Genomic DNA, 144,179 nt, shown 5'->3' on the forward strand with positions numbered 1-144,179 from the left:
CCGGCTAACAGACTGCAGCAGGGTAGGGATATCACTTCGCATACAGTTACTTGGTTCCCGGCGCACATGGGGACAGTGGAGAGAGCCCCGCGTAACCTCAACGAGGTGGCGCACAGGGAGGCATGAGGATTAGTGTGCCGTGTACTCGCTGAAGGGGCTGGATCACCCGCTCCTGAGTACAGGGACCAGCTGTTAACCTGCAACGAAATCACCAAGCACTATTACCTAGGGCGCAGGGCATTCCCCCTGCCACATTCTAAATTAAATAGGCCACAGGCGGTTACATTAAGGCTTCTGCAGACACGTACGTACCCTAACCCGGTCATCATGAATAAAATTAATCCGGACTGCGGGGTTTCACTCTATTGTAGTAAGTGTGGGGGTTTGCTCGATTTAGAACACATGCTTTGGCGCTGCTTGGCGTTGGCCGGTGATGGTTCACGAGGTGAACAGTGGTGGCAGCGGATGCTGCGCAGTGAAGTGCTGGCGGACCAACTCAGGGCTGTCCAGAGGGCTCGTGTGACGGGAGAGGGGCTCGGCCTCTCTGTACCGACGTGGGAGCGGCGCGCATCAGTCCCAGACTGATACCTCAGTACCTAAATAATGTTATTCATACCATACCATACAGAATGTCTTGCCATTTAGTCTACCACGAAACTCCGTCCTTCCCTATACGACTGGTCCTTAAAACTCGTAAGCGACCATCATAACTTGTGCTGACTGGCAAACTTATAGAATCCTTCAGTCAGCCTCGCATGATGGAATCTCAGGCTCCAGGAGTGTCACACCACCGTCGTCTACGAGTGAGGGCGGAAATGTTCTCATGCCGATTGCCTACCACCCGCGCTCATCAGCACGCCTGTGCAAGATGACTGGGAGTGAACAAGAAGCGTGGAAGACTTCGCTGAACAGCAACGAGCGGACCCGGAAGCAAAAAACTTCGTCTAATACTTGGAAGGTAAAACCGAAGATGTGCCTAGGGCATTTAGGCGAGGATTGTCCCCGTTTTCCTTGCAAAACAACGTCCTCGTAAAGAAAATAAACAAGAAAAAGAACAGTTCTCACCAGTCCGCGTTCTTGTCCTACCGTCAGCAGTGCGTCCAGATGTCCTGCAATCGCTTTCATCGCGATCCGACCGCTGGGCACCTCGGCGTATCCCATGCGCTATCGAGGATACAAGTATTACTGGCCACGCCTGACCGCCGAAGTCGCCCAATAATTCAAGAGATGTCGAGACTGCTAGCGACGTAATACACTAGAAACAAGGACGATAGGATTGCTGCCCGCCACCTTACTGCACTTCCGTCTTCCACAATAAGCGGATCCTCGTGGCTACCGACTACATCAGTCACTACGCCGACAAGAAATGTGCCTAATAAACGTGAACGCCTAAGGCTGGTGGCAATTAAGTGGCAAAATTCTTCGTCGAGAATGTCCTGTAACGGCATGGTGCCCCGAAGTGCTCATCACTGACCGAAGAACAGGTTTTATAGCGGAACTTACCCAAGTCATATTTCAATACAGCCGAACAAGCCACAGAACGAATACTCCCTAACTCGCGCACCTGAATGGTCCTACAGAGAGGCGGAACCAGACCCTAGCCAACACGTTGGCAATGTACATCAACGTCGAAAGGAAGACTTGGATGTAGCTTTTCCATATGTAACCTTTGCTTACAACACAGCCACGCAAGTAACAACGCCTTTGGCTAGTTTACGGAAGGAACCCATGCTGCCGCACGTCAACGACGACGAAAAGCTCTACGTCGCCGCCTGTCTGCGGTACACCGAAGAAGCCTGACAGCTCGCACAGCTGAGTATCAAGAGCCAGCCAACGCTATATCATCAACAACGATACGCAGCGTTCCAGCCCTGCGACAGTGGCTCGGTTTGGACCCCAGTACGCCGGCGAGATCTCATGGACAAACTTTTGCGACGAAACTTCGGACCTTACCATATAAACCGAGGTATTAGGACAATGGAATATGTGGTCATGCCAGACAGCATTTTGTAATCACAGCGGCGTCGCGCACGACCCGAAGTTGTTCGCGTGGTTTGTCTTAAGCTTCTCTGCTCCCGCTGACAAACTTCGGGACTATTTTTTTGTGACTTTGTTGTTTTTTTCTTTACTACTGGTACTTTTTTTCGCCTTTGTGTTGGCAGCATCAGGACAATGTTTTTTTATGAGGGGTGCACTCACACGTGTGCTTCTTTATCTTTCCCCGCTGACCTCTTTTTACGGGCTAACAATGTTAAAAGTTATTGCTAGGCGCACACGACGCCTGCATATATCGGAAGCTTCTACAATGTTATCGTTGGTTCCATCCGCTATCTGTTGTCGCCGAACCTTCTTCAATCTGATTGCATGTGCGAGGCGACCTGTACGCTACTTTCTGGAACGCACACGGCACCACCGATTACGCTGGAAGCTTTGACGAGTCATATAAGAAAGCCGGAGCGCTTGACCCGCTCACCAGATTTCGACAATCGTGGGGTGTGCTTGCGGCTATAGCTTGGCTTATCTGTTGCTCGCTTTTTCTTAGCATAGGTTTGCCCGATAAAGAGTTACTTTGTTGATTTACAGTTCTTGCTACAGTCCTCTTTACCGTCACTAGAACGTGACAGAACTAAGTCTTGGCGAAAGATTCTATACACTAGTCTCAAAACTTTCCACATAAAATATCCACGCACCCATCAAAAGGGTCTTCGACGCTGAAGCATATCATCAGTCATGCTGGTATATAAAAAAACATTTGAGTGACCCATGAAAATTATAATATAACTTGTGAAATGCGAAAGCTATCTATATGCTTACTTGGTGATCGTATCGGTTTGTTTCTGCATGATTTATGTTCCATTGCGAACATATTGTCAAGTAGTGATGACGGCAGTCGCAGGAGCGATGAAGACGGACAAAAGTTCGTCAACAGAAAACTGTTTATTGGGCTGACTTGCGCCCACAATGGCCTGAATTACCCGGCGGTGGCGAGGCGACCAGTGTGCTCGGCGGTCGTCGAACAGAATGCCCGCCGCTGTCGTCTGGGCTCAATTTGAAGCTGATAGCGACCTTTCTAGATAAAGCCTGCAAAGTACGAGAGCATTCTGGAAAAATCTAGAATCAGCTCTGTCTCGATGCCATCAATCGGGATAAATCTGGACGCGTCTTGCGTCGCAAACAAAGCAATTAAGCGGTGTGGCTGCAGACTTGAAGAATGAGCAAGCACTGCAAAGATTCGCGGCATTACTCCCCTCTGAAAGAGGCATTGACACGATGCAAAAAAAGAAATAATGCGACTAGCAACAAATAAAACGAATCGTGGGGAAATTACCAGAGTGTGAAAATGCAGCGTCCTTTAGCGCGCATAATAGGGCTTCAGGCGTACGACATAAACAACTTCTGGTCGTACGCGGCGTCGCTGGGATGCAGTCATGGCGTCAGGGATGACTTCATAATCCAGTTCACCTAGCCGACGAAGAACCTTGTATGGGCCGAAATAGCAGTGCAAAAACTTTTCACTCAATGCACGGCGGCGAACGGGCGTCCAAACCGAGACTTGGTCTCCTGGCTTGTATTCCGCGTTGCGTCTTCGTAGGTTGTGGCGCCTGGTGTCGGTTCGCTGATGGTCTTTCATTCGTAATCGGGCAAGCCTTCGAGCTTCTGCGCGTTGAAGGTAGGCGGCGACATCGACGTTCTCTTCTTCTGTAACATTGGGCAGCATGGCGTCTAGCGTGGTCATGGCCTCCCTTCCACGGGCCTAAAAGTTGTCATCTGGGTGGTCTCCTGCACAGCGGTGTTGTAGGCGAAGACGACGAATGGCCGGATGACGTCCCAGGTCTTGTGTTCGGCATCGACATATATGGCGAGCATATCGGCAATGGTTTCGTTCAGGCACTCGGTCAGTCCGTTGGTCTGCGGATGGTAGGCAGTTGTCCTCCTGTGGTTGGTTTGGCTGTAACGCAGGATTGCTTGCGTTAGTTCCGCCGTGAATGCTCTCCCTCTGTCCGTACATCGGGGGCGCAGTGTCGCAGAAGAATGCATTCCATGAAAAATTTGGCGACTTCTGCTACTGTTCCGTTTGGTAGGGCTTTTGCCTCGGCGTAGCGGGTCAGGTAGTCGGTTGCTAGGATGATCCACTTATTTCCAGACGTTGACTTTGGGAAAGGGCCATCCTGCTGGTCGTGTGGGAGGGGTTTTTCGTCGCTGACAATGTCGGCAGGTTTTTCACATAATGTGCGACATCGGCTGACAGGCGGGGCCAGTAATACTTTTCTTGAATGTGGCGGAGAGTGCGAGTAAACCCGAAATGTCCTGCTGTCGGCTCGTCGTGGCATGCCTGTAGAACGTCTTCGCGGAGACAAGCAGGTACAACACTGAGGTAGGCTGTTTTGTTCGTTGCGAAGTTCTTCGTCATAAGGACATCGTTCTGTACACAGAAGGAAGAAAGTCCTCGCTTGAATGAGGCTGGGGGTGAAGAAACGTTGCCTTCCAAGTACTCGACGAGGCGTTTTAGGTCAGGGTCCGAGCGTTACTGCTGGGCAAAAGAGCTGGAGCTGATGGGTCCCAGGAAGGCCTCCTCATCATCGTCCGGTGGCGGCGCATCTACAGGGGCTCGTGAGAGGCAATCGGCGTCAGAATGTTTGCGTCCGGACTTGTAAACGATGGTGACGTCAAACTCCTGGAGGCGAAGACTCCATCGAGCGAGGCGGCCAGATGGGTCTTTCAAATTCGCAAGCAGCGTGGTGATCGCTGACCACCTTGAACGGTCGTCCGTACATCTAGGGGCGGAATTTCGACGTAGCCCAGATGATGGCAAGGCACTCCTTCACAGTCTTCGAATAGCTAGCCTCGGGCTTGGAAAAAGAACGGCTAGCGTATGCGATGACTTTCTGCAGCCCGTCGCTGCAGGCCCACACTGCTTGCGTCGGTATGCACCTCAGTATCAGCAATTTCATCAAAATGCGCGAGGATCGGTGAGGACTGTAAACGGCGCTGGAGTTCTTTGAAGGCTTCTGCTTGCGGCGCTTCCCATTTAAATGGCACGTTTGCCTTCGTTAGTTGGCTCAGGGGCTTGGCGATGCGCGAAAAGTTTTTCACAAATTGTCGGTAATATGCGCAAACTCCGAGGAATCTGCGCACAGCTTTCTTATCGGCCGGCGGTGGAAACTGTTCAATAGCGGCTGTTTTCTGCTGGTCTCGGCGTACTCCCTCCCTGCTAACGATGTGGCCTAGAAACAGCAGTTTTTCATAAGCAAAGTGGCACTTCTCGGCTTTCAAGGTTAGGCCAGACGACTTGATGGCATCTAGTACTGTCCGAAGTCTTTTGAGGTGTTCGTGAAAGTTCGAGGCGAAGACATCTCATCAACCTGACTGTGTCAGCTACGCTGAGTTAGCGCATTTACGCGATAAGGCAAAGGTGGCCTTCTTACCATATTCAATGCGAGCTGGTAAAATGGTCGCCGTGAACCTTGCTGGAAACGAGCTCGCGTTATAACTATTCTCAAGCGTGGGAAGACTGAATCGTGTAAAGTTTTGCACACACTGAACAAAGACAACAAAAACACAAAGATCAGCGCAGGTCTTTGTGTCCGTTTCTTGTTGTCTTGGTTCAGTGTGCACAAAAGTTTCCACAATGAACTCAAACCAAGTAACCCGCCTCAAAGTCTTATGGCAAGACTAACACGCACAATCTTATATCGTGCAATCGCTCCAGTTAGTTGTGTGGGAAAACTTTTAAAGAAAGTTATACTGATGTGCCCGTACTGGTTGCTGATAAGCATGAATGTACATACCCTCCGCCAATTTGCCACTTTAGGCCTGCCAGCACTGCATCCGTCACCCGCTGAAACGTCGCTGATGCGGAACAGAGACCAAATGGCATCACCTTGAACTCAAAGAGCCAATCCGCAGGGATGAATGCTGTCTTCTTGCGATCTCTTTCGTCGACCTCAATCTGCCAGTAGCCGTGCTTCAGGTCTATCGATGAGAAATGCTTGGCGTTGCAGAGCCGGTCCAGTGTGTCGTCGATGCGGGGAAGAGGGTGGACGTCCTTTTTTTGTTTTGTTCTTTAAGCGGCGGTAATCAACGCAGAATCGAAGTGCGCCGTCTTTCTTTCGCACTAGGACAACCGGTGCAGCCCATGGGCTGTTTGATGGCTGGATGACGTCGTCGCGAAACATTTCTTCCACTTGGTTCCGGATGGCTTGTCGTTCTCGCGGCGATGCACGGTAGAGGCTTTGACGGAGAGGTCGGGCGTGCTGGTCGGTTATGATGCGATGCTTAGCAATTGGCGCTTGTCGGACCTTCAGCGATGACGAAAAACACTCGCTGTAACTTCGAAGCAGATTGCGGATCTGGTCTTGTCTGTTGCGGGGCAGGGCTGGGTTGATGTCGAAAGTGGGCGAGTTATCATGGCCAGACGAATCTTCTGCGGATGGGTCGGAGAGGGCGAAGGAATCCCGTAAGTCGGATATTTCGTTCAAGAACGCAATCGCCGTTCCTTTGTTATAGTGCCGGTATTCTTCGCTGAAGTTTACTTCGGCCTGGTCGTTGGGCAAATGTGCGACGCCTCTTGCGATACCGATTCCTCGGTCTAGAAGCAACTGCGTGTTCCCCTCGATGATGCCTTCAGAGTTAATGGCTTTCATGGCACCTACGGTCACGATAACGCTTAAACGGGGTGGGACGCTCACTTCTTTAAGGATGCTCAGGGCAAAGTGATTTCCCAGAGTTCTCATCGAAGGGATGGCCTCGTCCGTGGAAAGCGTGATCAGCTCGGTTCCCGGGTCGATGATCGCCTGATGCTCACTAAGAAAATCCAAGCCCAAGATCACTTCGCGGGAGCATTGCGGTAGCACAACAAAGGTCGCACGATAGGTGCGTCCTTTGACAGTCACTCGCGCTGTGCATCGTCCTGATGGCGTAATGAGGTGGTCACCTGTGGTGCGAATTTGTGGGCCATCCCAAGCGCTCATGACTTTCCTCAGCTGCGCAGCGAATGTTCCATTCATCACTGAGTAATCGGTTCCTGTGTCAACTAGAGCAGTAACTTTCCGACCGTCGATAGCCACTTCTAAGTCGGATGTCTTGGCTCTTGCATTGCACGTCGCCCTCGGCGTCGGGTTACGGCTTCGTCGCGTATTCGAGTCGTGGGTAGGGCGTATTGTCGAAGCTTTTCTGGGTGGCGGCGTCGTTTCGAAGGCAGTTCGCGTCGTCGTCGGGGTTGTCGTTTTCTGCAGCGTCGGTGCAGCGAGTGGGGCTTCTCCATGCTGCGCAGCGGGTGCAGCGTCTTCATGAAGCGTTGTCGGTGGAGGATCTTCGGCGTTTCGTTCGTGAGCAACCTCACCTACACAGGCTGCCGTCTTTAGTTTCCCCTACGGGGACTCGGAGACCTTCCCCGTACCGCGGCTGCGTAGCTGCGGCGTGGCAACGCAAAGCGCGACGTTGACGGCGATGGTGAGCGCGAAAGACGGTTCGGCGTGTACTCCAAGGTAAATATACCTGGTAGCGAAGCTTCCATAGGAGCCCATACGTTCAAAACATGGCGGTCAATCGGCGGTTCATGGGGCTTAGCGCCATCTGTATGTGGTGGGAACACTTGCGGCGGAAGAAAAAATAATGTGACGCCATGTCCGTTAAAAGCAGAAGTGACGTCATTTTGTTTTCGAAGGCGCGAAATTTGTTTTGTTGTCCTTCCTTTGACTTCTATATCCAAATGCCCCGCCATTCGACTTGATGGGCGTTTCGAGCTTTCAGCGTGGAAACCGATGCAGGAAAAGCCCAGCCGTACGGTTATCGAAATCGCATCCCTGCACAGAACATACTTTCTTTGGAGGCCGACAAAAGCTTTAGGTGTCGAGTGCTGATCCTATCGTCGAATGCCAAGCCCGCCGGCCAGCGCAGTCGCACGAAAACAAATACACAATTTATCTGGCGGTCGTAACTCACTACTTTTGACTGAACAGATTCAGAAGCGATGAAGCTACCCGCGTCACCAAATTCAGACAAACTTCGACAAGCAAAAAAGCACGAACTGCGAAGGAGCGTATTTCAACAGGTGAACTTTACGAGTGCGCCTTTCTGCCCATTTCAATACGTGCATTGTATTGCGAGTGATAGTGACGTCAACGCCCCCTGTAGCGATGGGCGCTGAAAAGAAATGCATTTATTACTAGTAATAAAATTAAACTTGTATTTTCTTAATTCGTCACGAATATATAAAATTGACTAGGAATTTTATTTTCGTTGAATGAATCTAACTGTGTCCCGTTTGAATAAAAAAACGCTTTTTCTTTCCCAATGTTTGTTCCCTCCAAACACAGTCGCGCTTAAATCGCTGCTCCCATAACCCCCTATGCTGATGTCAGTGACTATCTGTACTTAATCGCTTTTCGCCCGAAGCTTCGCGACCTATTTGAAACGGCCTTGTGTACTCCTCTCGACGCAGGTACTCGTCGGTTGGCCGAAGCGTGGTCGTGGGACGTCAGCGGCAAATACTCGAAGATGGATACGTCGGTGCGGGCAGTGACAAAGACTATGGCCGGCATCAACGCAATGGAAGCAAAACGGCCGGTTGTAGGAAGTCCTGCAGGCGTCGCATTTCCTGGGGCTTGAGCGTTGTTCGTAGGCTGGGCGGGCGGGGGCAGGTAGGCGGTGTCAGGGAACAAGTTATTCATGTCGGACAGGACGTAGTAGTTGTCGCTGGGGCTGAGTGCGTACTACAGCGGCGTACGTCATGGCCTGTGGTTCTGTGGCCGTCGGGGTGCCAAGTGCCTATTGCACTTCTTCCCGTACCACATTCATGAGAGTTGCTGCTGGCGGCTGTGCGGAAGATGGCAGTAATCGGCGTAGCTCCTCGCGAACAATTTCGCGGATCACTTCCCGCAAGTTGTCGCTGGTGGTGGTCGTCGTGTCCGTACGGATTGCACAAAGGAAGGGCGGTTGTACGGCCGAGCCCGGACGTCGAGGGTCTTCTCAATCGTTCTGGCTTCTTGCTTGAATTCCTTGACTGTTTTTGGCGGCTGGTGGACGAGGCTGCCAAAGAGTTGTACTTTTACGCCGCGCGTTAAAAACTGAGGTTTATTTTCCACTGTCATCTCGGAGTCGGCACGGCGAAATAGGTGCTTCATCTCTTCGACGTAACCACGGACGGGCTCATTTGGCAGCTGGATCCTGGACTCGAGGAGTCGTTCGGCTCTTTCTTTCCTCACGACGCTGCTCAGTACCTTCAATAGTTCCCTCTTGAATAGCTCCCATGTCGTTAGGGACGACTCGTGGTTTTCGTACCATGTGCGTGCGGAGCCCAATGAGAAAAATACCTGTTCAATTTTTGCTGCGTCATCCCACTTGTTAAACGATGCCACGCGTTCAAATTGGTCCAACCATTCTTCGGGGTCCTCGCCTAGTCATCTATTGAAGGTTGCGGCCCCCGCGGCTGCTGCAGTATGATTGGTGTCGACATCTTCGGCGAGGTTGCGGTACTCGTAGCGGCGTCTTTTCGCTTTCTGGTGCGGTCCGGCAAGGTCCCGAACTCAGGATCCTCTCCCTGGAGACGTCGGCTGGCTCGCTGAGCTGCTGGCTCATCCTCGGGTGCGAAGCGCTGAGGGCTGGCTTCACGACTTGAAGGCCGCGTCCGGAACATGGAAGGCTACCCTACACCTCCACCAGATGTGACGTAGTGCTGACGGCAGTCGCAGAGGCGATGAAGACGGACAAAAGTTCGTCAACGGGAAACTGTTTATTGGGCTGACTTGCGCCCACAATGGCCTGAATTACCCGGCGGCGGCGAGGCGACCAGTGTGCTCGGCGGTCGTCGAACAGAATGTCCGCCGCTGTCGTCTGGGCTCAATTTGAAGCTGATAGCGAGCTTTCTAGATAAAGCCTGCAAAGTACGAGAACATTCTGGAACAATCTAGAATCACCTCTGTCTCGATGCTATCAATCGGGATAAATCTGCGCGCGTCTTGCGCCGCAAACAAAGCGATGAAGCGGCGTGGCGGCAGACTTGAAGAATGAGCAGGCACTGCAAAGATTCGCGGTAATATGATGCGGTCTTACTCCGCCGGGGTATCGTTAGTTCTTGTTTGTTTCAGCCTATATATTGCATAATATACTCGATATCCAGCAAGTTTAGGGTTTTCTAACAAATAGCCGTTGTTGGCTTAACTGCGAATCAAATTTTAATGACAGAACAAATAAGTAGAAGGTATCTATTTTGCTACTAAGAGGGACATGTGGGTGTAAGTGCGCCAGCAGAGCCAGTTTGATCTTTGCCTGGGACCGGCGAGTGCTAACACATGGTGCCCGCATCGAGGCAAGAGCGAACCGCATCAAATACCAACAAAAAGTCCGGCTTTACCCGTCGCGGTTGCTCAGTGGCTATGGTGTCGGGCTATTGAGCACGAGGTCGCGGAATTGGATCCCGGCAACGGCGGCCGCATTTCGATATAGGATAAATGCGAAAACACCCGTGTACTTAGATTTAGGTGCACGTTAAAGAACTCCAGGTGGTCAAAATTTCCGGAGTCCTCCACTACGGCGCGCCTCATAATCAGAAAGTCATTTTTGGCAGGTCAAACCCCATAATTTAGTTTTTTAAAAGTCCCGATTTCAAGTTTTCGTTAATGTATTGTTTCTACTTCAAACTGAAGCAATTTATAACTTTCCGGTTTAAGGCTACTCTAATAGTATGCCGTATTATACAGAGTGTCCCAACTATCGTGCACCAATATTTAAATATATGCAAATGCTGCGTAGCTTGACAGAACCAAAGTTACATTGTTTTCCGTCGCTTGGACATACTCGGATTATGTTTGGCAATCAGCCTAATTGAATAACCAGCCTTAATTTATCGATATCTTAAATATAACTACATGAAAAGTGTCAATGAGGAAATTGCAGAGCAACATGAAAAACTCACGATAGGGCTTTCTGTTGCTCAATAATGGGATTTCAAAGTGTTTCTTCGAGCGTGAAAGACACCCATGGACACCAGTTGAATACTAGTGCAGAATCACAATGAGCCGTGCTTTCGTTGTCGTACTAGTACTCCGCTGTCCCGGGGAGTCTCTAATCGTGTACTAAATTTACATCAATTTATTTACATCATTTTCATCAGCTCCGTTCACAATAATATTCAGGTCTTATTAAAGGCTAAGCTACATGTATGCGTGCCGCCGTGCGAAACCTAACACCCACGCGCCTTGCGTTTGGTGCGTCTCGCAAGTAATGCAGGTTTGAACGTGCTAGACGTGAGCCCACTTGGCCCACTATTTTTGCCTTTGTAGACATCGTTTCCTATTTTGTGAGGTTGCCAGAGAACCCATATTTTGTCTGGAGATAATATTTCGGCTCGCACCGCACTTCGAAGCGTGCAATCTGTTCTGCGCCATCTGCGCATGCGTGAAGCGCGTGAGCGCAAGCTCCTACGGCGCCGGTAAGCGTACGGATAGTTTGGCCTTTGGGCGTTCTGGAGCACTATTATGAAACTTTATCATGACTTAATATTTTACTTTCGTGTCTGAAATAATAGTCATTTCGCTCGCTTTCGTGGCGTCATGACAGAAGGTCATCACTATTAGATAAGGAATTACTTGAAGAAAGCACGTAGAATAATTTGAATAAAATTAATAATACATTCCCAATACCATAGGTGATGTTTACTAATTTATTTTCCCGATTTGTCTTTTTTCCTGGTTGTCTGGGTCTGAACAACGCCACTGGTCGCCAATCCGGCCTTGTGGGCAATACGTTTCGAGACCAGTGCTCTAAAGGTGGAGTGATACTTCCATAAATAGCCGATATATTCGGCGGGTCAATTAGGTTGAAGGGTCCAACCACTCTGCTCGATGATACTGTGCTTTAAGTGTTTCTTTTCCTGGCCATCACAAGTTCGCCCAATAAAGAGTTACATACCTAACTCAGTATTCGGGAAATATGTGATTATTCCCCAAGTTCACTGCCTCAGAGCACCGATTGCATATGTTCGCACCTATCACTGTGTGATTACTTATTGTAAAACAGCGTGGCACCCACTTTGCACTCACCTAATATTTTGGGGCTGACGATTGAGAGTGGTACCATGGCAACGCCAGACATTCCGAAGGAAGCCGCCGTCCTTTCCACACCAAGGAAGTCGGCGACAAGTATGTACTTGATACACAAGCCGTACCCCTGCGCGATACCTTGGGCCACACACAGCGAGACAACGCCTGGAAAATTTGACACATGAGGTAGTGCGCTCATGCAGGTGAACATGCACAAGAAACTGAGAGCATAAAGTGGACGGCGGCTGAATGGGAAGACATCTGTCAAAAGTGACATCCCGAGACGTCCCGCAAGCTCTCCGGAGAATAAAAAAGTCGTCAGCTGGTTGGCCTTATCAGGCGTGATGGCCTTGTCGAGGCCGTAGTCAACTATGGTCGTGCCGAACTCCACAGCAACATAGTCTCCTGCCATAGTTGTAACCACAAAGACGTAGAACCCGGGCATCCTGAATAAATGAAATGCGTGACGGAGTGAATCACTCAGTTGGCTGCTCGGCGCTTGTACTTCTTTGACTCCCTCGCTTTGCGGTTGCCTGTAAAATATGGCGAAGTAGAAAGCGCAGGTTGACCACGTGGACCGGCACAATACCAAAAATGAAAGCTTCCCACAAGAAAAATCTATATCACGAGACTCCTACTTCAGTGAGGAATATAAAGATCTATTTGCATTCATCTGTGTTTTGTCACCGAAGCCCGCGCTGTGCCTTTAGCCGTTACAATTTATGAACATTGCAAGGACTCAAAGTTTGTAGTTTCTATTGTTGTTTCTACGCCGGCTGAGGCTGCTTTAATTCATCACATCAAACTTGCTTAGACGAGTGGAAGGGAAACAAATGTACTGGATTATGCCACTAGTACAACCTTGTAAAGTAATGACGCAACCCTATTAAAATATGCAGGTTTGGTGACTTTCTCGCATAGAATAAAACCATACGATCTATTTCAGCACTGCCGCATGACCTTCTGAGTGGTTAGAGCTTACCTCGTTTTCCCCATGTTTCTGAACAGTAAACAATTCTTCTTTATCAGCTGTAATATCATCGGTAACATTGAGATTAAACATGCGCATCACGAGGATGCAAAAGGGATTGAGCGATTAAGCATGTCATTGCCTATACAATGTTCAGCGAAAGACGGTATCACGACATGAATGAACAGAGGCAATGCCCCTGTTTTTGCTCATTGGAACATCGTAGCAATGTCCTCATCGTCATAAGTACGCGGACCAATGTGGTGACCCAGAACACGAAACTTCGAGGCTCCGACAGTTGCCTCCGTCTCAAGTAGAAACGCAGGAAGCGAAGCTTTCTTCGCCACTTCCCCCCACCTTCCGGATGAAGGCCGCTGGTATCCTGCCAATCGTTAAGCTTGGTCAACAGGTTTTGTGCTTGCATAGGCAACTTGGGCCACTTGATATGCTGAGCTGCGCATGGGCGACTGGGCATATGCCCATAGTGGGAAATTGGGTCGCTGTATATGTGGAAGTGAGCACACAGCACTCGACATGTGCTTGAAGAAATAACGTAAGTCAATGGATATGTGAAAGTGGCCATGCCTGACTATGTATATGTCCGAATGGAAATTAGGCTACTGGATATCTGCAACTGGCCATGCGCCACTATGTACATAAATGCCCGAATAGGTAACCTAGGCTACTGGATATGCGCAACTGGGCATTCACCACTGCGTATATGCCTGAATACACAACGTGCATCAATGGGTATGTTGAAGTGGCCCTGCGCCACTATGTATATACCCGAATAGATAAATTAGGCTATTCAGGCTTGGGTGACATATCCAACGTCACGTTGACAAGCCACACAAAGGGCAATGGTGGGCCTCCTACTCCAAACTTGACCCCAGAAAACCGCTGACCAGAATGTGAAGCATTGCGGGCCACCTCAAGATTGCGCCAACTCAACTGCATGCTTTTAAATCTGCTGCACCATCTCGTAACAGCAGCGAGTTGGACATGGCGGAGATTTTCTGCTTTAAGATCCGTGCTGCAGCAGCACTGACAATCTTCACTCGAGCAGCACAGGAGGCTTCAGCGAGCGGGAGCACTACTGAACCAGACGAGCCTTTTTCGATCATGGATCTACTTGGCACGTTGGGGCTGGTGAACAAGGCGTCATCTCATGGACCAGACTGTGTCAGCTACGCAGAGTTAGCGCATTTACGCGATAAGGCAAAGGTGGCCTTCTTACCATATTCAATGCGAGCTGGTAAAATGGCCGCCGTGAACCTTGCTGGAAACGAGCTCGCGTTATCCCTATCCTCAAGCCTGGGAAGACTGCATCGTGTAAAGTTTCGCGCACACTGAATGAAGACAACAAGAACACAAAGATCAGCGCAGGTCTTTGTGTCCGTTTCTTGTTGTCTTGGTTCAGTGTGCACAAAAGTTTCCACAATGAACTCAAACCAAGTAGCCCGCCTTAAAGTCTTATGGCAAGACTCTAACATACACAATCTCATATTGTGCAATCGGTCCAGTTAGTTGCGTGGGCAAGCTTTTACAGAAAGTTATATTGATGCGCCCGTACTGGTTGCTGATGAGCATGAATGTACATACCCTCCGCCAATTTCAGGGCTCAGAAAGCTTCGCAGCACCATAGACAACGTGATTAGCCTTGTGAACTGCGTAAAACTCAACAAAGCTGCACGTAGCATCGCTATCTGCGTATTCCTCTACAGCAAGGGAAAGTTCGATCCCGTGACTCACGAGGCTATCTTCTACGGCCTGAAATTCGTTAGAGTTGGCGGTAGTATGTAATGCGGGGCATCAGACTACCTGATTGATCGTCAGTATACATTTCCGCAAAAGAAAGGGTGCCAGTTCCGCACACGTTGCATCGAGGAGTTGTATATTACACCCAGCGTGGTGTTTTAAGTCCGACCTTATTTACCGTCTCTCTGATCGGACTGGCTAAATGCATTCCCACATCGATTTAAATCTCTTTATATGCAGTTGAAACAGTAAGACAGCCAACTGTGTTAGAACCACAGTTGCTGTGGTTCTAACAGACGCACCCTATGAATAAGAGTGCAGTCAGCTATCAAATCTATTGAAGAAAAAAAAAACTACTCGCATGAGGTCTAAAGACGTCACCAGAAAAGTGTGCTGCATTGCTTTCATAGGCGTGATATTTGGCACTGCACGTTAAAGGTCGCACACTTTCCCTTTCAGCACGTTGTCAAGTCACAGGTTTTTGGGCGTGACGATCGACAGATTATTGATGTGGACACCCCCCGTTCGAACATTAACGGAAAAAATTTGGTCAGGTGTGAGCATCCTCCGTATGCTATAAATCAACATTGGGGGTTACTCCGTAAATGCTCTGCTACACAGGTATTGTTCTCTATGAGAAGATCTTCTATGATACAGCGTTCCTGTGCTACAGAGCATTGGCGAAACTGACAAAAGAACAGTCACTGGTGAGCATACAGAAGCCGTGACGGTGTGCCTCGGCCTGCCAAGAAAGACATCAAGTGCAGGAACTCTTCTAGAAAGCCGGCGCATGTCAGCTCCAATGCTTCTGTATCACGAGTTTCTGCCCGCCCACATGCGCTTCGCTACCAGAGTGCTTGGTCGTCCGCTTCCTGCAGAAAGTGGTCCTGTAGTTTGGGGCTTGATCCCGCTGCATTATAAAAGCGCATCTATGCCGATGGAGCCAAAGAGGAAATTCGTTGTCATTTATCACTTTCGTGCCTGCATTCCAGAGGAAAAGAAAGACACCAAGTCCAGCGCTGACATATTTTGCTTTAGAGCATGTCAGCACCAGCTAGAAGATTTACCGTATTAGTACCGTATTTACCGTATCTTTTAATTACATCATAGGCCAGACAACTGAGTCATCAGGGATCTTCAACGACTGAAGAGCGGCCATGAAGTCGCCACGCACGCCGGAACAACGTTTAATAGAAATCAGACACCTGTGGAGCAAAGCTTCCGCACTGTATCACGGTGTTGGGCTGCAAGGGTTACCAGCCCATCGCGCAGTACAAGGTAACGTCGAGGCTGACCGTGCTGCCAAATCTGGGTGCGACACTTCGAGAGAAATGGGCCAGATACCTTTCTAAAGAAAGGTCGCGACGACACTGGTCTTAGCACAAGCTTGGCGTCTCCAGCGATCCCTATCGACAGATGGAAGCCATCAATGTGGACTCCTATACAAAATAGATCCAGCGTGTGACTTACATTCCGCGAGGCCTCAATACACGATACCCATCAGGACTACACCGCATCAGACTCTACGTCGCTTTCAAAAACTCCTTCAAGACGCAACTGACACACTCGCCAATGTGCTTTGAATGCAACGCCCTTGATAACCTGCACCACGTTATGAGCGACTGCAGCCGCTATGCCTCACAGAAATAGCCAATGAAGGGGGCACTACGCCTTCAACGTAACATTAGCGTGGAACTGCAGCATGTTGTCGGCCCGTGGCAAAGCACCACCTGCGCGTTACGCACGCGTAAAGTACTGCTAGCGTCCTTGCGGGCCACGAGTCTCACTGAAACTCCTTAAATATATCTACAGTGTATATATATGTGCCCATATGATGATGTATGCTGTTCAGTTTTATGATTGTATATATGATAATCATACCCCAGGAACTGGATAAGCATGTCAGGCAAAACGCCAGGCTAACATCTGCAGCATCTCATTAACGCTAGTTAATCTGTTAGGGTACCGAAAATGGGCATGCGCCACTGGTGACATGCCTCAGTACACCACATGGGTCAATGGGTATGGGAAAATGAACATCTACAACTAAGTACGTGCCCGAGTAGACAACTTGGGGCACTAGATGCATGTGACTAGGCCTGCACCATGTCGTGTGGGCCTGAATGCAGGACGCAGGTCAATCGTTACGTGAAACTGGTCATGCGCCACTGAGTACATGCCCCAATAGATAACTTAGGCTACTAGATATGTACAACTGGGAAAGCGCCCCAGGGTATATGCCTGAATACACAACATGAGTTAATGGGTGTGTGAAAATGCTCATGCCCCACAAACTACATGCCCGAGTAGACAACTTCGGTCACTCAATATGTGAAACTGGGCATGCGCAACTTCTTATATGCCTGAATACACAAGAGTGGTCACCGGCTGTGTGGACCTGGCCATGCGCCACTAAGTATATGGCTGTATGGATAACTTAGGCTACTGGATATGAGTAACTGGGCATGCACCACTGGTTATATGCCTTAATATAAAACATGGGTCAAGGCGTATGTGGAAATGGCATGCGCTACTATGAATACGCTAGAATAGGTAGCTTAGGCTACTGGATATGTGAAACTCGGCATGCGCGCCACTGGATATGCGCAGAATACGCAATATGGGTCAATAGGTATGTGGAGCTGGCCATGCGCCACCAAGTACATGCACGAGTAGACAACTTGGGCCGCTGAATATGTGCAACTGGTCATACGCCCCCGCATATATGATTGAATACACAACGTTGTTCAATGGCTTTGTGAAACTGTTCATGCACCACTCAGAATACGCCCGTATAGACAACTTAGGTCCCGCGATATGCAGAAGTAGACATGCGACACTGGTAATGTGCTCGAATACACAACTTCGTCCGATGCGTAAGTTGCATTGCGTATGCGAATATTCTTAGTCAATCCTCCAGAATGGGTATGTTCCATAAGCTGTGGGAACCGATAGATAACCAGAACAAGAGGCAAGTTATGAAGTTGGCCTGAATATCAGCCACATGTTGATACGTGAATGAACCGAATGGCAGTACTGTCAATTTAGCTAAAGGCTTTCAGCTACGTAGATGTCAAGAAGGTGAAGTAAAAAAATTTTCCAAGCAGCAAAAAAATGTTGCTATATAACCAATTCTGATGCATGCGTGCCTTCAGCTGAGGCTTTCTCGAATGCTTGAAAACGCACAGAAATGCAATGAAAGACAGGCATTTGAGAGACGTGGAATTCTTGACAACCTCGTTAAACTCGTCTAAAGCCATGTTTGTTTCTTTTAAAGTGAAACTTCCTACTAAAATAATCTGCAGGCTGTGGTCGCCGTTAACTGGTATTTTAGGAGTTTTATCGCTGCATTTGCTCTTATCAGAAGAGATTTCGTTCATCACATTTTCTAGCTTTTTAGTTCTTTAGGATGCGTAGAACGTGTGTTTATGAAGGCAGTATTCAGGTTAGTATCGTTTAGCATCCTATTATATGTAGAACCACAGAGCTTAGATGACTTAACTCACATGAAAACAGAGTTATCTGCTAAATTTTTCATCAAACACTTTCTGAAGCGAAATGCGTTGCTAAACTCTGTCCACGCCACCTTCTGCCTTCTTTGGTTGATACAGAAATGTACTTTACGTCCTTTTCAAATTTCGAGCCCACTCTTTGAATGTTCGTTGTATATGCAAATGAAAACTACCGGAGAGCACCAAAGTAGATTCCCTAGAAGGTTGTAACAAAATGACAAGGCGGAAGTGACGTAAACTGAATCTGCACTTGAACAATGCTTGTATCTGAATGCGGTTCTAATAAAGACACTTAAAGATAAAAGGAGACGTTTCAATAGTGCTTAGAGAAATATCCGTCGTCATCTCCTACAAAACTGAGCATAGTTAGAAAAAATCCGAAGACACCTCAGAACTAATTATGAACAGTGAATGTGAAAGCATGAATGTCCACTTTCACGCCCATAAGCGGGTCCTTCGAGTTATGAACTCCTCGCGGTCAAGCGAGTGCGTTGAGACGCTCGGCTGGTTTAGCCCAATAGGTAAGAAATTCGGCTTTTCAGCGTGGGGTCTAGGTTCGAAACTCACTAGCGCCAACGTTTTTCCTTTCGGATCTCTGTCTTTTTATACCATAATTACTTTACAGCGAATAGCGATGCGAAGTTAGAAAGCTGGCGAGAGCTTGCGCGCTCAAGGTTCGCACAAATAACCATGGTTGCCAAGAGCGAGCGTGACGTGACATAGCGCGATGCCCTCTCCCCTCACGCAACAGCTGGCGCGCTATCCCTGCAGCAGGTGTTTCATTTCGCCTGCGCTGCCTCGGCGAGGAGCACTCGGGACGTGGCGTCGCAGCCGATAGGAATTGAAGTGCAGTTTTTTGTTGGTGCAGACCGCAGGCTCTGGCTTTTTCGCTCAATGGTACCATTTGATGCTTTCGTATCAATAAAAAAATCGAGCTTTACAAAAAAATTGGTGCGGGCTATGTTTAGTGTAGTTCCTACGTTCACATGTTGGCTATGTATAGACCGATATTATTTGGACGATATTGCTCAGAAATCAACTAGGCCGCATGCCACCGCGTACTGCACGTCGAGAGAGAGAGATTGCGAGGAGGAAGAGGCGCTATATTCTCTGCAGCTCTTCAGGGAGCCCGATTCAACGCAACGAAGAGAGACAGAGAAAGCAGCAGCGGACACCAAGGCTGGTAGGCACGCGAAGCAGCTAATCCTAGTGGGGGTGGAAGAGAGAAATGCGGACCGCGCGGCAACTTCCGAGAGTGACACGGCGGCACCCTCACGCGCGCGTCACGCAACTGCTTCGTCGACGATCGCCCCGCTGCGTCGGTCGCATCACTGTATCGGCTCCGTCATGGCGCACTGGTGAAATGGCCCGCAGGCAATGCGAATTTAGGTGCCGTTTGGCTCCAACTAACGCAGCTTTTTCGTTAAATGGGTCATTTGTCTCTTTCGTTTCAAAAAATATTTGTGCGTATGAAGCCGTGAAACGTTCTCGTGTGCTCAGCCAACGCCTTCTATATTTTTTTTCAATGCTAGTGCAATCGCTCGCTCCTGAATGGGAGCCGTAGGCGCGCCTTACTCAGTAAGTTGCCGCGATGCGAAGCTACCCAGATGGCATGACATTTAGGTTCATTAGGCACGACTAATTTAGCTAGGCCTGCTTGCGTAACGTGGAAGTCTGAGTGCGTGCCGCTGCCGTTCCCAATAAGGAGCGGTCGACGCTTCATCTCTGCGTCTGTCAGTCTTCCTCACACTTCCGCTTTGAGATGCCACCATGATAGTACTTTCCCCCACGACCGTAAAGCAGGCGCGAACGCTAGCCGACGCGTTACACTACGAAAGAGCGATAAGAGAGGGTGGTGAACGGTCGGATCGGCCGCATGTGGCTGGCTTTGCAAAAAATAGAGGCGGCACTGGCTCAGTATGTACTGGGAATGTTTGACACTGCTAATACAAGCCATTCCAGCCATGAGGTTATTACTAGAGCGCGTGTTTTTTAATTGCACAAGCATTTGTATGGTTACCCAACGAGAAAACCGTTCGTCCTTCCTTCCATCGCGCAAGACGATCGCTTTCAAGACAGCCAGCGGTGGAAGAAAGCGATGAGCAGTGGCAAGAAAATTTAGAGGTGGGCCAACAGGAAATGTGTTGGTAGGCGAAGTTACGCTTGGGGGCAGGCCCACTTGAAATTGGGGTGCGGGCCAACCAATACTTGGGGCTGGGCCAACTTGAAATTTCGTAACGGGTCATTCTAAATTTGGGGTTTCCCCCACTTAGTTTGGGGTGGACCAACTTGAAATTTTGGGATGAGGCTACAGATGCTTTGGGATGGAGGCTACGGAAAACTTTCTTTCAAACACGGGCCAGGAACTCTCCCCCGCTAAATTAGAGCTACTGTTATACCACCAGCCCAGACAAGGGGTCAGAAACCTTGCGCCTCTGGAAACTCTGCTACTAGGAATTCGACCTAAGAATAGACATCCCGTACAGAGGATGGACTCGGTCAAGATTCTAGGTCTCCTCATTGATGCCAAGGGCTGTAACTCGACGGCCCCCAACAGGCTCACTGGACAGGCTAGTATTGTGCTAAGACTTGTAGCCCGAGTCTCAAATCGAAGAGGCAATCTCAACGAGGACAATTTGCTGACAGCTTATCAGGCATTCTTCCTGAGTCATGTTATCTACATCGCGCAGTATGTTAATTGGGGTAAACGGGAGAAGGACAAACTCGACATCCTAACCAGAACCGGCCTCAAGCGCGTGCTCGGCCTTCCGAAGTCCGCAAGCATTGAGAACATGCTGGAGCTAGGACTTCACAACACCATCGATGAGCTAATAGAAGCACACACAGCGGCTCAAATAATGAGAGTTGCATTCACTAAGCCAGGGATCAAGAGTTTAGAAGCAGCGGGTATCCAACCCAGACATGAACCGGCAACCAAAGTTAGCTTGACCAGGGAAACCAGAACACGCATCGTGGTTGAGCCCATCCCGCAAAGCATCCACCCAGTGCATAACGAGGGTAAAAGATTAGCAAGAGCCGAGTCAATCCTTAAAAAGATCAATCAACAGACACTAGATGCCCTCTTTGTCGATGCTGCCAGATATGACAGTGGGGATAAGTTCGCTGTCTCGGTGGTAGACGGGGGGGGGGGGGCAACCTGATCAATGCAGCCTCTGTATACGAAGTCTGCCCATGTGGTGGAAGAAGCGGCGATCGCTCGGGCTTTTCACAGCTCAAAAGTTCCCCCTATCGTTTTCTCGCACTCGCACATCGCGGTTAGATCCTTCTCGTCCACCCTCGTGTCTGAGCAGGCGAACAGTATTGTGAACAAAGCACTTCAAAGAGCTAGGGAGAGCAGCGAAGGAGGATAACACGCGTTGTGATTCCCAGCCCATCTAGATGGCTCAATTAACCCGCTTGGACTTAATCCGAACAAGCTTGCCCACAGGAGAGCGTGCGATTTCACACACCCTGTTGTGGCGGGTAGCCAGGCTTGGAACGAGGTCAACATCCACAAAGATTCATTATGTATTTTCCACGAAATTGTTTGCCATTATAGACTGGGCAGGAGGACATTTCCACCCCTTACCCGAAATCGAACAAACCTGAGGCTAGCACACTCAGACTTTTTCAAGCCCATTCATATCCCGCTCCTCAATCCCTTAATAGGGTAGACGCTGACCACTCCCAGTCGTGCCCCAAATATGATCATGCCTCATGCTCATTGGAACACATGCTCTGGCTGTGCCCAGTGCTTAACGCCTCCCCACCCATCACCAAATAGCAGTGGCTGGTATCCCTCACGAGCAGCAATCACCACATTAAACTCCAGGCTGTGCACATGGCCAACAACATTGCGGCGGGACTTCATCTCCCGGTCCCATCGTGGGCGGAGCCACCGACTTGATCTTCGGGAGCCTTCGACTGTGGCTCCCCAAGATTCATTCCCGCGGGACTCAAATGAAGTTCTTGTCATGTCGTGTCATGGTGCAAGTTGAAATTTGAGGCTAGGCCATCTTAAATTTAGTGTTGAGACAACTTAAATTGGGGGTAGCACAACTTGGGCCCTACTTGAAATCGTTGGGTGGCCCAATGTTCAGTCGAACGCTGCTGAGCGTCCGACGAACATGCAATAGGAAACACTGACACTCCTCGAGGGCCGGTCATATCCCCGCCCTTTTTAAGCCTCATGATGCTGGGTCTCCCGGCCTATCTCGACGAGATTGACGGCCTCGATCACACCTTGTGTGCAACGATGTCAGCCTGTGGGCCAACAAGGGCAGTGACGGTTGGATAGAATGCAGCTTACAAGCAGTGGTCTCTGCACTCGAAACGTACCTTCAAGACTCAAGTCTCCGACTATCTCTACTGAAATCGGAGCTGCTCCTCTACAACCCGTGCTACCGGCCCAAGCGAACAGGAGAATCGTTCTAATGAAATAATCCTTTATACGCAAGACGGCTCCAGTATTTCCCTTGTCCCAAAGATACGCATCCTCGGCATGCATATAGCTGCCAACGGGTCAAACGTAGAAGCTATCCGCAAGATCGAAGGCAAGGTTACAGCGGCTACCCGCCTGATCAAACGCATTACAAACAAGCACACGGATATGAAGGAGGACAGCGTCATGCGCTTCATACACTCCTTCGCAATCAGCCACATTACTTATGTGGCTGCCTTCCACAATAGTAATGTCATGGAAAGGGAGAAAATGTACACCCTTATACGCAAGATTTACAAGATTACCCTTGGCCTGCCGTAGTCCACAAGCACTGATCGTCTCCTACTGCTGAGGGTATACAACAGACTTGAGGAAATTGTGGATGCGGAACGAGCCTCGCAACTCGAACGCGTGGCCCTGACAGCCACGGGGCTGTACATCCTGCAGAAACTCGGCTTCAATTACCGTGTCCGGCACCGTCAGACACATGTCATTCAACCCGACCTTAGCGACACGCTGATTGTCCCCCTATCCGACGAAACATTAACCCCGAATATAATGGGGGGTCATTCTTATCGGGATGTCAGCAAAGGCTGTAAGTTTTGCAAGTTTGTAATGTTGCATCTTATCACGAACCACGAACAGCTGGTCGCCGGTTGTCGTATTGCTAGCACTATAGAGGGGTGCAACGATATCCCTTAGTTAATCCGGTACAAGGAAATGTCAAACAGCTCTTACTGGTGTTTCAGGTTTATCTCTGAGAATAACGTGGTATCTTGAGAAGTATTTTTATGTTGAACTAAAAGTTGCTGGAGACTTCGGTGCGTACGTGCTCTGCTGTGGTACGATCAGGTAACAAAGAGAAAGCTGTCCGCACGTTAGGTGTTACTTCGGAAGTAATGGCAGCCACTCACTACGGAGCCGAACAAGCGGAAGCTACAAGTTTGACAGAGAAATGACTGGCACATGCCAATCGTGCATCGCTGTACATCATGAAATGCGCCATATTCAAGGTTGGATATACCACACCAGGTTAGCCCAAGCCGCCTGGGAGAGAGAGAATTCTGAAGAAAGGAAATGCCAGAACAGAAAAGGTAAGTCGATAGGAAAGTAGAGGGACAGGAATTGCCCCTGGGAGGGTCGCCCACGTGAAGCCGAGGCCCAACGGGTGCGTTGCCTCCGCGAGGAGCCTTAAATGTTCAGACGCCAGGCATTGACCCAACCACCAGGATCCCCTTCTCCCCGGATACAGCTGAGCCATGCATGGCTAGACGCTGGAGTGGTCAATGCCCATGTGCTCTGGTCCGTGGCGTCATCACACACTAAACATCATCATCAGCCTGGTTACGCCCACTGCAGGGCAAAGGCCTCACCCATACTTCTCCGACTAGCCCTTTCATGTACTAATTGTGGTCATGTTGTCCCTGCAAACTTCCTAATCTCATCCGCCCACCTGACTTTCTGCCGCCCTCTGCTACGCTTCCCTTCCCTCGGAATCCATTCCGTAACTCTTAATGACCATCGTTTATCGTCCCTCCTCATTACGTGTTCTGCCCATGCCCCCCATTTCTTCTTGATCTCAACTAAGACATTAACTCGCGTTTCTTTCCTCCCCCAATCTGCCCTTTTCTTATCCCTTAACGTTACACCTACCACTCTTCATTCCATAGCTCGTTGCGTCGTCCTCAATTTAATAGAACCCTTTTCGTAAGCCTCCTAGTTTCTGCCCCGCACGTGAGTACTGGTAAGACACAGCTGTTATAGACTTTTCTCTTGAGGGATAATGACAATCTGCTGCTCATGATCTGAGAATGCCTGCCAAACGCACCCCAGCCCATTCTTATTCTTCTGATTATTTCAGTCTCATGATCCAGATCAGCAGTCACTACCTGTCCTAAATAGCTGTATTCCCTTACCACTTCCAGTGCCTCACTACCTATCGTAAACTGCTGTTCTCTTCCGAGACCGTTAAACATTACTTTAGTTTTCTACAGATTAATTTTTAGACCCACCTTTTGGCTTTGCCTCTCCAGGTCAGTGAGCATGCATTGCAGTTGGTCGCCTGAGTTACTAAGCAAGGCAATATCATCAGCGAATCGCAAGTTACCAAGGAATTCTCCATTAACTCTAATCCCCAATTCTTCCCAATCCAGGTCTCTGAATACCTCCTGTAAACACGCTGTGAATAGCATTGGAGAGATCGTATCTCCCTGCCTTACGCCTTTCTTTATTCGGATTTTGTTGCTTTCTTTATGGAGAACTACGGTGGCTGTGGAGCCACTATCGATATCTTTCAGTATTTTTACATACGGCTCGTCTACAACCTGATTCAGCAATGCCTCCATGACTGCTGAGGTTTCGACTGAATCAAACGCTTTCTCGTAATCAATGAAAGCTATATATAAAGGTTGGTTATATTCCGCACATTTTTCTATCACCTGAATGATAGTATGAATATGGTATATTGTTGAGTAGCCTTTACGGAATCCTGCCTGGTTCTGAACACCTGAGACGGAAGTCTCAGGTGTTCCTGCTTCTATTTGCAATTAGCTTAGTAAATACTTTGTAGGTAACGGAAAGTCAGCTGATCAGTCCATAATTTTTCAAGTCTTTGGCGTCTCCTTTCTTATGGATTAGTAATATGTTAGCGTTTTCCCAAGATTCTAGTACGCTCGAAGTCATGAGGCATTGCGTATACAGGGTGGCCAGTTTCTCTAGAACAATCTGCCCACCATTCTTCAACAAATCTGCTGTTACCTGATCCTCCCCAGCTGCCTTCCCCCTTTGCATAGCCTCGAAGGCTTTCTGTACTTCTTCCGGCGTTACCTGTGGGATTTCGAATTCCTCTAGACTATACTCTCTTCCATTATCGTCATGGGTGCCACTGGTACTGCATAAATCTCTGTAGAACTCCTCAGCCACTTGAACTATCTCATCCATATTAGTAATAATACTGCCAGCTTTGTCTCTTAACGCATACGTCTGATTCTTGCCAATTCATACCTTCACACCAAACGCTTATTCACACCAAACGCCTCCTTACAGATGCCCCTGCGGGATGCAAATACCAGTAGAAAGCCACTCTGTTATAATTCACATGTTTTAGGGCATGATGGTATTTACTGCAACAGGGAGAATAGAGGCATCGCTGTCTTAATGCCGTGGCTTTCCGTTTGTGATAGCATCACCAACAGCGGCTGCAGCGCTTGTGCGTCTAGTACAGGATGAAGACATCTCACAGCAATCATACATTAGCCGTATTTTGTGCTGGCCAAACTTAAATTTGCGTGAAAACTTCCTAATTTCATCACACGACATAGTTCTCTTCTATCCTGTACGGCGCTTCCCCTCTTTTCTCACACTTTCTGTAACTCGAATAGACCACCGGTTATGACCCCTACGCATTACATCGCCTGCCAAACTCCATTTCGTTCTGTTCATGTCAACCAGTATATGTGCTACCCGAGTGCGCTCTATTCCACATCATTGTTCTATTTCTTCATAACGCTGCGCCTAGCATTTAGCAATATTTCGCTCTTTGCGATGTCCTTAACTGTTTGTCTAGCTTCGTTGTTAGTACCGGTAGAGTGCAACGAATTTTTCTCTTATATCCTACCATAAAAATGTACCTTAGTTACGCGATGCACATTTAAACCTTAAAAGTGAGTACAAAATAACATACAGTTGTCCAGTTTTCGCTGTCGTTCCTGTTGTGTTTCTTTCTGAAGTCACAATATGACTCGTCTACTAAACTGCATTAGAAAACGGCACAATTTGTGGCACCATCGTCGTCTGTTGTCCTGTAGACAATGGTAGCTGGTATTCAAACAGACTTTGCACAGGCAGAGCATTAACTGTCGCAAGTGAGGGGAGAGAGAGGGGTAAGGGATTTCAAAGGTGGTAACCATGTCGACTTCGCAGACGCTTCTATAATTAAAAATTTGAAGTGATGAGAAGGTCATTTCTTTTATACGTCACTTCATCTCCCTGCATATTCTTGATTTCTGTCAACCGAGTGAGCGAAACATGGTTGCTGATAACGATAGAAATCAGGTGCTCGCGGATTGTTGATAATCTTATTACTCTTATGCCGCAAAATAGATGGGCAAGCGCTTCCAACAGCGTTATTTCGTTCGTTAGAAGAAAAAACAGAGAGGTGTGGAAAGAAGTTTTCCTAATGAGCCTAACAGTCGTGGACCTCTTTAATGCTAATTTCAAATACGGCTAAGTGTAATGAGCACGCACGTAGCAAACACCGATATCATATGTGAAAACGGCAATAATTTGTCGATCACCACTTCGCGATAACACTTCATGTTCGAAAATCAGGAGATTTGTATAACATTTATTTCATCCTTCTTTATTTAAATTTCTTTTAAATACCTCTACGAAAGTAAACAGTTAAGGGTGACAGCAGTGCACAGTAACCATTCTGATAGTGTATTGCCTATAGGACTACATAAATCTCTTGCGCGTTTGCATAGGTTACCAAGATGTCTTGTTGCAGGGACTATAGTACAATCCATGTGCAGGGGCTCACGCCCACACTTGACTCGACAGACTAATAAATGCGATGAAACTTAGTGTCAGTCATACTCAATTCATAACTATACAATCAAGTTACAAATGCCGATAGAACTCGTTTCTTGCAAAACACCGCGCTAATAGCTGTTCTTACATTTCAAGCGAAATCCGGGAGCCACTGGCTGTGACAGGTTCCTGTGATTGAGTGTCGCGTCGTACGCCATCGGTGTGGGATTGGAGCCTCTGGAACGTGACCGGTGATGGGTTCCTGGCGAACATGATGATTGGTATTGTTTGTAAATTGAATGCTCCAAACATCAGCAGCATTCCATTCAGACCGTACGTGCCTACGAGTCCAGACACAATGAAGGGACCGATGACGCCTGCCAGTGCCCAGGCTCCAAATTTCATTGAATTTGCGAAGGCCTGGTACTCGTCGAAGTACGGAAGGGTGTACACCGTAGAAGCAAGAAGGTAGAGCCCGTATCCAAAACCTAAAGCAAAAAACTGATTGCATTTTGTACTGTATTACCGAATCAAAGGATCACTTTAGCTCGTTTCAATAGTGTAAGCAATAAGAAATGATACTTTGAGAGAACAATGATTCTAGAAATACCCTGGTGTCATAGGCGAAAATCAGAACAAAACTTATGCGTGGCTCAGCTATCGCAAGCACCAGAGACCAGTGGAGCTCGGGGAAGGCCAGTAATGTAGTGCCAAACCGCACGTAAGATACCCTAGTGCTGGCAACGTGTGCCTACGGCGTCCGCCATTTCTTTGGCCAACGCAAATCCCCTAAAATCTTCAAAAGTAGCGCCAACCGCTTCCCTCCTCCGCCGCTGCACTGCCGCGCTCGGCGCGGCCTCGACAGTTGCACTGCCTGTGCAGCCCCTGCCTTAGCAGACGATGGCTCAAGCGCTACCTGAGGAAATCTGCCAAAGAGTTCGTTCGAGCCCTGCGGAGCAGTTTTTGAGGCGAGGTTTCGCTTCGTCAGTCAGTAACGGGCCATATAATGTCGTGTTACAATTGCGCAAGAAAATTGAGAAAATAATCATTATTAGGGGCGTAGAGGGCCCACGCGTTGAGAGTTCGATTTCCTGAAACACAACGCATCCAAACGGTGCGCTCATACGCACGCGTAATTACCTGAGTTCCAGGTTTTCACTGCGTGAAAGTATGTGTACGTGGTTTCGTAGGTTAATTTACGTACCTGCAGGGTACTTTTGTTTGGCCGGCGTTTGAGAGATTACAACTGTTGTCTGCGTCAGGAATGGAGTCAGCAATGTCTAGCAACAGGGCCACTTCTGCTCCGCGCCTTTTGCAGATGTATGTAGCTCATGCACGGGTTGCGGCGGCCGTGATCAACCTTTTGACACGTAGACAGTATTGATAATTTTAACAATGTACCAGGACATAGAATCGTTATTTATTTATTTATTTATTTATTTATTTATTATAGTACAAGTGGTTGAAATATGATAGCAAGAACGAACTTGATTGGGCAACTGAACAGAGGTGCCGAAAATAATTATCCCCCCAACCTCATTAGCACCTGTAACTCTTTTATTGAAGTGTTCATTTTATATCTTTTTCGTTGTAAATTTTCGCAGAGAAGCAGTGTTGCTTTAACTAGAAGACTCAAGGCACAAGACAGAGAAAAAAATTCATTCTTGGGTCTTATGCGCCCGAACCACGATATGGTTATAGGCACGCCGTAATGGAGCACGTCATAATTTTGACTAGCTGGGGTTCTTTAACGGCCCGCCAATGGACGGGACATGAGTGTCTTTCTCTTTATCGCCCCGACCAAAATGCGGCCGCTGCGACTGCGATTTGATCTCGCGACCTCCCGCCATCAATCCGTCTGCGCGTACTTTCGGCGCGCTGGGCCAGCAATGGCGGTCGAAGCGCGCTGGAAAGAAATAAAGTACGCAGAAGCGCGACGCCTGCTTTCACGTGACACAGATTGGCCAATGGAGGAGCGGAGGAGGCTGGGACGACAGGAGGCCTGGAGGAGGAAGCGCTGGGTAGAGCGGGGTGGCGGAAAGATCTAATAATGGCGCTACCTATGGACAATTGAGGTGCTTTAGGCCAACACCATAGTTGACGCCGCGGTTGTCTCCACTCTGTATGGGGCGGTGAGCGAAGGGACATCGAGGCACCCTAGTAGCCGCCGGAGAAGAACACCCCTCCTCCGTCGCCTGATCCCCCTGCCCCTTGCCCCAAAAGAGAGGGCACGCGTCCCAGCCACGTTCCTCGCTGGCGTGCGCGCCGCTGCTTCTTTCCTCCACTAGGCTCCACCCACTCTCGCCATGTCACTGGGCTCCACGATGATATTTTGATGCTCTTAATCACTCTCTCTCAGCTCTCCCTCCCTCAGCACCGTGAAGCTGGGTACGTGAAGGGAAACCCAGCCAGGTTCTAACAGCTCCACTCTAAAGATAGACGCACAAGCATAATCGCTTGGCGCTCGGACATCACAATAAACCTGCTCCAATGAGCCGAAACTTTGGTATTTTTTGGTTGGAACCCCGAAATATGTTGGTAGTTGCCAGATCCTGAGAGTAATACTCAGAGGTTTCACACCCGCATACATGTTACAGTGCACTTTTCCTTCATTTTCTTTCAACTGCAGCTACACACGCACAAGGGCTCATGAAATACAAATATTGAGTACAGTTTACTATGACACATTGCATGTTTTCAAACCAATTTGCAGAATTTCATGCCATGGCGAAGCAAAAAGCCAATAGTTGGAAATAACGCCATGAAGACCAGCATGAGATTGCCGTAGCCGTTCTGGTAAAGTAGCATTGCTGCCTCTACGTATCTGAGGTGGCTTTCTATACCTGAGCATGCAAAGGGCGAATCCGTCCAAATTTATTCGCAATGGTGCACGGTGCATCGTGCATGACTTCCATTGCGAATAATGAACTTATGTAGCATACAACTTTGTTTAGGGTTATCTTTCCAGGTGGAAGGTTAATTTCTGACAAGCAAGTGCAGCTTGCTCTTAAAACCTAATAAAAAATACGTTCTACATTGATTCATTGCTCGATTATATCGCCGGTAGAGCTCTTGGACGCCGTAAGGCTGTCATACGGTGGACTTTCATCAACTGCGCTCTATAAATAACTTCTCAGTAAAAATTAGATACATAATGTCTAAAGCTACGTCGGACGTACGCGCGAACATTCCAGTTTGTCACCCTAAAGCATGCCGGAATGGCCGATTCATAATGAGAATGCTCATCTCTAAGCGCATTTAGCGATACTTGGCCCTACTTCGCCCTACTTCGCAGTAAAGTGGTTAATATACGTGCAAAGCTGGTTATCATACTCGCGTACCTTGGCATCATCACATGTGCGCGCTAGAAAACTCTCCAGAGAACCGGGAGAACATTTCATAGCGCATTTCGATGTAAATCAGTGCTAGAGTGACGGAGGGCCCGTAGTCTAACGCTTAGTGTTAAATGCCTTATGGAACAAGAGATTTGAGTAGACTCTACGTAAAGCTGCTAAAGAATCGGCCTTCGAAGTGCCGAAATCGAGAAAGAATAACGCAGCAAATGACTTTTAGTTTCCAGGCAATGGTTAATAGAAAAAACTGGAAAACAACATCAGTAAGTGTCAGTGGTGCCCTTGACGTGACATCTTTGCTGACCACAATGCGATGCACGATTCGGAGGAGGCGGAACAAACGTTTATTGATGAGGGGAAGAAATGGGGAAAGGGAGTGGTGAAGGGTGGGTCCCTATTCCAAGACTCTAGCGGTCACCGCGGCCCGCCTAGCTTGATCCAGGAGGCCCTTCTTGACCTCGAGATCAGCAAGAGCGAGGATGGCCTCCCAGGGCTACCTTAGTAAGGTGAGTGCCAAAGGTGAATTAATAGTATGACCTCTTTTGGCGCACTCCCATGTTGCGTTAGGCAATAAAGGCCAGGGCCAGCACCACTGGCAAGTGTTATTGTACAAAGTTTAGTTTGATTTATGGCATCGACCGAAATGTGGATAGGTATGCGTCAGTATTCTTCTATATTTCTGCGCCTCCTCCACATTGAGTAGTTTGTGTGGTGAGGCGTATTGTTGGCGGATACTTCGCTGGTGCTTCAGTATTAGCGGCGAGAATTAGGAGTGGCGCCCTCTCGCGAGTGACGTCACGGCCAGGACGCCGCTCGCTCCGGCTTGCTCGGCTGCCGCGTGCGCTCGTTCCCTTCGTGTATGCTTGGGGTTTGGATGGTTCGAGCCGTACGTATTGAAGGATACGTCGGCTTCTTTCAGCTGCCATGCTTTAACCACAGTTTCTTCTTCAAAAGCGCATGAGTCGAGAAACTTTGCGGCTTGTATATTGCAAGCTATGTAGCGTTAAAGGGGTGTACTGGTTTAGAAATGCACATATGCGCCGTGTCTATCCGTAAATTTTCCGTAAAAAGAATGCCTGCAAATTCAACACGCGAAGTTGTGTATGATGCCGCGCTAAACGCTTAACATTCCCTTAGTATTTACCTGTGAGAGACATTGCATTTTACATGGAAGAAAAATCTTGGTAATTGGCGTCAGCATGTTATCCGATGTTAGAAAGACACTGCCCAGCGAAGCTGTCATCATGATTCTTATTACTCTGGTGGGTTGTTCTATTCAAATATGGCCATTCATTAATGCATAAAAGATAGGCGCGCATTTCTTATGAAAAAGTTTGTTGCTACTTTCATCCCCCTCTGAAACAGGCCTCCAAAAAACGAATTGCTCATGGCTGCTAACACGACGGCGCGTCATGTAGAGTATTTACATAGTTAATTCACAAACACCATAGTAGCAATCAGCTGAGAGAAAAGTTTCGTTGTTAAGATCGAGAGCCAATCAATTGAAAGTGATAAACGTTTCATAGTGGCCCTCAGTAGCCTTTATCGACAATATGGCACACCCCTGATCACGTAACGGTAGCAATCGACTGTCGGTATGGCGAGGCACGCTGTGTTCACGAAACCCATAAGTTCACCAAAACTTGGAATTGAAATCATGAAGAATTTTTTTACAGTGCCAACTGGAATGGCTTAAGTATTCTCGAGCTACTACAGCGCAGCTTAGATTGCCTATAGAAAAGGAAAATTCAAGCACCTTCTGTCCCCATGTCTCGATTCAGCGTTCTTTAAATATGCAAACGGATAACTATTCGCTTCGTCGGTACATAAAATAGAACCTTGCCCAACTGCAGGCTAAATAAAGCTTGCTGCAATCCAATCGCAAACATTCATAAAGAAAGCACCACAAGCCATGCATATACTTTCACTTGATTTCTGACCCTCCACCGGGGAATTTCGATATTTTCAATATGTCCCATACTAATAATGATTGACGCTTCGACTTCTTTCTGGCTGCAGCCATGCGGTCCAACAGGCACACTTCACTAAAAAAATTGGGCCGAGCAGCCTGTGTCATTTCGCCAAACAGATTCGTCATGTATATTCTTCAAGCAACAAGCACCAGCAAATTTCTCAAGTGAGTTGAACGTGTATCACGGAAAAGGAAATATATATTGGTACATTCCTATTTGTATTCTGTAAATAGCTGTAAGCCTTCATTAACTTTACTTCAAATTTCCGCAGCTTAATATAAACACGGGAAAAACCGCCTAATGTTGACAAGAAGTTAAAGAAGCAAGTGGTGCTTGTAGAATCTAAACTCCAGTATTAATTAAGTCCCCGTGTTACTGCCGAGAGTTTCCGTGAAGAAATTCAAAAATTCGATATTATACCATGAACTACTCGTCCTGAGGAAACCTGTTTTAGCGGATTAAAATCAACATAACTGTTGTAGAAGTCATATATAGCCAGCGCTTGTGACATACTTGTTGCACCGCCGCAGGTATGGTATTATAACTGGATTCCTGTATGCTATGTTTTTGCGATTGTGCATCCGCGCATGAAAGACCCGAAATGGGCTGGTTCGCGCTCCTTCGGCTGGCGCTGTAGCGCTGCCTTTGAGAGCTGCATTGTTGTCTGAGAAATTAGCTCTTTGAATAAATGTTCGCAAAGGAAGACGTCGTAAAAATGTATTTGAGTACACAAGTATACAAGCAGAGAGAACGAGGGCAAACAAACGAAAACACCGCAGAAAGCGCCCGGACAACGCCCGAATTGTAGCAGACGACAGGCGCGAGTCCTTGCCCTGACGTCACGCGAGCGGTGCTCGCAGCGCCCCTGTAGTTCGTTCTCGGGGGTAATACCGCGGACCAGTAGGAGGTCGTTTTTTCATCGTTGTGCGTATCTCCAGCTCGGTTAGTAAAGGATTGAGCTAGATTGTGTGCCCGTTCGTTTGCCGAGATACCCTCGTGGCCAGGACACCATAAGATTGCAAGATCTTTCAATGTGTCGCCTATGATTTTAAGGGCGACTTGTGGTATGTTGCCTTGTAGATACATTCTGCACACCACTTGTGAGTCACACGTTATTAAAACTGAGTCGTTTTGCTTTTCCTTCTATGTGAAAGCGAGGGCGATCGCCGCTGCTTCCACTGTAGCAGTGCACCTAGTACGTATCGAGGCTGATGTGTGAAGAGTTCCGTGGCGTGTAGCTTTGAACTGCCAGTATTACCTGTCCTGCTAAATCTAGCTGCATCTGCATACATTATGTCTTGACTACTGCCGAAGGTTTTCTGAAACTGTTTAGCTGGCGCTTGTCTTCTCGCTGTGTGATAATTTTTGTTCATGTTGCTTGGGATTGGGGAGACAATTATGCGCTCGCGTATTGGATAAGACATCGTGGTCGTTAGTGCCTGGGAATATTTCGATCGCAATTGGTAGCCTAAACATGACAGAATGTTTCTACCTGTGCTTGTGAGGCATAGTCATTCTCTTTGTGTCATAAGAACGGCTGCTTTTACCTATTCAAGTGTTGTATATGCCTAGAGCTTGCACCCTCCTGTTTGCCGCATTCGTAGGAAGCCTAAGTGCTGCCTTATAGGCACCATGTATTAGCTGGTCAATTTCTTTAGTTTCCAACGGGGTTAGCTCTTGATATGGTAGCGCCGATGTTATTTTACTACAAATAAAAGCCTAGACTAGAGTTATGGTTTCGTTTTCTTGGAGCCCTTTGCCTTTTTTTTGTAATTGTGCTTATAAGTCTTGCGATGCTGCTCGTCCTTGACTGGAGAGTCGCAATGGTGTGAGTGGCTCTTTTGCTGCATTTAACCATAGACCTAGTATTCTGCTTATTCCAGTAACGCCTGGTCCCCCATTGCTAGGTGGATGGCTTGTTTGTTTCTGTAGTTACCCCCATGGATCCGGATAAACTCAGACTTTTCCAGGATGCATTGCATACCGCTTTGTTCTGCGAAGTCTCAACCGAGTTAATAGCCTCTTAGCTAGTTTGTTGTTTTTTGCACTAACGAGCCTTTGCAAGCCTATAAGGTTATGTCGTCGGCATAAAATGCGAAGTTGAGGCTGTTAATTTTCTCTAGTTGTCGTGCGAAGCGGTTCACTGAGGGCATTGAATAGAAGTGGCGAGAAGATGGCACCCTGTGGTGTGCCTCTGTTAGGCACTAGGAGTTCCGAAGATCGAATGTTTCAGTTACCTATTGTGCCTTTACGTTCAGCAAGGAAAGAGCGCATGTAATTGTGGATCTTAATTCCACCAGCCTATTCTTTCGAGCTCTTCAATTATCAAGGCATGAAAAATTGTGTCAAGAGGGCTTTTTAAGTCAAGCGCTGCTATGATGCTCTCTCCTCCTGTAGGGATATTTTGCAGCACCTCATCTCGCAGTCTTACGAATATGTCTTGTGTAGAGAGATGTTTTCTGAAACCGCAAATGTTGTGCAAGAGAAGTTCGTGCCCTTCGATAATTAGTAAGCCTTATTGAATGACCTTTTCGAAAAGTTTGCCTAAGCAGGAGGTTTGAGATAATGGCCTGAGATTCTGCTACGTTCTCGTTTGCGCCGGTTTAGGTGTTAAGATCATGGTCGCATCTTTCCATTGATTAGGAAGTTTTCCCATTTCCCAGATTTTCTAATTGAAATATCGGGTTAGTCGGTGTAGTTGCTGATCACTCATATTTCTTAACATAGCATTCGTGATGCCGTCCTCCCCTGGGGCTGAGCTACGTTTTAATTGCAGAGCACCAACATATATTTGTCTCGTTATGGGTACATTAGGCTTTGAATTGTCCATGCCTTCGTACTCTCTGTAATCGATGCTATCTCCTCCTGTTATAATGTATCTGCCTGTCACGGTTTGGATCAATGATGAGTCACCCCCTTAAATTCTCCTACCACTGTTATGTAATGCTCTAGTTGTGACTGTTTCTGCATTGCACGGGTCAAGTATGCTCCGCAAAATAGCCGTTGTCTTGGCTGTTGAGAGCGTTCTTCGTAAAGAGTCACAAAATTGTATGCAGTTCACTTGTTGTTCCCTAGCGTACTCCTTTGCTTGTTTTGTCAGTAGTTCTATTCTAGCTCTGGGCTTTCCGTTTAGGCGCCGTCTTTTCCATCCTTTAGTAATAATACTTCGCCTGCCTTCCCACAGATGGACGAGTTTGGGATCCACTTCCGGTGTTTTTTCGCTTTGCGTGACGTGCTTTGTGTTAGTTTGGTATGCATGCATCAGTTCGTCTATCCATTCTTCTATTGCATCTATCGGATGCTGAGTGGTCGAGTAATGTCTATAAGCACTGCAGTCTGCAAATTTCTGAAACGCCTTCTTTTATTTGGGAATCGTAGTGGCGTAACTAATAATATTTTACGTGAAGCTCAAGCCGAATACTATTTACAATTTATTTACAGGGAAGCTCACGGAGGCCAAATAGCGACGCTATATCACAGCGGGCACACACGCAGTCTTCGTCCTCCTCAGTGTAGCCACACTGTGGCGGCTGTTCCCTAGCATCACCCCCGGCTGTAGAAGCACCATCCCGTTGCTTAATCTACACATCAGCGGTGAAAGGTCTGTGGTATGGTTTTAGTCTTTCCACGAGAACGATGTCACTTGCAGCTGATGATGACGTTGAGAGATCGATGGGGATGATTTCATACGTGACATCGGTCACTTGTCGTACCACACGGCAAGGGCCAGTGTAGCACGACAGCAGCTTTTCGCAAAGGCCCACACGTCGAACGGGTGACCAGAGAAGCACCAGAGAACCCGGAGAAAACTGCACGTCACGATGGTGGCAATCATAGAGGCATCTCTGATGCTCCTGTGAGGCCTCGAGACGGGTGCGGGCGAGCTGGTGCGCATGGTCGGCATGTGCGATCGCGTCGCGGACGTATTCAGTGGCGGAACGTGTGGCCGAGGGCACCAAAGTGTCCAAGGGCAACACGGGTTCTCGGCCATACAGGAGATAGAATGGTGAATAGCCGGTGTCCTGACGCGATGAATTCTACGCGAACGTCACATATGGTAAGTCAAGATCCCAGTCGCGGTGTTCGGTCAGAACGTACTTCGAAAGCATGTCGGTGATGGTCCGGTTGAGGCGCTCCGTGAGGCCGTTGGTCTGCGGGTGGTAGGGCGTGCTGAACTTGTGCTCTGTCGAGCAGGAGCGGAGGATGTCCTCGACGACTGCCGACAGAAAGCTGCGGCCACAGTCAGTGAGTAATTGGCGCGGAGCACCGTGCACTAAAATGATGTCATAGAGCAGAAAGTCAGCAACGTCAGTAGCGCAACTTGTCGGCAGGGCTCTGGTGATTGCGTACCGCGTAGCCTAATCGGTAGCGACGGCGACCCATTTATTTCCGGAGCCCGAGAGAAGAAATGGTCTAAGAAGGTCTAGACCAACACGGAAAAAGGGTTCGGGTGCGATGGCGATCGGCTGGAGACATCCACCTGGAGGTGTGGAGAGCTTCTTCCGGTGCTGACAGGGCTCACAAGCGGCAACGTAGCGTCGCACGGAGCGGGCGAGATCCGACCCGGTCGTATGTGCGCGAGACGCCCAAGTGTCTAGCCAAGGGAGCGTCGTGAAGTTGTTGGAGGACAGTCGAACGCAGGTGCGATGGAATGACGAGCAGAAGGTCAAGGCCATGTGGATGAAAATTGCAGTGGTAGAATGCCCCACCTTAAGGAGAAACATCCGGAGAGAGGCGTCGCCAGGAGTTGACTCCAGACGATCGATGACGGCTCGTAATGAAGGATCGCGCCGTTGCTCGTTGGCGATTTGAAGCAACTGGGACACAGAGAAAACGCAAGCGATGGCGTGCGCATCAGCCGGTTCGTCGACGGGGTAGCGGGACAAACAATCGGCATCCTGGCGTAAGCGTCCCGTCTTATATACCATGGAGAAGGTATATTCTTGCAGGCGTAACGCCCATCGATCGAGCCGTCGCGTGGGGTCCTTGAGCGAGGACAGCCAGCAATGAGCGTGGTGATCAGTGATGACACAGAAGGGACGTCCGTACAAGTTTGGACGAAACTTCGCAACAGCCCACACAAGAGCGAGGCACTCGCGCTCTGCGATTGAATAATTGCGCTCAGCGGGTGATAGAAGTCGGCTAGCATAGGCTATAACGCGATCATGTCCACGCTGGCGTTGTGCTAACACTGCTCCTGTGCCGTGACCACTGGCATCAGTTCAAACTTCCGTTGAGGCAGACGGGTCAAAGTGGGCCAGAATTGGAGGCGTAGTAAGGAGAGTAGTGAGCTGCGAAAAAGATGCGGCATGGTCAGGTCCCCAAGAAAATGGGGCGCCTTTCTTCAAGGGGTCGGTAAGAGGACGTGCGATTGTCGCAAAATCCTTCACAAAGCGGCTGAAATAAGAGCACAGCCCTACAAAACTACGAACGTCCTTGGTAGACTTCGGAACAGGAAAGTTCGTAACGGCGCGAATTTTGTGCGGATCAGGTCGCACGCCTCTGGCGTCCACGAGGTGTCCAAGACGGTGATTTCGCGGCGAGCGAAGTGACATTTTGACGAATTCAACTAGCCTACCGGCGCCGCGGAACACGTCAAGGAATCGCTGAAAGACGGTCTAGATGCGTGTCAAATGTGGGCGAATAAACGATGACGTCGTCCAGATAGCACAAACAGGCGGACCACTTGAACCCCTGAAGCAAAGAGTCCATCATTCGTTCGAAGGTGGCGGGCGCGTTACAGAGACGGAAAGGCATCACCTTGAACTGATAAAGGCCGTCAGGGGTAACAAATGCAGTCTTCTCTCGGTCCATGTCATCGACGGATATCTGCCAGTAGCCGGACCGTAAGTCGATGGAAGAAAAATAGGTGGCACCTTACAGGCAGTCTCGAGCGTCGTCAATACGTGGCAAAGGGTACACGTCCTTTTTTGTGATTTTGTTCAGGTGGCGATAATCTACACAAAAGCGCCACGTTTCATCCTTCTTTTTGACAAGTACGATGGGAGATGCCCAGGGACTGCAGGAATGCTCGATAATGTCCTTTGCAAGCATCTTTTTGACTTCCTGTTGGATAACAGCTCGTTCCGACTCAGAAACACGATATGGACGTCGGTGAATAGGGTTGGCATCGCCAATACTTATGCGATGGATCACGAGGGACGTTTGTCCTAAGGGTCTATTGTCAAAGTCAAAAATGTCGCGATAGCCTTCAAGAACGCGGCAAAGAGCTTTAGCTTGAGCAGGTGCAAGGTCACAGGAAACCACCTTCTTAATGTCGACGTCAGTACCGTGCGATGACGTCACGGTATGGGCTGAGCTGTAACGATCTTCCACTGTGAATGGCTCGAGCTCATCATCCTGCAAAGCGCTAATTATGGCCAATGAGATCCCTTGAGGCAGAACTTGCGCGGTTAGCGCGAAATTGACAAGTGGAAGGCAGGTGCGGTTGCCAGTAATTTTTAGCACAGTGTGCGACACGGTAACACCATGTGTAAGCATAAAGGCCGGAATTGGTGCGGCCACGTAATTGCCGTCAGGTACAGCTGTTGAGGACAAGTCGACGTGTGCCACAGAGTGACGTGGTAGGCGAATAAAATCCATGCAGCTCAGATGGCTTGGAGACGGGTCCACAGGGTCGTCAAGAAGAGGCAAGTCAAGGCGAAGTGAGCCGGCCGAAAAGTCCATTGGGGCAGAATGATTGGCAAGAAAATCCAGACCGAGAATGAGTTCGTGAGGGCAATGCTCGATGACGGTGAAGAGAACGACGGTGTGTCTCTCAGCAATGTTGAGTCGGGCAGAACACATGCCGACAATAGCGACAGACCCTCCGTCGGCGACTTGTACAATTCGGTTCCGGCCAGGCGTCAAAACTTTCTTGAGCCGACGGCGAAGAGCAGCACTCATAATGGACACATGCGCCCCGGTGTCAATCAACGCGCATACAGGAACATTGTCGACGAGAACGTCCAAAAGATTCTTGTTCGTGGGTAAGGTGAAGTGAGGATATCGTGCCAATGTCGTCAATGCAGCTTCACCTCTAGAAGCTGCACTGTCTATTTTTCCGGTAGGGGGTGCGGCGAGTAGGTTGGAGAAGGAGCACTGCGAGACGGGGCCGAGCGAGATTGGCGGAGGGAGGGAGAAGGCGAGCGAGAGTAGCGGGGTCGTGTCAATGGTGTCGCAGGGTCAGATGATGGAGCGGGCATAAAAATGGCGAAGGAAAAGCATGCGTTAGAGGGGCGAGGGGTAATCAGGATAATAGCGCGTCGGAGAAGTTCAGCGGCTGCGGCAGTGCCGAGCGACATGTCCAATGCGTCGGCAGTTCAAGCAGATCGGCTTGTCGTCCACGGTTCGCCATTCGGAGGGGTTGCGCTGTCCATAAGTGTAAGAGCGTGGTGGGGACGTGCGTGGAGACAAATGTTCCGAGCGTACGGAACGAATGAATTGCAGGCCGACGTTGGACAGCTCTTGACGGACGACGGCCTGTGTCAAGGAGATTGTCACCGGAGAATGATCAGGTAACGGGAACGAAGGGGCCGCCGGTTGTACCGCTTCGACCTCACCACGAATGATGCGGGTCAAGTTGTCACATCACGACGGCTGGTGGAAGAGGTCGTCACAGGATGACGTAGCAGCTGTGTTGGGAAGTCGCGTGAAGTGCTGGGATACCCGGTGGCTTTTAGCATGCTCGAGACGGCGGCACTCCTTGAGGATGGTATTGATGCTGGTGACGTTCGTAAACACCAGCAAATTGAAGGCGTCGTCAGTAATGCCTTTGAGGACGTGATTAACCTTATCGTCCTCAGTCATGTTTGGGTCAGCCTTGGCACAAAGGGCCAAGACGTCGAGAATGTAGGACACGTAGGACTCGGTCGACGTCTGTACACGTGTGGTAAGGGCTTTCTTGGCATTGACTTGTTGACCAAACGGATTGCCAAAAAGGACACGTAGCTTGTCTTTGAAGAGTTCCCAGCTCGAGATCTCCTCTTTGTGAGTCTGGGACCACGCCAATGGAGCTCCGTCGAGGCAGAAAAGTACGTTGGCAGGCATAATAGTCGGATCCCACCTGTGACTGGTGTTGACACGCTCGTATAAGCGGAGCCAGTCGTCAACATCAGGACTGCCTACTCCGTTGAAAACACCAGGATCCCGAGGTGAGGAAACGGCGACGTAGGTCGGGGCTGCAGGCGGAGACGCTTGCGTAGATGAAGTGCCGCCAGCAGGAGCCGAAGTTGCATTGTCGCCGTTGCGACCGCTGCGAAGCTCCAGGACGGGTACGGGGAACGTCCACCTCCACCAAATTAATGTTACGTGATGCCAAATATACCGCCCGAGTCCAAGGACTTCGAGCCGCCACCTGAGGCCACCACGTCGAAACTGCCGGCCACTCATTAATAAGGTTTCTTCTCTCTCTCTGAAGCTGAAGCCGAATACTATTTACAATTTATTTACAGGGCAGCTCACGGAGGCCAAAATGGCGACGCTATATCAAAACGGGCACACACGTCGTCTTCGTCCTCCTCAGTGCAGCCACACTGTGGCGGCTGTTCCGTAGCAATATAATGAACGAGAAGAAAGGGGGTTAACCGAGGGGCCCGATTTTTATTAGTCATATCATAAGAAGCCAACAAACACTGACACAGAGGACAACATAGGGGAAATTGTGCTTAGTAAATAAAATAAAGAAACGATAAATTAATGGAAAATAAAGCGGATGAAAAACAACTTGCCGCAGGTGGGAACCGAACCCACAACCTTTACATTTCGAGTGCGATGCTCTACCGATTGAGCTACGGAGGCCCTGTTTCCCCATCCACTTTCTTTGGGTATTTATGTGCCCTAGTAGAACCCTGGGAGGGTTAGCCAGCGCCACCACTCATAGACCTTAGCGGCGGATGTGGAACGTCCTTTTTGCCGCAGGCGTCACGAGAATGTGATCTTTTTGGGTGAAGGCACATGGTCCATAAATCCACATATGCTACCGGAAGGCATTATTGAAGGTTTTTTTCATCCACTTTAATTTGCAATAATTTATCGTTTTTTTTTCATTTCATTTACTAAGCACAATTTCCCCTATGTTGTCCTTGGTGTCAGTGTTTGTTGGCTTCTTATGATATGACTAACAACATAATGGTCACTTCCACGACTTCCATGCAGGTTCCACCGCTGTCCCTCTTTTACGTTAAATGTAAGTGTGAGGTCTTGGTACGTGTCTCCACAGTCGCTATTTTCGTCTCGTGGGGGCAAGAAATATGGTCTCTAGTTGCATGTTATATTTGTCTACTGTTTCTACTATGTTTCTTTCCTTTTTGTATTTGTCCTATAACCACAATTGGTGTCGGGAGCGTTAAAATGCCTGACTAAAATAAACTTATCTTTTCTTTCTTTCTTTTTTCAGATATCCAAGTGCCCATTAAAGCATCTCGGGAAACGCAGCCGGCCGTTCTTTCAGTGGGCTGTACACGTTGCCAATAAACGTTCTTGTTTTCCTTCACTTCGTAGTGCGTAGTTCGATCAACTGGTGCTCCACCGAGCATTGGCCATAGTATTGTTCACTGGCCGCGATATTCTTGTGCACCAGGGTCACCACTCTAGGATACAGGGGATTCTGAGGGGTATTAGCGGCGAGAATTTGGAGTGGCGCCCTCTCGCCAGTGACGTCACGGCCAGGACGCTGCTCGCTCCGTCTCGCTCGGCTGCTGCGCGCGCTCGTTTTCTTGGTGCGTGCTTGGGGGTATTGGCGGCTTGAGCCGTAGTTACACAAGGTTATTTCGGAATATTTTTGTTGCAATGCGTTGGCCGCAGTTTCTTCCTTGAAATCGCGTGAGTCATGAAAATTTGCGACTTGAATATCGCAAGCTATGTAGCGCTGAGAGGGTCTACTGGTCTTGCAGTGCATACAGGCACCCTGTCTGTTCATAAATTTTGCTTAAAGATAACGTCTGCAAGTTCAAAACGCGAAGTTATTTATGAAGCTCCTCTAAACATTTAACATTCCTGTATTACTTAAGTCTGAGAGACATAGCATTTTACATGGAAGAAATACCGTGATATGGGGTGTCAATATTATAAATCCGTGTTAGAAGGGCACTTCCCAGCGAGGCTTTCATCATAATTCTTATCACTGTGGTGAGTTGTTTAGTCTAATGTGGCAACTGTATTAAGGCCTAAATGGAAGAGATAGGCACATATTTTGTGTGAAAAGGTTTGGTACTACTTTCACCGTTCTGTGAAATTGGCACCCAGAGACGCAATGGCTGTTAACACGACGGCGCATCCTGTATAGTATATACATACTTCACGAGTACCATAACAGCAATACCATGAAAGAAAATTCCGTGTTTAAGATCGAGAATCAATCAAATGCAAGCGATGAAATGTGTCATAGTGACCCTCAGTAGCTTTTTCCGCTGATATGGCACACCCCTGCCTCAACGCAAGCAACCGACGGTCGTTACGGCGAGGCGTGCATTGTTCGCGAAACCCAGCAGTTCACTACAACATCGAATTGAAACCATGAAGTAGCTCCTCACAGCTCCAATTGCAATGCCTATAGCATACTCCAGGCACTACAGCGCAGCTTAGGCTGCTTTGAAATGGAAAATGCACGCACATTATGCCTCAACATGTCTCGATCCTGCGTTGTTTAATTACACAGACTGAAAATTACTTGCTTCGTCAGTGCATAAAAGAAAACATCGTGTACCCTCCTCTTAAAGAAGACACCACAAGTCTTACATGAACACCTGACCTCCACTGGAGAACAATGATATCTTTAATATGTGCAACACTACTAATATATGGGCCTTCGGCGTCTTGCTGGCTGCAGCGAACCCGCCCAAAAGGCATATTTCACTATAATATTTGACCGAAGCAGCCTGTGTCAGTTCTCGAAACGGATCCATCATGTCTGTTTCTCAACTAAGAAGCACTAGTAAATTGCTCAAGTGTAGCACGGAAATGGAATAAGCAATAGTGGAAAAACATAATGGAAGAACATAAGCATTAGAGCTGTAAACCTCAATCAGCTTTGCTTCAAGTTACCGCCACTTAAATTTAACCGGTGAAGAACGGCCTAATTTTGAGCACCAGTTGAAACGTAAGTGGTGCTGGCCGAATCTAAACTACAGTGGTAGTTAAGTTCTCCTGTTACTGCCGAGGTTTTCTGTGAAGAAATAGAAAAAATTCGATATTATACCGTGAACTATTCGTCGTGAGCAAACCTGTTTTAGCGGGTTAAAATCAAAATAAATGTTGAAGAAGTCACGCATAGTCAGAGTTTAATTGTGACACGCGTATTGCGCCATGGTGGGTATGGAATCTTGACTAGATTCTTAAGTGCTGTGTTTTTGCGTCTGCTTTTATTATTCACGTGAACTACCACTGGAAAGTGTAGATCTGCGCATGAAAAACCCGTAATTGGCTGGTTTGCGCTCCCTCGGGTGGCACTATAGTGTTGCCTTCGAGAAATGTATTGTCGTCTAGGAAATAGGCTCCTTGATAACATTTTCGCGAACGAAGGCAACGTAAAATATATATTTGAGACGCCCGTTATAAGTATACGAGCATTGGGAACGAGAGCGAACAAACGGAAACCCTGCAGAAGGCGTCTGGACACCGCCGGAACTGCAGCAGACGACAGGCGCGAGTCCGTGCCCTGAGGTGCCTACATCGTTCTCGGCGCTAAAAGTAGTCTCTAAGCTTAAGTACTCCTTTCACAACTTCCTGAAGACAAATGACATCCGGTTGAGTAATGGCGGTGTCGAAATATGCTTGTGGCGCTGCCGTTCTTTTCTGAAAAGAGCGGCAGTTTCATTGCCATATCTCAGCGGTGTCCGTGATTCGGGTTGTTTTACTGGCCATGGTTAGCTACGATTTCTATATCCCTTGAATCAGGAACGGCCCTTTTTTTACCTTTCTCGCTGTCGGTGTTCCGGGGTTACTGTTGGCTCTTTTACATGACGTTCGCTGCAGCTTAGACATTTGTTCGTTGTAAAAACTTTCTGGTTCTGCACCTCAGCAAATATTTGCTGTTGAAACGTTTACAAAGCCTGAATCGGTTCTACTACTTGAATCAATATTATTTCAATGTCGCTAATTGCTTGGTGGGCGGCAGGTGTATCCCCTTGTGCTGGTCTAGCTTTCCCAATTTTGGTATTCTGAAACTGTGCCTTCAGCGTTGCCATCTCAATTTTAACTGCTTCTACGATTCGCTTAAGGTGACAATTTTCAGAGAGGATTCCTTGGTTCTCAGGGTTGGCCATTATTGTAGCCCCTTTTCGTTCCATCCCCTCCCAGCTCACCTTGTGTTGGGTCGAGTCTCCTGCTATCACTGAAGTCCTGTATGGGGTGGTGTGTGGAGGCGAAGTGGTCAGATAGCCCTTGCTCTCGATTCGTCTTTATTTCTCCTCATCTTGATTTTCGAATATGGGGTTGCAACGCAGGGATGTCCTCTCGAGTCCGCAGTGGAGGCCAGTCGTCATCGTCCGTATCGTCTGTGTCAGACCACCTCGGTTTTGGTGACGATAAATTGACCATCTTACCTGGCGTTTTGCTTGCCATCGGTCTTGGTGATTTTCGCTGCTGTCGCTGTGGTGGCAGCTTGAAATGATGTTTAAATTTCTTGGATCCCATGAGATGCTTTTTTACGCAGGTGGCGCAGATTGGGTTGCAGTCGTGGTCTGGTTGGGGCTGCCTAGTACCGACGTACTGGCAGGTGAGGGTTCGGGCATACGTCCTTTCTGTGACCCGTTTGCTTGGAATTTTTCAAAATTGTATAGTATTCTTCTATGAGAAGCAGGGAAGCTCCCCTCCCATGTAATAGACCTATCGTGGTATGATGGGGCCAAATAAGGTTTTTACAGCTGTTTTCGTTTCACCCTACATCCTAGCTCTTAGTATATCGACGCCTAGCGTACGAATACGTATGTTGGCTAGGAGGGTTTCAGGGCTTGTGTAAGGAGCCATGCCATGTATCACTCCTTCCTTTGTGTCGTCGCCTATTGTTGCGTACGCATTCACGGTGTGCAGGCGACCGTTTAATGTGAGGCCTGTCGTTCTTCTTGCAATATGCGCCACCTCGTCGGTAGGGCTTGGGATAAGAAAAATATTTGATCCTGGTTCCAATCTCAGTAGGAACACGTTTCCATTCAATTTTTCTCGGGTGTTTATAACTGCTGCTGCGATCTGGGGCGCCGTGAGTTCCCTGATAGGAAGACCTTGGCGAGTACGCACGATCACTTTAATTTCCTCCTTAGGCAGGGTGGAAGCCGCCTTGTCTTGGATTTTTCTTCGCTGGTTGTACCGGGGGCTTGGATGGTGGTCCCGGTGATTCGTAGCCACTCTCATGGAAAATAGCCTTTTTGCCCACTCGTGCGAGCACCTGCTTTTGGTGCACGGTCAAAACCGTTTGCCAATCTCCGTCGTCGTCTTGGCGTCTATGGGGTCCACCAGTTTCTTCCGTACTATGGAGGACGATGCCATCGTCATTATCGGTTTCTTGGTATTTCATCTCATCTCGGTCCACGTCCCAAGAGGTGGGTTGCGCGTTGGGTGTTTTCTCGGGACCTGCTGCCTTGTTAAACGTCGTCGTCGGCGGCGCTTCCGTAGCTAGAGTCGGCGCAAGCGTCGCCATCTGTCGCGGCCGCGTCGCATACCAGCTACCAGCTGCAGCCGCCCCACCGCCGCCGTTATCGTTCCCATTTCAGACACGTTTCGGCCAGCGAGGAAGATTTGACGAGGCGCTCACCGGAAAATTTGCTATCCACAGTGTTCCCACAGGTTAGCGAGCCTCAAGAAGTACTCAAGATCCATCTTACAGCAAAAGATCGCTCTCAAAAGGCGAAAATAGATGGAAGCCTATCCTGAGCTGGATGGATTGATGGATGTTATGAGTGTCCCCTTTGGAATTGGGCGGTGGGTTGCACCACCAAGCTCTTGCCATTATAACGCCTAATGTTCTACCTAGGTTAAAGAATAAAAAAAGAAAAAAAACACTATGAACTACCACGTCCACATTTACTGATCCCCTATTGCGAACTGTGCTTTTGTGCGTCTCCGTCTTTATCGTTTCCCTACTTTTCTTCCGCCAATCCTCCAATCGCCTCTAACTAATGCCTATTGCGGACATGTTTGCTTTACCACTGCTCCCGCTAAACCTAAGGCTTCATGGAGGCCAGTGGTGCCTAAATCGACCGCTGGGTAGGCATCTTCACATTCTAATAAAACATGCTCCGTCGTTTTCCTAGTTTTACCGCAGCAAGCACATGCTTCTTCTCCCTTCTTATATCTCGCTTCATCGGTGCGTGTTCTAAGGCATCCCGATCTCGCTTCGAGAAGTAATGAGCTTCTCTTTGAGTTATCATAAATGGTTTCTTTCCTGATTTAGTTTTTTCCTCTTAAGTAGTTACTTATGGCAGGTTTATTTTCCATTGCCGCCACCAATGAGATTATTTCAGCCCCTCTGACTTTCCGCTAGACCTGTTTGTTGCTGTGTGCCCAGCCTACAGGCCACATACTTGCTGGTAAGCTTCCTAGTTCTTATCCTCCACTGTGAATCAATGTTTTTCCTGTACAGATACCTGAACATTCTCCCAGCCCATTTACTTTCTTCCATATTCCTCAGCCGTTCTTCATACTGAATTTTACTGCGAGCTTCCCTCACTTCAAAACTAGTCCAGCACATATCACCCTACACAGCTTCATTTGTAGTATTCCCGTGAGCGCTCAATGCGAGGCGACCTGCTGACCTTTGGTTCCCGTGGAGTCCTGATTGTACCTCTGATTTAAAGCAAACAGCGGCATTTCCAAAAGTAAGTCCTGGAACCATTACACCTTTCCACATACCTCGGAGGACCTCGTACCTATTGTATCGCCATAGCGCTCTGTGCTTGCTTATGGCTGTATTTCTCTTTCCCTTTAGTATTATGGTTTTTTCCTGTGTTTCCACATATCTATTGCCTTCGTTTATCCATATACCAACGTGCTTATATTCGTTTAGGCGAGTTATTTCTTAGTCCTGTATCTCCGCTGTCTGTTCACTGTTTTCACTGAATACCATAACACCTGATTTTATAACACTAAATTTCAAACCTAAATTGTTGCCTTCCTGTACACAGATATTAGCCAGACGTTGCAAATCACTCTCCTTGTTAGCTAGCAACACAATTTCGTGCGCATAAAATAAACCTTGGAGTTGCTGCTCTACTACTGTACCCGCCTGCCTGTATGAGAGATTAAACCCGATATTACTTCCTTCTAGCACCCTCACCATCCTCATCATGAACATCATAAACAGCAGCGGGGTAAAGGGCACCCCTGCATCAGTCCCTTGTTGATATGAACTTTCTCCTCGCTCCTCATCCCTTCCCATTCAACGCAAACGGTATTTTCTAAGTAAATCCCTCAAAAGCTGTAGACCATCGTGGCCCAAGCCTTCCCCTTCCAGAATATCCCACAGAATGTTGCGGTCTACGTTGTCGTAAGCTCCTGTAATGTCTAAAAAGACCACATACAACGGTCTGCTTTCTGATTTTGATATTTCAATAGACTGAGTAAGAACAAACAAGTTATCATCCAAACGCCTACCTATTCTGATGCCATTCTGAAGCTCTCCCAATATGTCATTATTCTATGCCCATGCTTGAAGCTTTAATTTGATTGCCTGCATTGCTAGCCTGTTTATTACCGATGTAATGGTCAACGGTCTATACGAGTGAATTCTGTCTTTCTCCCCCTTACCTTTATTAAACTAATTTTACTTTGTCTCCAACTGTCTGGTATTCGTCTATATTTTAACGTTTTTTCCGCTGCTTTCATCACAGCTTCCTTTTTGGTCCTAGTTCATTTATCAGCCTAACGGGAACCTCGTCTAGCCCTGTGGCTGTGCGCTTAGGAATTTTCTCTTCCGCTTTCTTCCAGTTTAAATTTGTCAGCACCAGCTCCTTTTCCCCTTGGGTCTCTTTCATGCTCCTTTTTTTCTTCAAATACAACCTCGTAATTGCCTTGAAAATATTCGGCTGTTACTTTTCAGGTGTAATTTATTGCCACTTCTCCTTCCAGTCTGTTTTCATCTTCCTCTAGGATATGTTGTATTGTTGTTGACTTCCCGCCTAATAATTTTATGTGGTTCCAATATATTCTAGGTGCAGCCTTCCTTTCTCACTTATTTCTGACAACCAACGTTCACTTTCACCTTTTAATTTTGCTTGCACCAGTATTTGAACCATTGACTTTTTCTCCCGGTATATTTCCCATTTACTGGTTACTTCATCCTGCCGCAACTGCGACTTCTTTGCCTGCCTGTGCTCTCGAGATGCTTTCTGTCGTTCGGCGATCGCTTCCCGTATCTCCTTGTTCCACCAGCTTTTCGGTTTCTTTTTCCTTTCCAACGAGCATGTTGTTCCTCTTTCCGTATTTCTGTCGATATTACACTTAGAAACGCACCATATTCCCACTCTTTACTTCGGCATTCGAAAAGTTCTTCCTCAACTCTATTGACTATGTTTACTATTTGTTCAGTGTTCAAATTTGGACTGGCCATTTTGCTCTACTTGCTCTCTTTCCCAACTACATAAACCATTTTCAAAATTCTGCGTTCATGGTCACTCCCTATGCTGCTAAACGCTTCCCCATCGATGACCATTTCTCTCAATTTATCATGAATTCCTTCTGTCATCAGACAGTGATCAATGGTCGATTGGCGGTTTCCTACATCCCACGTGATCTGTCCTTCACACTTAGGCTCTGTATTCACGATAACGAGGTTATGTTGCTCACAAAGGTCCAGCATTGACTTCCCATTATTGTCGGTATAGCCATCTAAATCCTGTATGTGGGCATTCATGTCAACTAATAGGACAATTTCAGCACCATTCCCGAAACCCTTAATATCAGCGCTTATGCATTCCACTAACTCTTTATTCTTCTCTGTGCAATTTTTCCGGCCCACAAATACGTAACGCCCAGCCAAGTTTCTTTCCCACTCATTGTACCTGATAACCAAAGATGCTCTTGACATTGTGAATTTACTCTTTTCCATTTGGCCCCCTGATGGATGAGCGTTCCGACTCCCCCTCCCTTTCTTTCCGACTTAGTTCTGTTGCACCTTTCCCAAACATAATTCTCAATAACTGGAGGCTCTTCTGAGTCTCTAAGGTGCGTTTTTGTAACTGCACACACCCTTATTTGTTCTCTTTGTAACTGCTCCTCAATCTCTTCCCACTTTTCCTTTATTCTGCAGCCCTGCATGTTTCTGCAGCCAATAGCATGGCGAGGTCTTTTTCTTGCTTTCCTCCTTTTTCTCTTATCGACGGCGATGCTCTTCTGATGTTGCCCTAGGGGACCTTCTTCATTACTATCTCCTGAGCGTCCTCGGGCCCCCTAAAACAACAGCGCGACCACGAAGTCGCTAGCCCCCTTCTCGTGCCAGCCTGTAATAGAAGTGGATCCCGTCTCGTTTAAAACCACTACAACTTCTCACTTCCCTGTTTACTTTGACAGCCTCGAAGCCTTTCTCTCAGCTCATTTTCCATATTGCCTCATTGGCAGCCACTACGGCTCTTTGTACGTGACTCTCACGTACAGGCACCTCCGGCAACGTGCACACGACGATCTGCACCTCAGGGGATACCTCGCGCAAGTCGTCCATCCGCCGCCAAGCGCTGGGCTAGTCCAGGCCCTTTCCTGTTTAGGACGTCATTTAGCCCACCTGCTGCTATGACAAGGTTGCGCAGGTGGGCATGTTCTGCGAGATTTTCTTTTGCTCGCTCCATGAGAGAACCCAGTGTCAACCCTGGAAATGTCCCTAGCGCCACTCTTTTGTCGCCTTTCACCCTCTCCGCAATTGCTTTGAGCACACACCCAGGTTTAAGTCACCAGCCATAATCACCCTTTCACGCTCTCCTACCTCGCCCTGCTTCCCTTTGTCCTTGTCCGCGTGATTCGGACTCGACAAGGGGCATTGTCCCCTAGGCTCCGGCTTTTTACGCGTGGCGGCCTCAAGGTAGGTGCGCCTTTGCAGCTAACCCTTCATCACCCTGCATGCATTCCACGTATTTCACTGACCCTCCCTTGCCTGTGGCGTCGGGCGCCTGCGTTCCATTTTCACGCACACTCTCGTTCACAATGGCGGCCCTGTTCAGCTTTTCCTCGGCTGCTTCATGTCTCTTTTCAACTGCCTCCCGTGCATCACGCTCCCTGTTTAGCTCATTTTTGAGCTCTTGCACCTGTTTCAGAAGCTCTTCCATGAAAGCCTCCATTTCCTGCAGCCTAGTATTGATATCACATTGTCTGCTGGTTGATTCGATGCCCTCTCCATTCTGATCCGTCTCCTCATCTGCCTTGAGGGACCCCCCGCGCACTGCTTGATTTCCCGTCTTTCTCGCCAAGTATTGCACAGCTTTTTGCAAATTCAATACTGTAATAATGCTACTACTGACACAAATACTATAATACTATATCAATGCAGAGCGCGTGCCTTTTAGCAAAGACCGATACGCACAGAATCCAAATCCTCAAAATCTCGCAAAACCAAAGTTTCAAAAACAATGTCGCGGAGAACGAAGGTATAACACGCTCTCGCACGCGCTCAACCACGCGGCCACGCTCTCACGTTCCTACCAAAACACGGACAGTAAAACCACTAATAGCTATTTGTCTTGCCACTTCCAAGCTACCATTTAAGGTCTACAAACACTCAACGTCCCACCCGGCTGCACATGTTGGAGCACGTGGCACGAAAGGACGCTCTAACCATCCTGCAAAACAAATGCACACGAAGCACATCCGCGCACACGAAATACGAGAGACAAAAAAGGAAAGAGAAAGAAAACCACCTAATTACTATTTAAAGCCAAAAAATCTGCAAATAAAAAACAGAAGCAAGCTCAAAGCATGCACAAAAACTTATAATTTCGTCGCCGTTCGACGCCACCTAGCGAATCGAATCCTCCTCCAGGATTCGATTCCTCATGGCAAGGTTTTTCTTTTTCACGGTTAAAGTTTTCTCCTTTCTACCTCTCTATATTTAACACATTTGGCTGTATCTCTGACGTGGCGAAAACATTTTAGCTACTTAGATTTCATAACGGCAAGTGAGAACAAGGAACGCGTCATAACGACCGTGGACAGCCATATGTAACACACCACCGGGTCATACGTTCACTGCGTTACTTCTACAGTAAGTTTATTTGGCTATTTTCACGTGTTGTCTACAGCGCATGTAAGAATGGCGAAATAAAGTCATTTATATACGTGGCCCGACCGCCGATGCATATGGCTGTCCTGCAGCAGTGGTGACGCATTGCTTCCTGTCTTTTTGCTTTGTGAGATGTAAAGGCCTAAATAAATTTCGTCTTTTAAAAAGAATTTGAATACTGGCGTCCATGAACTTGTATCGAAAAATATTTTTAAATATCGCCAACTGGTAGCAATCCAAGGTGCCCAGAGCAGCAATCAGAGATTTACCGCAACGCTAACAAAACGGCCAACCTGCAGTTGTTTCTGTAGTTGTAATGATAACCATCAACTCCAAACTGTACAGTCTGCCTTCGCGTGATTCTTGTTTATTTTATCGTGTCTAAAAACAATTTCTTGTGCGCTTTCCAAAGTTATAGTCTAGCGTCAATTATACAACATATCGAACACAATCTACTGCGTGTATTATTAGAAAAGCGAGCCCTCAGCCCCGTTGGCACTCATTACCATCGAAGTACGTGTAATCTCGCTCACATTCGCGGAGAATCATCTACACAGAATTTACTACTTAAGGTAGACGAAGCAGTTTCAAACTGGAAGTCTGGATATTGTTTTCATACAGCCAAAGATTATTTCAAAGATACATAGAATGGCGACCTCTAACACGACGCCATACGTCCCATGGCAATTTATAATTCTTTTTCGTAGTTTTCCTAGGTGTATGAATAAAGTAGTCTCCCGCAGAAGCGTAAAGAAAGAACTGCTTTGAGCAAAAAAGCAAACAGTGCGACAAGTACCACTCGTGCCTGTTCGCAAACAAGAGCAAGGCTACTTGAAGAGCGGCCACCGGAGCTTAGTTTACGGAAAAAAGTTGCACTTCTGTGCTTTCGTTAGTTAAAGATTCTGTCAATTTGTGGATTGCAGTTTTGACTTCGACATTTTTGTAGTTGAGAAATGCTGCAACACGAACGGGATTACACCAATCACCTACTAGATATGTAGCGAGGCGCAATTGCAGCATTTCTCTATTTGCGATAAGCCCACGCATAGAGTTTCTAAAAAAATACCTAGAGGGAAATGTGGCGCTAGTGTCTACGGGGGTTCTCATGAGCGTTGCCTCAACCTACATGGGAATGATGGGAAGTACAGGCTTCGGATTCACTTCGATCTTAAGACTATTGGCGTTTGCTTGCGGCGCAGTAAACAAAGCTATACTCAAATATTAACGCGTAAAATCTAATTTTATTTCTGCAGTATATTATATAATGTACAACACGCTTCATAAACTTTGTATGACTTTGAGATGGAAGTGTGGTTTACTGTAGTTTGACACCAGGACACACCAGGGTACGCATACTTGTGCGATTCTGTTCCCTATTTAACGCCAAAGAATAAGTATTTATTTATTTTTGCAACAGCAATAACAACCATGCGTGTACTTATATAAATATACTCATCAAGTATTTATGGAAATAAAAATGTTGTATTGTGAGAAAGTGTTGCGCCCTTGAGTGGAATGCTACAATTGTTGTCTGCTACGACGCCTGCTCGCTGCAAACGCGAGACTTTTTCGCAGACGACAGGCGTTTGCTAACTCTCTCTCGCTCTTTCGAAAGACTGCGTCGGCTGTCACGATTGCTGGACATCTTCGCATACTTTTAAGCACATCTGCTGCAGCGGCCTCCTACTAGGACGCTAGTGGCCTCCTACCAATATGCTTCATCATATCTATATATTGACGTACCGCTTCCGAAGCGTTATGGCGTGGCTTTGCAGTTACCCATTTTGCGACACTAGACTACAACCAGGAAGCAGCAACCTTTCCTACCACAAGTAAGTTTGTGTTCTCAAAGACTAAAACACGCATTTCAATGAGCACATAAACGAGCAATGCAGAATGAAGTCCTCAATAAAATTTGATTGTCAAGCCACTAGAAGTACAACTGTATATGTCTTGTATCAGTAGTGCCTTCTTTTTCCTATTCTGAAGCTTCATAAAGCACGTAACGGTACAGTGCCAATCTAACACACTTAACAAACAAAGGTCCAAACGATCTAAACATGTTCTTTCAACGTTTACGACTCCGTCGCTTTGTCGTCAGGGCTTCGACGCCACACCGCGACACAAACATCGTCTCAGTCGCTGGCCCAGCGCGCTATCGCCACTGCGAGCAACATAACAAAGGCAGAGAACTTTCCGTTGCACTGTCCCACTGCAGGTTATAGCAATTGCGCTTGGAGCGAAACCAAAACTGCCAAAAAATACTTGTAGACTATTTCGCTAGTCAATGGAATGCCAATCCGAAGCCTGTACTTCCCATCATTCGCATGATGGTTGAGCGATTGGAGCGCCAGATTTGCCTCTAGGTATACAAATATGAAACTCTGTGAGCCCACGTTACAGTATCGCGTTGACGGCACCACACGGAGGGTATGTTTAAAGTGAAAGCTTCACCAACGTCGTCGAGCCGAGTTTCGTCGTCGCCAGCAAATTGACCGCAGCTGCGCGGAGCCCTTGACAACGCATCACGTGACTCGCCGCGCGAAGCACCGCCGCAGCTACCGGCTTGGTGCATGCGCTCTCCGCAGCTGGGTCGCCGCCTGACCACGTGACTCGCAACCCGAGGACCGCCGGGCTCGCCTAGTCAGTGCGAGCTTGATCATGGACGAGCGCTAGGGTGGGCCGTCTTCTGTGAGCGTTTCTTGGGAGCGGAATGCTTTGAGCCCTCGTCGCCAAGCGGCGTCTTACCGCGCCGCGGGTATCGCCGGCTAACGATGCATGTATACCCAAGCCTAATCACAGTGACGTCTAACCACCGACCTAGGCACAGCCGTCATACATGGCTTATCGATAATTGTATACCTAAGTATAATAATTGCAGCTAAATCAAAGATTACCCAGCGAAACGAAGACTTAACCGCTAAACCAAGTTTTCGCTATGCATATCCAGGGTTAGCTGACTGAGCTAAGCCGCAATCAATGTTTTCATCGAGTATAAACTCAAGCGAGTATAAACTCTACTGAAGTACATGTAGGATTTGTCACAGCATTTATTAACACGCCGATCTGCACGTGCTTTGCCGAAACAGGCACCCTCCACCACGACACACCCAAGATAAAGCGCAACCATCATTGCTTAGTGGCTTAGGCGCTACTCTGCTAAGCACGAGGTCGTGAGATCAAATCCCGGCTCCACCGGCCGCATTTGAATGGCGCCAAATACAGAAAAGTTACAGCTACGTTTCACTTCGTGAGCACCAGCTAGGAACAAGTGTATAGACGCTGCGAACATGCGCAGCAAGCACCCCAGCGTCGAAGGACAAAAGGAAAGGGCGCGAACATGGTCGTTACATTGATCTGGACGGTGCTGTGCCAATGGGAACGCGCCATTGCTACACATGCAAAGAAGAGACGCCTTGACCGTGCATAGAGCGCACCGCGGCGTATTCGCAAAACGCTATGCACGAATGTGAGCATTCTGGTAGCAACGCGGCCTCCTGTGTGAGCCGATCTTTTGCTATTGCTTCGGACTTTTAATGTTTTAGTCTGAGAAGATTTACCTAAAAGGCATGCGCTGTTGGTGTTTTGTATCATGAAATTTGTATGTGGACTATCATTCTCCACATTCCCAGGATTAACTTCGTAAAGAATGCAAGACAAAGTACGAGCAACTTTAGTGATATAACAACAACCTTAGTGCCTAATAGAATGCTTCGTGGCCTCAGGCCATCGCCGAGTCGAAGAGGAGGCCAGTTACGCTTGCGGGTAAAACACCCGCGTACCGTGCATTTGGTGCACGTTAAAGAGCACCATGTGATTAAAATTATTCCGGAGTCCCATGCTACGGCGTACCTCATCATCAGGTGGTGGCTTCGGCACGCAAATCCTAGAAATAATAACTGTTACGCAAAATATTCACGTATGCGAGGGAAACATGTCTTCAGCTCTCCAGCTTGCTTGTATACAAGACGTATCCTAACGTGAAACGTGGCAAAACCAAGCAGAAAGGTTGGACGTACTTCCGTAAGGACACTGCCGAATGCGTCTAACGTGCAAGTAAATAAATTTTAAGTGAAACATCTGACGTTCCTTGAGCCACAACAAATAAAATATCACTCCCTGCACTTTTGTGACCTGTTTTGTGACTCTCCGAAAAGAAGACAACGATTGTGTTACGCGATACGCGCTTCTAGTGATTTACATAGGGTATTCGTGTTTATGATTTATGGAATTTTTAAAGATACCCTTTTGCAGAGAACATATTTCTAGCACTTGAGCTGGCTTATTCAGAGAGGCAGGTGTTGCTTGCTCGAGAAATCGCAACGCCTACTCGAATAATTAACAAAAATCCACTATTTATATTTTGAGTTAGTTACGGCACATATTGCAATTTACGAATTTTAGCCAGTGAGTTTGTCAGGCGTATCCACTTGAAAGGAACTTCCACAATGGCACCTCTTGGGAGATATGCGCCATCAAACTTGCAGTATAAATGCACTGGTCCGTTTCTTCGACATGATGCTCTCTTACGCGTTGACACACAAAAGTGACTGGGACGTCTAAGTATTTTGTTCCACACTTTGCGAAATTATATCTTGAAACTTTTGTCGTCCTGAAACTTCATATGATTTATACTAGATACGTCCGGCAAGCGCAGCGGCTATATTTATGCTATCTGCCACAGGTGAGCTTTAAAAAATTGCTGGCTCTCTCTTAATCGAGCGTAGATGTAAGCATGAAATGGCAACCGGCAAAGCATATTAGTTGCACGTGATACTAGCCACGGTCTCAAAATGGGCGTAGTGCATTTTCACAATGGCACCGCTCCATGCTGTGCACTTGTCCACATGGACGCCGCCCAGCTAGAAAAAGAAAACCGGTCGAAGGCGACTTGACGTATAGTGAAATACTCTAGGGAGACAGACGGCACTGTCCAGCGCCGGAAGGTGCCGCCACGCAGCGTGGAGCCATTCGTCGAGGTAAAACAGCACGAAGAGACGTTCAAAAAGGCCCAGCAAACCCTTTCTCAGCGCCAAATATTAACAATGAAGTATATGGTGCCCTGTATCTGCCTTTTGAACGTCCGGTAGGTGAAATGACAAATAAAACTTCAGCGTACTAGAAGTTGCAGCTTCAGTGATATCGTGGACAAACATTAGGAAGAACTCGGGAGGAATATTTTTGTAACTTTCCTTTACAGATGATTGGGACCAGAGAGCGCATTTTCTTAATTTTTGAATGGAGGCCCGGATGATGTCGTTTTGTTCTCTCAACTTGCCCGGATCTTCTCGTTTCAGCGCCCGGATACCGCCCCTGGCTATTGGCTCTAGATTACTAAGAGGTCGCTGACATCGGGGGCTAAAAGCATTTCGTGCTTAAATATATCTGCCAATCAACCCCTTGAAGGCGCTTGGTCAGCGTAGCTGTAGATATGTGGCGCCTAATGCAAGGCAACTTGTCTAACACTGATCCTATGATGTGTGCCCATTATGCACGTTGCTCTTTAAAGTGATATAGGACGCTAACAGACGTTTCCGTGCAGTTTGCGAAACCTTTATTTTATTTGTTACTTTAGAATTACTGCTATACCTGTTTTTGGTTGCCTTTATATACACCGGTGTTTTCCATTCTCACTTGAGAAATGCTTTTTGCCAAAGTTAAATAAATCTATACCCGTGTACGGTAGTTAGTTGAATCGAATCGTTGAAGTAACCGAGGCCACAGTCTTCCACGAAGTGGGTGAACCGCTGCTTTGCTTCCGGTTTTGAAATTTCTACGTTAAACTCTCTGCTAACGACCACCGACAAGGATGGGCGGCAACGTACATTGATCGATGCGGAAGCGTGCACGTCTCGTCATCAATGATGTGGTTTCATTGACAGCTGTCTTTATTTGTGTGTTTTGTATTGAAACCAAGGCTGTGCTGTATAGTCGCGTCACAGCTCTGCCTTAGTTTATGCGCCATTGCTCCTGGCCCAGTGCGCCGGTATCGGCGCACTGGGTTTTCTGTGAACGTGACGGACGCAAAAGGATCCCGGGATCTTAGTCATAGACAGCTTTGCTGTGGAATTCCTTAAACGTAATTATGATAACACTGTAGATGCTCGTTCGCGGTACTTATTTCATGTTTTCTGAGGACTTTCGGAAAGGCTTACGGTGGTCCGGTGGTAATAATAAAACCTCCCTGCCCCAGTCAGAAGTCTGCCATTTCTGACAGTGACAGCATCACTGTTGAAGAACGTGAAGTGCTTTTGTGCGCGAACAATTGTTGTGACGTTGACTGTGTGCTTCTGGTCATCCTGGAATTTGAAGAAGCAAAATAGTGGATTGTGCCTGTTCCAGCCGGATATATTTCAACTCACCCAACGACGACGTTTACAAGTGAGATCCCGTATCCAGACATTAAGAATGAACCCTGTGTGCCCATTCCACATATTGTGGGCCGCTTCCCATTCATAGAACATTGGTGGCTATGTTGCGGTTCTTTGCTACCGGCGGCACTGGCTGGAACCGTCATACGTATAACCAAAAAAAGAAAAAAAATCGAGAACAATGCGATTAACTCTTTATGCAACAAGAAGTATTTCGGGAGCCCTCGACGGTGTATAATATGTGGCGTCACCGTTTACTAAGCACTCTCCTTTCTGAGTTTCTGGATATAAAAATTAATGTATTCTTTTTTTTTTCATTTTTTGCAAAGCGGCGTCCTCGTGAGTGCCCGCCCTCTCGTCTGAACGTCCATGGCTAGTCTGCCTGGGTCATCTATTATGTGGTAATGTTGAATGCGTTGCAGGAGCCTTGAGGACCCCAACGTCGTATCACAGTTTATAGGCACAAGGTTGAGCTACTCCTTACGCGTGGCAGTTTCCGTAAAAAGCAAAAAATAATAAGCCTGTATAACAGTGAATGCAAATATTTACTCAGAACATGCTTACATTTTCGCCCTCCGCCAGGGAAAGTATCCAAGACATGTGACCATTACGGTGGTCATTGACACAATAAACCTGAAAGTAGCGCTTCACGCACTGAAAATAGATGCGGCAACGGCGACAGTTTTTATGTCAACCTTGTAAAAAGGTTTCTTCGCGAAGGGTACCTTCGTACAGCAGCTGGAACAAATTTTATCCGATGGAGATTTTATTCAAAGGGCTAAGGATTACGCTTTGGTTTCCCCTCCCAGTGTGTCGTTGGCCTTTACTTGTACAACTGTAACTGTAATTACTGTAACGGCTTCGTTGCCCTCGACGATGGGAACGCCCAGACACGCTGAGTCATATGATAGAATCACGGGCTTTCACTCACGGTGGCATTCTCTTGCTGATCACGAGGACAAGAGCTGAATTTTCAACGGTATTTCCAAAGCACCGCAAAATGCAATATTGCTCATCTGCTTACTTATATTTAGGTACGCGGTAAAGAAACCGCAGGCGATTAGAATTAATCCACTGCCCTTTCCCACAGCATCTCTGAAAACCAGTCGTGCATTTTATGGGACATCAATACCATAATCTTTGTCTCTGTTCTCGTAGGAGTGGTGAGGCTTGTGACGCAGTCATTGATACTGTCTTCTCTCTTTACAACCTACTCTTTATGTCTAAGAAAACTGCAATAAACAGTGATTTGTAATCGAATCCTGGCCATAGCAACCCCGCTCGCCGTGGTATGCGGAAAGAAGCGCCAATTTGGGCTATTTGGTACATTTCAGGAAATCAAGGAACAGCTCATGCAAGGAAGGTCAGCGAAAGGAAAAAAGGTGAAGGCTTCGTCCGTTTATCCTGCCCCATGCATGGTTACTGTGCTTATCTGGCGTTTATCTTATTCAGGACAGCGTAAAGTTTAGGCTCCAGCACCTCAGCGAAAAAAAAAAAGATCCTGGCGTTTGTACAAGGCTATTCTGGATATTATGAGGTAGTCTTGCAGTAATATGACTAATATTTTCTTCTAATTACAGTCCGCGTACGCAAGTTTTCACCAATTTGAGACAATTACCAGTTCCATAAGTTCTTCTGTTTTACAGTGACGTGAATACTGGCACTGAAACTCGGTTTACTTTGCGTGCCATTGGGAAGCAGTGCTGGCGGAGCTTATCTAAACTTATATTCGTGTTGTTAGAGCTTCAGAAAATAATTTAGCTACGCGCGTATAGCTTTTTTCAGTTATGATTTAGTATCGGCGTTCACATGATCTTATACAAAGAAAGCAAACGCACACCTCCACCAGAGGTCCATGCCAAATCTTCACCAACTTATTGCGAGAAGCTGTGAAAGAAATTATCGCGGCCACGCGCTAAAGCGTTGCTTCGTCTGCCAAAGCAGTTCCCAGTTTAGTGGTAATTACTATCGCACAATAAATTCCCAATAACACTCTCACTGGCCTCTGACAGTGTTGGCCCGAGTAACGCCTCATCAAACGCTTTCGCGGCCTCAGCTGTAGTCTAGGTTAATTATTCCATTGCAATAGCAATTATATGAATACTTCAAACTAATTTTCGCCCTCATTGTCTCCGCAGGGCTCCGCATGTATTTAGGTCAATGTGTACTATATGCTTATTCATACCGTATATGCGAGTTACAGTGTTACGCTACTCATTCACAAAAGTTAGTCGTCACATATTTTACGTTCTCGACTAAATTATTCCTGAAAATTTTCTTATTTTCCTGAAGATTTCCGCAAACAACCCTTGTGAGACCTAACATTCACAGCGCATGTATTTTATCTTAAGTCTTCTTAGACTATTAAATATTAAAAGTGCGAAATAATATCGGAGCTCCAAACTCAAAGTGATGTAATTATACAAGTGTGGCTCTTTGCAGGCAGCGTGTATAGGGGCACCTGCGTGATACCATAACAGCCCCAACAGGGCTTGACAGGAATTTGGTGCACCCTCGTATGTCACGTCCGCGTTAGTCGTACCCGCGTACCCTATGATCATAACTCAAAAAGTACAAGCGAAACGGTAAACCTTGCTATCGCATTAAGTGCTTGGCCCCCCAGGCGAAACTCCCAATTTTTGGACTTGCCACTCTTCTTAATAATTGCCATCATTAATTTGTGTAAAGGCTCCTAATGGGGCTTCATAAGAGGATATGACGCATTTACAATGTGTTACGCAAAAAAAGTTAGCAAGAACTCTACGCAAGTTTAATAATTTCACATCTGATATAACAAAACAATATAAAAAGCACGACTGTTCGCGCCACGGATGTTTCAAAAGACATTCTTATATGCTGAGTTAACTGTAACACTACATACCGACCAGCGCAAATATTAGTACACGGAAACACAAGTTAGCGCGTAAGGATAAAATGAGAAATGTCGGCTCCCAAGCATGAGCTTAGGGCAGCAGGTGTAGCACTCGAATATTTTTGCTGCACACAAACTAACGCTTACTGAAACTCCCAAAATTGTAATATAAGTGGAAGAACGTACCAAAATTATTGCATACGTGTTTTTTCCTTACCTTGGAGAAGACCAAACGTGACGGTCATCCAAGCCATGTCGGGCGAGAAAGCTGAGCCGATTAGCGCCAATGACGAGAGTACGGCGCTCAGTTGAACTATGTGATACCTGCTCAGGAACTGCTCCAGAACAAAACCAAGTATTCCTGAAAAGTATTTTGTAGTAAAGGTCATGGTTCAGGCACTGAACTTGTCTGTAAGACACGGTTCTGTAAGGCACAGAAAGCATCTGTTTCAATGATCGGTAAAGGTTTATCTACGGTTAAGCAGTAGATGCCGTTTCATGGCAGCCGATAAGAAACGGTTACAAAATTAACTTTGTAAATGCTTTGCGTTCCATAAACAACACCAAGGTGACTTTTCAAGATTCAAGAGGACAAGCCGCTCATCGTAAACCTGCCCTAAGTTTACAACAGCAGACTGTATTCTATCGAAAAGCGTTCTACTTCTATTGGTTAAATATGGTGTCTGGTAAAGAAATTACCAATGCAGAAATGCAATCAATATCGTATGTTGACTACTTTAAAGACAAAATATCATTCGACAATCGGCTGTTTCAACATCCATTGCTTGTTGTCGTGGCGCCTGCCGAGCCATTTGAATGTTCTATTGCGGCAATGTCATCCAGTTGTGCACATATTCCTATGATTCTGTCGTGAACAAACTAGCCGAAAGTTCTCCGCCCATCTCACGGTTTTATTTCGGTGTGTATCGTCTCATTAGCTGATAGTCGAAATCAGTTGTTAGCAAACAATCGCCCTTAGTCTTTAACACCGGAAACCTTACGTTAGACTGAACTTGCCTCAGAAGTGAAGAATTCATCCTTTCACCGCGAGTCATACTTACAGATACGTTGGCGATGTAATCCCAGCCGCGGTAGCTCAACTGGTAGAGTATCGCATGCGAAATGCGAAAGGTTGTGGGATCGTTGCTCACCTGCGGCAAGTTGTTTTTTCATCCACTTTCGTTTCCATTTATTTATCGATTCTTTATTTCATTAGGCACAAGTAATTTCCCCTATGTTGTACCTGGTGTCAGTGTTTGTCGGCTTCTTATGATATTTATAATAAATATCGGGCCCCTCAGGAAACCCCTTTATTCTCGTTTATTACATAACCGGGGTTTCCAATACGGCAACATTGATGCCTTCAGGTAGCATGTGTGGGTTTAATGACCAGTTGCCTTCACCCATAAAGATCACGTTCTCGTGACGCCAGTGGCAGAAAGAATGTTCCACGTCCGCTGCCAAAGTCTGTGGGTGGTGACGCTGGCTAACACTCCCAGTGTTCTACAAGGAAGCATAAATACCCAAGAAAGTCGACTTGGAAACGGCGCCGTGGTAGCACAATTTGTAGAGCATGGCACGTGAGATGCGAAGGTTGTGGCATCGTTCCCAACCTGCGGCAAGTTGTTTTTTCATCTACTTTCGTTTCCATTTATTTATTGATTCTGTATTGCTTTATGAACAAGTAATTTACCCTATGTTTTCCTTGGTTGCAGTGTTTGTTTGCTTCTTATGATATAAATAAAAAAAATCGGGCCCCTCCATGAACCCCCTTCCTTCTCAGAACTGGAACAGTAGCACATCGATGTCATAAAAACTATCAGGCATAACGAAGGTGGTCTTCTCAGCGTCTTTGTGGTCTATCGGTACTTGCCAGTAGCCCGACAGCAACTCTAAGGTTGAAAAATAACGTTATATTGACATGTGTACTTATCTTTATCGGGCGACCACGTTTCGCCGCTTAACAACTGTAATCGCAAAGCGAGGGACGCGCCTGCATGTATCCGACGTTTCTGGAAAGTTATCGATGCTTCTACCCGGCTGTCTGCTGTCGCCAAACCTTGTGTTATCTGATTTCATCGCGTAACGCAAATGGTGTAGAACTTTGGGGAAGGCACGCGGGTCCGAACGATTAGTCTGGAACATTCGACGACTGCTCTATAAAAGCCGACGCGCTTGACCCGCTGATCAGATTTCCGACGATCGCCGACTCTGTTCGCCGCTTTCGTTGTGCTATAAGTGTAACCTGTTTTGTGGGCACAGGTTCGCCCAATAAAATCTAGTTTTGCCTTTCACAGTATTGCTACTGTGTTCTTAACGTCACCACCACGTGACAATATATTTGGATGGTCAAGGACATCGTAGAGAAACGCGCGGAAGCGTGTTTGAGTTCATTAGAGTGATGCTGTTCAGTTTTAGATATTCTACACAAAATTTGATGCAGCCACCTTTTTTTGTTGTGATAGCAATTATGTTGACACTCCAGACGCATTTTTGCCATCACCACCACTGTGATGTTCCTTATCAACTACAAGGGCGATAAGACCGTGGCCGCGTGTCGTATGCTGTATGTGCGAGTGAAAGCATGGGATGGAAGCCGGCGGTCACGGCTCAATCTGGCACGCGCGAATGAAGAAAGGGGAGAACGCGCCGTCTTCCCACGCGTGAAAGTTCGTTGGGGATGGGAGGCAGGGAAGAGGGGGGCGTTGTGCTCCGGCAGCAACTGTGCATTTCGCGAGCGTACGCAAGGGGAACTAACGATCGCGGCTGAATCTCGCGGGCCGTATACGCGTAGTGCGCCGCCTATAGAGGCGCCACTGAGAGCCACCTAGCGGGCACTTCCAAAAGTTCGCTCGGGAGCAGTAGCAGCCGACAACGCTTTGCAGCAAGGAAGGCTGAAGTTCGCGGCTGCGATTTCTATTTGTTCCGGTGCCAGACTGCTTCTTCGGCGGCGATAGCTGTAGCGAAGATGCTGGCCTCTGGGAGCAGGTATGAACACGATGTTACTCATGTTTGGGACAACTCGGTCCACATACTTGCCAGGTGCGGCCCGCAGACAAACGCCATGAATCTCATCTACATGAAGTGGATCTCATGTTAACTACCCGCTAAATTTTGTTGAGTAATGCGATGTCTCGTCCATTATTTTTTTAATTCTATTCTTGCCGTAACGCTCCTTCTGTACCTCAATAATAATCACCCGTCGTTATTGCAGACATATATCAACAAATCCGCACGTTGCGATGTCTGCACATGCCGTTGTGATGTTTCTGCCCATGAATACATGTGACATCGCTGAATAAGTTCTGTCAAAGTCGCCTCAAGAAGTGTAATGGCGAATTTAGTGACGTAAATGCGTACACGCGTCCATGCGTACAACGAACCACCAGAGGCACGTGTTAATAGCAGCGCGCGTTAGCGCTGTACCACCGATTAAATTCTGCTGCATAGGTCGATGAACTGCCGTTCCCACTGCAGTTTTGCAATTTTAAATACCCTAAGCGCGCTGCTTGGAAACGTGCAAAGCTAAAGTCTGACCGACTTTTCAGTACTTCTTTCTTAGTGTTACTAGAGAGAGATGCGATATGATATATTTCAAGGCAGAGCAGCGCGGGTCAAAGTAGATGGGACCTGGCGGCAAGGCGGGGTTTAGTCCTCTACAGCGTAAGCATAATAGGAAGGAATTCTGTTGAGTATAAAATTCACACGCAGAAAGGGACTACGTTGTGAAAGAAACAAATCACTCGGCGTGGTAAGTCTGCTGAGACAACATCAAGGTGTGATGATTCCCAAACGTTAGACGACCTTTTCAGCGATTATGAAACAAAAATACCATATCCAGCAACTACTATCAATTGACTCCCTGATCTACCTATTTTCTAAAACGTTTCCCAAAAAGCCACAATATCTAAGATCTCCTCAGGCGAAAAGAATAAAGCTGTTAATCAAGCATTTCCTTTGTATCATTCCGATAAGACAAAGCGTGATTTAGAACCTTTACAAAGGAGGCAGAGTGAGAACCTTGTGCCTAAAAAAATCGACAACAGTTATGCATGAAGCAACTAGCAGCAGTTCAACATGTGCAAAGCCACGCATAAAATATATGCAAAAACATGAAGTGCGTGATGGGCGGTGCGAGGGCACAACGGCAATCACAGCACAAGCTCAGAGACGGTTCACATCCAGAAAAAAAAAAAAAAAGAGCTCGGAAGCATGTCTCAGCATGCCAGGACTTGTCTAACCCCAAATCTGTCCAAAGAGCGGCAACGTTCCAGGTACTAATCGAATTGTTATTGCCGTCGTCACCAACTCGGTCTTCTTCACCTTATTTTCAACACAGGTGCACCGCTCGTAGCACACTGCACGGAACTTCTATGTGGGCCTCTTTTTCGTGACGTAGCTCAAGGGGAGAAGGTACAGCCAGACGGCCTTAAGTTCTTTAGAGAGTGTTGTGACTACGCGCATATGGAGGCAAGCGGAGAGGCAGCGCGGAATCTTGGCGTTGCTATTGAGCTAGGTTTAAAGGCGGGTGAGTACAAAGAAAAGCAGAATCGTCGTAAGTATCTAGTGGTGCGGGTTTGACGGGTGTGCGGGAGAGACAGTCGGCATCCGTGTGTTTCTGGCCAGACTTAAAGGCGATTGTCACATAAAATTCCTGCAACCAAAGGCTCCACCTTGCGAGACGACCTGAAGAATCCTTGAGATTCGCCAGCCAGCAGAGAGAGTGGTAGTCGCTGACGACGCAGAAGGGGCGGCCGTACAAATATTGCCGAACTTCTGGATAGCCCATACGACTGCCAGACATTACTTATTGGTTGCTGAGTAGGTTTTTTCAGCAGCGGACAAAGTTCGGCTGGCGTACGCAATAACGCGTTCAACATCAGCTTGAAACTGGACGAGTGTCCCTCCGAGACCAACGTTACTAGGAACAGTATGGACTTCTGTGTCGGCCGCGCTCTCAAAGTGCGCAGGAATTGCTGGTGTCTGTAGACGTCGCTGAAGGTCATGGAAAGCGTCGGATTGTGCGGCGCCCCAAACAAATCTGACGTCGTTCTTGATGAGCCGTTGCAAGGCTCTGCAATCTCACAAAAATTGGGCACGAAACTGCGGTAATGCGCACAAAGCCCTCAAAATCGACGGACATTGTACTTTGTCTTCGCTATCGGGATCAGAACAACTGCCATGCCTTTGTCAAGGTCAGGGTGCACACTGGTGCTGCTGAGAATATCACGTAGAAATTTAAGGTTCTTGTAGCCAAAGTGACATTTTGCAAAGTGACAAGTGGTGCAGATGGCTTGAAGAACCGCCTTAAGCCGCTGTATGTGTTACTCAAACGTGGTGGAAAAAACTACATCGTCTAAGTAGACTAAACACGAGTGCAACTTAAGGTCAGATAACACTGTGTCCATCATGCGTTGAAAGGTTACCGGAGCGGAACACAATCCAAAGGGGAGGACCTTAAATTGATAGAGATGGTCGGGTGCTATAAACGCCTTTTTTCCTGGTCCCGTTCGTCAAGTTCAATCTGCCAGTACCCACTACGCAGATACATTGAAGAAAAGTCTCGCAGGCGATCCAAAGAGTTCTCAACCCAAGGAAGGGGGTAAATGTCTTTTTCCGTGATCGTGTTCAGTTTGCGATAATAGACACAGAATGGTAGTGAACGGTCTTTGTTCTTAAGTAATACACCAAGTGAAGCCGAAGAGCTTGACATCTTCGTCTACCATTTGTTTAAGTTGATGAACAGCATCCTGTTCTCTCTGCGACACGCGATAAGCGTGATGGCGAACAGGTTGGACTGTCGGTTCAGTTATGATTCTGCGTTTGGTTAAAGAAGTCTCCTTGACCTTCAACGTAGTGGCGAAACACTCGCTAAATGATAACAACAGAGTGAGGAGCAGCTCCTTTTCGGCTTGGTCTAGTTGTGGGTTGACGTTCGTATGAGTGGTCAAGTCGACATCTATTAGTTCCGGTATCGAGATTGTCGTTACCGAAGCACAGGCGCTGGACTCGGCCACTGTTTCAAAGTAGGCCATGGTGGTATGCCTTGCAAAGTGCTTGTGTTCGCCACTGAAGTCGGTAACTACGATCGTGGTTTGCCGATTTTGGAGCTCCACGAGACCTCGTGCGACGCCGACTTCTCGGTCCAGCAAAATGGTGAGGTTACCGTCGGCGATGCCTATTCCTAGTTAGTCTTGTGGAAATTCAACGAGGACGAAAATGCTACTTCGTGGCGGTAACGTCATGCAGTCATCGACCACGCGTATATCCTCGCGGTGATGTTCGTCCTCCACACTCGAATCCGCAGAACCATGTTTAGAAAAAGTCACGAACAAGTCACGCAAGTTAACAATCGCCCCATATTCCTGGAGAAAATCCATACCCAGTGTATAAAAACTAACTAGACGCGAAGAAACCAGACAAAGAGCTACTCAATGTTCCATCTTTTTCTTCCCTTCGCAGCGCCCACCTGCCCCATTTATTCATCTTTTTCTACATACCCCCCGGTAGCGTTGTCAAATTCAAGCTTGTACAATTTCTGCACTGGCCTTCTTATAAGCTTGCTATCTTGAGCTTTCACACGGCAGGCTCGGATTATTCCATCTTGACCAGGCAACACGTTCACGACTCGTCCCAGTGGCCAAATACCTCTAGAGATGTCAGGTTTCTCGATGAGTACTACGTAATCTACTTGTAGACTGCTACTAGGATGCAATGGGTAGGGGTGAAGTGCCCGCAGCTCGAAGAGGTATTCTTTCTTCTATCGGATCCACAGGTGGTCCACGAGCTTCTTGCGGTACCGCAACTTCTTGCTGAGGAAACGTCACGTAGCCTGTGCACTTCGAGTTTCGTCATCAGTGTTGGTTCGCTCTGGAGAGGGAGTAAATGAGCTGCCGACCAGAAAATGAGCAGGAAGTGGTGGAGAGGGCTCTCTAGCGTCCGTATACGCATAGGTTAAGGGTCTTGAATTGATAACCGCCTCTACCTCCAGCAGTACAGTATAAGTTTGTTCGCTGTTGAGCTTTGTCTTTCCCAGCACTTTGCGTAAAGATCATTTAAGTGATCGGATAAGTCTCTCCCACCAGCCGCCCCACCAAGGCGCACCTGGCATAATAAAGTTCCTTCTATGCGATGCGTCAAGAGCAAAGATGCAAATGGAGAACTCTTCATGGTGTTCCAAATGTCCCATAGGTCTCGCGACGCTCTCTTAAATGCGAGAGCATTATCGGAGTACAGTGCTGCGGGCCAAAAACACTCCTCTACGGGCCAAAAACATACGGAACGCTAGTAAAAAGAAGCTTGTAGAGATTCCATTCGTCAATTCAAGGTGTACAGCTCTAGTGGGCGCACATGTGAGCAACAAAATATAAGCTTTGTATGTAACTTCATCAGTCTCATGTTCATTTACATATAGTGGGCACGTCGGCTGGTCCTCCTGTGGCACCATGCTCAAGCCGTTTCTTTTCTACGTGCACGTTAGTAACGAACTATCATCTGTTAAGTCTAGCAATCCTTACTTAGTCCAGCTGACGTCCACCCTGTATTGTGCCATTCAACAAGTGTTGCTGTCTTTGCTGATGCTATGTGGGGACGTTGAGCCCAACCCAGGGCCCTCGACTTCCGAATTGTTATCACAGTTCCTCGAAGGTCAGAACAATATCCAAAAAAAGGCTTGATGACATTGAGTCGCAATTAAAAAGTGTCGAGGAAACTCCTGTAATAATTAAAAGGTTCAGTGATAAATTTACTACTCTTGAAACGACCATTCGTAACTTGGAAAGTAAACTCTTTGATTTGGAGGACAGAAGTAGGCATGTACACCTTGTAGTGTTCGGCATACCAGAAAAGAAAGACGACGCCTCTGATGACCTCATGGATAGCGTGGTTGATAATGTGTTCAAGAATACTCTAGACGTGACCGTTAACTCAGTCGAACGGATTCATAGGCTAGGGCTACAGCAGCGCGGTAAAGGGCGACCAGTGATCGTGAAATTTGTTGATCACAGGGAAAAGTTAACGTCCAAAAAATTGCAACGAATTGAAAGGGAAGAGAATCTCTATCTCCAAGGATTTTCCTACAACCACTAGGCATCTGAGGAAACTACTCTGGAACAGTACCTCAGAAATTAGGAAATGCGGTACAAAGGTAAAGCTCGTATATGGTAAAGTTAAGATTGACAATCGATTACTCACATTAGACGAAGTTCAGCGCGAAATGGCCGGTGCGCACACACCAGCTACCAGAGGAATTTCTAATAAATGAAACGATAACAATGACAAACACTTCCGATGCTTAAATATTAATGCTCGTAGCATTCTAGCTAAAAGCGATGATTTAGACAGTGTCATTTTAACTGATCAGCCTCAACTATTGATAATTACGGAAACGTGGCTTCACACTGAGATTGGCGACGACGAAATCACGCCCCAGGGATACCGGGTCTACCCCAAGGACAGGGAATCTCGAGGCGGCGGAGTAGCAATATTTTTAAGGAAACCTTAAAAGATGAAAGATTGGCCGATATACCAGATCGTGAATGTGTTATCGTAACGGTAGAGTCAGGTGGTTCGAAGTTCATAGTAGGTGCTTTTTACCGCCCACCAGGCACAGATGAAACATTCTTTGATAAGCTTAATGAATTTCTTTGCTCCGTCCATGTCTACTCCAGCAACATATTACTTGGCGGTGATCTCAATGTCCCTTCAGTCACATGGGATACGGATTTCCCTGTACCGTCTACAAATGCAGCTAAACGCTCAGTTGACATAGTCCTTTATCATGATTTAACCCAACTGGTTAAGCTACGCGCCCGCACCCAGAACACTACTGCCTCAACCCTGGATCTTTTTTTTCGTTAACAATGGCATGTTGCGTCGTGTGTCGGGTATCGACGTGGTTGATGGAATATCCCACCACAGATTGGTGTGCCTGTGCGTTACGCTGAACGAAGTGACAAAAACAAAGAGGGAAGAGCGAGTGGTCTCGGTCTTCTCGCGTGCCAAGGACGTAGAAATACTAGACACACTTGACCTACATTTTTCTCGATTTACCACGCTTTCTGAGTCTAGCACCAGTACTGTTGACGCCCTTTGGTGTTTCTTTAAGAACCTTGTACTGCGATGCGTTCAGGACTATGTACCAACAAAAGTAAAGATAAGAAATGTTCGCCCGTGGATTACTATGCCAGTGGTTCGCCTGCGAAGAAAAGCGAAAAAGTTAAGAAAACAACATCATCAGAACCCATCCCCGTCGTGCACGCTTAAACTCAGTGTCGTGCGCAGAGAATTGAAAGACAGCGAAATTCTGGCAACACTTTTCTCCTAGAAAGAAGTGCCTCCTTAATATGCGTATAAATGGTGCTATTGTTACGAACAAAGAAGTAATTGCGGAATCATTTAACGCATTCTTTTGTTCAGTGTTTATCGATGATGATGGTAGAAGGTCATGCCCCAACACAGCTAATTATATTTTACCAGTAAGTGACATCTCCACATATGAGGAAGGGATCTTCTCGTTGTTGCTTCATATCGATCCAAAAAATCGTCTGGTATAGATGTCATACTTAACGCATTCCTTGTGAGGTATGCTGAATGGTGCTCTAAATTCTTGTGCATTATTTTTCAGAGATCGTTTTTTCAGTGCGAGCTTCCCAGCGATTGGAAATTCGCAAAAATTGTTCCTTTACTTAAAACATCAAATGCTACCCTCATTTCATCCTACAGACCCATTTCTCTTCTGTGCTTATGTGGAAAATTTTTGGAACACATAATTTTCAAGCACCTGTCACTTTTTCTCGAGCAACATAACCTAATCAACGACAGAGAGCACGGCGTTCGTAGGGGGCTCTCAACTATCACACAAATGCTGGAAACTGTTCATGATAATGCTGCTATCCTAGATAAACAAGGACAAATTAACATGATCTTCCTAGACTTTGAAAAAGCGTTTCATTGCGTGTCCCATCCCAAACTTCTGACAAAATTATACTAAAATCTATACTGAAAAATGACACCTTAATTTCATGTATCGAGGCCTACCTCTCGTATCGAAATCAAACTGTCACTATCGACAACGTGTGCTCCGATCCACGACCGGCGAAGTCGGGAATCCCTCAAGGTTCAGTGCTTGGGCCACTGCTCTTTTTAATATTCATAGATGACATCTCCCTTGAGATTCGCATTATCATTAAGTTATTTGCCGACGACTGCATTCTTGATCAGGAAATACGCAGTCCATGCGACCAGGCTCTCTTAAACACAGCTTTAATCAAAATATCTTCCTGGTGTGAAGTCTGGCAAATGAAGGTCAACGAAAAGAACACGGTCGCTGTGAGCGTGACGCGTAAACGGTCTCCCTTAACATGCGATTATTTTATTAATGGCCAAAAACGACCTTTGTAGCAATTGCTACGAAACGGATGGATGTCTGAGTTTCCTTTTATTAACTATCTTTCGTTGATACTTACAAGTACTTAGGCGTCATACTTAGCGCTGATTTTAGGTGGAACGAGGATGTTGCCTACATCGAAAAGAAAGCTATGCAGAAATTGGGATTTTTAAGAAGTTCTCTGCGCAAATCCACCCCAAAATTAAAACTAATGGCGTACAAAACTTACATGGGTCCAATCCTCGAGTACTCTTCCGTGTTCTGGGATCCGCATAGCCAAGAAAACATTAAAAAGCTAGAAATTATTCAAAGGCAAGCAATTAGATTTGTTTACAATCGCTACAGTTCCTTTACATCCCCCACCGCACTTCTAAATACCGCTGACCTGGATACATTGCCGACAAGAAGACAAAATCATAGTTTCAAATACATGTTTTTACTTTACCATGACAAGCTGTCCATAAACAAGGACACGTACATAGAATCCCTTAATCGGCGATGCACGCGATCCGAGCGCCCAAAGAAACTGATGGAGCATTCTTGCAAGACACGAGCTTTTAAAAATCACTTTTCTTCCGCGCACCGTTACTGAATGGAATGCTCTTTCTGCTGATAGGGTGAATTGTGCTGCGGGAACAATACACTTGACGTCATCTCCTCATACATGCCCCCCCCCCCTTCTCCTATCTGGCCTCGTTCAACGCACGCGCACTACGCTTCAATTTACGTTTTCTACTACTTTTTCATTGCGCTAAAAATATTTGCCCGGCGTCATGTGTATCTTTCGGTGCTCGCAAGGCGTAATGTTTTACAAATTTATCTTGCTCTGATTATGGTATGTTCAATCCTTGCAGCGATGTTTGTCTAGAGATGTCTGTTGCCGCCATTCTGCCCTTGAATTGTATAACTTCTAGTGTTTCATTTTCTAGAGTTTGTTTCTTGTACCTGTGCATGAATCACGTTCTCCCTAGTACCGCCTACATTGGACTTGCTTTGGTAGCTTCTTCTATTGCCCTTCGAGATTTGTTTCTCTTTGTTTCCAAATCTGTTTTTCTGTTATAACCCACTCCTGCCTATGGTCCCATACGAGAGGTCGGCAGTACTCCTGAAATAAATAAATAAATAAATATAGTAAACCTGCAAAGTCTAATCCCATAACTTCAAACGGCCGTGATGTGAGAAGCCTGTGTTCAGTCATTGGCGCAAATTGTACCTTTACAGGTTTTTCCTGCATTTTTTGCAGAGAAAGCAAGCATTGATGATCCGTTTAATTTCTTGCCGAGCACGTATAACCCAGTAGCGCTGTCAAATCTGCATCATAGTGCTTGGCCCACCGCCTTGTAAAACTCTACAGTAAGCATCAGTAACAACCAACGCCGTGAAGGGATGACTTTGCGGTAGAATAACCGTGTGCTTTTCGTCATACCTAGCGTTCATTCTTTCAAGTCGGCCGCCAAGTCGAAGCTGCCCGCTGTGATCAAGGTAAAGGTGGAAATCGCACTGTACGGAGTGTTTCTAGACAGTGTCTCTAAGCGGGAAGTGTTTAATGTCATTCGTGAATACTTCAAGCTGGGCACGACAGATCCAGAACATTTCAGTCTTGTTTAGCTCCTCTCTCAAAATAGTTCCAAAGAGCGTCGTTTGAATACTTCGACAGCGATCCACAAATCGAAATACCTAGGCAGCGACGCGCAGGAGCTTCTGTAGGTTGCCAAACTTCCTTAAGCCAAGGTTTCCACTATTCTCGGCGCTTGAAGAAGTACATGTGGCGCGTCACACTCTGACTCCTCGCAGATCGGTGTGCCCATGTCCGAGTCTGTAGGCCAGGTTGATTTTGGCGGGGATAACCATTCAGGTCCACTCTACAGGCTGCGACATGTACGTAGAATCTTTAAACATGCGCCTCTAATCAATAAATCTGACGGATTGTCTTTTCCTGGGCAGTAACGCAATAGCAGTGGGTCAGTAAATGCTGCAATTTCAGTCACTGTGCTTTACAAACTGACCCAACTTGTTACTGTCACCCCGTATCCAGCTCAGTGTGATTGTTGAGTCTGTCCACATGACGCAGGGAAAACGCGTTGAATCCCGCAATGAGCGGATGTATTTTAATAATCTGGCTCCTACTACCACAGATATAAGCTCGAGCTTCGGCAGTGTTAAAGCCTTGGCAGGTGCTACTCGAGACGTCGCTACTATTAGCGATTTGCTCTATTTCCGCCGTCATCAACTGTTCTCAAACAGGCACATACTCTATAAGACTTCAGGCAGGCATCGATGAATATATGCAGCTCTGCCTTCTCGACCGCTCCATATAGCCCATCTCTCCCGCAGCGCGGAATCTTGATGAAGCCAAGCTGGATTACGTCTGCGCACCATGCTGTCCATGTCCTCTTGATCTCCTCTTGTAACTGGTCATCTAAAGACTGGCCTAAAACCCACAGGCGTTGAAACAAAACCTTTGCAGTGACGAGGAAAGGCGAGAGAATACCAAGAGGGTCGAAAACTCTGGAAGCATCTTTGAGAAGTGTACGTTTTGTGTCAGGCTGAGCTGAGGATAAGTATTGGGTTATAGATTTGGAAGAAAACTTGAAGCAATCAGTTTCGGTATCCCATTGCATTCCCAAAACTGCAGTCGATTCTCTTGATGCACTTTCCACTTGCTCCTCCTGGTTGTCGAAAATGTTCTGTAGTTGCTGGTTGTTAGTGTTCCATTTGCCTTCATCTTGCATAATTGCCTTCGATCGCTCATAGATGCTCAGACCGTCTTCGAATGTCTCTACACCCAGCAATAAATCGTCTACATAAAAGAACGTCTTCAAAATAGAAGCAAGTGCTTTGTCCTTACACGCGTTGTCTAAGTGGTGATGAATAGTCGCCATAAGCAAGAAAGGGCTTGATGTTGATCCAAGTGGTACCCCGGTCATGCGCCATTCGACAATGTTACTGTTTTGGGTGACGGGAATGGCATCAAACAGAGAAACCGGAATGCATCTCGGTCGGTCTCCTGTATCTCAATTTGTAAGAATGCCTTCTCGATATCGGAGTTGATGGCAACCGGAAACCACCGAAAGCGAAGCAGTACTTGTAACTGTGGGTTGAGGTTCACCCCTTTATCCAGGCAGTCGCTGAGTCATGGAAGGCCTTGAGCGTGTTAAGATACGTCGAACACAACCCAGAGCATGGTAGTCAGCCATTCCTCTCGTATAACTTCCCTATGTGGCATATAATAGGTGACCCGAACAATAGGAACACTCTTAGGTACCACTTCAGCGTGTCCTAGCTCCATTTATTGTCATATGACTGCGTTGTATCGCTCCAATAATCCTTCATTCATTGATAGCCTTTTTGCCAGTTTTTGTAGACGTGCGAGCGTGGTATCACGGCTGCTTCCAAGTAGCTGTTGCTGATCTTCTTTCCAAGGCAGCGCCACGGTGTATGTACCATTTTTCTTGCGAATTGTTCCTCGGAACCGTGCAATAGACTCAGGAGAGGGAGGTTCGCCAGAATCTGTGATGCCCATTGCTTCGAGGTGCCAGAACGACTGTAGAATCTGCCAGGTTGTGTCATCGTCAGTAATCGTTTCCACTCGCAGAACGCAGACCATAATGTTAGCGTCGCAGTTAAGAAAGGCTTTTTGGTGACTTGGTCATTGCAGTATCCATCGAATGCCGTGTTGATTGCGACAAGTCCTGGAATTTCTGTGCTCCTTACTTCTCTCATAACGATTTCCCAAAGATGGTCAGCTCCAATCAACAAGTTGAGGCCGTTCTCAGTATCCACTTCAATAAGATTCTTGTCGTCATCAAGAAATTTGCCCTCACATCGCAGCTTCCGAACGTAGTTGTTATCAGCTGTCGGCGCAGCAATGTCGTGGCAGAAAACTGGAACTACAATTTCTCGAACAATATGGATGTCGGAACAGTGCTCACTACGCAGTGGTACTTCAAAAATCTTTCGTACTTCAGCAGAACATGTTTCGGCCACCGCCGAGTCTAACAGCACCGAGAACTGTGTTAGGAACACCACCGCCGCGCGGCCAGTAGTCTCGTTCACCGGAAACAGGTCGTCCACCTTCCCATTCGCAGCAGCCACGTCGCCTGTCGTCCCCTATGGCGTTTGGCCTCTCCTTTTCGGGAAACTAAGAAATGCAGCTCTCGGAAGTGGTACGCCATTGCCTACTACCGCAGGAAATCCTCTGTCTATGCCCATAAGGAGAAGTGTGTTAGACGTTAAAATAGACGTCGTACCTGTCTAAGCGATCATTGACAATGGAGCCCACGTTTCTGGAATGACTGCTAGCCTACGTAGAAGTTTAAAGAAGGTCCACACCCCAGCAGCTGCCCGAGTGCTTCGTGTGCCCGAGGGCGTTCTTCAGTTGGAACTGCCTCAACTCGACGATGCTCCGAGTACCGCCCCACCGCACTTGTGCTCGCTTCAACATGGGTGTCTGTTACCCGAGGCAGTTACTGATGTCAGTTTGACCGCCCAGCCACAGGTTCCTGAAGGCGAATGTGTCCTTCGCCCTATCATACACTTGCTTTTGAACCGGAACGTTGGGGTTCCGAATACGTTGGTTACGCTTATTAATAACGACGCCGTTCTACAGCTTCTGTATTTCAGCCTGTGCCCTCAAGTAATTCCGGCCGGCATGTTCTTGGCCAGCGTTTCTAGCGGTTGCGAATTTGACATTGATAGTCTGAATGGCGAGAATTGCTTATTAGGGTCAATTGCATGTGATAGCGCAGGTTTCTGAATGGATGACTTCGCGAAAATGATTGCACCTGACCTCACCTCTGCACAGGCCACGGACATGCCTTACCTGCTTAAATCGTGCAGTGACATTTTTGATTTCGGTGACTAGGCCAAACATCTGTTGTTCACCACGGTATAAATACTGTATACACGAATCGTATTCATCGGCGTCCCTATCGTGTATCGCACGCTGAACGTAGAGTCATCCAATCAGAAGGAGACGCAATGCGCCGCAAAGCAGTCATCGAACCATCAACCAGTCCTTGTGCCTCGCCTGTCGTCCTTTTGAAAAATAAAGATGGTACCTGGCGTTTTTGCGTCGATTATCGCCACTAATTCAAGATCAGGAGAAAAGACGTCTACCCGCAACCACGCATCAATGACGCCTTGGACAGTTTGCACGGAGACATATGTTTCTCGTCCATTAATCGTCCACGATCCATTGGGCACGGAAGCAACAGCATGATGCGGATTCTTAATCCATTCGTCTATCTTGTGCAGCTGATTTCCTCTCCCCGGGTGATACCGACGGCACGGGACGGCTCTGGTCCCATGACTCAGGGTGAGATAGCTCGGCTGGGGAACCACTCCGGCTCCTTCCGCCCTGCGACGACGGTGGTCACCGAAACCTTCGTCTTCCAACGCAAGTCGATAGGGATGCTACACACTGACGGGACTCCCAGCTTGGACCAGGTGGCGCTTCGGGGCTACTTAAAGCGAGACTGGACCAGCACGCGCTCTACGGGCACGGCAGCAACAGCATGATGCGGATTCCTAATCCTTTCGTCTATCTTGTGCAGGTTAGGCGTTACGGCAAATGTATTCGCTAAAATAATGCGTTCCTTCTTATGCTGCCGTGCCCAAGGCTGCTATGTCCTATACTGTGTGATGTGGCAATACGCGCAGCGGAATTACTGCTACTGGCTGGAGACGTCGAAACAAACACCGGCCCAGATCTTGAACAGATCTCCAGACAACTCGAGGGCGATTGCCGGAGACATAAAAAGCATTAAAGAGGATCGACTAACATAAATTGAAGCGAAACTGGAAGCCATGGCTGCACTTGACCAAAATTTTTGACTGCTTAAACAAGGTCACCAACTTGGAGAAGGTAGTTTCCTCGCTTGAACTAAAACTGGATGATTTGGAATATCGCTCGAGACGGTGTAATCTTTAGTTTACGGAATTCCAGAAGATGAACAAGAGGACAACGAATCCCTTGAACAAACTTTTAATGAAAGCATTGCCAAGAACATTCTTGAAATTCAACCTGTCGCCATTGAACGCATTCATAGGTTAGGAAAGCCTTCACCCGAGAAAACCAGGCCTGTAATACTAAATCTTCTGGATTTCCGTGAAAAGACTTTTATGCTAAAAAACTGACGCAAACTTAAATATACTGAATACGCGATCAGTGAAGACTTCTCTGTCCGAGTACGCGACATAAGGAAAAAACTGTGGGTTAGTGCAAAATCAATGAAAGATTCCGGTGTAAATGTTGCGCTCGTTTGCGATAAAGTCCGAAGCAACGGCGAATTCTTTCAGTGGGATGAAGAAAAGAACTGCCGGGTATCTGTAAAGGCACAGAAAAGTGTGAGTAAAAGCAAAAAAAAAACCAGCAAGGAATTGGACCACACCTACGTGCCCAACCGCCCCAAAAACGAAACAAACGCCCTTTGGAAACATAAATTCGCCTAGTATCCTCAATAGGCTTGACGCACTAGAGTCTCTTCTTATCAGCCTAGAGCCTGACTTTATGGCGATTACGGAAACGTGGCTTACAGATGACATACAGGACAAAGAAATAGCCCCACCCGACTATGTGATTGTGCGCAAAGACAGATTAAAGCGAGGGGGAGGAGTGGCTTTACTAATCAATTACAAAATTCCTTTCACTGTCTTACCAGAAGTCGAGAATGCCGAAGCACTTTTTTTGCAAACTCAGTTTTGGTGCGACCACTATCAGTGTCGGTTAAGTAAACCGTAGCCCTTCGACTGATGAACGCGCAATGACATCATTATATAAGTATATGGAACTTCACGTCGAAAAATCCCGGCTGATACTTCTTGAGGATTGCAACCTTCCGGGTATCGTCGGGCGAACTATGTGTTGTCGCTCTCCTTGTTCCGAAATTGTTTTTGATATTATGCTTAGTTTTGACTTGTCACAAGTTGTCAATGAGTCCACACGTGTTCAAGGGAATGCATCCAACATTCTTGACCTCATATTTCCGAGCAATCACTTTAGAACGATAAAACTAACTTAGCAGTGCTAGATGGAATATCAGATCGCAAATTAACATTATGCACTACTCCCATTCAGGCCGTAACAAATCCTTTTATTTCGAAAACTAGATATCCATACTTTGCAAAAGCTGGCGACTCAAGCATAGCTAATTACTCAATCTTTGAGTGTCAGTCATTTGAAGAACTCGCTAATTCTTCAGACACTGATATAGACGCAATATGGGAAAGGTTTAAAGCCATTGTATCCCACTACATCAATATCTATATACCAAGAAAAACCAAACGAATAAATAGAAATAACCCGTAGATAACACGTGATGTCGTTTATGCGAAGCGCATAGTGAAGCGACTAAGGAAATTGCTCAAAACAAAGAAAGGTCCTGAACATGAACGTAAACTCACGTGTGCTGTCAAAGGAATGAAAGCGAAGATTAGTACAGCGAAAGCACATTCATTTTCAGTTACGCTTTTTAACTTTTTAAAACATTCCCCTAGAATGTTTTGGAAGTACCTTAGCCCCAAAAAACAAAGCAACACTCTCAATTCTCAGGAACAAAATTTAGGTTCTGCAAATTCATTAAATACAAAGTTCCAGTCTGTGTTCACTGCTGACGGTGGTCGCATTCCGGAGGTGAATCGCTACAACCAGACACCGCTAGACATGCCAACGATAACTGAGTCAGGAGGGCTCAACTTATTACTATCAATGGACACAAAAAAAGGAAACGGTCCGGACAATATTCCCAACACTTTTCTTCAAAGATATGCCGAAGTCAACGCGAGATATCTACATCTAATATTTAATTAATCCTTATCAACATGGAGCCTTGCAAAGGAATGAAAAATAGCAAAAGTAATCCCCGTTCATAAAGCAGGAAGCAAATTGATGTCGGTAATTACAGAGCAATATCGCTAACGTCCACAGTAGGAAAATTATTAGAGCGTATCATATTAAAGCATATCACGAGCTATCTAGAGCAAGCACAAATATTATCGCCTGTCCATCATGGTTTCCGGCGGGGACTTTCAACTATAACCCAATTCTTTGAATTAAGGCGTGACTTATCCCAAAGCGTTGATAATCGAAAACAAGTTGACTTAATACCATCAGGGTTTTCGAAGGCGTTTGATAGAGTTACCCATCAAAAACTAATCAGCAAACTGAAAACAACTTCAGGCAATGGGTCTTTTGTCGATTGGATCTAAGATTACTTAACCAACCGGTTTCAGTATGCTGTTGTTAACAATGAAATTTCTTCAATTGCAAAAGTTACATCGGGGGTTACATCAAGGGTGCGCTTTTGCTCTCACTTTATTCCTTATTTTTTATTAATGATTTGCCCTCTAACATCCGCGTTAAAATGAAGCTTTCTGCCGACGACTGCGTTCTTCATAATGAAATTAACTCTATGAATGATCACGTTGATTTTAGCAGTGCCATTCATGATGGAGCGATGTAGTGTAAAAAGTGGCAGATGGAACTGAACTGTCTTTTTTTCTATAACCCGCAAAAAACATAGGTCGGACTTTGAGTACGCTATCAATAACATACCACTCACCCGAGTTCATTAGCATAAATATATTGGCTTGATCATTTCACATGATCTTTAAAACGGGTTCTGCTTTAAAACGGTTGTTCTGCCTCAGAAGAAGACTTCGAGCTGCTCCAGCGGAGATGAAACTGCTATCATACAACGCATTTACTCGCTATGTTCTCGAATATGGTAACGAAATTTGGTTTTCTTATACACAACAGCTTATTAACAAACTAGAAGGAGTGCAGCGAAAGCCAATTAGATTCACCTTTTACAAATACAAGAATAGCAATTCACCTACCCAACTGCTAAAACAAGCCTGTATTTCTACTCTGCGAAACCGCCAAAATAGCAAGACTAAAATTATTGTTCCAATTAATACACAATGCATTACGAATAAATACTTCTTTGTATACATCCCTAGCTGACACCAGACCTCCGCGCCATAAGCATTCACTAACACTTAAAGAATATGCATTTCGCACTGACTGTTTTAGATATTCGTTCTTTCCTCTTGCAATAAGAGAATGGAATAGCCTGGACCCCTGCATAACGAATAACACATCGGTGCCGAAATTTGTAACCCTTGTAGAAGAACTGTTGCGCAATAATTAGATTATGTTAGCCGCAAATAACACACCACTCACGTCATTGTATAAAATAAAATCTGTATGAGCATTGTATCTGCCTATGCAATTGTACCCCTTTTTGCAAAATGCAAAGTACCATTCATGTTTTATTGCCTATCATATGTCTGTCTATATCTGCTTCGTGTCGATTGCAAATATCACTGTTGAAATTGTGTAAACCTGTTTTATCGTTATTTGTGAGTATATAATATATGCTCAACCTGTAAAAATCCCAATGGGATTGACAGTATCTGAAATAAATAAATAAAATTCTTCGGTCCGGCTAGTGTCACATTTCAGTTGATGAAATGGACCGCGATAAGACGGCCTTAATCATGCCGGATGGCTTATATCAGTTCAACGTCGTGCCCTTTGGCCTATATAATGGTCCTGTGACATTAGAACGTATGATGCACTCTCTTCTGCGGGGCTATAAATGGACCACCTGTCTTTGTTGCCTTGACTACGTTATTCTTTCTTCTGCTATGTTCGGCAACCATCTTACCCGACTTGCTGCAATTCTTGCGGTCTTCTTAAAAGGCGGCCTTCAACTGAACTGTACGAATTATCAATTCGGGCGCCATCAGATCACCGTGTCGGGACACTTCGTTCACGCATCCGGTGTTCAACCAGATACAGAAAAAGTTCGCGTAGTACGCAGTGTCCCTGTGCCACGTTCTCCTTCTGGCGTGCGCTGCTTGGTTGGCCTGTGTTCTTACTTTCGCCGTTTCGTCAAAAACTTCGCCGACGTTGCTCGGCCTTTGACAGATCTTCTAAAGAAGAACACACCATTCTCATGGTGTTGGGAGCAGGCTCAAGCGTTCACCACTCTCATCGGGCTTCTGACCACCTCTCCCATACTTGCCCTCTTTGACCGGTCAGCACAGACCGAAGTCCACACTGAACCAAGCGGCCATGGCATCGGCGCTGTTCTCGCCCACCAACAGAATGGCACCGAGTACGTGACAGTTTACGCTAGCCACTTTCTGTCAGCTTGCGAGAAAAATTAATTCCAGCACCGAGAAGGAGTGCTTGGCTTTAGTCTGGGGTGTCGCCAAGTTCCGGCTATATTTGTATGGCCGCATGTTTTCGGTCGTCACAGAGCACCATGCACTCTGCTTGCCCTCTTCCCTACGGGACCCAATTTGACGGCTTCGTCGCTGGGCTTTGCGGCTACAGGAATTTTTAATTAGGGTGATTACAAGACTGGACGCCTCCACAAGGACGCTGGCTGCCTCTCGCGTCACCCTGTGGATCCTTCCGATCCTGCTGCGCTTGATCCTGTGATCTGCGTGATGGCTTTGACTGACATGACCGACATGCGCGCTGAACAACAACGCGACGCATCCTTACACTCCATCATCGGCGGAGTGCAGTCTGGCATAACCGACGGCACGCGCCGGATGTTCGTGCTGCATGATGGCATCCTCTACCACCACAATATGAACCCTGAGGGCCCTGAGTTGCTCCTCGTCCTTCCTCGTCATCTGCGATTCGTCGTTCTCGAACAACTACACGATGCACCGACGGCTGCACACCTTGGAGTGTTACGTACATGCGGCCGCGTACAACGCGGGTTCTTCTGGCCGGGTCTCTACTGCCTTGTCGCCATTATGTCGGATCTTGTGAATTGTGTGGGCGCCAGAAGAAGCCTGCCTTTGCCCCTGTTGGACTACTCCATCCAATTGAAGTTCCCTCTGAACCGTTCTTTCGCGTAGCCTTTGACCTGATTGGCTTTTTTCCGACAAGACTAGAGTGAAGAAATGGGTCGCAATCGCTACTGATTAAGCAGCACGCTACGCGATAACAAAGGCGTTGCCGACTAGTTGCGCAAGAGACGTCGCTGATTTTCTCCTCCACGACGTAATTCTCCTCCACGGTGCACCTCGACATTTACTTAAAGGCCGCGGCCGTTCATCCTAATCTCCTGTTGTCGACGACCTCCTCCACTCTTGTGCACTAGCACAAGCTGTCCACCGCCTACCACCCACAAACGAACCGTCTTCCGGAACCTCTCAACGAAAAAATCGCAGAGATGCTGTGGATGCCCGTCTCCTACAATTACCGCGACTGGGACGTCCCGCTGGCTTACGTGACGTTCGCGTATAAATCATCGCGACATGACACCGCAGGATATTCACCCTTTTATCTCTTGTATGGTCGCGACCTCACAATGCCGTTTAACACCATCCTCCATTCTGTGGCACGTGTTGCAGGTGAGTACGCTCGTAAAGTTATCGATCGCGCTCATATGGCACGTCAAGTCGCCCGATCTCGTTTATTAGCCTCGCAGTATATACAAAAAGAGCATTACGACAACTGCCATCCCGATGTTAAGTTCACACGAGGTGGTTGGGTGCTCCTCTGGTCACCATGTCGTCGGGTTGGCCTCTCCCAGAAGCTTCTTTGTCGCTACACAGGGCCTTATGAAGTCCTATGCCAAGTTAGCGACGTAAGTTACGAGATTTCGCCGCTACACTTTGATGCATCCTCAAGTCAGACGCCTCAAGTCAGACGCCTCAAGTCAGACGCCTCAAGTCAGACGTTTCGCGGCCAACTTCGCTAGCAACTCTTCGCCTACCATGCGCCAAAATTGCGCCTCGCCACCTGGGGGCTCCTGTTACGGAAGGATGAAAGAAGAGAGAGGAAGAAGAAGATCGGAGACGCTGGCTGCTGCGCGTTGTTGATGGTCAGCCATCTTAACTACTCTGACTCATCTTGTATATATATTGTAAATAACGGCTTTCTATAGTCGTAACATCTCCGTAACAATATTGTCGCACGCGGGACCACCTAAGTTTTGACTCACCACACATTTAGGAGACGCTATGAGGTGGTGGCAAGCACTCAGCCAACATACTATATGTTGCACAAATTCCATTTGCGCAATTTGTGAGAATTGTGCAAGAAGTTGTATGTCTGCTACAAGCAAGGCCTCGCTTTCAGTGCAGTGCTCGATGAGGAAAGATTTTTTATACGAACCATGGACATTACTCCTAACTTTTCCCGTGTGTTGTAAACATTACTTAGCGTGTAGAGTAATGGTACTGTCTGCTTTGGTTTTCTTGTACTCGCTTGTATATCACTTATGGCAGTTATGGCTCCTCTCTTGGTATCTTTTTGTATTAAGAATGATTGGTAGAGTACAGAAGGCTGGAGTAGATGACTGGCTTTTTATATTCAAAGTCAAGAAAGGCACCGACAAATGGAAGCACACTGTGTGGATAGAAGTTGTATACATAGGAATAAAGTGCTTCATAAAAGCTCTCTGGCATTTCGATAGGTGGGTCCTGTGTTTTTCAAAGGCTGATTTGCACACAGTGTGCTTTGTATACTGCATCGCTTTATGTCTGCATTGCATTAAGCGCGTCCCGCAATGCATTTTCGACCGTCACGATCGGCAGGCCACGGGTTCAGCGCACGGCAGATGAAGACGCTGCCTTATGCAAACGTAAGCGCAAGCGCAATCGTGCCCGTAATAAGAGACTCTTAAGGTGGTTCCGCGTTGAGTCGCTGCCGTTTGGCCACGTTCTCCCGGTTGCGAACCTGGTGATCAGCACCGCGACGACGTCTGGCTTCCGTCTGGTTGATGCGCACGCTGGCATCGGATTGTCGACGAACCCGCACGGCTTCTGCATGTCGTTGCTGATACACGGTATCGAATCGTGTCAGATGCCCGTGACCGTTCATAAATAACAAGAGGGTATGCAACTTTACCACATGTGTATTCATGAAACTTCAACGTTAAAAAAATGCAGTCCTAAACAAGCAATCAAATCACATATGCATAGCATCGGGTCGCTCAGAATTTCTTGTGCTCGTTGGGTGGTTGTTGGTTTTGGACTTCGACATTGGTTCAATTTGGATTGGCTGAAATCTTCGCGTTCAACCATCTTTGTAAAAGTGGCTGTGATTTTTATACACGAGTTCTCTTAGGAGTGGTAGGAGGTAAGTTAAAGAAGGCAACACAAGTATACTGGGGCCTAGCAGGTGGTTGTGCGTCCTGGTCTCCCGAGTTATCTCGAGAGTTGCAGGGAAAGGATTAACAAGGCAGAGTTCAGAAAGGGTGCCTGGCGATCATTCGGGCACTGGTCAATTTTCGTCTGCGCTTTCGACGTCGTAACTGACCACCGTGCCATTTGCTGGCTTTCGTCCTTGAAAGACCCTTAAGGACAACTCAGCCGCTCGGCGCTTTGCTTACCTGAATATCGTATTATACCCCTCTTACACGGGCACTTTAACGGCCGTTAAGGAAAACGGCAGTTGGCCTTACCGGCCGTTAGGCGGAGTTACACGGCAGCGCGAGCGCCGTTGGAAATCCAACGGCGATTGACATCAACGGAGCTCGCCGGTCTCCGTTCCGCCGCCGCTTCCCTCCGTTTCGTCGTGAGGTAGACAAGATGGCAGCCCCCAGCAGCAACGTGTCCCCGCTGCAGGTGAGCGCGCCGGCGCAAAAGCGCTTTGCTTGGACAGCGTCACTGACGCATTTGCTTATCAACTTGTGGCAGGATTACCTGGCCGAACTGCGAGCGCAAAAACACAATGCGCCCGTCTACGCGAGGATGACGGCGCTGTTTAACCAGCTCGCAAGCGAGGAATGTGGGCACGCCGTGTGCATCACAGTCAAGCAGATCAAACACAAGATGGAAAACTTGGCCCAGGCTCACAAGTAAGTTACCTTGAATTTATTAGTGACCTTTAAGCCGACATATATACGCCTTGTCAGGCATGTTCAATAAGATCTGGCGCGCCGCACGGCCCGACATGTGTTTCGATGCCATAGGCAACGTCGAATTTTGCTTGAAGTGGGCTCGAATGTGACTCTCTCGACTCTTTGGACTCATTGTAACGCTCATGCAGCAATGCGGGAATAGCGATGACATCTTAGCGTAGTACAATTCGTTTTGATATGTAGCCGTTTGCCGTAATCTAGGCATGGCCGGCGTAGCCTCACAGAATGTATTTGCATCGAGAAGTCTGTTCTACCAGCTACTCGAAATAAGATTTTGACATGTGCAGTAGCTTTCATATAGCTTGCGATGCAGTGCAGCTAACAATCGCTAATGTCGCACTATGAAAGCACTAGTGTTCGCATTGAATGCAAACAATACTGCTTTCTTGTTTCATATGCAAATTCCATTAGCCACAAAACAATAATACTATACTAATACAATTAATTCCATGCATTATTTCTTTAGTTGGAATGGAGTGGCACGTTCTAGGTCGTTTTCGACACAAAACATCATTGTACTGATCAAGAACCTGTTTGTTCAACGCAACCACTCAATTTATTATAGTTACACACTATTTGCAGAGGCTGGGGTGGGGTGGTACTTTTAGGTAGCTGTCAACACAGTGTGCTAAAAGACTTGAAATGTTCTTTTCTGACGAAGTCGTGCATATAGCAGTGCAGGAAAAAACACACATGTCGTGCATATGGCATCAGCCCAAGTGATTGAACTTTACGTCTTGAATAGAGCAGGAAGCGCTGAATGCATATCCTAATCAAGAATCTCACCCAAACTTATGTCTTGACTGTCTATAGGCTAATAACTTGTATCTTGATTATCAGCTGATTTTGATCGAAGCCTATTGAGCTCGCATCATAATTCAACAGCTTTCTCCTTGTTGTTTACCACTTTGCCTGCAGTTTTAACTTTCAGCACAAGGAGGTTCATAGTTCTTGGCAGTTTGTACTTGTGCAGAAAAAAAATCGTGTTCGTCCCTTACGACATAAAGAAGTGACTCTTGGCTGTTGTTTATTTCAGAAAGGCAAGCACTGCTGGCACTGGGTCTGCTGCAACTCAGTGCCCGTTCTACAAACGGTTGCACACCTTCCTGGGGAACCTGCCTATGAATGACAGAAGGCTGGTACAAGAGAGCTTTCAGGTGCAACATTTGTTTATTTTGGCTGTATGCAAACACTAGAAATGGACTGACACACAGAAGACAGTTGGCAGTAAAGAGAATTTCATGTTACTAAAGCACATGACATGAACACGAGGCATTGTTGTGTGCCAGAGTACTAAAATGCACAGATAATTTTAATAAGCGTCAGTCTTTGTAGCTTCGAAACCATTGGTTAACATTTCCGACATAACGGAAGGCACAATACTTCTTACTTTTCTTGGAATTATGAAAATAGGGTGAGACAGGTAAGGCTGGTTATGTTGCAAAAGGGTACCAGCGTAGGCCATGTGCTTTAGGGTGTACCAAAACTCTTTGAGAGAAAACAGCAACTGTTGCATAAAGTTCTGGTATATTGAAGTGTTTCTGCACATTATGTGTACCGCTTCCACTCATCATGCAACACTGTAATAATCACTTAGAAGCAACATTCAGTAACCTTCTGTTGTTATTCTTTTCCTAAGCTGGACATGGTGGAGCGGCTGCCAGAGGGCGCAGAGATTGTTGCCCCAAGACCGCCATCAGAAGCGCCGAGCAGTGCAGACACCGTAAATGTCGAGGTGTCGACTAGTCTGGCCTCGACCAGTCTGGCCCCGACCAGTGAGGCATCGACGAGCCAGGCTTCAACACCTGCTGCATCATCCGAGAAAAGTCACACGCGCAAAAGGCGACCAGCCGACATCATCAATAGATAAAGTTGTGCTGCTGCTAGAAAGGCAGGAAAACCGTGCCGAAAAGATGGCTAAAAAGGAGTACAAGCTTTCCAAAAAGACGGTCAGTCTCAAGGAGGAGGCCAATGACATATACCGTGAAATGGTGACCATAATCCGCCAATACTTTGAAAGCCGGCAGGAGCGTCAACCTGACTGCCCAGACAGCCCTGAATAAAGACCCGTGTACACACATGCTCCAAAAATTGCCCAGTCTTTCACGTTCTGTTCATTGTTCACAATTGCATGCCTAAAACAAAGCTTTTCGAAGTATTCATGGCTTCAATGAAAAGATGTGCTTGGCCAAAGCACGTCGGACACTTTCACCTGACGAGCTCACTGCGTTGCTCACACAAACAGGATGCGGAAGCTCCCCGGCTGCTGCTTCAGCACTCCACTGTGTGTCGCACTGATCACGCATGTGCTCGCATACATTGTGAAGGATGCAACAAACTCGCACAATGCTGTTGACATTTTCGATTTGGCACTCAATTGCCTTCAAGACCCTGAACCTAGCCTTCAATCTCCCAAAGGCATTCTCAACGACACGCCTCGCTTTTGAGAGTGTGTAATTGAACGTTTGCACTGTTGGGCTGCTTGCACTCATGTGAAGGAAAGGTTTCATGAAGTGACGCTGCAAAGGAAAGGCCTGGTCACAGAGGAGGACCGCTCCTATTGGTATCCCGTCAATAATTTGGCCTGGTTGAGTGAAGAGATCAGTTCCTACTACGTCCAGTAATATCGAGCCTCTGTACACGGCTGCATCATGATTGCGCCCTGGAGACCCTACATTAATAAACATGAACTTGTAGTTGTGGTCTACAACAGCAAGCAAAATTATGCTATACCAGCCCTTATAGTTGTAATAGTCCTGCGCATCTTCTTTGGGCGGCGAGACTTTTATAACGCAACCGTCCAGCGCGCCAAAGCCCTGCGGTAAGCCTGTGCAGGCTTCGAACTATCGCACGCGGTCTCTAACATTGTTCAGTGACCGAAACCGCACAACTTGGGGCTCAAGAACATCTACGGCAACATCACGAAATTCTCGGAAGATCAGGTTCACGGATGGCCAACTCACACCGAAGAGATGCGCCACAGTCCTTTCCTCTGCCGATGTGGCGAGTCTGTAAAGCGAGAGGGCGACGCGCTGGTGTAGGGGTATGCAAGCTCGCATGTTTGTATCCTCCCGTGTTAGTGAAGGACACGAGCTCACGATGTAGGCCAATGTGGAACGGCTCACGCGAAAGTTGGCCTTGAAATCTTGATCCGACAACGTCGGCACGGTGGTGTCGTACCAAGACGGTGGTCTGAAAAGCGTCCACACACTCCTTTGCCTGGCAGACATCACCACAGCGAGTGCAGCGAGGCTGCGACATCGCCTCTCGGCCGCCTTCCGCTTCTTCTTGATTGACGCTTTCTGAATGCGCACAGCTTGCAGTTCAGCCCTTTTTGCAGACGACAAGGCCTCGTAGTGCGCAACCAGGAGAAGCAAATCGGGTGGACAATCACGGTCGCATTCATAAGGCGGCCGGCTAACCTCCATTCCGCGGCTGTTCTCGGGTGCGCGTCGCAAAGTCGCACCACGTTCAACACTGCACCTGCTGAATCGCGCAGATGGTCACTCGCGGTACGCAAGAAAAAAAGGAAACGCACAGTGGTGCTGCGGTTAGTACAAGCGATGGAACGTGAAATGGGACGCTTCACCACATTGAAACCACAACAAACGCAGCCATTTTGCAACGCCGTGGATCGGATTGGATCGGCTAACTGAGCTTCTTCGCTAGTTTTGCAAACAACTTTTGAAAATAGTGAAACAAACACACTGGACAGCATGTAGCGCAGAAAATAATTGGAGAAACTATTTTTTAGAGTTGGCGAGGTAAAAAGTTCAAGAGTCACGTGATCAATCGTCGAAACGAAAGTGAACCGACTGAGCATGGAAAGTGCCGTGTGAGCGTTGCCACCACCGTTCCGTTCCCACTGCCATTACGGCGTTCAACTGCCGTTTGCGTTAACGGCCGTTGCAAGTGCCCGTGTAACAGGGGTATTAGTGTCTGTCGTATGCTGCTCCAGTCGAAAGCCTGCTGTTACTGGCGCGCCCTCCCCCTCCACTGAGGAAAACTGATTTCAGTTCTCTGTCAGGTTCCTCGACTATGCTATTACCGCTGACCGCCACTGATATGCTTGCGCAGCAGCTCCAGGAACCGCAGCTTGTCATGCGGCTTCATTGTATTGCCGCTCCATCTGTCAGTCTTTCCACACGGGTGCTACGCCGCCACGCAACCCAATTTTCCATGCGATACAACATACTATACCCCCACAACTATTTGCTCGACTTCTACTGCCTATATATCGTATTCTGTGCTCCAATATCCCTGCGTATATGCACACCGATTCCCGAAGCACCGACACCGGCGTCCTAAAGAACAACACGCGGCTGCATCAGCGCTGTCACTGGCGTGGAATGTGCCGCTTTGTTTAGAAGCACGCCCGATCTGGCACCCCTTTTCAACGAATCGACACCTCTGCAGATTGTCCTATTGGCGCGTTGCAGCCGTTACCATGCCCGACTCGACCATTTGACCACATTGGCATCGACCACTATAATGCGACCGCATGCAGCGGATGTGAAGACCGATGAACTGGTGGAGTCCATTATCTGACACGCTACGCCGAAAGGATGGCCCTTCCTGCAGCGAACGCCCGCGATGTTGCTGTTTTTATATTTGACGGCTTTGTTCTCCGCCACGGTGCTCCTCGATAACTGTAGAATGACAGTGGTCGTGTCGTCATCTCAAAAGTCATCCAAGCCCTTCTGGCTGAGTGGAAAATAACACAAAGGAAATGGACCGCGTGTCATCGACAAACACACGGTCAGGCTGAGCGACTAAATTGCTCCCTCGAGGACATGTAGAGGATGTATGTCTTGTCCAACCACGCCAATTGAAACACTGTACTGCCATTCCTTAGGTTCGTCTACAACACCGCCATGCAGTGGTGGTGCAGGCAGCAATCGAAATCGAAGTGTCTGAAGTTACATATAGTTGCATCACAGGTGACCTGTTCAGCTTCGAATTTGAGACAACGTATCACTCTGTCGCATCACCTCTTCACTGCAGCTGTAGAAAACCAATATCTGCAATTCCGCAAATCTGCAAGTACTACTTCCAGCGACTACTCAATGCAATTACGTGGATGGCCTGCGTCACCATCGTTGCTTCGCCGGGTAGATAAAAAAATTGTGCAGACCCACGCCCTGTCAATTGGTAGCGGAGGCAGCAAACGAGAGTGGCGTGTCTTCCATTGCGTATACTTCACTCACAGGTTTAAAAAACAATATTCATCTCTAATACAAGCTCATTTTTGCTGCCTCTACTAATGATTAGTTGAAATTGATTTCGTTTTAGTATTTCCAGTGCTTATATTGTTCTCTTATACTGTGCTCCTTGCTTTTCGTTGCTGCATTGGGAAACGATGTTTCAGAACCCGCACGCCAATTAGTAAACCTTAGGCGTCACCTTCGTAAGCAAGTAAGAGAGATCAAGCAAACTCTAGAATTCATGGAAATTTTATTTATTTATTTATTTACAATACCCCTAAAGGCCCTCGAAGGAGGGTATTACATAGGGGGGGGGGGGCTACAAGAAAAGCAAGTGTACAAGCAGGTACAGCATACATAAAAAGAAAAACATTTACAAGACAAGTGTTTTTTGTTTTCGTTCAACAAGGCAGTGTAGTCATCATAAGGAACCAAGAAACAAAAAAAAAAGAAAAAAACGTTACATAAGAACGTCAGGAGCAAGCAAAAAATCGCAAAGCATAAAAATTATCAGGGAAACACACTTAATAAGGAAACACAACATTTCAACAGCTTCTCAGAGTAGTGCAAATTGTTTCCTTAAATTTGGCTATGTCAGTTTCCATGGCTATGTATGAGGGTAAATCGTTCTAATCAATGATAGTGCATGGTACGAAGGATTGAGCGAAAGTTAATGACCGACACAAAATGCGTTTCACTTTGTTAGGGTGATCGCGGCGAGGAAAGATAATCGGCGGTGACTGAAAGAAATCATCACGAAGTGAGGAGTGGTGGAAAATTTTATGAAATAGTGATAAGCGGGAATGTTTTCGACGAAGGATCAAGGATTGCAAACCGGCACGATTTTTTAAAGATGTAACGCTGGTGAATGTAGAATAATCTGAAAAAATAAATCGAGCAGCACGGTTCTGCAGGGCTTCAAGGTTAGAGGCTAGATATACATGATGGGGATCCCTAATTGCCGCAGCATATTCAATTTTCGGGCGAATGATTGTGGTATATGCCTGTTTTTGTACGAGTGGTGGCGCTTGCTTGAGGGTTCGTTTGAGTATTCCAAGAGTACGGTTAGCAGCTGCCAGGGTTAAATTTATACGGTGATGCCACGTTAGGTCAGACTGGAAATGAAGGCCAAGATATTTGTAGGAAGCGGAAGACTCAATCGTGCTGTTATTAATGAAGTAAGTGTTTTCAATTCGAGACTTTCGACCGTTAAATGTCATGAACTTGGTTTTAGAGATATTAAGCGACATTAGCAATTTGGAGCACCATAAGGCAATTGCATCAAGGTCAGATTGCAAGCATTGGCGATCGATATCAGAGGAAATTGTGTGGTAAATTACGACATCATCGGCAAACAGACGAACCCGGGACGTTACGCAAGAAGGTAGAGCGTTAATATATATTAAGAAAAGTAAAGGACCTAGCACGCTGCCCTGGGGGACACCGGAAGTAACGTGGGCAAAAGAAGAATTGTAGTTGTTAGCGGAAGTGAACTGGAGCCTGGAGGAAAGAAAATCTTTAACCCATGCGAGGACGTTAGGGTGAATGTTTAGGCATGCAAGTTTGAGAACTAATCTGTGGCGCGGTACGCAATCAAAAGCTTTGGAGTAATCAAGGAAAACTGCATCTACTTGTAAACCAGCGTCAATGGATGCGTGTAAGTCATGAACAAAGCCTGCAAGTTGTGTTTCACAAGAGTAGCCCTTGCGGAAACCGTGCTGATACTGGTCTATTATGTTGTGGCTTTCTAAGTATTTGCCAGTTTGGGAGTGAATGACGTGTTCCATGACCTTGCATATGGTACTTGTTAGCGAAATAGGTCTGTTGTTGCATGGTGAAGAACGGTCGCCTGACTTGAAAAAGGGTGCTACCTTGGCTATTCGCCAATCATCGGGGATAGTGCCTGTCGCGAGAGATTGTGAAAAAAGGGCCGTCAGAATACTACAGATGCCATGGCGTGTATATTTCAGTATAGTGTTATTGATACCATTATGATCACATGTAGAAGAAATTTTCAGTTTACTTAAAAGGGAAAATATGCCCGCTTCGGTTACATCAATTTCTGGCATGTCGATGTCAGATATACAATCCTTCATAGGTGCGGTAGTAATGTCCTCGCAGGTAAAAACAGCCGTGAATGTCTCATTTAGAAGTTCTGCGCATTGTGATTCGGGAAGTGAAATGTTGTTGCTATCATGAAGAGTGATACCAGGATGTTGTTTGGGATTCACGATGCGCCAGAATCTTCGAGGGTTATTTTTAAGCATAGATGTTAGGTTATGGCAAAAGAAATGACGGCGTGTGGTTTTAAGTAATGTTTGGTATTCTTTATGGCAGGCTTTGTAACGCAGCCAAGAATCCGACGTAACGTTTTTATCGGCCTGTCTGTAGAGTCGCTTTTTTTATTGTTTAAACGCCGAAGCTGCTGCGTTAACCAGGGAGTAGTACGGTTGCTTTTTATTGTAATGGTAGGTATGAATTTTTCTATTAGTTCTTTGAGAAAGTTTTTAAACAGAAGCCAATTTTCTTCTACCGTGAATGATAGGTGCCTGTCAATAAAGTGCTCTGAAAAATTCAATAATTCGGAATTCATATTAGCAAAGTTGGCTCTGTTGTAGCATCTGATTTTTTTGTTGGTGGCTTGTCGTGTGTTAAACGGGCGTGTGAAGTTGCCGGTGATAATGGCGTGGTCAGAAAGGCCATCTAAGTGGGTGATATCAGAGCAAAAGTCAGGAGCGTTTGTAAGGATGAGGTCGAGAATATTTGCAGAGGTTGCCGAGTGCCGCGTAGGTTGATTTATTACTTGTGTTAGCGAGTGGTAAAGGCAAGTGGTAAGAAATTCGTTCGCTTCGGCATCTTTGCACACAACTGTGAGCGTTGACCAGTCTATTGAAGGAAAGTTGAAGTAGCCGAAAATAATTAATACCGAGCTGAGAAATCGGATTACCACATCATCCAAAACTCTGCGAAATTCGCTCGCAAACGTGCACGTCATATCAAAAGGGCGATAAAATGCACCGATAACAAAGGACGTCGGGAATTGACAGGAATTGACATCAGAATAATAAATTGCGAAAGCTGAAAATGCTGCGTTCAAAGCAGCTCAAAATCCACTACTCCTGGAAATTGAAACGCTCAAAAAGTAAGCGCGCGAGAATTCATACAAAAGAACAGCGCAGTACCAATACTCACGCAACTAGAACATTAGGGTGAAGGGCATTCCTTTGTCAGAGAACGAATACCTCAAGAACACGCAGGAAAAGTAGGGAGTGAGCTAGGTGTGGCAATGCCCGAGGATGACATCGACGCTTGTCGTCGCGTGCCTCTACGGAACTTAGACAGTGCCCAAACGATTGCTGTAGCATTCACTGCTATGAAGGAGCACAACGATGTAATTTCACAGAAACGTAGGTGAAGCTGAGTGCGCAAAACATTGGCTTCACAGAAAAATAGCCGGTGTGGGTTAACGAGCACTTGTGTCCCCAAGTGAAGGAGCTTCTCGGCTTGACAATCGCTTAGTAAAATAAATGGAGCGGAGGTTTGCAGGGGTCAAGAGTATAGGAATATTCGCGCTGAAAACTGAGACGTCTTGCGTCACCCATGTCTCGGCGTGGGCTACCTTACAAAGACATGTGCGTCAGAGTTTCACCGCAAGTGCGCCAAAATTTCTCTTTTTGTGATCGTGTTGTCGTCACATAATGCTGTCTGTCTTGGTAATGCCGGCTATCTCAAGTTTTTGAACTTCAACAAGCAATCAGCCGCAAACAAGCAAGATGAAATAATCATATCATGAGAAGAGAGAGGAGGAAAGAGAGAAGTAGAAGGCAGGGAGGTTAACCAGAATAACGTCCGGTTGGCTACCCTACACCGGGGGAATGAGAAAGGGGGAAGCAAAGGTCACAGGGAGAGAGAGGAGGGAAGGAAAGAAGGAAATTGCGGCAACTTCGCTGACGCGTGTGGTTTTACAGAAATTGCAATAATAGTCACAGGTCGTTGCACAAACCCGTTGTCCTTAAGAAACACAAAGCGCCTTCACCTGCAGAGAAAGCGGCCGATTGTACAGTTTTTGGAAAGCTTTGGCAAGTTCTTGTCTCTCTAGGGCATATCCTGGACAGTGGCACAGCAGGTGGTCGATGTTTTCTTCGGTGCCACAGACGTCGCATGCTGCACTGTAAGTCACTCCAATGAATGTAGGGTATGCCTTTGTGTAGGCAACTCCTAACCAAAGGCGACAGAGAAGCGTAGCTTCACGTCGAGGAAGTCCGAGTGGAGGTCGGAGTTGCAAGGAGGGGTTTAGTCGATGCAGTCTTGTAAGTCGTAAGTTCGGCGAGTTCCACTCGGTCACTGTGAGACTGCGTGCCAGGTGTCGAAGCTGCCTTGCAGCGTCAGTCCTCGAAAGCGGAATTGGAACGCTGTGCTCTTCTTGATGTGCTGAGAAGCCAACAAACAAAGATACCAAGGAAAACATAGGGGAACATACTTAATAATTGAATTTAAAAAATTGGGAAGTTAATGACAATGAAAGTAAACGAAAAAACTACTTGCCACAGGTGGGCAACGATCCAACGTCTTCGCATTACGGTTGCGATGCTCTAAGCAATCGAGCTACCACAGCGCGGTTTCGTCATCCACTTTCTTTGGTATTTATTTATTTACGAGATTTACGTATTTGCGAGAAATAACCTTGGGAGTGTTAGCCAGCCCCGCCACTCACAAACCTTGGCGGTGAATGTGGAACATGCTTTCCGCCGCAGGCTTCACGAGTACGGCTTGGTAAATGACGGCTTGGTAGGCTGCCTGATCCTGGGTACGCAGTTCGTGCTTGCGCTCGGCTGCAAGCGCCTGTACTTGTGCCCGGGCTGCAGCATCGGCACGGCGTAGCCTAGCTAGTTCCTGGTTCTGCCCGTGGCTTTCCTGATCGAAATCTGTCTGCTCTTCAGGCTTCAGGAGTACGCATGAAGCTTCGCGTACCCATTTCGGAACCGGAGAGAAACTGATGCGTGCGCGCACTCGGCTGTGACGGACAGCAACGACATCACTACGGGCGCAGCCAATGACGCGCCCCGCTTTCTCTTGTTTTCGCGCACGTGCATGGGGTTGCGTCCTACAGGGGACAGATGGACGGACGGACGAATTGCTAGCGATATACAGGTTTGGTGTAAAACTGAAAAGCATTCGATAGGCAAAGATTTTGCAAACTGTTTTAAAGAGTATTTCACGATTCCTATTTCCAGCGCGTGTGATAGAAAAGCTGTTAGTGTATTGGGACCGCCAGACGTCAATGGCTCATCTTCATCAGCTCACAACACCAATTAAAGTTTACGGTATTTCCATGTCATTAAGAAATACCGAGGTGCATGACATTGATGGTTTTCAGATAAATCAGTCAAATTCGCTGTCATGTTACTACCAGTACTTACCCAAATTGAAATCTTTCTCTGTCTACTAGGGTGTTCCCGTCAAGTATTCAAGGCGCTAAAGTAACCGTTTTGCTCAAATCTAGCCATTGATATAATCTCGCCAGTTATCGACCAGTATCGTTGCTTCCAATCAGTTCTAATGGACTAGAAAAGTTTATCTGTATCGAGGTCGTGTCATTTTGCCAGGAATATACTTTGTTGACTTCACGCCAGTTCGGCTTTCGTCAATGTATGTCAACAGAAACGGCTGTGTTATGTTTTAATACAACAACAGCTGCTAATTATTGGTTTTGAGCAAGAAATACAAATGGTCTCATTGCAGACTTCTCTAATCTGTCCGATAGAATTATGAACAATACGTTTTTCATGAAATTAGAGCTCTACGGATTACGCCACCTGTCTTTTGAACCTCTTAATTCTTACTTCGAGACACGAAAGCAATATATTGAAAGCGAGGAGTTCGTCCCACTAAACATGCATGCAGGGGTTCTCCAACGAAGTATATTAGGACCTGTACTTAGCATATTGTTACCCGCTTACCGTTTACTTAATATTGCAAGACAGATCAATGGAAACTCCAACCATTTGCCTTGATCTGCCTCGAATTTTAAGTAAACGGTTCGCGCGTAACAATATACATCAATGACATAACAAACACTAGCGACACCATCCTCTTCATAACTTATGGTAATGACACAGTCCTTTTCTTGCAGTCGGGTAGCCTAGAAATTATATGACGCGTAACTAACACCTGTATGCAATCAATTCTTATGGTCTAAAGCAAATACATTAGACATATAGAGATAGTGAACGAAGGTTTTGTTAACCCCTTTAAAATACACGTAATTCGAAACTTATATACCTGACTTTGTTTTTAAAACATTGATATTGCCTGAGACGTAAAAACATCAGACGTAAACTTTATTCAGCACTTGAAATGGAATGAGCACCTAATCCTTGCAAGGAAAAGCATGACAAGGGCATTTGGCATTCGTCACTCAAAAATAGTTATTGCTATACAATCAAATATCCGCTTCCCAGGCAAATAACTGCTATCTCGCGTGGGGAGCGACGTCTCAATATAGTGCCTGCAAACTTTCTCATAAAAAAGGTCTCCACCACATTGCTCGATTTTTCTGATACGCTCACAGTGGACATTTATTTCCGGCTTATAATGTCATCCCAATTATTCTACACTATAACTTTAACCTCGTCCGCCAAAAATATTTGAGCAGTAATATCTTGCGATTTCCAGTTTCCTAAACTTTTCAGCTTAGGAAGCCCAAGGGCAGCGCAGTACGGCATAAGAAATCCACTAACATCGGCAGTTCTTTTATCACAAACTGATCAAGGGCGCAGCAGGTTACTGTGTTTTATGCCGATGTAGGTAAATCGTTTCTTTTTTTTTCAAAGTGTTGTCATAAAGACCATTTCTCGGTGAAAGCTCAAAAAGCATTATGTGTGCAGTGAATATGAGCATAAACGCTGGTAACCACTTCTTTTTTCTAATGTTACTTTTAGTTTGATTGCGAACCTGATCCGTGTGATCAGTGAGGAAATCCTGCATAACGACATGTTATCAGTGCTATGTGACGTGTGTGTATGTGTATGTGCTTGCGCTGCAAAGGAATTTATTCCGTACCTGTGTTATTATACCCAGCTAAAACGTGTATCCATGTGACGGCCGATAATTGTATGCGTCGTGGCACTCGGAAACCGTTCAAGGCTAATAAAGAATACTTGTAAGCGTAGTTTCAAGACGGGACAAGAGAAAGACACCGACGCACATGACAAGCGCTCCGTGTCTTTGTGCCGTCTAAACCAGGCGCTTACCAGTAATCATTTATTAGCATGAATAACTAGCCCAGCAACAAATTTTGTTAACCATTCAAGGCACCAGACTTCCGTTACATTTTGGTGGCAGCGGTCACGTTAACTCGCACCAAGATGTCCCCCAGTACGATGCTTTCGCTCGCATCAGTTCGGCGCTGCTATATATGCCGAGACCGTGATCGGCCACTCAACTGCACGACGCCCTTTACGCGATTGAAGCCACCACTACGCAAGCGTCGGCGCCCTCTCAGGCTTAGAGTTGTGGCATTATGCTTTCAGAAATACACCCTGCCGATTAGAATTCCACTCGCCGCCAGTCCGAGCACGAATTTGCGGCTCTCCCGGAGTCTTTTGATGCACGCCTTGACTATCGCCTGCTCTCCGTTGAGAACTCCATTTAGTACAGCGTATATTTTGCTCAAAAAGCCGCGTGTTTACAGCCTCATGTCGCCTTCTTCCGCTGTTCAAGCTCCACCTGTCTCGGCTTCTCAATCTCCCTTTCACCCTTCCCAATCTGTCACGCAGAAATGTCAGAGATCCTTTGCCAAGGCCACTTACGTTTGACAGTGCACGTCATGCTCTAATTTTCGTATTCAGTTTGAGTATGTCACTGCTGTCCATTTCTGATCACCTCACCACGAACCTCAAATCCTCGTGGCTAAGCTCCGCTCTGGTGCCGATGAATTGCTGGAGTTCCTGCCAGCATCCGATCATACAACTACGCAAATCCTGTCTCGGCACTGTAGTCCCGCTATGGTGAGGCCATTCTTCAGCTCTTACATCTTACAGAAATACAGGACGTGCAAAACGGCCATATAGGCTGGAAGAGCTCACTGCTGAAGTCTAGCGCCTGTCATGGAAGGCCCTGGTTTGTTGTAGGAACTCCACCACCGACTTCATTTATGTCAAAGCCTTCATCAACGCTATCATTGAACTGAATGATCAATCCTTTGTACGCCTCCCCTGCCCGTTTACAGTTTACACTACCTTAGCGTCTTGCCTTGAAGGCTCCCATAGGGAAACGCTCCACTGCAATGCCCCGACACCGCCCTTTGCCAAGTCAACAAGCGTCAGCAGACTAAGTCAGTCGCTCCAAGCAAACTGTCAGCGCTCTCCAACCATGCGGTGCTGTAGATGCAACGACATCAGCCATTACAGACGAGAGTGTGTGCGTCGTACCCTTTCATCGGAAAGCTTCACCGTAGTCCACCGAGAGCCGGATCCCGCGTAAGTCGTCAACTCCTTCTCCTGTCACTGGGCTCATTTACAGGTATGTACACATTGAAAGTACAGCCAGGTGAGCCACCAGACCACGCTGAAGCCCTAGTGTACACCGGTGCAGCTTTTTGTTTCATGACATTAAATGTTTTCCCCATTCAGTGCCATTTGAAGATGGCTACGGTCTCACCAGCCGGCCTCCTCCTAGCATAGGGAACTCGTCTACCGTCCATTGGAGAAATCTCGATGACTGGGGCGGCTGCCGAAAAAATGGAAGTGTCCCATTCATTGTGTTGCAAAACCTCTGCGCACTATTAATTTTGGGCTGCCACTGGTGCTCAACACTGAACGTACGCATGGACAATAATCACGCCATGTGCATAATAGAAGTGCTCCCTCAAGATCTGGCACCTGACCTAGCAGCCAACGCAGTCGAAAATAATGTGCTTGCCTGGCGCGTGCGCTCTATATTTCAGTTGGCCAGGCACGCGACCGCAGGAGCTCTCCTTTCTCAGCTATGGCACTTCGTCATTGCGTAAGCATTTATCTTACTTTCGTAAGAGAGTACGCGCCTCCTCAACATGGATACATTCGCTAACGACCGCGCTTCCACGGAAGCCCAACAAAAATGAACATGTGCACCGACCACCACCGCTTTCTCTTCCTGCGCTAGCAGCATCAACGGTAACTCATACCCTTGTCTTCTGCTGCGTACGTACCCATTCGTTGTGATATGGACGCATGCTTAGATACAGATGTCGTTGTTGACTGCAATGTGGACTTTCGACAGCGCAAAGAATTTGCCATCGCATCTTTCTCACTGCGTTTCTCTTCTGCATTTGCTGTCCTGGTGTTCTTCCTATCAGAGAGCCCGGTGCGCCAGCATTCTGGAACTGTGTTGCCGTGCGGGGCAGGCATGCATCCCTCCTAAGTCCTCACCACAGTACAACGCTGTACTTCTCCACAGAGCGGCAAGGGCTCCATCGAGTGGTATTGGTTCCATTTCGGCTGAAGCAGAACTTTATCTGAGAAATCCGATACCAATGCATTGCTGATGAAATTTCTAACGACCTAGCAACTTTGTTTGCGTACTCTTGTTCTTCACAAAATCGATGCTGGCTCCCAAACACTCGCTACAATATCTTGTCGCAGCACTGCGCGCTTGAGGCAGAGAAAGAAGAAGTAGAGTGTGCGCGCGTGATCGCGGTGTACTCTGCGCCGGCTGGGCCTGGCCTGTAGCTTCCCTCTCGGACCTCGTTTCACCCTGTAAATAAACATCATTCGTACCATCTTTGGAGGACGTGCGGGGCTATCTTGGACGATCCTGGACGACCCAGCTCTACCAACTGTCCGACGGAGTAGGCGCTTGGCCTGTTTACGACCACAAGAAGCGGGCATGGCCGATTCTGGAGAAGGCAATGACGACCCCACCTGTAGTGGACCAGACAGCAATCACGCTGGTCAGGCTGGCTACTGGACACCGCAGCGAGAGCCACCCACCTTTTCGGGGAAGGCGAACGAAGACGAGGTGCAGCGGTGGTGTAGAGGTAGAACACCCGCTTCGCGTGCAAGAGGTCCGTGGTTCGAATCCAGGTGCCGCGCAATTTTCCACCGGATTAAAAAAATAGAAAAAAACTGCATGTTCATGAAATTGCATAAACAGGACTGGACTTTCAGCTATCCCGCAAGCGGGATAGCTGAAAGTGGACGTGGAGGAGCCTGAATGACGAGATTAGAAATGAAATAGACTTCATACTCTGCGCTAACCCTGGCATCATACAAGATGTCGACGTGCTCGGCAAGGTGCGCTGCAGTGACCATAGGATGGTAAGAACTTGAATTAGCCTACACTTGAGGAGGGAACGGAAAAAACTTGTACATAAGAAGCCAATGTATGAGTTAGCGGTAAGAGGGAAACTAGAGGAATTCCGCATCAAGCTACAGAACAGGTATTCGGCTTTAACTCAGGAAGAGGACGTTAGTGTTGAAGCAATGAACGACAGTCTTATGGGCAACGTTTAGGATTGTGCAATAAAAGTCGGTTTTAACTCCGTTAGACAGGATGCCCGTAAGCTATCGCAGGAGACGAAAGATCTGATCAAGAAACGCTAATGCATAAGAGCCTCTAGCCCTACAGCTAGAGTAGAACTGGCAGAACTTTCTAAGTTAATGAACAAGCGTAAGACAGCTGGCATAAGGAACTATAATATGGATAGAATTGAACATGCTCTCAGGAACGGAGCAAGCCTAAAAGCAATGAAGAAGAAACTATGGAATTGGCAAGAATCACGTGTATGCGTTAAGAGACAAATCCGGCAATATCATTACTAATATGGATAAGATAGTTCAGGTGGCTGAGGAGTTCTATAGAGATTTATACAATACCAGTGCATCCCACGAAGATAATGGAAGGGAGAATATCTAGAGGAATTCAAAATGCCACAGGTAACGCTAGAAGAAGTAAACAAAACCTTGGAAGCTATCGAAAGGGGGAAGGCAGCTGGGGAGGATCAGGGATCAGGTAACAGCAGATTTGTTGAAGGATGGTGGGCAGATTGTTCTAGAAAAACTGGCCGCCCTGCATACGCAATACCCCATGACCGCGAGCGTACGAGAATCTTGGAAGAATGCTAACATAATCCTAATCCATAAGAAAGGGGACGCCAAAGACTTGAAAAATTACACACCGATCAGCTCACTGTCAGTTGCCTACAAACTCTTTACTAAGGTAATTGCAAATAGAATCAGGAACACCTTAGACTTCCGTCAACCAAAAGACCAGGCAGTATTCCGTAAAGGCTACTCAGCAATAGACCATATTCACGCTATCAATCAGGTGATAGAAAAATGTGCGCTATATAACCAACCTTTATATATAGCTTTCATTGATTACGAGAAAGCGTTTTATTCAGTCGAAACCTCAGCAGTCATGGAGTCATTGCTGAATCAGGGTGTAGACCAGCCGTATGTAAAAATAGCCACCGTAGTCCTCCATAAAGAAAGCAACAAAATCCCCATAAAGAAAGGCGTCAGGCAGGGAGATACGAACTCTCCAATGCTATTCACAGCGTGTGTACACGAGGTATTCAGAGACCTGGATTGGGAAGAATTGGGGATAAGAGTTAATGGAGAATACTTTAGTAACTTGCGATTCGCTGATTATATTGCCTTGCTTATTAACTCAGGGGACCAGCTGCAATGCATGCTCACTAACCTGGAGAGGCAAAGCCGAAGGGTGGGTCTATTAATCTGCAGAAAACTAAAGTAATGTTTAAATGCCTCGGAAGTGAACAGCAGTTTACGATAGGTAGTAATGCACTGCAAGTGGTAAGGGAATACAGCTACTTAGGGCAGATAGTGACGGCGGATCCGGATCATGAGACGGAAATAATCAGAAGAATAAGAATGGGCTGTGGTGCGTTGGGCAGGCATTCTCAGATCATGAACAGCAGGTTGCCCTTATCCCTCAAGAGAAAAGTTTATATCAGCTGTGTCATACCAGTACTCACGTACGGGACAGAAACCTGGAGGCTTAAGAAAAGGGTTCTACTTAAATTGAGGACGACGCAACGAGCTATGGAAAGAAGAATGGTGGGTGTAACGTTAAGGGATAAGAAAAGAGCAGATTGGATGAGGGAACAAACGCGAGTTAATGACATCTTAGTTGAAATCAAGAAAAAGAAATGGGGGGGGCATAGGCAGGACACGTAATGAGGAGGGAAGATAACCGATGGACAAGTGTTATGGAATGGATTCCAAGGGAAGGGAAGCGTAGCAGAGGGCGACAGAAATTTAGGTGGGCGGATGAGATTAAGAAGTTTGCAGGGACAACATGGCCACAATTAGTACATGACCGGGGTAGTTGGAGAAGTATGGGAGAGGCCTTGGCGCTGCAGTAAGCTTAACCAGGCTGCTGATGACGATGAACGTAGACGTCAACGACTGGCGTAAACACTACAACAGAGTGAGTTGCCACAACCACTGCAGCACTACGAAGCAGCTCGAAACATGTTTTTCTTTTTCTCGCTGTAACCGCGGTCCTCTGGTTTAAAAACCACGAGAACGTTGTCACAAGCTGGAATAATTTTGTCGAAGAATTCACCAAGTGCTTCGGGGACCCGATCTCTAAGAAAAAGAAGGCTCAGGAGATGTTTCCAGACGAGCTCAATTACCTGGCGTAACGTGTACAACGTACATAGAGGCTGTTCTGAAATTATGCGGAATTGTCAGCGCTACCATGACAGACGAAGACGAAGTAGGACATCTGCTTAAAGGAATCGCTGAATATGCGTATAATTTTCATATAACGAAGAAAGCTCTTCGTACTCCGTCTGATCTGAAGAAACAATGCCGGGCGTTTGAAGCACTGAAAATGGGAAGGATTGGGCCAAAGTATGGGCGCTTGGACAATGTAACTACTATTGCAAGTGTGTCCATCCCAACCCACAACGACATCTCCTCGGTCATTCGGCAAGTGGTTAAAGAAAAGCTTGAACGCCTTAAAGTTGTTCACGACGCTCCTGTGTGCCATCAGTGTGCATTTGATCATCGCTCTCATATGCCAACGGCCATCTGGGCATCTCAGAGTTACCGAAAACCTCGCAGGACCTATGCTGATCATACGGAGAGCAGTAACTGCCACCGCAACCGACAAGTCTGGGACGCCGACAAGATGCACCATAACGATTTGTTCCCCGGGCTCTTCCCTCCTACAACCAGCCTGAGAGTATGTTTCTACGCATGACACCCATGTCACCGGTGTCACTCGCGACAAGCCGTGACTCCCGCATTTGTTACAGCTGCGGTGTGCCTCGACACATTGCTAGGTATTGCCACCGCCGCCAGCAGCGTGCTTCACGGTTTAATTCCTACACACCCCGCATGCCCGCTGAAGAGCCCTGGTCGTATCCCAGTTCCTTCTAGTGGCTGTAGCAGAGACGCGCGAACCGCAGTGACTCCCCCGTTTCCAATCGCAGCCTGACACCACCACCGACACGGCAATGACGCTCTCCATCACCTCCTCGTCGCTCGTTATCACCGCCGCTGCTGGGAAACTAGCTGTTGCGACCGACGGGGGTGAGGCCGCAATATGTTCATCTTCATGAAGACCCCTTGTGTAAAACTGTTTAAAAACAAAGTGTGTGTTTTAGTTAAAAATGTGAGTGCTTTTGTTTTAGTTGACAGCGGGGCGGCAGTTTCTGTTATGAGCCTGCGCTTGAAAAATCGTCTTGGACAAAAAGTAATGCTTTCTTGGGATCGGAACGCAACCTTCGTGGAGTTGGCGGGGAAATGTTAAGCCCACTTGAGGTCTGTTCTGTTTCAATTACGATAGGGGACCAGACATCTCGAAGTGACTTTTCTGTGCTTGCATGTACAACGCATGACATAACTTTAGAAATTCATTTCTTGCGTGAGTGGGGGGCAACTTTGGATTGTGGAAGTGGCGCGATTTCTCTTCGCCGCGACGCGCGAACTTCAATGACAGATAGTACCAGTGATTCCGCCGACGTTCTCTCCGTGTCACAAGATGTGTGTTTGCCCCCTAAGACTGCAATGTTTGTTCCTGTCAATACTTCGCGCCCTCCTACAGGTTCTTGTGGTTTAGCCGAGCCCGATTATAACAATGCGCTCAAGAAAAGCGTAATATTCCCTCGCTCCCTCGTTGTCACCATTGATGGTTGTACACGTTTGTGGACAGTGAACGCTTCAACCCAATCCATAACATTGCCGCTAGGACTTAAACTGGCAAGTATTGATGAACAAGCCATTGTCAGCGTCGGAACGGTCAAAATGCCAACTGCCGAAAAAAAAAATCCAACCCCGATTCCTACCATGATAATTCTGCTGACTTTAAGCGCATGATTAACAAGTCGCTGTCTTCCAGTGAGCAGTGTCTGCTGGAAGCTGTGCTCGCTCGCTACGCCACAGTGTTGGATTTTCGTCAAGGCCAACGAGCGTCCCATACACCAGCGGCGTCTCGCATGCAATACCGCATCCATACAAGGCAAGCAACGCGAATTCGTCAGAAGCCCTACCGCGTTTTACCTTCAGAGAGAAAAGTCATCGCCGAGCAGATCGAGGAAATGTTCCAAAAAGGAGTGATCCAGGAATCATGTAGCCCTTGGGCTGCTCCTGTGATCCTAGTCAAGAAAAAAGACAACTCATGGAGATTCTGTGTGGACTATCGCCGCCTAAACACCTTCACAAAGAAAGACCTGTACCCCCTATCACGAATAGATGACGCCGTCGACTGCCTCCACTCCGCGTCGTATTTCTTTTCTGTTGATTTACGGTCAGGATATTGGCAAATTCCCATGCACCCCTCAACAAGGAGAAGACAGCCTTCGTGACACCTGATGGTCTCTTTGAGTTCAACGTTATCCCCTTTGGCTTATGCAACGCTCCAGCAACACTCGAGCGATTTATGGATACCGTGCTCCGCGGACTCAAATGGGAAATTTGCATGTGCTATTTAGACGACGTCATTATCTACGGCCGGACATTTCACGAGCACACTCAGCGCCTGTGGGTCGTTCTTGACTGTATCCAGCAAGCTGGCCTTATTTTAAACTCGAAGAAATATCATTTCAGTGAGCGTCAAGCCCTCGTACTAGGCTTTCTGGTCCACAAATACGACATAGGACCAGATCCTGAAAAGATAGCAGCGGTTCGCGACTTCCAACAGCCACAAACGCTGAAAGATCTGCGAAGCTTTTTGGGCGTTTGCTCATATTTCCGGCGCTTTATCAATAATTTCGCACAGCTTGCCTCTCCCCTCAAGTCTCTCCTTCACATAGACACCCCATACTTGTGGACTGCTGACTGCGAGTCGGCGTTTCAACAGCTGAAATTTTTGTTGACTTCTGGACCGGTACTGCGGCATTTTGATCCGGAGGCGTCAACCTTGCTGCATACTGACGCCAGCGGTGCAGGTGTTGGCACTGTGCTTGTTCAACTCTGGGATGGCTGTGAGCATGTCATTGCCTACGCTAGTCGGACACTTACAAAAGCGGAGACAAACTACACCGTTACGGAACTCGAGTGCCTAGCAGTCGTCTTCGCTATTCAGAAGTTCTGCCCGTATCTACATGGCCGCGCATTTACGATTGTGACTGACCATCATTCACTCTGTTGGCTAGTTGGGCTGCGTGACCCGTCTGGCCGGTTGGCCCGCTGGGCTTTGCGCCTTCAAGAGTACAGCTTTTCCGTTAACTACAAGAGCGGACGCTCTCACACGGATGCTGGTTTCCTATCCCGTCGCCCGTCGCAGCACACTAAAGCAGAGGATGATGACTTCGATGACTACTATACAGTTTCCATCTCTTCCGACTTTCCAGACCTGCGTACCTTCGAGAGCGAGCAACGTTGCGACCCTACCTTGAGATCCCTACGGGCAGCTGCACGTGAGCCAGCAGAAGCACCGTTTACTTTTCGTAATAGTTTGCTGTACAAAAAAATTACTCGGCTGAAAGCCTGCACCCTGCTGTCCTTCTTTCCATGCATGAAGATATCACGTCCAGGCAACTTGGCTTTGCACGCACACTACAGCGACTTAGACAGAGATTTTTCTTGCCCAAGCTCTGGAAAACAACGAAACAGTATGTCGCCAGCTGTACTGTTTGCCAGCGCTACAAGCAAACGACGACGGCCCCAGCAGGGCTATTGACGACGAGTTAGGCCACCGACGTTACCCTTTGAAAAAGTCGGCATCGACTTGCTTGGCCCGCTCCCAAAGACGTCAGCTGGCTACCGCTGGATTAAAGTATGCGTAGAATATCTAACTCGCTACACGGAAAGGGCGGCACTTCTATCTGCCACTGGAGCAGATGTCTCTTCATTTTTGTTGCATCACGTCATACTCGGTCACGGCGCTCCCCGTGTTGTCATCAGTGACCGTGGACGGCAATTCACCGCCGACGTCGTTGAAGGACTTTTACGGCTTTGTGGTCCTGCATATCGTCATTCCACCCCTTACCACACGCAAACCAATGGGCTCACGGAGCGGACGAATCGAACCCTTACCAACATGTTATCAATGTATGTTGCTGCTGACCACAAGAATTGGGACGCCGTCTTACCTTTTGTAACGTACCCGTACAACAGTGCCAAGCATGAAGTTACTGGACATGCGCCATTGTTTTTGCTGTATGCACGCGCTCCCCAGAGCTCTCTGGACACTATTCTACCTTTATCGTGCCAAGAAGAACCTTCCATCTCCCAAACTCTGTGTCGTGCTGAGGAAGCACGTCGACTGGCGCATCTTAGGATGTTGTCCTCCCAAGGCAACAGCAAGATTCGCTGTGATGCGTGGCATATCCCTGTCACCTTTACTCCCGGTGATTATGTTTGGTTGTGGACACCTGTTCGCAAAAAGGGATTGTACCGCAAGTTTCTCGCCACTTATACCGGACCATTCGTTGTACTCAGCCGCTTGAGTGATGTGAACTATGTCGTCGCCAAAGTGACGGCAAGTAATCGGCGTTCCCGTGCGACGCAAGTTGTTCACGTGGCCAGACTCAAGCAGTACCATCACAGGTCTTTTTAACTCGCTCAGCGAGCTTCGTCTGTCCCCGAGGAAAATGTCGCAGCACTGCGCGACTGAAGCAGAGAAAGAAAACGTAGAGTGTGGTGCACGTGATCGCGGGGTACTCGGCGCCGGCTGGGCCTGGCCTGTAGCTTCCCTCTCGGACCTCCTTTCACCCTGTAAATAAACGTCATTCGTAACAATATATATATATATATATATATATATATATATATATATACTGTTACGCATGACGTTTATTTACAGGGTGAAACGAGGACCGAGAGGGAAGCTACGTATATATATATATATATATATATATATATATATATATATATATATATATATATATATATATATATATATATATATATATATATATATATATATATATGTGTGTGTGTGTGTGTGTGGGGGGGGGGTAGGAAAGAGATAACGAAGTTTTTGAAAGTAGGACTTGTTTGATTAACTTTTTCGACTGATGGAGCACACTTTGTCAGAGTACACTCTGCTGCACTCTGTAATTTGACGTCACTGTATTCGGACGAAGGCTGGTCCACCAGCCGAATACCTCCGCAGGATTCCCGGCGCATTTTAAAAGTGACCTTAGTAGCAAAGAACATAGCTGCGCAATCAAGGAAGCAGGAAATTTTACAGCAACAGGAACGTCCGAACAAGCTCTGGCACAAATACCAGCTGCTCATACCCTTACCTGCCATGTGTGAGGTCATTGCAGCAACATTTTGAGGCCACGACGCATTTTCCCTGTTGACGCCAAATTTTTCCATGAAGTGCACGAAGATTAGGCCAAAGCATGACTGTGGTAATAGGAGAAAAAAGGCCGCAGCTGCCATCGCCACTGGCACGGTCCAACACCTGTCTTTTTGTCCGGCATCTTCATGGCAGGGATAACTTGGCCCTGCAGTATATGGTGAAGTTCCCTTAGCGGTGGCCCCGATTGTTTGCTGTGATTTAATAAACAAATGAAAAAACGAGGTCAAAACACTTTGGCGGGCTAGTTGGTTAGAATCCATGGTAGAGTGTATAAACGCGACTGCACGAGGACGTAGGAAAGAAATAGATACACAGACAGAGCGCTTCACTTTCAACTATGGATTTTGTTTTCGCACGCATCGAGAAATATATACCGTACGAACGGAAACAAACGTAACAGCAAAAAGGACATTCAGTGGTGAATTTGGATAAACCCTACACGTGTGCAAGGCACGGGGAAAACATGTGCTGCAGTGTTCACAAAGATAAACCGAGGAATCGTATCTCCTTTTCAGATAGCGATACCGAAGGCTTGCTTAGGCACTTTTCCTCTAATTTACCACTGAATTTCCTTTTTGCTGTTACGTTTGTTTCCGCTCGTACGGTATATATTTATCCATGCGTTCGAAAATAAAGTCTATAGTTGAAGCTGAAGCGCTGTGCCTGTGTATCTGTTTCGTCCTACGGCCTCGTGCAGTCGCGCTCATACACTCTACCAAGAAAAAACAGGGTTTCATTTCATTTGGTTGATTGGTATGACGTGTGCCTGCCACTGTAATGAAGCATGCCTCAAGGGCCTAACTGTATTGTAGCCCTCTTCACACAAGCGCTACTTAGATACTTTAAATTGTTTACCTACATACGCATACCAAGCTGCCCATTACTCTTCTAGTCAAGTGTAATCGAATTCAATCAAACTTGGTTTTAAGTGCCAGTTCAACATGTCTGACGAGATTTTCTTAGAGCTAAACTACTTCCGGTAAACGATACTGAAGGAAGATTAAAAGTCGGCCAGAATAGCCCAGCAAATGTCTCTCAAAAGATGCTGTTCTTTATTATATTAGCAGATACTACGTGGTAAAGCTACTACCTGTTTATGAGCCACGCGGTAGTGGGCGAGTCGGAATTGATTTGGACCACTTGAGGTTCTTTAACGTGAACCTCTTGGTTTACGAGCCTATCGAAATGCGACCGCCATGGACGTGGTAGAATCTGCGACCTCACGCAAAGTCATAATAACGGAACTACCGTGACAGATCACATTGTCTATATAACAGACAGGAGCCGTGACTCAAACGTGATATAGCAGCATATAAGTGGTCGCGATGGCGCTTTTGTTGCACACATGCTAATAGACATGCACACTCACATCAATAGGGCGGAATCGAATAGTTAGGTTCTAAGGAACCTTCGATGTTTTTTATGGCAGACGCATGCGAGCTTCGGCAAGATTGAGTATCGCTGTGCAACCGATAATCTATGACGCCATTTAGGATGATTTTCAACGTTTTCAGGGGCGCAAGTGACAACGGTTACTGAAAAGTGCACACTGCGTTAAAGAGAAGACCTCTCTTGAGAATCGTTATGCATTTACGCTGCTGTATGAATAAGTTTGATAGGTCGTGCAAAGGGGTACGTTGCATTAGTGCTACTTAGCGCAGTCATTCACTAGGGCTGCTGAATCAGCGGCATTTTATTGTCCAGAAAGGTAGCACCAGGTGCGCTGGCCGGTTTGCATCTGAAAAGTAGGAACTCTCGTCGACATATCAATTTCGGCTGACCGACACTCTCTGCGCCCGTCTGAGAAGGCGGCTTAATGTATATCTATGTGGCGGACAGCCGGTCCTCTGCCTATGCGGCTTTCCATCCTCGCGTTCGGCTTTTAACTTGCACATGATTTTTTGCCCATCAAAACATGACTTGTATGCTTGAAGTGCACAATTTAGCAACTGCATTCGCGCAATACCTCGTCGACTGTCGGAGGATCTTCAAACATAACTGGCATCGAGCAGCTAACTCATTAATGCTTATCTGTTAAGATGGCTAAAGATCCCACTCCTTCTTTTTGCAAAGACGTGTTGATAACCTTTTCTTCGTGAGCAAACTTATGCGCCTCCTCCACCTAACTAGCATGCATGTTAAGAAATACATGCAGGCTGTCCCTGCTAACTTTAGCTAAGTTATAGAAATACTGGGGCACACCATTCGAAGACGAGACTAATGGCTTGTTCTCGGACACTCTGTGAAACAAACAACTTTATTGGTTTCGTACTTATTACTTTCATACACTTGCAAATATAATTTAAGCCTGTGGAATTAAACTATGCAACTGTTAAGTTACCAACTGAGACATTGTGGGGTGTTTAGGGAACGTACTGTCCGGCTGTATAGAATTTCCTACGTTATAAGTTGTAAATCTTGGCTCGTCATAAAGAATGTCTGTAAAACATGAAGAGAAGCCATAGTACTACTCGTATTAGCCCTGGGCTTCCAGAAGTCTGAATCCTGCCATTATTTAACGAACAGCGCTTTTAATCTGTCGTATTAAGGCCCGCAATTTACGGTTTTCCATTCAGGCTATTGTAGCAGGGCGAGCTTACAGACTAGATAAGTGTTATCTAGTCTGAAAGGTCGCCCTGGTACGCAATTGGCCATGCACTGTCAAGAACATGACTGCTCACTTTGTCTTAGCAGCACCCACATTTTGTATAGGCATAGGAATCAAACCGCGAGAGAAATTGTAGAAGCGCACTGGATTGAAAAAAAAAAGCAAAAATCTATCAGCCATCCTTCTGTTTCATTGTTGGATAAAGAAAACTCGCGTCTATCATCACATTTTTAACGCATTTTCATCGTAAGTGCTTGTTTCATGCGCCTTGCTGTTTCACGTCGGCCGGGTGGCTTTGGTCCACGGCATTTTATCACAAGTGTTGTTATATGCACTATATGCGTGGCCTGTTGACAAGATCGCTCAGATCTGTCCGTATTCAAACAGGTGGTTCTTAGAAACTAATGCCACTCGTTAGAAAGCGCTCGTCCTTGTCTTGCCTCATTTCTTCGTCCCTGTTTGTTTGCGCACAAAACGTTTTTAAAAAATGAATCTGTTCCAATTAGGTCAACTCGTAGTTATGCTTGGGGCATAGCTGCTATGCTATTTCCACATTTATGACCTGCTTACATGATCGGTACCTGCCTTGTTCGTACATATTTAAAGTGCTCAGCACAAAAACTTCAAGAACATTGGACAGCGGGCGAGACACACAGAAGCGTGTGCTTGCCTCTCACCTGCTGTCCGTCGTTTTGTAAGTTTGCGTGCTTAACTCTAGAATATATGTTATAATCTGTTCTGGGAAATTTCCTAAAATAATTCCTGCTATTTTCTAAAGCCGCACATAAGTAAAACAAAATGCTGTACGCATTCGTCAGCGTCTTTTTATAATGTGGGCTCATCTTCGTATCCTTCAAGTAGAAATTTAAGGTAATACTTTAGCTTACGACTTTAACTAACTCTGTTGCATTTAGATCTATACATACCAGCTTAGTGCAGGATAGATGGACTTGTACCGTCTCGTCCATGTTCTCAATACCGGCTGCGAAAGAGGGCACTGCAGCATAATATATTGGGAATGTACAGTGGGGAATGCGAAACAACCTTGGAACTTTACACTCACCACGCGGGGGTTAAAGACAGGTGCGCGAAAAACAGTTTACCAGCGCAGCTGCTGTTAGAAAGATGACAAAACGCGCAGCTGTACACTCAATATCCCGTTGCCAACTGCCAACCCGCGGCAGGATGCAGAATTCGTTCAGTGAACTAAAGCTCACTTTCCGCAAAAAAAAAAGTATTCTTCTACAGGCCTTTACGATATCTCTAGACCAATAGCAGTACTATGTGTTTCACCTCTTCAGGATCTACAGTCGACTGCAAAAGTTTACGGCTGACGCGGGCGCGGGGCCTAAATAAAGCCTCTTCGCGACAATGCCGCTACGTTAGCTGCAATCGACAGCAGCATATACGCCCAAATCGCCTCCCTCTCTTAATCGATGGCCTGTCTATTTTTTCCTCGGCACAAATATTTCTTTCTCTCTTTAACACGATGCGCTCTTCGGCATTCATAGCTACGTGCTTCTCTCGAGAGAGCAGCATCTCAACATTAATGTTATTAGTCGCGTGCCCTTCTGATGGTATTATTTTGATTTACGGGCTGTGATGATGGCTATTTTGAAATATCAAATGATTTTATCTCCTGTTGTCGGCAACCATCGAGTGGCTTTGAGCCAAAAGAAAACCACTATTCGGGCAGTCAAACAAGAACATCCGGGCAACTAGCCAAACTTAAGAAACTGTGGTCTTTGGCCTCCAACCCTATGGCGAGAATGCATTAAATACGATAGTTAATGCCCAAACAAGTTACAAAAATATTGCTTCGGAGTCTTTCCTAATGTTTCTTCACAATATCACTGAAGTTATCAATACCTAGTACGCTGAAGTTTTATTTGTCATTTCTAACAGCGGACGTTCAAAAGCCAGATACGTAGCACCATACACTTCAGTGCCACCTTTGGTCTCTGAGAGCTTTTTTGAACGCCACGAGGTTGTGCGTCGCCTCGACAGATGGCGCCACGCTGAGTGGCGCCTCCTTCAGGCGTTTCTATCCACCGCGGTGGTTGAGCGGTTATGGTGTTCAGCTATCAAGCACTAGGTCGAGGAATCAATTCCCGGCCGCGGCGGCCGCATTTCGATGGCAACCGAATGCAAAAACAAGCCTGTCCCGTGCATTGGGGGCACGTTAAAGATCCCCTGGTGGTCAAAATTAATCCGGAGTCTCCCATTACGGCGTGCCTCATAAAGCTAATTGTGGTTTCGGCCCGTCAAACCCCAGAATTCAATTCAATATTCCTGGCGTCTTTCGCTGCCTGTCGTGCGGCATTGAGTCGGTTTTCTTCCTCTAGCTGGGCGGCGTCCTTATGGACCAGTGCACAGTGCGGTTAGGTGGGGTGTACCTCTGCGAACATGCGTTACACCCATTTTAAGAATGTGGCTGGTACTATCTCCAACCAATATACTTTGCCGGTTGCCATTTCATGCTTATATCTACTCTCAATTACGCGAGAGCGAGTAATTTTTCTAATTGACAGTTCTTTACTGTTTCGACCGTTTGGTTTGATCACATTGTGACGTTATGCAGGGATCACTAGCACGAGTGCTGCGGCACTCCTAGAAAAAAAAACTTAGGCGCTAGGTCCAGAACCACGGTATACGCCTCGTGCACCGCCTATAGAGGCGCCACTGAAAGCCACCTAGCGGACGCTTCCAACATTACACGCGGGCGCAGTAGCAGACGACAACCCTTTGCAGCAAGGATAGCTGAAGTTCGCGGGTGCGGTTTCTCCTTTGTTCGGGTGCCAGGCTGCTTCTTCTGCGGTGACAGCTGAAGGGAAGATGCTGACGTCTGTGCGAGCGGGTATGAACACGATGTTACCGGTGTTTGGGACAACATGGTCCACATACGTGCAAGGTGTGTCCCGCAGACAAACGCCATGAACCCCATTTACATGACGTGGAGCTCATGTTCACTAGCCGATAAATCTTGTTGAGTGATGCGATCTCTCGATGTTTTTTTTTATTCTACCCTTGCCGGAATGCTGCTTCTGTACCTGAATAATAAGCACCCGTCGTTAGTGCAGACTTATATCAAACAAATACGCACGGTGCAATCTCTGCATATGCCGTTGTGATTTTTCTGCCGATGGATACATGTGACATCGGCGAATAAGTGCAGTCGAAGCCACCTCAAGAAGAGTAATTGCCAATTTACTGATGGAAACGCGTAGACTACCCAACGAAGTCACCAAACCCACGGGTTAATGAAAGCGCGTGTTAGTGCTGTACCGCCGATGCAATTCTGCTGCATACGCCGATAAACTACCGTTCCCGCTGCAGTTTGTGCAATTTTAAATTCCCCAAGGGAGCTACTTGGAAACGTACAAAGCTAAAGACTGACTAACTTTTCAGTACTTCTTTATATTACTAGAGAGAGGTCCCACATGATATATTTAAGGGCAGAGCAGCGCCAGTCAAAGTAGATGAGCGCTGGCGGCAAGGCTCGGTTTAGTCGTCTGCAGCGTAAGTATAAGAAAGAATTGAGTTGAGTACAAAACTCAGATGCAAGAAGGGACTACGTTGTGAAACAAACAAATCACTCGGAGTGTTAAGTTTGCTCAGGCATCTTCGAGGTGGGATGACTTCCCAAACGGGACTCGAACTATTCAGCAAGAAAGGGAACAAAAATACCGTATGCAGTAGCTATTAGCAGTTCTCGCCCTCAACTACCTATTTTCTAAACACATTTCCAAAAACGCAAACATTATCTAAGATGCTCTCGGGCGAAAGGTATAAAGCTGCTAAAAAAGCACTTCCTTGGTATATCATTCCGATAAGACACAGCGTGATTTATACCCTTTACCAACAAGGCAGGGTGAAATCTTCGCAGCTCAAAAGAATCGACAAGAGATATACATGGCGCAACTAGCAACAGTTAAACATGTGCAAAGCCACGCGTAAAATAGATGTAAAAACATGAAGTTCGCGACAGCTGGTGCGAGGATTTACTGCGCTACATGAAACCAAAAATTTCAGTTCTTGCAAACTTCAGTAGCTTTAACATACAACGCAATGCTCTCGTGCAGTCGTGCTGCCTAGCTAGCGCAACGCGGTGACGGAGCGGAAAACAATATAAGCGGCAAACAGCATTCCGAACTTTAGCGAAATGCCTTTAAACCTCATGCTGCACTGCAGACGAACTTCGTTGCTCACGCGTCTAACTATGATCGAGTGGAAAAAAACACCGACGAGGCAAAGGAAAGGTTGAGAAGAAGAAATTTCCCTTCAAAGCGACGATCCATTTTTGCTACCGTTGCTCCCGCTGATGAGGCCTTTTCGGGAATGATTAGAACCTCATCGCCGGCACGTTTTCACCGGTATTTGAGCCCCCCCACCCTGCAACAATTCTTCTTCGACATTCCCTGAAGCTTTGGCCACCCCACACGTGCGAATGGCGTTGCCTATCTTGCTCTGAAAACGTGAATAAGAGAAGCACGATCAACGGCACAACAAACTACGGCGCGCGCCAGGCTCCTCTCGCGCGTGTTCTGCGCAAGACCACCACCAGTGGCGCGTCCGTCGGCGTACACGGCGCCTATATAGTACCTCCACATAAAATGACAGCATCCGGCGATTTTTGCGTTTCGCCCCTATCGTAATGCGACAGCGGCGGCTGTGATTTCATTCCGTGCCAACGGGTTTAGCAGCCCGAGGCCCAAACAACAACTCTGCTACAGCGGTCACCGTTAGGGTAGGGAAGGATAATCGCGCGCAATGACCGTAAAATTTATTCCATAACATCTATATAGAAATACAATGGGGCTTATAGAAATGTTCTAGTACGATATGAAGTGCCCGCCGCTTTCGACCACCTTATTAGGGCATGTTGGAACCGAGTCGTAGAGAGTTAATAAAAATTTGGAGGGCGCTTAAGCTTCACCTTCAAGAGTGGAACGTGATAGCGTTATCGCACCCCATTCCCACCGCCAACTCATTCGCTCGGCATGCTCTTGAGTCAAACAAAGACGAAACGTGCGCCTGAGCAAGCGGAACGAACCAAAGAACTCGGTCTCACGGAGTGAGATACGATCTACTCGAGCCAAACGTCGTGATCGGCACGGATATCCGGGCCGCGATGCGCCATGAAGGCGGACGCCATCATGGGGGCTGACGCCTTGATGGGATCGTCTTCAATCTCGCTTGGGAGCACTACGCAGACGCATGACTCCTCGCCAGCAGCACGGCGCACATCGCAGGGGACGCTTTCCCACCAGACGCGCTACGGCTCAGCGACCACGTCAGAGGCGATGATCGCAAAACGACATTGTGACGGCAATTGCATGGAGACAACGGTACGATGACAACTGTGTGCAAATGATTGCGTGCCCATGACGGCATCATGATAGTAGAATGGCGAAGTCAGAATGACGACAATGGAATGGCTGTGACGGCAGCACGACAGCATGACGACGAATGAATGAATACACAAGGACGATTGCGTGACAATGATGTGAAAACAATGCGCGGTCAACCAGTCCATGATGACAATGGTGTGACGACGCACCGCGTGATAAAATTCGAACGACAAAGCTGGAGTGACGACGAAGGCGAGACCACGATGGCTTGACAATGGCGGTGAGACTAGCATACGTGATAGTCGCTCTGTCAGGCGATGACGTAATGACGAAGATAGTATTACAATGGTGGCTTGATTTCGAAGGATGAAGAAGAATCGGCTTGATAGAGCTACGAAGCCAATATGAAAACAACAGCATGAGGACAATGTAATGAGGATTCAGAAGTGATGGCAAAGGTAAACCGACAGCTTGATGACGATGACGTGAGGAGAATGATTTGAAAACGACTGTGGCGACAATAGGCGTGTCGACTACGGCATTACCAGTGTCGGATGATGAAGTTAGAATGATAGCCACCACCACGACCTCACGACGATGGCATGACAAAGGTATGAAGGCACTGGCATGAAGGCGAGTGCATGACGACAGTGGTGTCACGCCGATTGCATCGCGGAGAGTCTATGACAGCGATAGCTTAACGACGACATTAGGACAACATCCAAGATGGAGTGACGACGATGAAGTAACCACAACGGCGTGACGATGGAGATGTGACAATTAATGCATGACGACTGTACAATGGCCTAACGAAGACGGCATGACGAGAGCCATGACAAGGCTAGCATGACCACAATGCAGCGACCATGACGCATCACTACCACGTGCACTTTCCTAGTGGCCCGAGCATTAGCAAATTGGATCGACTGTGTAGGTGCAGAAGGCGTGACGAAGACGGCGTGACGACAGACCGATCGCGAAGTTCAATGGCGACAATGAAATGGCGACGACGGCATCACGAGCGTGAGCACATACATAGGGGCCCCAGCTGCTCGACGACTTGGGCTACTCGGTCGGGCTAAGAGGACGGTCAGACAGACAGACAGACAGACAGACAGACAGACAGACAGACAGACAGACAGACAGACAGACAGACAGACAGACAGACAGACAGACAGACAGACAGACAGACAGACAGACAGACAGACAGACAGACACTCAGAATATCTGAGTCAGTCAAAAATGCTAATCATTGGCAACGACAAAACTAGTGCATATCTAAACGCCAGAAGGATATACCCACCGCCGAGTCCGAAATCGAACAGGAGGCAGGCCGCCGCCTGGAGACAACTACAGACGAACACCTTACGTAATTCATTCCGTATGAAATGTACGTTCCCAGATAAGCATCAGGACAACACGTGCAAATTGTGCCAGGAGGGACCAGCAAAGCAGAAACACATGCTGAGGGAGTGCAATGTAGTTATAGGAAGGATGGCAGTTGCTCCAGGGACCCTGTCGTCGAGGTGGGCTGCCACTCTGAGCAGCTGAGACCTCGGAATCCAGACTGCGGCAGTCCAGCAAACCCGTGAGGCGGCGTTGAGGCAGGGCCTTCACGTTACCCCGTGGGATACCTGAGCCCGGGTTGCAGTAAACCTCGCCGGACGTACAAGAAAGCTGTATCGATCCATACATGGCTTTGCAGGCTGATCGCAAATGCCACTGTCATTGAGATGTTGAAAAGGACAGAACTGCACTGAGGAACGTAGCCAATGTGATGTCATTGCGTTCTAACAAGAGGGCGTTGACATTATGCCGTCGTAGAGACCAAGCCTGATCGAAAGAGAGAGGTAACAAACTTTATACAAAAGAGCACATGAGCGTAGGTAGCTCCTCCGCTCTGCAATGGGTGGTCACCTCAGTCCTGGAGTCCAGCGGCCTTAGGGCCCTTCTCGCTCCATTGACCAGGTCGAGCTGGTCCATCGATTCAAAGTTGGATAGCGGTGCCTTCCAATTGCCGTGTGGTAGAGTGTGCCAAGTGTGTTAGCTCTGGTGTGCTTGCGGAAGTTCATGCCTTGTGTTGAAACGTTGCGCGTTGATGGCATGCGGACAATTATAGAAATACAGCGCAGGGTGTATGGTGGGGTAGATACTTAAGTGGGGATACGTGTTAGCTTGGAGCTCGCGCCATATTATGGCTTCCTCTCGCGTCAGAACATTATGAGGCGGGGGTAGTGTTCTTTGTGCAAAGCGATAGTGTTGTAGGATGTGGGCGTAGGTTAATGGTGTCGACGTGGGATGGAGCTGCTCCGAGCGTCCCTCTCATGGCTCCCGGTGTGCGTGCACTAGGTCATACACGCGTATGACTGCTGATTTCCGCATAACGGCTCATGCCTCGGGTTCCATATGATTTGCATGTACGGTAAGAGCTGGTGCACTCCAGTCAGAATGCAATGTGCGGCGCTGGAAATTTTCATCATCATCATCATCATAAGCCTGGTTACGCCCACTGCAGGACAAAGGCCTCTCCCATACTTCTCCAACAACCCCGGTCATGTACTAATTGTGGCATGCCATGCCTGCAAACTTCTTAATCTCATCCGCCCACCTAACTTTCTGCCGCCCCCTGCTACGCTTCCCTTCCCTTGGGATCCAGTCCGTAACCCTTAATGACCATCGGTTATCTTCCCTCCTCATTACATGTCCTGCCCATGTCCATTTCTTTTTCTTGATTTCAAGTAAGATGTCATTAACTCGCGTTTATTCCCTCACCCAATCTGCTCTTTTCTTATCCCTTAACGTTACACCTATCATTCTTCTTTCCATAGCTCGTTGCGTCGTCCTTAATTTGAGTAGAACCCTTTCCGTAAGCCTCCAGGTTTCTGCCCCGTAGGTGAGTACCGGTAAGACACAGCTATTATATACTTTTCTCTTGAGCGATAATGGCAACCTGCTGTTCATGATTTGAGAATGCCTGCCAAACGCACCCCAGCCCATTCTTATTCTTCTGATTATTTCCATCTCATGATCCGGATCCGCCGTCACTACCTGCCCTAAGTAGATGTATTCTCTTACGACTTCCAGTGCCTCGCTGCCTATTGTAAATTGCTGTTCTCTTCCGCGACTGTTAAGCATTACTTTAGTTTTTTGCAGATTAATTCTTAGACCCACTCTTCTGCTTTGCTTCTCCAGGTCAGTGAGCATGCATTGCAATTGGTCCCCTGAGTTACTAAGCAAGGCAATATCATCAGCGAATCGCAAGTTACTAAGGTATTCTCCATTAACTTTTATCCCCAATTCTTCCCAATCCAGGTCTCAGAATACCTCCTGTAAACACGCTGTGAATAGCATTGGAGAGATCGTATCTCCTTGCCTGACGCCTTTCTTTATTGGGATTTGGTTGCTTGCTTTATGGAGGACTACGGTGGCTGTGGAGCCGCAATAGATAAAATTGAGTATTTTTACATACGGCTCGTCTACACCCTGATTCCGCAATGCCTCCATGCCTGCTCAGGTTTCGACAGAATCAAAATTTTCACCCTCCAAAAATTTTAGCACGCCGTCTGAGAGACCGTCAGAACTATTACGCACTTCCAGTGTGGTCTAGTTGTCAATGTTGGGGGCACTAGAATTGTAGAATCCCTCTTTTGAGACCAGGGGCGCATGAAAGGTTTTATTAGGAGCGGTATCATTGGCAAGGTTCTTCCCAAAATGTCGTTGGCAAGGTGGTTCGCCTGACTTCCGCGATAAAGTGCACATATAACGGAAAATTCTAGTTCGTCTGTAAAATCAACATCTACAAGTGCAGGCAACGTCGGCTTAACGCAACGCACTGACCATAATTTCCAACGTCGGAAGGTGTGACCTTCTGCATGTTATCCCATTCACGAGCCTAGGCGTTTTTCAGCATCTCATGTAAAGCATTGAGCCAAGGTGTAGAAGTGGGAGAGAGGCCTTTCCTTTAGGCGAGCTTACTTGATGGCAACTGTGCATCCAATGAAATGAAGGTAGCTGTCTTGGTGCCCCTACGTTGTGCTCTGGTAGCGGCCTAGCGAGACCTTCAGAACCATATGCGTCACTCACTCATGGTGGCCTTTCTGGACGTGGGAAGGGGTTCGGTTATGTATGGCTTAGGCGAAGGACTTGTGTGGTGCCTGGGCATGGGGCACCGATGGCGCTAAAGTGTGTCGGCAGGATTCAATAATCTCAGGTGGGGCATCTGGGGGAGAGAATAGCGTGATGGTTTTATGTTGTCATTGCAGAACCTGTAGGAAGCAAAATTTGAGTGTTGTCAGCTTCCGTTTAGCGACCATACGAGCAGACATAAAAAAGTATGTGCGTTTTAACGCCGCGTTACGATATGGCACGAATGTTGTTTTCAAAAGCTGTTGTATATCGCTACCGTTATTTGCATTGTCAAACATATTTCTAGCGAAATCCTTTTTACTAGAATATCGGCTGATTTATGAAGCTTTCTCACAAAAATAGCAAGCACGTGATATAAACATACCCAGGAATTAGGGACATTTCGTTAAATTCTCTTTTTTTTGCCACCACGTCACGTGTCGACCTTAAACAATTCGAAGATCACGCCAAGACTTGTGCCATGATGCAAAACTAAAGAAAACACCATAAAAAATAATGTGCGTGCGCGCGTGCGCGCGCACGCACACCATCAGACTGTCGCTACACCTCACTACTTGGAAGCGAGTGAGTTTGTGTATGTCATATTCCGAAGATGGCCAGCTGCTTGCCCATCTGCCGATGACTCCACGATTTGGTAGATTCCATGCCAGACAGCTTGCCGATGTTCCGGATGAAATGTCTCACCGAGATGACTGCTCACGCGACGCTTGCATTATTTCTCCTTGAGTTGTTTCTTTTTTATTATTACATTTTTGAATTAGTAGCCGAGAGTTGGCGTATAGATCAGCTTTCTGTTCCCCGAGATTCCTATGGAGTTGATTTGGTGCATAGTGCTTCCTGTATAATAGAACATGATATTGTCTCTAGAATGTCTATGTAGTTTCTTTTGAGCAAATCGGTGAAGTGCTTCCTTACATTTTCTGCTTATACCTCGTGAGAGCAAATAAATTAGAATATATATAATATATTGTTACGCATGAAGAAAACGAAGACCAATGAACGTGCTAGCGGTTCCAACAGGGGCAAGGAAGAGGAGGACGACGCTCAGTTGATCAACCAGCTGGCCGCTCTTGCGGTCACCTTCGCGACCTAAAGTAAACGGTCCCCTTCATCCGTAAGGGTTATAAACTGTCTCCTTTGCGCGTAACAAAGTGGTGGAGGTGTCGGGGTACCGCTCACAACAACGGAACCGTCACTGCCGCAGCTTCGTCGAAGCCGTCGACTTGCCGGCCTCCCGCCATCAGCCGCGACCGTCTTCAAGATGCCAAAAGAAGTAGCAGCTCCGAGGGCAGCACCTAGCAGTCCACTGCCACACTGCCGAGTTCCACCCACCTTCGGAGGCAAAGCGGAAGAAGATGCTGACGAGTGGCTCGTCCACTACAAAGGAGTGAGCAAGTCCAACGGGTGGGATGCAACCGCTCAGCTCACCAATGTGGTATTCTCCTTGACCGATACCGCCCTCGTGTGGTACGAGAACCACGAGGACGCGCTTACGATGTGGGAACATTTTGTTGACGAGTTAAAGGCGTGTTTTGGGGACTCAGTCGCCAAAAAGAAGCGTGCGGAGCGGACACTGTCGCAACGGGCGCAGCTACCAGGTGAGACATGCACAACATGTATCGAAGAAGTGTTAAAGCTGTGCAAGGTAGTCAGTGCTCGCATGTCGGAAGAAGATAAAGTTGGACATTTGCTGAAAGGAGTGGCTGAGGATGTGTACAATCTTATAATTGGAAAGGAGAGCCTCAGTTGTGCATCCGACGTCATCCGGCACTGCCGAACTTTTGAAACCCTCAAGATGCGTCGGATTGAGCCAAAGTTTGGTCGGTTGGCAAACGTTACGACGGTTGCCAGCGTGGACATTAGTCCTTGCCTCGACCTTCCTTCGACGATCCGACAGATTGTCCGCGAGGAACTTTCCTGCCGCGAAGGGTTGTTGCATCCAACTGTTCACCACCATGGCGTGTACACGTCACGTGAGGCTATGACGGCGCCACATTCGGCCCCTTGGCAACCGATGATTACCGCAGCGGCCGTGGAGTACAGCGCAGCCCCACAGTCGAGGATGACAACACGCCCTCCGACTCCGTTCTGTGACCAACGCGCTCAGCGCACGACTTCTCGACGCCCAATGTATCGTCGTGATACACGCCAAGAACCAACCCACTACACGCGGGAAAATAATAATATCCGCTTAATCGACGAACAACCACCCCATCCCATACCCTTGTACGCCCTGAGGCATTTACCCTCGCATTAAAAAAAAACAAGGTTTCGACCTCTCCCGGTATGTTATTTCTGCGGTGTCCCGGGTTATATACCGCGGTTTTGTAACCAGTGTATGACCACGTGGTATGGCCAGCCCTCAGAGCTTTCTCGGCCCTACGAACGGCCACACGGTGCCCGTGGCTAGCACACGTATCATCTGGCGACGAGTATTGCCCGAGAACCTCCCGCAATCGTTCCCCGCCATCTGGCAGGAGTTTGACACCCCCACCGCAACGTCGTGCTGCCCGTTCTCCCTCACCGCTGCGTCGCACCACGTCCCCTTCGTCACCGGAAAACTAGCTAGCGCGGCCGATGGAGGTGAGGTCGCTGGAGACGTGCTACGGACAGAAATACCTCCTGTGTTGATGCTGAAAAACAAAGTGCGCGTTCTTGAAGATAATGTCCCTGTGATGGCTCTGGTGGACACAGTCGCAACAATTTCGGTCATGAGTGTCTCTTTTAAACACGTGTTAGGGCGAAAGGTTTTGTTTACATGGGACGAAGATACAAAGTTTTGTGGAGTGAGTGGCGAGCCGTTGCGACCTATTGGTGTGTGTAGTGCTGACGTGTGTTTTCGGGAGGCCATGTTATTACGACAGAGTTTGTAATTATGCCTCGGTCAACCCATTATGTTATTCTCGTCATGGATTTCTTGCGGGAGTGTGGTGCCACTGTCGACTGCCGCACAGGGAAGGTATCTATAAGTGGTAGGATTCCATCAGGACTCCTGGAGAACCCTGTAGATCGCGAAGCTACACTGTGTGTTTGTGGTGATACAGTCATACCTGCATCATCTACCGTTTGCGTTCCAGTTGTCGGTGGCGGCGCCGATTCCGACAGCTTCGAAGCTACCGTAGAACCGATACACTTGAACTGTGTGAAGAAGAATGTGTTGGTGCCACATTGGGTGGTGTCGATCAAAGGCGGACGCACTGGCTTACGGACCGTAAACTGTTCTAAGGAGCCTGTTATACTACCAGACGGCATGAAATTAGCCTTCGCCAGGGAACACGCATACTTACCAGTGGCTGAACTTACAGATGTGCCGGGAGAACCTGATGGCCACAGTTCGGAAATGGCCCTTTTGTCGATGGTCAACAAATCGCTCAGCACGAGTGCGTAAGTGGGTGCGCTTTCGAAGCACATTTCGGTTTACGACTTTGCGCATAAGGACAAAATACCTGCAATCCCTGCGTCTCAAACGCACCATACCATCAACACGGTTCGGCCAATCCGATTAGTCAAAAGCCACATTGTCTTTCACCATCAGAGCGCCAGATTATCAACGAACAAGTGGTCCGTGGGCAGCTCCAGTGATTCTAGTTAAAGAAAGAAAGATGGATCTTGGAGATTTTGCGTCGACTATCGCTGTTTGAATGCTGTAACAAAAAGGACGTGTACCCACTCCCACGTATTGATGACGGAATAGACTGCCTTCATTCCGCCTGTTACTTTTCCTCAGTAGATTTACGATCCGGCTATTGGCACATTCCGATGCATCCCGACGACAAGGAGAAGACTGCCTCTGTAACCCCTGACGGGCTCTTCGAATTTAGTATGATGTCATTTGAATTGTGCAACGCTCGACAGATTTATGGACACTAATCTGCGCGGCTTGAAGTGGAACATCTCCATGTGCTACCTCGACGACTTCGTCATCTTTGGCCGCACCTTCAGCGAACACAACTCGCGTCTGGATATTGTCCTGAACTGCATCAGAAACGTTGGTCTAGTTTTAAACTCTAAGAAATGTCACTTTGGAGACCGCCAAATCCTTGTGCTTGGGCACCTCGTCGACAAGGATGGCATCCGCCTTGATCCCCAGAAAACAGCAGCCGTTGAAGCGTCCAGTGCACCGCGCTCTGTCAAGGAGCTCCGTAGTTTTCTTGGGCTTTGTTCCTGTTTCCGCCGATTTATTCCTAAATTCGCCGACGTCGCGTATGCGCTGACATGCCTGCTACGAAAGGACACCCCCTTTGAGTGGACTCCGGAGTGCGACTCCTCTTTTCGTCAGTTGAAGTTTCTGCTGACGTCACGACCGGTTCTTCAACACTTCAGTCCTTCAGCTCCGACGGAACTCCATACGGATGCCAGTGGCACGGGTATTGGTGCCATCCGAGTTCAACACTACGGTGACCGCGAACACGTGATCGCATATGCAAGCCGCTCATTAGGTAGGCCCGAGCAGAATTACACGGTCACGGAACAAGAATGCCTCGCGGTAATATTTGCGGTTCAGCGGTTTCGTTCTTACCTGTATGGACGCCCCTTTTCAGCGGTCACCGACCACCACTCATTGTGTTGGCTTGTGAATCTTCGTGACCCTTGTGGCCGCCTTGCGCGTTGGGCGCTTTGACTGCGGAAATACAGCTTCACCGTCTTTTATAAGAGCGGCCGACGACACGCTCATGCGGACTGCCTCTCGCGTATACCACTTAGCACTACTGACTGTGACGCCGACGACTTCGATCACCTCGTGGCTTCTGTGTCGCCGCGTTTTCCAGACTTCGACTGCTTCAAAGCCGAACAGCGAAAAGACAATAAATTAACATCGCTCTTCACCGCTACTACCGCCTCAACGTCAGCGTAACACTTCTGTGTACGTGATGGACTCCTGTATAAGAAGAAGTTTTCCGGCACTGGCGCACGTTTTCGCCTAGTGGTACCGGAGAGCCTTCGCACAACGATTCTGAGTGCTATGCACGACGAACCTATGTCTGGCCATTTAGGTTTGGCGAGGATGCTCTACCGGATTTAGGAACGCTTTTATTGACCTGGAATGCGACAGTTTGTTGAGACGTATGTGGCCAGCTGCATGCAGTGTTAGCGCCACAAACGGCCATCTACTGCTCCAGCTGGTCTCCTGCAGCCAATCCCTCTTCCAAGCACGCCTTTCCAACAAGTGGGAATTGACTTCGTAGGCCCATTTCCAAAATCAGCCAAGGGAAACCGTTGGATAGTTGTTTGCGTCGACTACCTCACACGCTACTGGGAGACGGCGGCCGTGCCCTCCGCAACTGCCCCTGCCGTTTCAACATTCCTGCTGCAATATGTGATCCTGCGACATGGTCCGCCCCGCGTGATCATCAACGACCGTGGACGACAATTCACAGCGGACGTCATAGAGGAGCTGCTTCGTTTGTGTGATTCCCACTTGCTTCACTCGACACCATACCATCCACAAACGAATGGGCTTACGGAGCGCACCAGCCGATGAATTGTAAACATGCTATCTATGTATGTTTCATCCGACCACAAGAACTGGGATGACGTACTGCCTTTTATCACGTACGCGTTCAGCACCGCCAAGCACGAGACTACCGGCTATAGCCCTCTCTTCCTGCTGTACGCATGGCCACCCCGGTACACACTCGACACTGTTTTCCCCTCCTGTAGTCAGGAAAATCCCACTGTCGCCGAGACTCTCTGCCTCGCCGAAGAAGCTCCCCGTATTGCTCGTTTGCGCACTTTGGCATCGCAGGACAGATCAAAAGCACGCTACGACATTCGCCACCGCCCGGTAACCTATCGCTCTGGTGATTTAGTGTGGCTGTGGACTCCAGTACGGAAACGCGGGTCATGTCAAACGCTTTTGGCCACCAACGATGGACCGTTTGTTATTATTAACAGACTCACGGTAGTCACGTATAACATAGCTCGCCTCACGGCGAGTCGTAGAAGAGCTGCCAAGACACAAGTGGTCCATGTCGCCCGCTTGAAATTGTTCACGTCAAGACAAATGGATTGACTCACCCGGCGGGCTTCGTCTGCGACGAGAGAAATGTTACGCATGAAGAAAACGAAGACCAGTGAATGTGCTTGTGGTCCCGAGTGGGGGAAGGAAGAGGAGGACGACGCTCAGTTGATCAACCAGCTGGCCGGTCTTGCGCTCACCTTCGCGAGCTAAAGTAAACGGTCCCCTTCGTCATCCGTAAGGGTTATAAACGGTCGCCTTCGCGCGTATATATATATATTATATATATATATATATATATGGTCGCAGCAATGCGCGACTGAGGTAGAGAAAGAAGCAGTAGAGTGGGCGCGCGTGATCTCGGGGTACTCTGCGCCGGCTGGGCCCGGCCTGTAGCTTCCATCTCGGGCCTCGTTTCACCCTGTAAATAAACATCATTCGTAACAATATATATATATATATATATATATATATATATATATATATGCAATAGAAGCTTTCAAAACTTGCTAGCATGGCAATAGCAGCGAGAGAGAGATAAACAAGATTTAGTAAGATTCTTAAACTGTTATCCTGGCGTTTAGCAGTTACGTGCTCTCTAGGGTGCGTTCTACCACTGGAATGTTTCATATTGGTTCGTTCATAACCAAGACAGAAGCAGTTGAAGTGCCGTGAAGCTATGATTTCAGGCGGCGAACGTCACCGTTAACATAGCGATCTCTCCACTTGCCCGCGTGCAGCCTCCGCAAGCGAAATTGCTTACCTGCGTTCTGCCATGCCGGAGCTGGAGGATCGCATGACACATACCTCATGGGCTTCTATCCTTTCTTTCGCTTTTCTTTCAGCGTGGTGAACTTCTGGCGGTCTTTCGCGCGAGCTGTTGCGTTTGCCTCGTTTCGCGCAGAGCAGCATTTCACGCGGTGTGCAAGAGAACACCGGGCTGCCAATATGAGTCGGTGCTACGCGAACACTGAGGCAGACGCAAACGGAGGGCAGAGAATGATCTCACGTTGGGACGCGGTAAAAAATGACATAGTTTCGCTATACGCATGCGTGACTGCAGTACATGGGAACAAGGAGACGAAAGGAAAGTGCACATTTCTTGCTACGGTACGAAGTAAAATAAAGGCACGGAGACATTCGATTTGTATGTTTTACTATTTCTGCGAACTTTAATCCGTCTATTGAAGCAACAGAGCAAATAAATATGTGCTGCTGCTTTGAATAATTCAGAAAGTCATGTGCCACTTTGAGCGACGTAATTGCGCTGCCATGTGGGTAGGGGAATTTCTGCGATAAATGTCCACGCTGTGACTGGGAGCGCGGCGCCCGCGATGGCAAATGGCGGTTGGCTTGAAATGTAAGCGCTTTCCGCGATGCGCATGGATGTAATACTTAGCAGACGCGATATTTAACCCCCATTGTATTGACTGCGCTTGTCAGCTCAATATGGCCAGACCTGCGAGGGGCCGTTTAAGAACAAACGTCTGAAAACAGTAACTATTTTTTTTTAATTTTGACACTCACAACATAGGATAGTGATAGCAAATCGTTATGGATCTCTATAAAAGCCTGATACGCACACGATTAACCACGGCGTCATAGTGTATCAGTCTGTTCCTTCAAGCGCCTTTTCTCAATTTAGGTATTCGCCTGGCAACTGGCGCTTTCAGGACAAGTTCGGCTGCGATTCTTTACGTATAAGCTAATGAATGGTCTCTACATCTTGAACGATCATATTCGAGTTTCACACATTTTCTGGCCAGTAAAGCGAACTCTGAACATGCTTCTTGCGTAGCCGTAAATGACGTGACGTGTGCTATACTGTTTACCAATCCACCATTAGTGAGAGAACCCTTTTCTCTCGTGTAAAAGCTTATGCAGAGAACGGGGGTTCCACTCCATGAACGTAGTCTGATGACCCCAGCAACGCCATTGCGACCAGGGCAGTGGCAACTTATAGGATGTGGTACACCGTTATTTGAGCTGACAGAAGACGCTCCAGAGTCGTATATTAGTATGTGTTTCCTAGAACATCACTCCATGTACTCGTTCACGATGTTCTGCACTGACACTTCGAAGTCTTATGCTGGGGTATCCTATGCAGTAGTCGGTCCATACTTCTTGTAATTCAATGTACTACACCAAAACAAGTATCTTTGCGGCGGAGGCCTGCGCACTATTGTTTGTTGTGAAGCATAAAAGAAAATGAAAACATGAAAACCAATTACATATAGCGACTCCCTAAGCGTAGTAAAAGCCACATATGCCACTATGCAAACACCAAAATATTGCACTCATTGAATTCTATTTGTGCCATATAGAGCGTGTATATATATATATATATATATCGACAGCATATTATTTTCTTCTGGGCACCTGACCATAGAGGCACTGAGGCTAATGTACTAGCACTTCAAATTGACATATCAATTACACCGCAAGCTACTCCAACCGCTGCTGTCCCTGCGACAGATCTGAATCCTTTCCTATGAAAGACATGTGAAGCCACTGACAACGCCTATTGCACGCTGAAACAAGTAATAAGCTGCAGGTATTTGAGCCACAATTAGGTTTCTGACCGTCTGCAATGAAAATACGCCGAACCGAAGTCCTATTCTGTCGACTCCGGATGGGAAACACGTATGGCACCGACAAGTTTTGTTTTCACTGACAATGAACCTCCAATTTGCGGTGAATGTGAAGAGAGGCTGACCGTGCTTCTCCTCCTATTGGAGGGTCGGGAAGCAGACGCTGAGAGAAAGAGACACTTTTCTGTAGCATACCGCCAGTGCATCTCCGTTCATCGTGTAATGTTGCTTAATGTAGAAGGCTTTATTGACAACAAAGGACTTCTAGATTTTTGGAGTGACATTGTGTTATATTCTATTAGCCACAGAAATTCGTAGCGGACCTTGTCGCCAGGGGATGCTGGTGCGATAATAATTTCTTTTTAGCACATGCCTCCAAGTTATTGGGTTGCAAGCGCTTTGACGAAGCAGTAGTGCTTCTCACACGTTCTTCCCTCTTTTTTATTCAGTATATGTGTTATACTTTTAGAATGTATCTTTCGTGTTCATAGCGTACATCATCATCATTACCGTAATGTTATTATCTACATTTTTTACGCACTTTACACCGGCTGTTTTAAGGGCCTTCCACAGCCACATCATATCTAGTTCTCGCCATTCACTATTACCTAGACTGTAAACGGAAATGACCCGAAACGGGAATTTTAAGGGATGTGACCTCCCTTGAGACTACGTGCCTAAAAACCGTGCTCCCTTACAGTGATGTAGAAACGTTCAGCGCCCTCCATTTCGCTCCCTCGCAAAATGGGAATGAAAGAAGGAGGAGGAACCTCAATTCTACATCATTTTTAAGAGGGAGTTTAGAAAATTGAGGACCCCCGTTAGCGTAAACGGAGTTGATATTTCTATTTTATGCGTTATTTATTTTATTTTACACATCTCTGAGAAGGAAACGAGAAAGGAGAGATATATTGTCCAAGTCGTCCTTTTTAGTTTTTTTTTTATTTCTGCAAATTTATACATTTTCAGATTGCAGGCCAACTAATTTAGGGCGATATAATAGACGATTTGTTCGTCGCTTCGACCCCAATGTCCTGTCGCGCTGCCAGAACCCCCGGTCGGCACCTGGCGACTTGACTTCAGAAGCGGGACAATGCAAAACTTCGACGGGTACGGCCGCAAAATGTCCTCGCTTCTGTTCGTTTTCACATCAACTAAAAGTGAAACTGAAGGCAAAGCCCGCACAGCGTCACTGTTGTCGGTGCCGGTGACGGCACCTGTTTTGCTCTTCGTAGTTCTGCGTGCGTGTCTATGTGCCTGCTTACGAGAGAATTTTGGTGGCTGTAGGAGAGTGACTCATGCACTGTGGAGCCTCACACGAAAACTACCTGCCCCACTGCGCAGCACGGCGGTGATCGGCCGCCGCGTAGCCATCGCCTAGTCGTGATCTGTGTACTAAAACACACTTTCGTGGTTGGCGCGGCCATGCTCGGGCATTCCCTACTGCGCCACGATATGAAACGGCTAGTGAAACCTCACCCATAGTCCTCACAAAATCGGAGCGCGTACGGTGTCGACGGCTTTGGAAACGGCGCGTTTCAGATTACCGCTTGCCCAGTTGCCTCATGTTTCACGCGGCCTTATTCGACTGCGGTGATGAGTACAGCGCGAACCCATTGCGCTATGCGCATAATTCTCATACCTTTCTGTCGCGATGTTGAGACCCATCCGCCCGCTCAAGAAAACTCAAAGAGCTAGTGCCGCACAAAAAAGCGACGTTTGTATCTTTTTCAATTTCCTGTGTTTTACGTGCCAGAACCCCGATCGGATTACGAGCACGCCGCAGTTGGGGACTTCGGATTAATATTGACTTCCTGGGATTCTATACCGTGCAAAGTTCTCTAATGCACGGCACGCGGGCCTTCTTGCCCGCGTATCGAAGTGCGGCCGCCGTGGCCAGGATTTGATACTGCGACCTCGTGCTTAAGACTAAGCACAACGCCAAGGACACTTATAGCAACCACGGCGAGTCGAAGAGTATTGAATTTTCGTCATCAGGTGTGTTTGATAACCATTTCGCCCTAAATGTCGATATAGGTTGTGACAGCGACTTCTGTCACAGCAACGTTATCTTTAAGGCGGCAAAATACTGTTTTGCAGCGTGAACAATGCGAAGAGCCGGTCTCTAATCCAGCCTCGAACCCACTCTAACCAACCTCTAAGCAAGTCTCGAACAGATCCTCTAACTCCACTGACTAAATTATCAGACGTCATTGCAATGGGTGATTCCCCTGTTACTCTGGTATTGCTAGTCTCCTGCTTAATGTCAGTGATATACACAGCATACCTGACTTGGAGCGCAACTTTCAAGAGCCATGAGACATGTCATGGGTGATTTAATCATGGATTTTCTCAGACAGATGGAATTGTCGCATTAAAAGTGTATAAAAGCATTTCATCCTCAGTACAGCTGTTTAAAAGGTGGTACTTGTGTGTGGTATAGCCTCCAAAATGCCTGACCAGTGGCATTCTTTGTTGAGCCGTCCATTCATGAACACAACAGGCACTATCTCCTCTATGCTTTGTTGCGAGTTTATTAGGCTTTTTTTAAACAATCAATTATTTATTCTTTATTTTTGCTGCCAGTTTGATAGCCTGTCCATGCTTTTTCATTTTAAAGACCATATTACTTCAGTATCACGGCCTTGAATGTTTAACACGACTTGTAATATCTCATATAATCTAACATGATTACTCGTAAAAGCGAAATCAATATAGAACAAACAGTATATGTGGGCAAATGTATGTGCATTGACTTGAACAATTACCTGTGAAGGCTTAAAGTCAGGTTGCTCAATGGATTGAATAATCTCAGTTGAAAAGCAGCACTGAGTGTGTTCATATGCCTCTCACTCATGGAGTATGTGTAAATGCATGCCTAACCAACGCCCTTTGAGACGGTAGTGCAAAAAGTTAATATGTTGTGTAACGCTGTTCAGTTGAGACTGTGAATGGAACCATTATTAAAATGAGCAAGGTAGAGACAACTGATGCAGTGTTTAATGCAGTGTTTAATTTGTGGTAAGTGAAGCATGATAGCGCAAAAGAACAGAAATAATGCTCGCCTCAATGTTTCTATCTATGCCTTTCATTCATCTCTTAGTCTCTTTGAAATTAAGCAGCAGGGCATGTCACGAGCACTACTGTTGACCTTTATAATGGAGACGTCAGTATGTTTCCGTCAGAGCCAACTCCTGTCCCTTATGCACATATGTTTTGGTATTGTCAAGACTATTCCTGTCATACGAAAGCCAAGACACACTGGCCCCTCATGGTATTGAAGTTTGTTCACCAGTTACTTAAAGTGGATGATACAGTCTCTGGATTTTGTCAGGTGCCATCTGCCTTGCCTTAATCGTGGTATTAAAGGTAGGTCCTGCTGGTCCAATGTAGCTATCTTAATAAAAAAATATTATAATTTGCAGGTTTCTTCTCTTGGCCACCGAAGTGCGTCATCCAAACAGAATACAAACACTTTCCTTATTTGGTGCATTCTCGAAAACAAAGGCTTGCAGTTACATGCATGCAGCGAGTACCAAACAAGTTATGCGACATGCTCTGCAGTGTGCAGATTATGAAAGGTGCAATGTGCACAGTAACTAAGGATGCGCATTTAATGCATTGTGGCTGTATTCAAAATTATGGAAACTTATTGCTAATTAGGACATGTTCCAAAATTGTCTTGCACACCCTAGCTGTTTGCAACTCAAAAAAACCGGTAGCTCAGTTGTAAAAGCTGCAAGTGACATTCCTGTGGGGCATGTTTCTTCATTTGAAAAGCAGCTAGATTTTACTCAGTTGGTCATTTGTCAAGAAATTTGGTTGTTGTGTTCTTAAAACTTCATTCCTACTTTGCATATTATATTACAAGCTAAAGGTCCATACAGCCCACATACATCATCATTAAATGAACAAAATTTGAATACCATGTGCACATTTGTAATGTTCCTCTTCAGGCGAATATGTACGGTACAGTACATATATGCCGCGCGCATCATTCGTCTTCACGCCAATAGGAAGTTCGTTTATAGTTGTGTGCGAGAAAAATACTAAATAGAATTTCATCGGCAAGTCGTCTGGCGAGCATATCTCATGAGAGCGTCTCAATCGTACGTGCCGATTCGACCGAGTCCCACATACATACAATACAATACAATACAATCTTTATTTTGCATAAAGAAAACAAAGTACATATAGCAGGCCTACCAAAGCCTCAGAGGCAGTGCTTGACAGTGCCTGAGACACTGCCTGGCAGTGCCTGACAGTCAGGTCACAGAAAATTGCACAGGGTTAATAGCGGAGTTAGCTATTAGCAAGTCGGAGCAAAATATTGAACAGTTATACAACATGTTACATTAAACATCGACAATTCTAAGTAGTTTCTTAATCCCACGTCTTGTGTTTGCTTCTAACACAGGCGCTGGCAATTTATTAAATATGGGTGGAACATAGTATTGCCGCGTTCTCCTTCCCTACATTGTCGCTGTCTTGGGGATGACGTAAGGTTCCTTCGGTCTTAAGGAGCGGACAGGCGTATATCGTGTTTTAAAATCATTATTCCAGAAGTGTTTAATTACAACACTTTCAGCAATCAGGGAAGTGAAGTTTGGCAAATTCAACAACCTAAAGACGTCTGCGTGTTGCTTTGGACACAAATCGTAAGCGACTGTTGACAGCAGTGAACGTAAAATTGAATTAATTATTGAGCTCCACATAAGAGTACAATCGCCATACACAGTCAAGCCATAACGTAGCACACTGTAGACTAAAGCATGGACTATTATTTTTCGAACGGAGATTGGCATAAGACATCGCATATTGTATAATACACAGGACACTGCGCGCTGCCTTTTACACAGGTGGGATAGTTGCGAGTTCCATAAAAGATAACAGTCAAAAAGCAACCAAAGATACTTAACAGAGATGCATTTTTAACAGGTTGACATGTACATTCATAACAATCCGATGTGTGTAAGAATAATGATGTCGTAGGCAGGATTTTTTTCATGGGGCTATGGAAACAGACAAGTCCCGTTTTAGAAGGGTTGATGCTTATTAAATTAGCCGCAAACCAGTCCATAGCTTTACTTGCCTCATTCTGTAAGGAGCTGATTGCATCAGAGTAATTAGTTGCACAGGATACAAGAACAGTATCATGGGCATATTGATATATGTAATTACCTACTACATTGGACAAATCATTCACATAAATGTTAAAAAGCAGGGGGTGTAATATTGAGCCCTGAGGGACTCCAGAATGAATACAGGTAAATACACAAACTATTTCCCGCCTTTCCACACTGTCCTCTATCCTGCAGAATGTTAGTTAATAAATTCAAGAATGATCCACGAAGGCTTAGGAGAGAGAGTTTCTGTGCCAAAACGTCCTGGCAAACGCTGTGAAATGCCTCAGAGGCATCCATAAAGAGGGCACATGCTTCCCGGTTACGGTCTAGTGTCATGTTAAAAAGATCAGAGAAAGCTTCTAACAGTGTTTGTGTACCCTTCCCCTGTACAAATCCATACTGATGTGATGATAATGCACTATGCTTATCTAGAAACTGTTTTACCGTAAGAGCCACATGTTTTTCTAATATTTGAGCTATACAGGGAATTATCGAAATAGGTCTGTAATTTTCAATACTATTGCGTGCACCTTGCTTATGAAGCGGAATTACAATTGCGGTTTTCATATCAACTGGAATCACACCACCATCCAAAACAAATTTTAAAAGAGATAGCAATACATGCTTAATTACGTCGAAATTTCTCTGGAGTTCACTGACAGAGATTTTGTCGAAGCCAGGCGATTTGTTCATTTTAAGATTGAAGACAATGAACCTTAATTCATCAATCGATAGTAAAGAAATATATGCGGATAGCGAGCTGTCTGTTAAAGTACACTCCGATGGTCGCCGTGTCCTCGATCACGAGACACTTGAAAATAACTGACTGAATAAGTTTGCCACAGTTTCGTCGTCTGCAGAAAAATAAAATGAAAGGCGCTGTTTAGGCGTTGAAATGTTGCCGCCTCTAAGATTATTGAATAGGGTCCATCTTTTGTTTATGTCAGATCGAGCTTCTTGAAATTTTTTTCCAAAACAAACGCGCTTCGCAAGTCTGATCATTGCATTCACCTTGTTTCTGGCACATTTATATCTTAAGCGCGTGTCATTGCAGCTTGATGACCGCTTGGGCTTAGTCCACAACAAGTCTTTTTCCTTTATAGCAGCTAGGATTTCGCTCGTGATCCATTTCTGGCTCAGGTTACGTTGTCTGATTTTCACAACGCGTGTAGTCGCCTGCCTAAAAGCATCAAACGCAGCTACAAAGTCGCGGTACATGTTTTCCGGTGACACAGTACATATAAAATTATCGCAATCATTTTTCTGGACTAGTTTATCGAAAAGCCTTGGATCAATTATAAAAATTTGTTTGATAGAGTTAATAGCATCTGATAACGAAGTCTGTTTCAGTGAACAGCAGGCGAAGTAGTGGTCAGAAAGCTTAACCTGGTGCAATAGTAGATTTTACTTTCAGATAATGGGCTATAACATTTACATGAATAATGCAGGATGAAACAAGACGCTGAGATAGGAATTCTTTGTGCGTTTCTGCATGGATTGTCATTTTAATTCCCCATTTAGATAGCGTATCTAAATAACCAGAAATATTCCTACTGTTGGACGTAACGTATATATATTAATGTCACCTGTGAGGCAAAACAGTCATCGGTTTCTAAAGGTAATAACGCAGAGTCGAGCTCAGTCAAAAAAAAGACGCGTGTTACCACAAGTGGGACGATATACAGAAAGCAAGGCCAATGAAAATCAACGATTAGATGTGCGGAGAGTAACAGTTTCGGCATGGTCGAAATGCAGCTTTAGATTGGAGACTGAGAAAGTGTTTTTTATGAAGACAGCCACGCCTCCACCGTTCCGGACCGGACAAAAAAAAAAGAGAAAGACTGATAGCTCGATAACGCGAAACTAGAAAACAGACCTCGCGAGATATTTCTCTCGGTGAGTACGATGACATCGAAAAGCAATGGAACCGAAGATAGAATAGCTACTAAATGGTCCCAGTGCTTACGAATGCTTCTGATGTTTACGTGAGTAACACGGAAAGCGTTGTTACCCGGATAACAAAAAAACCGAGAAACTTCTAAAAGGTCATTGCAAACATTGAAAGTACTACCCATGACTAGATGTCCAATTTTCTGTTAATTCGAACGAGTGGAGTGCCATCTGCTTTCCTTGCAAACACCTTGCCGCTTCTTGTCCAGACGTACTTGAAGCACATTTCCTTTGCTTTAGTATGAGCTAGCCAGAACAGCTCACGATTAAACCGTGTGAGGTTGTCATTGAAATACAACCGTGGAAAATCATTCTGAAGTAATCCTGGCAAGTTTTTACATGATCGAAACCATTGTTCCTTCGCTTCAACAGAGAACATCTGAACAGGAATAGCTGGTGCAGTATTGTCCCTACTGGGTAGACGTTGGATAGCTGAGACTTGAGTTGCTGCAAAGTTAGACACCTCAAGTAGCTGCGCAAGATCACTGAGGAAGGATTGCAAGTTCTCCTTTGGCTTGCTGGGGAACCTGTGGATCTCAAAATTCTTTCTCCTATTGTACTTCTACATTTCATTCATTTGCTCACTTATTTTGTATATCAGGTCTGACTGGAACTCGACGATAGAAGACAGCGAGTCAACCTTGGAACGTAATTCCGCCACCTCCGTCTGATTTTTGTTGACTGTCTCCAATGCCGAGTCATATTTTGTGAAAAGAAATTCTATCGAAGTCCGCACTTCCTGTATCGCGTTCTCGATCTTTCCAATCGTGTCCTTAAATGTAAGAAGTTCGTGTACTTTCGCGGCGAGTATTTCTACGTTAGATGCAATTAGGTCTAGTTTTTCATTTACAACAAAAAATTGCTGTGCAAACGTTTCTTCTTTTGCTGTCTGTGTGAAGTCTCCTTGTGTGCTTTCTTCCGGTCGTGATGTTTGGCACAGCCAGGTTTCACGTCTAACTGAACTCATTTTTTGCGTAGCTGTTTTCAACTACTGTAGAGCATCGTTCTCCAAGGTGGAAACGTTCTTGGCAAGCCGAACATGTTAAAAATTTCGCATACAAAAGTAAGGGCTTAGAGCAAGCAGCACAATAAGAAGGCATTTCGGTGCAGTCAGCGGCAAAACAATTTTAAGGATAAAATAAGTAAGAAAAAAGGCTCACCTGCCGAAAGGCATGAAATGATTAGTTGCGGGCATGTATTTGCCGCTGACTGCAAAGAAGCCGAGCGATGCTTTTCCTTATGTAGGCATTCCCAAGCGTCTGGGGTGCAGGCTAGGTGATGTGCTGACCAGAGTGTGACAACTTGCGGACGAAAATTACAGACGGAGACCCGCTGTCTGCGCAGACCCTGCGCAGATCCAGGCTCATCGATGCTAGCGGCTGCACTGCCCGTGTGTCAGTGAAGCGTCCGATGACCGCATGCAGCCCCTGCCGAAAGGCATGAAATGATTAGCTCGGGGAACGCATTTGCCGTTGACTGTGAGTCATCAGACAGTCATACATACATACGGTGCGATTCGGCAAACATGAATCTATCTACAGGGCCAGTATGTCGAATGGTTTCCTTTCTCGGGCCGGGTTACTTTTATTATTATTGCCTGCCGTCCATATAAACGACCTATCCGTGATAGCGTACGCGCAGTACGGCAAGGAAAGGCTCTAGCGAGTACGGAACCTCGATCTGGCCTGCCTGCTCTATCGCAGATGACGTCGTATGAAAACATATATATACTCGCTTTAAGTATGACCATCTGAATAAAGTGATCGCAAGCAGTCGCACGTACTGTGTAGCACAATAACAAAAAACGCGAAATCCTACAGAGCTGCTATACGGAAGCGACCGACGTTTCATGTATCGTCAACACACTAACAAAACGTGATTTTACGACTAGCGCTGGCGAGACAGAAAGCGTTGTCAGCCGCATCTGCCAAATTCGGTCGCGAGGACGCCCGGGGCAATTGCTGACTCAGGCCCGGGCCGGGCTTGTACCTAAAAGCGTCTTAGGCGACAGCCGGGAAGTCAGCGAGTCGTTGAAAGTTTTTGCGCGAGTAAAACTCAAGCGAAATTCAAATATGTTCATTTGGACGACAAATTTACGACATGCACCGTCTGCAATCGGGCAGCGCGAAGCATTGGGCCGTTCAACTGCTACGCAGTTAATCGAAGAATCCTCCGTCTAATCGCAGGTCGTATATCGAACCCCCCGTAGTAAGAATGGACTATTTTCACATGCCCTTCACCTGCGGGGTTCCGTCACGCAGCGAGCATACCATCCAAGAGTGAATCTATTATTGCGTGGCCGGCATCGCGTACGGCGTACGTGAGGCGACACACAGCGACGGGAGCTTTGCCTAAGCCGGATTACCAAAGGTCAAGAAACTGCCGCGTTGTAATAACTCGTGGTTATCAGCGCGTGAAATGAAAAGGAAAACTCGATCATAAGCTGCGCTTATCCATTGCGGCCTGGTCGCCGCGGTCGCGGATATGACATATAGCATTAAAGAAAAGTGCCCACAAACCATGAACAGCCCTCCTCGTGTATTTAATAAGATTTTCTAGTCGTCGTACCTTTGCGCTAGCTGTTACCAAAAGTAAGATAAGTCCTAACCGATTCGCCCACCTTACTGTCTTGCCGACATAATACGACTGATGAAAGTTAATCTGATGCATGCACATATCGTATTCACATGTGTATATATTGTTTACTTCAACATTAAAAAAGAAAGTATGCTCCATCTGTATAAGTTCACATAATTAGTTTTTCCTTCCATACTTTTCTTTTTTTTTACTGTTGCGGTGGGTTGAGTAAAATATGTACAAATAAAATATATGTCACTTTTGCACTACTCCATCACTTAGGAACAGGAAATAACCAAGCAGGATGACAGAAATATTTATTTTCTTATTAATTTTTTGAAGTTTGTCTTCAGTATGAGACAGCTCACACTTCGTTCGCTTGGTTTTTAACAAGCTCTTGGTCGACGACGACGCGTATGTTTGGGACTCGGAAGTAAACTGTGCAGTGCGTTTGTCTCAGCATGGCCTAGGAATGGCAAGCAAAATCTTCATCTTCTGCAAGTCTGGAAACTGACAGCTTATGCAACCACACACCCATAAGACTTCTACAAACCTGTCATTCTTGTACATAAATGTTTGAAGTGTGATGTTAAAATATATGTCACTTTCATCACTCAATGATTCATGCGCGGCATGTCTTCTTGTACTAACCAAGAGGTGGCTAAACGAAAGTATTTTTGGTTGATAACAACTTTATTCGTAGTCCTACAGAGCTTTCGCCGACGGGGCTTAGGTCTCCCACGTGGGGTCGTTGTGGTGTTGCCTCGCCGCCGCTTCCAATAAAATTTCTGTTTCCACATCTCCATACAACACTTTTTGTTGTGAATGATGCAACTGCTGAGAAGGGGGCATGCCCATACCTTTAAAAAAATAATTTCTTGCAGTTCCAACTGGCATTCGTTCATTCTTAGAGCACCTTTAATTTCAGTTTCTTGCTCAAGCAGAATGTTATCATAGGTCCATACTACTGCCCTACAGATGTAAATTATGCATTTTCAAGCGAGTTTCAAAACAGGCTAAATGAAGTGCATATGCTATTTTGGCATTCTACTCTGATCATTTAGGGCAATTTTAATTTTTCCGTTATTAACTGGACAACAGAATCTGTCACCGCTGCTCACGCTCAATAGCATATTTTCCTTCATTCCTGTCTACACTTCACGTTACCGCAACTCATTACTCTCCCAATCGGTTCATTGTGTACATTGCCAATATTCTAGATCTCATCAGAGGTAGAAAAATATTATCATTCGAACATGAAAAGCCATCAAAATTGCCCTGGGCCTAAAATATACGGCGTCGACTACGAGACTTCTCAAGATGGGCGCACACAGCACTTGGCAAGAATTAGCTGAAGCTCATAAAGTCAGTCAGTAAGAACGACTGAAGCTCACGCCCACCGTAAGATCAGTGCTGCGCCGGCTGCGCTACGGTGAAACCTTTATAGCCACCATGGAGAAAAAGAAGAAAAAAGGAATTCCTCCAAACTTCCGCGAATCCCAGTGTATATAGCACCAGTTCCGTGCAACTTGCACCCCACGTACCACAAGAAAAGAAGACAAGCCCGAGTGGATGCCCTACAGCGAAGATACAGGCAACATCCGGAAGCCAGATACACCGACGCAGCCAAATACCTGAAAAGAAACGCTTACGCCCTGAATGTCGTAGATTCTCAGGGCGGAGAGCTAGCGTCTGCCACAGTCTGTGCACGAAGCTCTTAGACTGCGGAAAAGACGGGGATCGCCCTAGCAAATACCACGTGCAATGACGCAGCTGTCGTTTTTTCCGATTCTGAAGCAGCTGTCAGGGTCGCGTGTCGACAGAAGCACTAAAGATAATCAAGCACCTCAGCACTCCGATCCCCTACACCTACGTGATGTGGGTTCTTGGGCACGAGGGGCTGGAGGGGAACGAAGTGGCACACGCCGCAGCCCGAGGCCACATATGCCGGGCCACTGCTTCGTACTCTCGAGATGCCCGGTCTGGGTCAGCAAAGGCAGAGACCACACCCGTCACCTACTCAGCTATCCTTCAACATCACAGGCTGGAACGCAGGGTGTACCCGCTACCTCACCCAAAGCTCCACAAAGAAGAAAGTGCCACACTCAGAAGACTACAGAGTAGCACTTACACCCACAGAATACTCATGCACATACCCAATCTACAAGGATACCACTGTCCAATGTGTGGTTTACCGGGCATCTTGGCACACCTGCTCCTAGAGTGTCCGTGGCATCTAGATACAGACGCATCGCCTTCACCGAAAGAATATAACGCCAGAAAAGAAAGCGAAGACCTCATTGGAACGCGGAAGGCCAAGCTCGTCTCCGAGGACCTGGAACAAGAACGACGCCTCGTCGCCAGGGCCAAGGAGGCAGCGAAGGTCAGAGGATTCCTGGAATGAGGAGACCTCTCACCTAGAGTAGAACTGGGGCTTAACCTTAGGTACTGTTTAAAACAAATGTTTATTCCTCCTCTTCCTCATCTCAACGAGCGATCCTCTAACCTTTTCAGGCATTACACACATGGACGGGCTGTCAGATAATGCAGTTATAGTAGGTCTGCTTAACTTCTCATTAACAAAACAAAACACTACTAAATACATTAGGTGCTACAATAGGGCCAACGTTACTCTGCATAATCTTCAGTTAGACACCTTTGCAGACGCATTCGAGCTATTGAAGGGAACTAGGTTATGTTTAGAGCCACTTTTGCATCAAAATTGTTGTCCCTTTTCTCAGCATTAGATGCAACAAAACAATCAATAAAAGTCTGTAGCATCTCAAATAATATGAAGTGGTCTATAGAATGTCGAATAAAAGAAACAAAAATTCCAAGACATTGCAAATATACATATTATGTGACAACCCTATTGCAAAACCCAGTGCCACTCCCACCTAGTGCGCCGGATTATGGGCCCAGTGCAGCACGCTGGATGCTGGGGTACTGGGAAGGCGGAGTGTGCTGGGAGGCTCTGGCTACTAGCGCGAAAAACAGCTCTAGCACGGTAAATATGCGGTGCCTGGGCGCCGTATACATTTTTTTGAATACAGAAAGCAAGAGCGTTTTAGTGCAATAAAAATAAACTGCTCCGACCAGGATTCGATCGTCCGACCTACACATCCCAAACCCGGCACTTTACCGCTACGCCACGTCAGCTTTTTTTCTTTATTACATGGAAAAAAATTCAAGGTGTATTACAAAGGTTTGGGGAGCTAAAATCGGAAGTCGTTAAATTGGGTTGCTGTGGTACTCCGCAGGGATCCGTACTCTCGCCTATGTTATTCAATCTGGCGATGTAGAAGTTGGCTAATAGACTGGACACTGTGCAGGATATTGGCTATTCTATCTACGCGGATGACATTACTATATCGAGTGTCGGTGGTAGTGATGGGGAGCTTGAGGCTAGGCTGCAGCAGGTGGTAACGCTTACGGAGGAGTACCTGGGTCTCATGGGGCTCAAGTGCTCCACTAAAAAGTCGGAGTTGTTGATCTTCAAATCTAAGAAGCTAGGTCGTAGGCCGAGGGGTTGGGTACCGGAAGTTGAGCCTTGCATTAGAATTCATACTAGGGAAGGGTCGGTGATACCCAAAGTTGAAGCAATCAGGGTCCTGGGTTTTGTAGTTGAAGCGAACGGATCGAACATTAGAACCATTCAGCGTATTACCAAGAAAACGGAGGAGGCCATAAGACTTATAAGAAGGATCTCTAATAGGCATAGGGGTTTAGGAGAAGAAGGTGCGATGCGCTTAGTTCACGCATTTATTATGTGTCATTTCTCGTATGTGGCAGCTATGCTAAATTGGAATAGGGGGGAGAAAAATAAATTGGAAGCATTAATCAGAAAAGCCATCAAGGCTGCGCTTGGTCTGCCTATGACTACGTCAAACGATATGTTGTTACGACTGGGTTTGCATAATAGTTTAGATGAAATTGCTGAGGCTCAACGTACCGCACAGAGGGAGCGGTTGCTAGGTACACCAGCGGGTAGGTATATATGACAGTCAATTGAAGAATCGGTGGCTGTGTCACACGATACGGCGCCTCTACACGAGTTGAACGTGAACCTTAGGGCAAATATCATGGTTCGTCCATTTCCGCGGAATGTGCACCCCGTGCACAATGTAGGGAGGCGGGTCGCGAGAGCTAGGGCTTTGTTGCGAGAGGCAAAGGATCAGGAGGAGGAGTCTGCGTTTGTTGACGCCGCATGGATTAATGGTAAAAATGCTTATTCGGTGGTGGTAGTAGATGGCAAAGGGAGCGTTAGAAATGCTGCTTCCATTTATACCAGAGACCCGGGGGTTGCTGAACAGGTGGCTATTGCTTTAGCACTAATTGATTCTAGAAGAGTTTTGGTGTTTAGCGACTCGCGATCTGCGGTTACAGCCTTCTCGAGAGGACTTGTTGCGGAACCGGCTAACAGACTGCTGCAGGGTAGGGATATCACTTCGCATACCGTTACTTGGTTCCCGGCGCACATGGGGACAGTGGAGGGAGCCCCGCGTAACCTCAACGAGGTGGCGCACAGGGAGGCACGATGATTAGTGTGCCGTGTACTCCCTGAAAGGCTGGATCTCCCGCTCCTGAGTACAGGGACCAACTGTTAACCTACAACGAAATCACCAAGCACTATTACTTAGGGCACAGGGCATTCCCGTTGCCACATCCTAAATTAAGTAGGCCGCAGGCGGTTACATTAAGGCTTCTGCAGACACGGACGTACCCTAACCCGGTCATCATGAATAAAATTAATCCGGACTGCGGGGTTTCAGTCTATTGTAGTAAGTGTAGGGGTTTGCTCGATTTACAACACATGCTGTGGCGCTGCTTGGCGTTGGCCGGTGATGGTTCCCGAGGTGAACAGTGGTGGCAGCGAATGCTGCACAGTGAAGTGCTGGCGGACCAACTCAGGGCTGTCCAGAGGGCCCGTGTGATAGCAGAGGGGCTCGGCCTCTCTGTACCGAAGTGGGAGCGGCCCGCATCAGTCCCAGACTGATCCCTCCGGACCTAAATAAAGTTCTTCATACCATACCATACCATACAAAGTAGACACAACTACACACTTAAAACTCAGGCAGACACACACAAGCATCCAACAAGTGCATCCAGTCTGGCGGAGGTTCCTGCACAGCGTACACACTCCTTACATACGCAGCACTTTCGCGAAGAAGGATTTTGTACTTCGCAGGCTTTCGGCATGGCGATCACAGAGTCTACTTCTCTACAGGCTATATAAACCAAGTACAATGAACATGTCATAGGGGGACCACCTGTAACCTTAAATGGTAGAAACCTGATTGAGTATGGAGTCATGTCAACGTCCTTTTTAAGCGTCCGTTGGAGAATGTCCAAAAAAAATACAGCGTCCCTACAGTCAGTGAAACAGTGATCTATGGTTTCGGCACGTTGACAGAGCCGACAGTTTGTTGACCACGGCACAAAGCAACCCCTTGAATTCAACCAAGTTTTAACAGGGAGTGTTTCCGAATGTAATTTAAAGAAAAATATTTTTACTCCAGGAGGCACACACATTTTTCGGACGCGTTTAAGTGCATCCTGATAACGTCGGCTTAAATAAAGTGCACGATACAAAGGAT

At 47.0% G+C, this 144,179-nt stretch overlaps 2 protein-coding genes across 2 annotated transcripts; one reads left to right on the top strand and one right to left on the bottom strand.

The window, feature by feature from the left end:
• Positions 1-3,732: 3,732 nt before the first annotated feature.
• On the bottom strand, positions 3,733-111,890 carry LOC142574988 (uncharacterized). Its single transcript, XM_075683963.1, has 8 exons — positions 111,809-111,890; positions 108,213-108,465; positions 61,234-61,377; positions 27,401-27,740; positions 12,327-12,487; positions 12,042-12,206; positions 5,790-5,973; positions 3,733-3,934 (listed from the first exon to the last, which is right to left on the bottom strand). Exons 1-8 carry the CDS (start codon positions 111,848-111,850, stop codon positions 3,733-3,735), a joined length of 1,491 nt encoding a protein of 496 aa, XP_075540078.1. The 5' UTR covers positions 111,851-111,890.
• On the top strand, positions 84,970-87,171 carry LOC142573848 (uncharacterized). The gene is made up of 4 exons (XM_075683078.1): positions 84,970-85,005; positions 85,078-85,238; positions 86,338-86,458; positions 86,941-87,171. The coding sequence occupies exons 1-4, from the start codon at positions 84,970-84,972 to the stop codon at positions 87,169-87,171; spliced, it is 549 nt and encodes a 182-aa protein (XP_075539193.1).
• Positions 111,891-144,179: the final 32,289 nt, after the last annotated feature.

The sequence above is a fragment of the Dermacentor variabilis genome, chromosome 3 (assembly GCF_050947875.1).
Source record: "Dermacentor variabilis isolate Ectoservices chromosome 3, ASM5094787v1, whole genome shotgun sequence".
Lineage (NCBI taxonomy): Eukaryota > Metazoa > Arthropoda > Arachnida > Ixodida > Ixodidae > Dermacentor > Dermacentor variabilis.

Coding starts and splice junctions, on each gene's coding strand:
- LOC142574988 (XM_075683963.1), bottom strand. CDS start 111,850: ATGGACGAGACGGTACAAGTCCATCTATCCTGCACTAAGCTG. Junction 61,378..108,212: donor AATGACCTCACACATGGCAG/GTAAGGGTATGA, acceptor AATACTTTTCAG/GAATACTTGGTTTTGTTCTG. Junction 12,488..27,400: donor TCCCGGATTTCGCTTGAAAT/GTAAGAACAGCT, acceptor TCATTTATTCAG/GATGCCCGGGTTCTACGTCT.
- LOC142573848 (XM_075683078.1), top strand. CDS start 84,970: ATGGCAGCCCCCAGCAGCAACGTGTCCCCGCTGCAG. Junction 85,006..85,077: donor GCAACGTGTCCCCGCTGCAG/GTGAGCGCGCCG, acceptor AACTTGTGGCAG/GATTACCTGGCCGAACTGCG. Junction 86,459..86,940: donor TGGTACAAGAGAGCTTTCAG/GTGCAACATTTG, acceptor TCTTTTCCTAAG/CTGGACATGGTGGAGCGGCT.